The sequence below is a fragment of the Lytechinus variegatus genome, chromosome 4 (genome assembly GCF_018143015.1).
Source record: "Lytechinus variegatus isolate NC3 chromosome 4, Lvar_3.0, whole genome shotgun sequence".
In the NCBI taxonomy this organism is placed as follows: domain Eukaryota; kingdom Metazoa; phylum Echinodermata; class Echinoidea; order Temnopleuroida; family Toxopneustidae; genus Lytechinus; species Lytechinus variegatus.
This window is the reverse complement of record NC_054743.1, coordinates 40,799,537-40,921,432: the sequence shown is the minus strand read 5'-3', so window position 1 is coordinate 40,921,432 and position 121,896 is coordinate 40,799,537. Positions and strand designations below refer to the sequence as shown.

The 121,896-nt window shown below is 36.6% G+C and overlaps 4 protein-coding genes and 1 long non-coding RNA gene across 5 annotated transcripts in view; all 5 read left to right on the top strand.

The window, feature by feature from the left end:
- The first annotated feature begins 4,908 nt into the window (after window positions 1-4,908).
- On the top strand, window positions 4,909-12,202 carry LOC121414053 (23 kDa integral membrane protein-like). The gene is made up of 7 exons (XM_041607098.1): window positions 4,909-5,209; window positions 6,535-6,726; window positions 7,116-7,190; window positions 8,355-8,453; window positions 9,120-9,293; window positions 10,158-10,241; window positions 11,348-12,202. Exons 1-7 carry the CDS (start codon window positions 5,144-5,146, stop codon window positions 11,417-11,419), a joined length of 762 nt encoding a protein of 253 aa, XP_041463032.1. The 5' UTR covers window positions 4,909-5,143; the 3' UTR covers window positions 11,420-12,202.
- Window positions 12,203-17,184: 4,982 nt separating this feature from the next.
- LOC121414052 (CD63 antigen-like) lies at window positions 17,185-26,039 on the top strand. The gene is made up of 7 exons (XM_041607097.1): window positions 17,185-17,406; window positions 18,743-18,934; window positions 19,669-19,743; window positions 21,736-21,834; window positions 23,273-23,428; window positions 23,826-23,909; window positions 24,675-26,039. The coding sequence occupies exons 1-7, from the start codon at window positions 17,341-17,343 to the stop codon at window positions 24,741-24,743; spliced, it is 741 nt and encodes a 246-aa protein (XP_041463031.1). The 5' UTR covers window positions 17,185-17,340; the 3' UTR covers window positions 24,744-26,039.
- Window positions 26,040-31,393: 5,354 nt separating this feature from the next.
- Window positions 31,394-43,267, top strand: LOC121414051 (CD151 antigen-like). The gene is made up of 8 exons (XM_041607096.1): window positions 31,394-31,649; window positions 34,327-34,518; window positions 35,360-35,434; window positions 35,803-35,901; window positions 37,171-37,335; window positions 38,129-38,212; window positions 39,915-39,976; window positions 40,939-43,267. Coding segments are annotated over exons 1-8 (744 nt in total). The 5' UTR covers window positions 31,394-31,583; the 3' UTR covers window positions 40,940-43,267.
- A 2,970-nt stretch (window positions 43,268-46,237) lies between these two features.
- Window positions 46,238-63,454, top strand: LOC121414050 (arginine-binding periplasmic protein-like). Its single transcript, XM_041607095.1, has 8 exons — window positions 46,238-46,552; window positions 47,237-47,318; window positions 47,829-47,881; window positions 58,727-58,855; window positions 59,749-59,948; window positions 60,913-60,996; window positions 61,830-62,043; window positions 62,583-63,454. Exons 1-8 carry the CDS (start codon window positions 46,330-46,332, stop codon window positions 62,621-62,623), a joined length of 1,026 nt encoding a protein of 341 aa, XP_041463029.1. The 5' UTR covers window positions 46,238-46,329; the 3' UTR covers window positions 62,624-63,454.
- A 58,347-nt stretch (window positions 63,455-121,801) lies between these two features.
- The window catches only part of LOC121414049, a 6,261-nt gene continuing 6,166 nt past the window's right edge, over window positions 121,802-121,896 (top strand). The window contains exon 1 of the long non-coding RNA XR_005969797.1: window positions 121,802-121,896. This exon is cut by the window's right edge and continues 174 nt beyond it. This is a non-coding gene — a long non-coding RNA (uncharacterized LOC121414049).

The window sequence follows — 121,896 nt, the reverse complement described above, 5'->3', positions numbered from 1 at the left end:
AACAGGACTGGTAGGCCTACCTTTCCGATCGGTTCAAAACGTGTATCAAAAATTTCTACTAGCGCTTTGCGTTCGCAGTAATTATTGCTTTTTTTCAGAATTTACAAATTTTTAGGAAAAAATACATACAATTTCAAAAAAAAAATTGCTCGCACTTTGCGCAGGCATTATAAAATAAGGATTATGATATTATACATTTATGTTGATTTAAATAATAAAGCTAAGAAATGACTTAGAAGACTACCCCTTCAAATAAACAAACGAAAAAAAAACATCTTCGAGCGGCCGATCGGGGAAATTATGGCTAAACAAAAATTCTGGGCCCTTTATTGGCGAAGGCTGGATCTGCCCCTGATTCATGTGCCTATGAAATAAGATAATTTAACATGCATTTAACGCACTTATGATTGCCTGGGGGAGGGAGGGGCCGCCATTTTTCCGAAAAGTACACAGGGGCGCCAAAATCAGGTCGAATTTGGGCCCCCTCCCTACGAAATCCTGGATCCGCGCCTGGTGTGGGGGGGGGGATGGGTGAATCAAGTGTTATTATTGAGGCTTTAAAATTTGATATATTTCTTTTACGGTTAAGGGCCCTACAGAGTGTGTGGGTGTGTGTCATGTGTGTGAGAGGGTGAGTGAATCAAGCGTTACTGACGTTTTAAAAGCTAGTGTTTATTTCGCTGATCACAATCCGCTAGCACGTTAGTCCATGATCCAACGTGATCCTCTGGCAGACTATAAGTGACACAACCGTCATCTTTAACTGCCGGTCAGTGATGAGTAGATATTATGGTCAGATGGACCATTTTGCCGATAGATCAAAAACAATAAAAGAGCCGACATAGTGGGGTTGCGATAAGATTGTTAAAGAGGAAGAACCGTCATTTTGGGGCCAATATTAAGCCTAACTGACATAACAGTGTCCAAGGGCGCCGGAAGCGGGGGGGGGGGGGGGCAGGGGGGCACTTGCCCCCCCCCCGATAAAAAAAAATTTGGGGGGGGTGGGGGGCAAAACGAGATTTTGCCCCCCCCCCCTCCTCCCCTATAGAAAAAAATGATAAATTATTCAAAGACAAATGTAAACGATGAAGGCACTTTTCTGCCTAAAAATTGTCATTTCCATTGTCAAAAATGAAAAAATTTCATAATCATAGTAAGCCTCGCGTCTTTTGACGTACATGTCCCTCTGTGAAACATACCTTTGATAAGTCCCTTTTCCATCTTACTGCAGTGTGATAACGTTTAACCTTTTAATGAATACATTTCAGACTAAAACCGAATGGCAAATTAAATGTGGTTCACCAATGCAATGCTGGCTGTGTCGGCTAACAAACGCGCACTTGCCCAGAAACGCTCAGATCGGAACCGATATCACTAACGCGCGTGAACGCTAGCTACTGGAGCAACATATGGGATCTGAAAGTGACTGTAAAACAGAAAAGGTTAAAGAGTTAAAGAGGCTTGAGTAGTTGGATTATTGGATAAATGAGAAGATGCTAGCCTGAGTCGGTGAATGTAGTGCAGAGCAGGAGTACTCATCTATCAACTACTCAATCCTCTTCTATACCTTTTCTGGTTTACTGTCTTTTTCAGGACTACGCGCATTTGAACAAAAAAAATATACTCGACTATCAACTGTTCACTTCCTCTCCTATCAATTTCACTTCTTCCTCTATCCACTTTTTCGAAAACTCCACATGGTGTACCGACAACCATATCCGCTATTGGAATGTAATTGTTTTCTTCTAATAATGTTACATAATGTACACTATGAACTGCGGTAGTTTGTTAAAGGGATGGTCCGGGCTGAAAGTATTTATAGTTTAATAAATAGAGTAAAATTCACTGAGCAAAATGTTTAAAATTTCATCAAAGTCGGATAACAAATAGCAAAGTTATTGAATTTAAAAGTTAAGCAATATTTGTGAAAACAGTCGTCATGAATATTCATTAGGTCGGCTGATGATGTCACATCTCCACTTGTTCTTTTGTATTTTATTAGGTTTATTCAATTTTTTCCTTCAAGAACTAGAAAAATTGGATTGACATCCGATTTAGTGCATTAGATATTTATTGCTGCAACTTACGTCATTATAAGGGAGACATATTGTTCACACTAGTATGAGATAATGAAAAAATATGATTTTATGTAATAACATAAGAAAACAGAATGTGGAGATGTGACATCATCAGCCCACCTAATAAATATTCATGACGACTGTTTTCACAAAATATTGCTAAATTTTAAACGTCAATAACTTTATTATTTGTTATCCGATTTTGATAAAATTTTCGGCATTCTGCTCAATGAATTCTACCCTATGTATTAGGATATGAATATTTTCAGCCCGGACAATCCCTTTAATCAGTTCATGATTATTTACAAATGAATATTTCCTGGAATTTGATAATCATCATTTCCTAGTTATGGTCACATTTTCCCGAGAAAATATGGAAAAAAGAAGAAGATTTTGAAGGGGTCATCTAAAAGTGCTTCACAGCCATACAAAACATGCAAAAGGAAACACATAAATCAAGTAATGAATGTTTTAAACTTTAATGATTTTCAGAAAAGTTTTGAATTGTTAGACAATTAAGCTTGATGACATATTTCTTTTTCCTTCAGTTATAAAATATGAAATGTATTGCCCATGCATGGATAATCAGGGACTCTCCAATGCTGATTTCAGAAGTGATTTGCATAGAATGGGTATCTCAATGCTTATCGACGTCTGCCACGTCAGAACAGTATGACATTTTGAACTTGAAAAGACATTCATTAGAATTTATTTTGTTTTTGTTGTTGCGCTTCTTCTGCTTAATACACTCCTTGTTCTGACAGGAATTACTTGAAAATTATGATGATTATGATAATTGTGCTCTCTCGCGTCGTCCGTGTATGTAAATATACATATAATTATTACCTGAATGAGGCATTTTGGAGACATGATATAAACGCGTATTTTGTCTGTCTAACTGATTAACTCAACATAAACTACGTCACAATGGCTCGGTCAGCGATCAGCTGAATGACGAGTGACCATAATATTCGTACACCCCTCCTCCCCGAAAAGAGTAATTTTCCTACTGCACCTACGTACAATAATTAGCGGTCCATAATATCCGTATTCCGAGCTCATCAATCCCCAGCGCATTTGTGGATGCGTATAAAGAGATACGCTTCATAAGGATCCGCGCACCAACAATATAATAAAGACAACACTGGATCCGAGCGATTGTAAGTACGTCATAATGGTAAAGTGCAGAATTGACACTAGAGGCTTGACCAAGGTAAGTCAAACAATTTGGTTATATGATCTATCAATCAGAAAGAGGTAACAGGTAATAATAATAATATTGACTGGCGTTACTTTCGGGAGATACCAAAAATATTTCCCTCACTAGACCCATATTGCCCTCGTCTTCGACTCGGGGCAATATGAGACTAGTTTGGGAAATATATTTGGTATCTCCCTCAAGGCCAGTCAATATTATATAAATATTACTGAAAGGATATTGCATGAAAAATGTAATTTCTGGTATTTTGAGTCAATATAGGAAATTTAATTGATCAGACACAAAAACGCATTCCGAAGCGATCGTTTTGCGCGTAGATTTCATAGGTTCTCATAGATTGTGAGTATAGTCTTTCGTAGTGAATTTTATGTTTGAATTTCAAGAAATTTATTTTTGAATGCTCTTAGAAACGCAACTTTGTAGTCCATTTTTACACAAAGTCCTTACTGTGGGGGGGGGGTCCTACACCCTCTCCCGCTTGATCGCTTCGGTATCTCACGCTGTCAAAAATATTGTGCCCCCTTCGGGATTTCGCCCCCTCCCCCCCAAAAAAAAAAAAAAATTTCGCTCGAGCATGTGTAATTGCCTAATATAATTCATGGAATAAACCATTTGCCCGTGTGTAAATTGATGCTAGTGAGAGCTCGAAACAAAGTGTCTGTTTTAACATCTTTAAGGAAGAAATGAGTGCGACTCCTTCAAACAAAACCGTAACGTTTCCAATTAACTTTGGATAAAGGATTCGAAAGGAAAGATTGTTCGTAGTCGTCATTAGGTCCTACTCTCAGCTGCAGCATACATCATGACAAGTATATTTTCTTCGTGAGGCCTTTCGCAAATCTTAACCCTAATTCCGCCATCTTGCTTTTTAATTCGGAGTTATGAGGTAGGGGTGACATCACCAAATTTTAAATTGATGTCACTTAACAATTCTACCTCGCTCATTACTATATGAATATCGGGGTCAAATAAGGAACAAATTAGAAGGGTAAATTCATGGGACTGAAGAGTCGTTCTTCCAGATTTTCATTAAAATACACATGCACATTATGATTAGTATATAGATGGAAAATCTTATCATAAAGAGGAAAAGAGCACCAAGTATATCACAAGTCACGGCGTCTTAGCGCTATATCTAGGGAGTTTTCGTACTACATGTACCACTTATTTCGCTCTTTAAGAACATAGCAAATGCCTTTCACGACAAAAGCCACTCAAGAAGTCTATGTCGATTGGCGAATCAAAACAGTAGCGATATATTTTGCAATATATTTTCGTCAGCTTAGAGACTACTGTTACGGTTCACCAATCTCCGACAAAGACCTCCCAGTTGTTTGTTGGGATTTGATTTGCCTCTTCAATGCATTTACTGTGTTCTTAAATTCGTTCAGCGTTGTGGTGCGAAACCCCAATTGTCGTGATCATACCGAGACTTATCCATTTAACCACACTTAGACGATGTCTTCACTTTGACATCTACCCTCGCAAACATGGACTTTGAACTCGAGTAATATATATGCTTATTCCTCGCATGCATGTACATGTATGTGTATATTATCGTCAGATCATAGTCACGCTGGTCATTACATCGCTTCCTATATAGGGAAATTACATCAGCTACATATTGTAGTTCAAACTGCTTGATCGCAGGAGCTGTATCGTGATTCTGTGAGGTATTGCTGGTATATAAGGACTTCTGCGCGCCTTTTTAACTCCAGTCACATTCGTTTCCAATCATAGACAAGTTGAATATAGGCCTTCATACACATTACAGAAAAGAGTGAAGGCTCTGCATTGGAATTAACATTTACTTACTTCGGATTAGAAATATCACAATCAAATAAAAATGGTGGCTGGTTGTGGACCAAAGATTGCTAAATGCTTTTTGTTCATCTTGAACTTCTGCCTTTGGGTGAGTATACCTAAATAAAATCATTGATTTTTTTTACAATCATATTTTTATAACTGTGTAGGTCTATACTTTTTTGCTTTATTAGGTTGTATTTTTCACTATTGGCGTTAAGCTCTTTGAATCATTAAGGTGGAATACTAAACCATTTCTTTGATTACATAGATTATGCTAATCAATGATTGTTGGATGTGTTTTGGTGACGTCATAGAATTTATGAACGATCACGAGGTCTGTTCTTTAGTTTCGCTTTCATCGTTTACCGAGTCACGAGAACACTCTTCCATCAGGACGTGCAAAAAAGCGCGTTGGTGTAAGTGCGTTCAGGCTGTGGTGGCGGGGGTGGAACGGTGAATCCACCCCCTTAATGAAGAGTTTTTCTGATGGTCTTTACGTACCATTATACCCCCTCAGACTCCGGTTCGTTTAATTTCCATTTTATTACAAACTAACACTACATCAAACTTCAGCAGCACTATGTAGAACACATAGGTCTCTAAAACACACAGACCTACATGTATAATGGCAGGTTAGTCTTAACACACCTCCTTATCTTGTAGGCAGGAAATGGTACAAACACAGACAAACCTGAAACAATAAATGATTTCTCCTTTTTTAAAAAAATATTTTCGGTATCGGCTTTATAATCCCTACTCCACCCGTCCCACCACTCTGGAAATCCCGTTTATATTCTGTGCGTTTGTGGTTGGGTAACAAATAAAGCCAGCGTGTTTGTTTTTTTATCATGGCTGGGTGGAGTAATAATTGTCATGCTAATTAGATTATACCGCAAAAAGCCTTTAGATGATCTTTTTTATGATCATTTTTTTTCCATTGAATTCCATGACAACAAAATTACCGCATTTGTTACTTTAAAATATCAGACAAGTTCTGCCGACATTTCGCATTACTTGAGTTTTTCCTATCTGCGTAAGGTGTATTCATATCATATGAGTATCATATTGATGTTGTGTTACTGAAATCGAAATATCCTGATGTAAATAAAGCATGAATCTTTAAACTTCATGGTATTAATGAAATGAATATTTATAGGGTTATATCGAAAGTAAAATTCAAAAGACAAATAAAGGAAAATGTTTCTTAAAATCCTAGCTATTTCCGGTGGAAGGTGTAAGACGCGTAATAATGTTCGAAATTCGAAAGCGATAGAATGAAACGACCGAACATATCATGGGGGCAGTTTTGCATATTCTAAAGGGGAATTGAAGGATTTTTAACATTTCTTGGTAGTGCCTTGTACAGGCATGGATAAATTGTTTCCTTGAAAACATATGCCATGAAAATGTTATTCTAATTATCTTCTATAGGTTTGCAGTATTGCCCTGATCGCTGGAGGCGCTTATGTGACAGCTGAGTACAAACGCTATGTGGATCTCTTCTCAGAGGACACCATCCTGACAGTATCATGGACGACGATCGGGATCGGGATCGTCATTTTCATTGTCGGGTTTGCGGGATGCTGCGGGGCCATCGGCGAGAACTCGTGTCTCCTGAAAATGGTAAGGGGCGTAAACAATTCAAATAAAGCAGACGCAAAGTGATGACGCAGGTAATGGTGATGATGATGATGACGATGATGATGATGATGACTATGATGATGATGATGATGACAATAATGATGATGTTGATGAGGGTGATGACTGGGATCAAGATGATGGATGTTGATGATGGTGATGATGGCGATGATGATGGTGTCAATGATGAAGATAATGATAATGATTAAAATGATCATGTTGACATTGTTATTTTGATTTTGTTGTAGGCCTATTTTGTTAACCAGAAAAAATAATTAATCTAGATCTAATACAAATGGACTTGTAAGACGTTAGCAACATTTTGAAAAGTGGAACTACATTTTAAGACATTTATTTTTTTATTCTCTTTACAGTATTTCATGTTTGTTCTCATCATCGTTCTTGCTGAGGCTGCCTTGGGAATTCTAACGTTTGTCTACAGTGATGATGTAAGTCTATTTATTCATTCGTGAAGGAGAATGGTGTGAAGTTTGTTTTAATAAAAGCAAAAAAAAAGAGAGACGTATTGATGAAGAATTTCAAAAAATCCACCAGAGACTAATATCGTTATTCATTTTCATAGTTCTCAGTTTGGTAACGTCACATACGAGAAGCTGCGCCATAGGTAGCGCCATATAAATTCTATAAAGGAAGCAGTTTTCTCAGAGAAATAAGATTTAATGCAATTATGCATGCATTTTTTATCATATGGCTCTTCATTCGATTCCAGAAGAAAAAAGTCATCGCAAACCATTAAAAAATGGGAATTTAAGGAATTTATATTCAATGATTATATCGACCAAGTGGACTAATTAAACTTATGAAAATTTTAATAGTGAATAAGCCAGTTCGTAGTTCCTTTCTGCGCATGATCAAAAGATTCTACGCATGATCAGAGGAAGGTCATTTGTACTAAAGTGACCATGTGGTTTAAAATCTAATGAGATAAGCAGCAACTTTGATATCTTGATTATTCATATATTCTTTTGAATAGTGGTATTCATTTACATCCGCAAAAAACAACAATGCGTCCACTAACGACTGGTATTTCACAGTTTGCCAAGTACATTGTGCAACATACTATGATATGCATTCAAAGTAGGAATGCAACAATTGCCTTTATAAAGTGTTCATTTGTGTGCTATTCTAGTCACCTGGTCTATTCAATTTCTTCATCCTGCTATGTAAGGCAAGCTTACGTAATATCTTGCTTTGAAATCTGTCTATCATAATGAAAAGAAAAAAAAGGTCATTTGACCAAAATTGTCCAGAAGCAACTACGAACTGGTCTATTGTTCGAGACAGGCAAAGAATAAATTGAAAAAGAAACCTGGGGCGAAGAGAAAATTATTATAGACATTATAAATAACCGTATTTTCCGGGGATTTATTACAATTCCTGGCATTTTACTATGTACTGGTGAGTGTAACCATAGACCCACTACTCAGAGTATACGTCCATGGTGTAACCAACGTAGATGAGGCGGAACAACCATGACAACAAGCTTTTGATACCATGTAGTTAATGGGTAATCCTCTCATTGTAATGGATTTCCATGTATTGCAAGTTGTGAAAGGTGTGTAATTAATCAATCTTTCATTGTCATATAACAGATTGAGCAGAGTTTGGAAGATGGTATGCTGCAATCAATTAACGAAACCTATGGTCTAAATAAAGGGGCTACGGAAGCTGTAGATGACATCCAAAAATTGGTAAGACGAACATGTTTTTAAACTTATGTATGGCCCCTTTAAAATATGAAGAATTTAACGTTACAGGACGTGAATCTTCCAAAGAACACCAAACATTAAATAGAATTTTTATATAGAATTTTATGGAGCATATAGACCTAGTTCTTAAGTTATAAGAGGGTTGTGATGTCTTCTTCTCCTCATCGAACCAACACAATTTAGTTGTATTAACGCCATGAAATGCACTTCAGACTATCGTTGCCTCATGCATCGAAGGGGAACGGTTGGTCAATTGTTGAAAAGAAGAATTTGGCTTTATCAGGGAGATTTCCGTCCTGTAATTTATACGATTAACACGATTAAGTCCCCAATAGCTACTTCCATTTGTCACATATTCCAGGATTAATTTCCAAACAATTGTCATGCTTGTGATAAGCCATAATCATTTTGGTGGTGGTGGTGGTGATGATGATGATGATGAAGATGGTGATGAGGCTGATGACTATGATGCTGCTGCTGCTGTTGATGATGCCGATAATGATGACGACGACAATGATGATGACGATGAACAAAATGATAATGATGATAATTATAGATGATAATGACAAGTGCCTGTTCTGGATTGTTTAATATCCTTTCATGACCAATTTGTTTGTTTATTAATGTCTTATCCATTCCTATTCTCAGTTTGAATGTTGCGGTGCCAAAGGATATAGTGACTACATGTACTCGGAACATCTTAAAACGGGACGAGCAGTACCCGAATCATGCTGCGCTAAGAACAGTACCACAGGAATCACTGCCAACTGCACGATCGGAGCCAAAGGTCAGCCGACGGACCCTGATCTTGTTTGGAAAGATGTGAGTTGTATCTTTATTTACTAATTGGTATATTTGCCATTAAGTAGAGCAATAGAACGTCTACTCACAATCTTGAAAGGCCTGCACCAATCGAGATCAACATGACTGACATTGACGGGAAAGTTTCATTTTCCTTGTAGGTGTAGCATGCCAAATTTACCTAGGCCATCGTTACCTCTGTCATTCCTACCTGGCGCTGTTAATTGAATGAATCAATATTTACAACAGTATTCGTTGATTGATTACCATCATGTTGCCAGCAGTGGCGTACCTAGGACTTGCTAAAGGGGAGCAATTCGTCCGCCAAAAAAGTGACAAGCAAAGAAAAAAGGGTCTTCAAGTTCAAAGGAGGGAGCCAGTTGTGGTCCGTCAGGGATCAGTTGTGCCTCGTCAGGGGGGGGCAGGGATACGTCCCTTGCATTAGTTGTGACTCATCAAGGGGGGGCAATCTATCCCCTCTGCCCCCCCCCCCCTTAGATACGCTAGTGGTTGCCAGCATACATCCCAGGTGATGAGACAAAATATTGATGTGCACAACATGGCATGTGGGGCAAAAGCGATATATAAAGCATTCTCTAACAAATTTTATTCGTCAATTTGTTAATTGATTCACCCTTCTTAACTCGCAAATAAGTTTATATTGGTGATGTATGGTTGTGTTGGTATTTGTAATGAATACGACGATTACTATCAATTTGAGTAAGAGTTTACAGTTCATATGTATACATAGGCACTAAATGTATAAGGAGAAAACGCAAATCTTATGAAAGTAACGAGAAAGCTTTTTAAACGTTAAAATCGACAAGATGCACCCCCAACACCATGATCACTATTTTTTAATATTGTTTTCTCTCTCTTTTCAAGGGTTGTGTGGACGCTTCAAAAGATACGATACAGAATCATTACATCATAATTGGAGCTGTGGCGTTCGGATTTCTCATCTTTGAGGTATGTTACTCTGTCTTTCCTCCTTTTCCCTCTTTCCCTTAACACAAACTAGTTATAATGGTTGGATAACCATTTTAGAACTATTACAGTCATGTTTGACTAGAACTTTAATTCGTGACTGGAAAATAGAAAGAAAGTGAACAGACATATCGATTGCACTAAATAGCTTTCAGAGTTTATCTTTCTACTTAGAATGATAACCAATGAGCGGATGTCATTGCAGTAGCCAATACTACAATGGTAAAAATCGGGAAATACATACGTGTCATTGAGAGAGTAATTCAATCTTATATAGATGAATTCCTTTGAATACAAGAAAAATGAAAATGGAAGAAAAAAGAATGTTTTCAAAACAATCACTCATGATTTTGAAGCAAAATTCAAAGTTGATGTTTTGAAAAATTAAATGAAAATCAATACAATTCATTATGCCCTTGTAATTGAAATTTGTTTGGCTTTTTAAAAAATTATTTTGTTCATTTTTTACGCACATCCGGAATAGAAAGGCATTTTAGTAATCATGGTCAAGTCGCATATACATGTACGACCATATATTTTTTGTACATGTCTATGGTATTTTATCAATTTCATTATGATTTTGTTATGCATATATCGGATAACTGGACTCTTTTGGCTGGAAGAAATTGGGGTTACTATGCGGAACATATAACCTGTAAATATATTCGACATTATGGTCCCGATATTTGGAACAATTTTCCAGACAATATCAAATCATGCTCAACAATATACTCCTTGATCTTATCTTTATATAATCTTTAAAAAAATACATGATCCCATCTTGTGCACCACACTCTTCAAATTAAAACATCAACTGCTCCCTACAACACCTGCACCTGCATTGCACCTACTTGACCAATTTAGAAACTCATGTACCTTTCATGAGGCCGCCATCAATATCAAGCCTAAACGCTCACGATAGCGGTCGCCTGCATGTATTCCTTTAAATACTGCTTATTATATGACCAAAGTATTGTAATATATGTTATGTATTTGTTACCTCTGTGAATTAAAATCAAATAAAAAAATTATCGTACTCTAAATGAAACTGAAATAATCTTATTTCTTTCTAACTGTTCTTTCTACAGATCCTAACTATGGTGTTTGCTTGCTGTGTCATTAGTGGCATCAACAAGGATGGATATGATAAATATGCATAGAAAAATATTTTCATTTCTTTGAAGCCGAAGATGTGGAGGAGGATATCAAGGAGATCGACTGTCGGCAAAGACGTTCACATCGAGTCAATAAAGAATCCTACGGATTTCCACTATCTGTGTTGCTCTCGAAAACTTTTGAATTCTGTTTTTTTTACGGGTCCCGAACATTTTTCTCTAAATATAAATCTACAGCTGGAAGAAAACGCTTTCTAAAAGTATGAAATAAACTAGTCACCAAACAATAAGTATTCCCTAATGGGCATTTCACTAAGGGAAAATAATTGACGCTTGAAACGGCGAGGGTAAACTCCAGAGAATACATTTATGACAATTCAAATCAAACAAGCTAAATTTACATTCCTTTTAAAGAAGAAACACGGCTTTGCGAAAAGCCGTATATATTTGTATGTTATAATAATTAATAAAAGTTGAATTTCATTTTAAAAAAATCAGGAGAGGGTGTTCTTTCATGGTGAGGCTATCTTGTCAACACAAAAAAAGTTTGATAAGAGTAAGTCAAACACGACAATAGTTTTATTGATATGGATAGTTTTGGTGGAGATTTATAATTGGTTCTGTAAATAGAATTACTGTAAAGTCTTTGTGAATATGTCTGTACATAGGTCTGTAGATGTATGTCGCGTTTGAGCCCTTATATCTGTCTCTTGCTTCATCTACATCATTGTATAAATACAACCAGATAAGAATTAAGTCAAAGTGATTAACAAAAAGGATTCATTGTTTTATATGCTTCATATTCAGTTGTAATCATTTACAGTCTTTCTATACTTGCCAAAAATGTTCGACCGACGTCAAGACTGTATATAAATCAAACCACGATATCAAATGATAACATACAAAATATATACTTCCAGCATTACATATTAATATCGAACTGTTTAAAAAGTCTCAGTGGCAAGGAACAGTGATCATTCAGATTTAAAATTATCTTGCATTTTATCAGATTAGTTACCTTTGAAATGAAGTCTCTGAGTCTCTCTAAACAAAACTATGTATAAATGACATAGTGATCGGTGTGCAATTGTTATATCAGTCACCTATATCTACCTTATAGTTGCTTTGATTAGGACCCAGTAGTTTCTGACTTCATGCAACATATTTTAAAATAATTTAGACCCATTTTTTTTCTCCATGTTGGGTAGACATAATACGGATCCCAAACTTCAGATTACCAAATGTATCTATACATCAGAAATAACATGAAAATTTGTACATTTGATGTTTTTTTTTTTCATTTGTATAGCACAATCTAAAAAAAGATGTATGTGAAGATGAAATTCATTTTACTTCCCATGGAGGAATAAATGATGTTCTCTTTCTATTACCAGCAGATCTAAACGAGGATGGATAAATTTATTAAAGTCACATCTATTGATTTTGTAATTAACCATGTACGGTATAAAGGATTTATTTTATCCTAATGATAATGTTTTTATTGTACTTTCGATGAATGTCTTTGATAAGAAAAATCAATATTATACAATTAATGCACATTTATAAGTGTGTTATGACGATGCAGCACACTCGAGGGTATTTACAATTATGCGAAAGCAAGAGGCGCTTGCGCCGAGTGCTTTTGCATAATATTGTGAATGCCCGAGAGTTGCTCGCATCGTCACTAACATCACGAATCTTAAAATGTGCATTAATTGTTTTATAAAACGGGTCGGCAAAAAGAATTTTTCATGGAAATCTTGTTCAAATCCCTCCAACTTGTGTACGATCGCACAGACGAAGAGATCACAAGACTATCAATTATGACATCACAGGCGTATCTACTATGCGCGCCTAAGTAAGCGCATCAAAATCCTAGCCAGCCTCTTTTACTGAACGCGTATCAGTTTTTACGTGCTATTGGAACTAATGCTGCACAAAAATTGCATAGTGCTGCACAAAAAATGCACAGTGCTGCACGAAAAATGCACGACTGGAAGGTTGCGCATAATTAAAGCATGAACACGTGACTTGAATACGCACTCACCATTGGCTACATCCTTGAACCCGTTTTATAAAAAATCTTAATAACAATTATCCAAGAGGTGTGGAAAAAAAAGAGATTGACAATAAATTATTTTTTATTCAAAAGATGCAAGAATAGTGGTTGTTATGTATTTTACATTTAATTAACATGGTAATGCATTGTTGGTTCATGAAAATGTTTTTAAATTAAGAGAAAGATGAAAAATAATGCATCAGAATTCACGAATGGAATAAAAATCGGAGAAGGAAAAGAAAGGATCTAGTAAGAAAGAGAGAAGGGAACGAGAAATGTGCTCGAGAGGGGGAAGGGAAGAAATGAAAGAGTGTATGTGCGTGGCCCTAGAACTCTGCTAGGTGTGCAAAATTTAGAAATGTAAGTAAAAAGACAAACATTTGTGTTGAAACCTTTATTTATTTTTTTGGGGGGGGGAGGGGTTGTCAATTTTTTTTTTGGGAAACGACTCGGCCTTCATTTTGTAGTGAAAATTTTTTTTTGGCTTGTCAAATTAATTTCAGCACCCCCACCAAAAAAAGTTTCCATGACCCTGTGTGTGTTGTGCGTGTATATATTTGGATTTTAGGGTGTGTGTGAGAGACATATAAGGGGATGGGATTTGCAGTTTGAGTGAGTGGATGTGGGTGAGAAAGAAAGAGGCAGCTTGATCGAGGTCAAATTTGATTAAGTACTTACAGATAACAGAGATAAAATGTTAGGTTTATCATATTCACTAATGATTTAATTCTTTATTTATTATGTACATTAGTATTTTATAATATGAAAACGAAATAGAAATTGTAATCTAGGTTTAGTAATAAATTCATTTGCTCTTTTTATCATTAACCCTAAAGGAAATCACAAATAAATGGCATTGAGAGAATCAATATATGGTGTTAATTTTGGTATATGCTGTGCTTTACATGCCTCCACATTTGGGAATCTCGTTTTTGACCGGTGAGGTAATTTTTGATAAAACACAAGAACAATCACTAAAAAAGGAAATATCAGTATGGGCAAAATGGATATCTCCAGTTATATTTTTCCATACATAAGAGTAAGTGAACTTATTTTAGGCCATTGCGGGGTGCAATCATAATAAATCATTAAAAAATATCTCACTATGGTGTGCGAGGGAAGGCCTTGGACTGGTTCAGGAGCTACTTCTTCAACGGACAACAATACGTGTTTGTTAAAGATCACAACTCAAATTTGAAATATGTTAAATGTGAAGTCCCCCAGGGTAGCTTATTGGGCCCACTTCTTTTCACAATTTATTGAAATGATTTCTGTAGATCATCCAAAATATTGTCCCTTATCTTGTTTGCAGATGATTCGACCTTATTTTTTTTTCTCATCAAAATCCACAAACTTTAGTTGATATTATCAATTCTGAACATATTAATGTTACTGAATGGATAAGAGCCAATCGATTATCCTTGAACCTTAACAAAACAAAATACATGTTATTTATTAATTCCATAGACAAGTTACCGGTGAATATTATGTTTGATAACACCCCATTACAAATGGTACCTTACACCAAATTTCTTGGAATAACAGTTGACAGTAAACTTTCTTGGAAAAATCATGTTGAAAATATATCCAAAATAATTTCACGAAATATAGGTATTATTAATAGGCTAAAATTTTGCATTCCCTCCACATCAATGATCATGCTGTACTCATCCTTAATCTTGCCTTATTTAGATTACGGGATTCTTATTTGGGATACCCATCAATATTTATTAGATAAATTGTTGCTTTTACAAAACAAAGCACTTCGTATTATTTTTAGTACATGTTTCCGTTCTCATACGGACCCACTTTTTATAGAAAGTAAACTGCTGAAAGTCAAAGACCTGTATTTACTACAGTTAGGGAACTTCATGTATAGTTATAATAATAATGCACTTACACATATTTTTGATGCCATGTTCCCTAAAAATCAATTTTATCATAATTACCCCACGAGACACTCTAACGAACTTCACATTCCACTTTACAGAACTTTACAGGCCAAAAATACATTCCTATTCAACGGTCCTAAATTCTGGAACTCACTTGCTAATTATATTAAAGACAGTGTCTCCTTAAATTTATTCAAACGTAAACTCAAACTTATTCTGCTTAATTCCTATAATTCTTCGCAACGGAATTAACACTTCATTATCATGATTATAATCCTTACATTTTTAACTTTTTTTTCATCTGATATTATCTTTTTTCATCTGATATTGTCCAGTTACATCATCTTTTGTTATTTCACCAGATCGAGCTTGTTCATGGTCAGCCCTTTCCCATTCTTAGTTTTCCTCCTTTTTAAAAAACTAGTTATCTTGTCTTGTACTGTCCTGTCTCTTGTTTTGTCTTGTCTTCTATGTCTTGTCATCCCCTCTTTCTGTTTTTTCTTCTGTCTTGCGCAACATATCCTTTACAACGAAGACATCTTTGTGTGAAAAGCTCTGTTCAGTAATTATGTTTGCATCAATATGATTTCTTTTGTTCTCTTTTTCTTTCCTACATGCATGTACGCATATAACAATAAGTCAACGATAATCTCTTCATTTCCAAGGGGGATCCACACTTTACAAGCTTTGCTTTTTAGTGGATCCCCTCATTTCCATTTATGCTCTATATTATACTGTTTTTTCTGTTTTACGAAGTAAGAATGCCCTATAAAATTGTACTTGATTTGTGCTTCTTTATATTACATTTTATTATGTTTTGAATGGAAATGAAATAAAGAATTGAATTGAAGTGAATTGAAATTTGAAATCATTCATTTCTTTAATCGTATAACCCCAAATACATTATTTAAAAGAAATCACTTGTAGATAATTTATCAACGACATTCAAACTCTCCCAATACACAAAACCCCGATTCAAACAGAAGAAAATCATTAAATTCCTGATCCACACACACCCTATTCGACGCACACATCCCCATTCAATTTTATCAAAATGGCCCATGAGAATTGTATAACAAACAAGTGTGCGTGTGGGCAGGGGGGGGGGGCAAATCCATGATGTCAATTTTTATTTCTCTACATTATTATCCCTATCACAGCCTTACATGTAAACAGTCCCATCATTTATTCAGAGCACAAAGATATCCATAAATGATGATCTTTGTACTTTGCATTTTTAATGTACAAAAGTCTGCGACAATATAAGTCAAATATTAACATAGTGGCTCGTGCAAAATTATGTTTATTGTAATTACACAGTGTTCCATATGCGGCATATGATGACAGCTTTTTGTGCCTCGTGACTGATATAGCCCCAGTCACACGCACTTTGATGTTACCCTTGAACAATACGATAGTAAATATACCGAGTTGAAAAGAAAAGAAATCAGGCGGAAGTAGGAAAATAGCAGGAGTAGGAGCAGCAGCAACAGCAACAACAACCGAAAATTGTTGTCTTCAAATAATCAAATGTAAATTTATATTTAAATTGATTAATTACATACATGTATACAAGAAGGGTAATCAGAGGGGAATAAAAATAATATTAATAAAAAAAAATAATGTCATTAATGTGACACGTTTAGGCTGAGATTATCTAATCCTTTTGGATTCCCCCTGTTTTTTTATTAAGATAAATTTTTGCAGAGCTCACGAGCTGCCCTTTAGCATTTCAAACAGTGGAAAAACACCAGTCCAACATCGAATTACCTAATCCTCGCCATTACATGCCGATATCATCGCTCTGCTAGACCGATAGTGCATTGGAACTGAATGTAGCAAGGTGTTCATAACCAGCAGGTCACACTGACTATGTGAATCGTTTGTTTGAAGCTCCTCGGCACAACTGTCACAGAGGCACTTGATCTTGCTTTCTTTGAGACAATTTAGAAGGTCATTGTGATGCTCACTCTTTTCTGATCGTTCCAGTCGCTACTCTAGATTTGAAAATCAAAATGGTTGCGGGCTGTGGGCCAAAGATTGCTAAGCTTTTCCTGTTCATCTTTAACTTCTGTCTTTGGGTGAGTAGGGCCTATACTTTATCCATTATCATGTAGGTTCAGTTATATCAACATTGTAGTTATAATACTCTTATGGATACGTACAGCATTTACTTGAGGTGGTTTACATGTATGTCATGTACTGACATGTATGGCGCCGTCGTATTTCCTCAATGGCGGTCATACAGCGAGTCAAAAAGCCGTTAAAAAATTACAAATGAATAAAACCGCCGTTCGCGACAATGTTCGACTCGCAATACGGGCGCCGTGGAGGAAATATGACAGCAGAAACAGTTCCTATTGCATGTTAGGTGTTAGCATTTGTTAAACATTGTTTATAAGCCTTGAGTTTCCAACCCAACAATATGATAAAAACACTGAGATTACTCACAAGCTAACCTTAACAATTAATTTCTTTAAAAAAATTAGACGATCAAACTGTTCAGAATTCTTCTCTTGCATTGAATTGAAGATTTCCCAAATGCCTGTTTCGTCACCTGTGTTGTGAGGTGATTTAGCCTTCATTGTGTTTCAGTTTCAAACTCTTGAATTACGTTAATTTGTCACGGATGAATGGTTGTAGAAGTCTTTAAAGGGGTATATCAGCCTGAAAATATTACGATTTGAACAGTTAAAAAAAAAAGACAACCAAAACACTGAAACTTTGATCAAAATCGGACAAGAAGCAACAAAGTTATGGCATTTCTGGTGAAACAGTTCAGGCACGTCGTCATGAATATTCAATAAGCAAACTGATGATGTCATATAATCACTTGTTCTTTGCATTTATTCTTTGAAATTTTATTCATTTTTCCCCCTTCAAGAACGAGAAATATGGGGATAACAACCGGTTAAAAGTGCATTAGATATTCATTGCTGCAACTTATTTCATTACAAGGGAGACATATCATTCACACATGTATGAAAAAAATAAAAAATCTGATTTCATGTAATAACACAAGAAAATGGAAAGTGGGGATCTGACGTAATCAGTCCATCTAATGAATATTCATGATTATGTGCATATAACTGATTTCACAATATATTGCTTAATCTTAAAATTCAATAAATTCGCTATTTGTTATCACATTTGGATGAAATTTGCAGCACTTTACTCTGTGAATTTTACTTTGTTTATTTAGATATAAATATTTCCATCCCGGATCGTCCCTTAAGATTGTTGTTTTCCTTTTTTGAAGTCTTGATATGTTTTGTCAGGTAAAACACACCTTAATCCATTCAGACACGATTATGGATTCTGTCACACAGAAGTCAGAGGTAAAATCGATTTGCAGAAAGTTTTGGGAAAATCCAAAGGACATATAATAAATCTATCATTTTTTCTTCCACTTAACAGCTATGCGGTGTCGTCTTGATTGGTGGGGGAAGTTATGTTGCTGCTAAGCACAATGACTACGAAGATCTCTTTGCAGACAACGCCATTCTGACAGTATCGTGGATCGCTATCGGTATCGGTTTGTTCATTTTTGTGGTCGGATTCTCAGGATGTTGTGGCGCCATGAAAGAGAGCTCTTGCCTTCTTAAACTGGTAAGAATGATAATTGGCAAGTTTACACCAAACGAAAGCCTTCTTGAACATCTAACGTCATTGGCATGATGGGGGGGGGGAGGAGGCTGGACGCTGCATTGAGGGAAGGGGGCAAGTCCCCCTCCCCGAAATTTTGAAACTTTTTTTTACTATAACATTTTCAATAAATTCACCAAAGTTGTAAACAAATACGTTCAGTTTTCAATGAAGAAAATGCTTAAGTCGACAAACTCGATCTCTTCGCCCCCTCCCTTTTGATTTTCTGAATTGTTTATGCTGATGATGACGGTAGTGATGGAAAGGTTGATGGTCATGATGATAAAGATGATGGGGATAATGATGATCAAGTGCATGGCAAAGATGATGATGAGGAGGAGTAGGAGGATAAGACGACGATCCTGATGATGACCATGAACATAATAAAGAAGACTACCATATATTGGGACAATTTTAGTGGTCATGTGATAATGTTGGTATAGTGATGCTGGTGGGTAAGCTTTGGTGAAGCTGATGATATCAATCACAATAATGATAACGATTATTTGCATGGTGGAGCTGCTCTGTGACTTTATCCATCCGATATGTACCCAATATTTGTATAAGGATGTTTGGTTAATATTATTTTGTCAATTTTCAAGTAAGTAATGTACATTTCTTTGAATATTGGCAAAACAAATCTCTCATTTCATCTTTTAACCAAAGATGCCTTATCTTATTGCATTATCTTTCTGCAGTACTTTTTCTTTGTTCTGCTGATAGTATTGGCTGAAGGTTCTTTGGGGATCGTTACATTTGTGTTTAGCGGTGATGTAAGTATTTGTTTTTCGTTGTAATCATTAACACTATCCCAGAATTATACATTCTCTAAAAACCAGCCCATTATACAGTGCGTATAAAAAGACGGGACAGATTTGAAAATTCTATGAAATTTTTGTTTCAAATTATGATCTCTATATTTTGGTGTCAATAGGTGCTCTGAAGTCTTATCCTTCAAATGCCATAACAAATAATTTAGTTTCGTTCATGCTTGAGCGAACGCGGAATGTTTTTGTCTGGGGTTAAAAAGGAGGCCTGCGACAAATTGGCATAAAATGATAAATATGATGGTTGGACTTCTTGCTAATCAGCAGACTTCCTCTTAACCTTTTCATTATTTTTGTCATAATTTTCGAATTATCCGGTCAAAGTTTATTTCCGAATCTACTTATTTGCTTGAATATTTCTTTTTAATACTTTAATACTTTCTATTTAAGCTTTGAATATTCCTTCTTGAGGCAAGAACACTAAAAAAACGAAGTATTGGAGAGCGTTTTTTTTTCAAATCTTTTCATTGCGTGCTACAAAGGTTATGGTGCCTTTGAACAGTGGCATACTGGTGGGTGGGGCCTCGGGGTGCCCCCCCACCAATTAACAAAATCATGACCAAGAAAAAAAGTGGAAAGAAAAGAAACAGAAAACATAGAAAACGAAATGTGTTATCATTTTATGAGTATTATGTCAAAATCACAAAATTAGATATTTTAATAAAAAAGTGGAAATTATTGCTTGCTCGCTTCAGAACTTTATCATTAATTTTACCCGATCTGCCATATCTTGCACATTCACAATTGACTCAATACACCATTGACATTGAAAGACATGAGTTCTTTCCTGTTTGTCCTGCCAAGAACCTAATAAAACTTGGTGAAGGACCCAATAACCCCTTGAAAGATACCATAACATAATTTGTTTCACATAATAAAAGGATTTGAATAATTACAAATTCTCCCAATTAATAATTTAAATCTTCTTACTTGGGTTGACAAAAAAGTCTTCTTATCTTATTCATGAAAGAAAATTCAAAGCTAAAAGAAGTTCAAATTAAAAAAATGATAATTCAGGTAAATGAATAAATTTGTAAAGAAAATTTGACAGCATAATTAAAAAATTATGGCAAGATAATGGAAAGATTGAGAGAAAGTCTAATCAAAGTTCTCATTTCTGCCATTTTGGCGCAAGCCTCTTTTTGAACCCCCGACAAAACGTCCCGTGTTTTCTTAAGTATGAACAAAATTTACTTTTTGAAATGGCATTTGAAAGATAAGATCTAAGAGCATTTATTAACATTAAATATAGATATAATATTTTGAAACAAATTTTATAGAATTCTAAAGCAATCGCGCAAACTGTCCCGTTTCTTACGTGCACTGTATAAGCATGTTAAGCAGTCGTCTACAAAATGAATGTTGTTTCTGATTTCCTATTATTTTGAATTGAATTAAATGTATTCTTTTCATTGAATAGATAAGATCTAAAGTCCACTTTTATTATTATTATTCATTGTTGTTTATCATTATTGTTAATCATGATTAATATGGATACTATCAACTTTATTATTATCATCACTTCTATCGTTATAAGCATTTTTATTATTATTATTATGATCATGTTATTATTGTCATTATTATAATTAGTATTATTGTCATCATTGTTATTATTCATTTTTCATTTATTTATCTATCTATTTATTTATTTGTCTATTTCTTTTTTATTATCATTTATATATCCGTATTATCATCATCATCATTATTATCATCATTGTCATCATCATGATCATGATTACAATCATCCAAATATCCAATTTTATCCTCGTTTTCACTTGTTTTTTTATCTTTCTTTTTTAACATTTCCCTCTTTCTCATCCTCCCCATCTTCAACTTTGTATGTTATTCCCTTTCTCCATTTTGACTCCCTCGTACACTTCTCTCCTCTTTCCTTCTGTCTCATTCTCCCACCCCCTCTCTCCCTCTGCCTCTCTATAGATCGAGGATAGTATGACGAAGGGCATGCAGGAGTCTATCAATGAGAATTATGGTTTGAAAGAAGGCACAACCGAAGTGATCGATGATGTTCAGAAAACGGTAATATAACTTAACATTTATTTCGTAACTTAAAATTATGATAAAATAATTTGTAATTTTGAGAAATGTTTCATTGCTGGGCCATTTTGCTGAAAGCAGTGTTGAATACTAACACAGTAATTAAAGATCTTCATTCCAGTTGGTAAAATAGCTTAACCAAACATTTTTTTTTTCAATTTAACTACATCTATCTGATTCGAATTCCATAATTTTTTGAGGAAATCAAACATGTGCTTTTCAAAATTATAATTTTTCTTTAACTTTCCATTAATATTTACGACTTTCATTCATGCCACATCGCCTTTGGGGAGTTTTAGGGCTCCAAATTGAAAAGTAGAAGATTCTTCAATTCTAATGCCAAGTTTTGCTTCAATTATTGCTTTAATATTGAACGTCATATGCTAAAATATGCAATCTAATATTTCTAATTTTGATTTGTTGACCTTTACTTTTTTCAGGCGAGGTGTATGCTGCACTGGCGATATACGTTCGATGTATATATATTGCAAACTACTACATTTATTCAAAAAATATCAACTTGATTTTTGTCTCACCTGCATAGCAGAGTGAGACTATAGGCGCCGCTTTTCCGACGGCGACGGCGGCGGCGGCGGCGGCGTCAACATCAAATCTTAACCTGAGGTTAAGTTTTTGGAATGACATCATAACTTAGAAAGTATATGGACCTAGTTCATGAAACTTGGCCATAAGGTTAATCAAGTATTACTGAACATCCTGCATGAGTTTTATGTCACATGACCAAGGTCAAAGGTCATTTAGGGTCAATGAACTTTGGCCGAATTGGGGGTATCTGTTGAATTCCCATCATAACTTTGAAAGTTTATGGATCTGATTCATGAAACTTGGACATAATAGTAATCAAGCATCACTGAACATTTTGTGCAAGTTTCAGGTCTCATGATTAAGGTCAAAGGTCATTTAGGGTCAATGAACTTTGGCCGAATTGGGGGTATCTGTTGAATTACCATCATAACTTTGAAAGTTTATGGATCTGATTCATGAAACTTGGACATTAGAGTAATCAAGTATCACTGAACATCCTGTGCGAGTTTCAGGTCACATGATCAAGGTCAAAGGTCATGTAAGGTCAATGAACTTTGGCCATGTTGGGTTTTTTTGTTGAATAACCATCATATCTCTGTAAGTTTATTGGTCTAGTTCATAAAAAGTGGACATGAGAGTAACCATGTATCACTGAACATCTTGTGCGAGTTAGAGTAGTTTTCAAAGTCAGCACTGCTGCTATATTGAACTGCGTGATGCAGGTGAGATGGCCAGAGGCATTCCACTTGTTTATATTAATCATCCTTTAAAATATCTATAGCTATGACAATTGTCGGTCAGAAAAAGTAAGTAACAGTTGTAATATGGAAAAAAAGGTTAACGTACTTTGTCATTTCTTACCATTTTTTTTTAGTTTGATTGTTGCGGTGCTGCTGGATACGGGGATTATAAGACTTCTAAGCACCTGCAAGAAGGGTTGGCTGTACCGGGATCGTGCTGTAAAGAGCCAGGGTGCGATACCAGTGGACCTAAAGGAAACCCTTATAATCAACGTGCTATCTGGACAGAAGTGAGTAATACCATGGAGCTATTACAAGCTTCATGGTAATACAGTCGAGGTTTTGCTACATGAGGCATGGTTTTTAAGTTTTATAAGAACATATTAAAAAATGATAGTGTCAAAAAAGAAGGAAAAATGAAAGGATTTAAGGGGCAAATGGAATAAGTAGGATAGCCGAGTATTGAAAAGAGGAACCCGGTACGTTTAAATTTGGTTTGATTATATACCATCCAATCAAAAATATTGTTTCAACATCAGTGTCTAAAACCATTAGGAGATCATTTTATTACGCGACTTGTCATTATTTTTTAGCTAAAACCTTTATTTCCACCTTTGTGATATACTATTTCTAGTCTCTTGATTTTAGTTGTAAACATACATATATATATATTTCTCTTTCTGAAAGGGTTGTGTGCATGCCACGAAAGACACCATCAAGAATCATTACCTTGCTATAGGAGGAGCAGCGTTCGGTCTTCTTATTTTTGAGGTATAGTATCATTCACAGTTTTTCTTACATTTAAAAACTTGAGAAAACAGAAGAATGAAAGAAGCAATTCGGTGACAATTTTGCGAAATACAGTATGGTATAATTGTAAAGCTTTGCAAACCAACCTACAATTAGTAACGCATAATGTGATGCTACTATCGTCTATATGGGGGTGTATTTTGTATACAAAAATTTAGTTAAATATTATTGTTGAAATATGTTTACCATGACTCTGTATGATATTCATAGCAAGGAATGGATTTTGGACCATCAACGTGATCAATTAAGACAGAGATAAAGATATTGTTTGACAAATCATTGTGAATGATCTAAATATCTGAATGTTGGGTATTTGGTATTATACATCAAAAGACGATCATATTAATAATGTGAAAATTTTTAGGCTGGACAAGCAATTCATTAACACAATGAAAATCCTGTCATTTAAGATATTCTTACCTTTTTTCCATTTGATTTATTGCAATTTAGCTAATTTTTTAGCTCTGTAAAATAAATACATCACAAGAAAAATATCAATAAAACTGTATGAATAAGGCCTATAATTATTATTTATACAACGTTGATATCCAACAAAGGTATTAAGCATACATAACAATATAAAAGATATACGACGCGTCAATCTTGTCATTTTTTCTTAATGATTCGAGTCCGATTATGATAAAAGGCTCTTCAAGATCATTTTTACCCAACTTAAATCTCGCTAAAACTAAATTTTTCTTTTTTTTTCTCCCTATCATTTTACAGATTATAACGATGGTATTTGCTTGCTGTGTCATAAAAGGAATCGACAACGGTTATGAAAAATACGCATAAAAGATTTTTTTTTCATTTTGGAAGTTGGTGATACAGTCCCACTCATTCATCTTGGTCAACAAAACCGACGCCTCAAAATAGAACTGTACAAATATGAATATAAACGGAACTCCAACCAAGCTTGGATGGGACATGTCAGACAAAGTTTATGTTAAACCCATCTCCTTACATATTTCATACAAGTATTACTGGACCATTTCAATAATACGTTCCCCTTCGTATGTTGTTCAAGCGGGCCCTGCGTTTTACTTTTTCATTGCCCCTCGTAGTAATATATTTCTAATATACACCCCATTTTTTCGATTGAAGCTGGTCATGACCGGTCAATATTGTGCTACTTGATATTATAAATATGACATCATTTTGAAGAAAAAAAATTCTTTGGTTCACAAGCAGTGTCGGAATTTATACAATATCGTTAATCTTTCAAACAACCCGAATGTGTACCAAATATACGATATATCTATTATAATAATCACACAACCAAGGAGAAATGTTAGACAAAATATAAAAAAAATAATAATAAACCAGCATGGAAAACAAGATAATCATCTTATAGTCTTGGAGAAATTGCCGATGTACATCATTTATTGCTTTTGCAAATGTCTCATAAAAATTATGACCACTCATCCAAATATCTTAATGTTATAAACTATACATTGCGGATTTTATACGAATGGATAAATTAATGTTTTCACTAGTGTTGATCTAATGATTGCTGTTGCATTGTATAGAATTCGGGAATTAAAATCAACTTTGAAATGAAGTTTAAAAGGTTAAAAGTTGACAGATAATAGAGACACTCGTCATTTCTTATAAGGAACTTTATTTTCATACCTATACTTGTTTTGTATTTTGTTTTATATTACTTTATTTGAAGAACAAGAGAAAATCAGGAATGGCTTTGAAATAATTATAACCTGCTCCACTATTTTACCTTTATGTAAGTTTAACCTTTCCTCTGTAATTCTACATCGTGAATATGTTGATTTTGAGATCAACAGTAAAACTTCAGCGCTAATATTTAAATCGATCAGAATCTTAGAAAACATGTTACATGTAAGTGAACATGAATTATCCTTGACCTAAACCAGCTTCGAAGTAAATATTTTTTGTTCTTTCACTTCTTCTATTTGATTGGCTCTCTTATGGATTTAAAATGTTCAACGTATTAAAATAATTCAATTGTCTTGAAAAGGAAACAATATTATTTTTTTATTTTTTTAATTCCTTGTTTCTAATTTAGAGATAGTGAAACTTGAGTTTGTTCACAAATATACGAGTTAACACATTGCAGTTGAGGCATTTATATTATTTCCTTTACTTTTTTTATCATTCTTGAGCGTTAATATAAGATCGATAGATATTGTCGAGTGAGGAATATCATACACACACGGGAGGGCAGCGTGAAAGGAGGAAAAGTTGGAAAGGGATAGAAGAGAGTGGGCAGTTTTAGAGTGCCAGAGTTGCGAGGAGAATACATAAGAATGAGACAAAAAAGGGGGGCGAGGGAAGAGAACTTGGGTGATGCAAGATGCATTTTATGTCCGAGAAAAAGAGAGAGCGATGGAGGGAGGAAGAAGGAAAGAGAGAGAGAGAGATGAATGGAGGAGGGTGAGAGAGAGGAGGGAGAGGGAGAGAAACGGGTGAAAATGGAAGAGAGAATGATGGGAATGTATATACTGATGTATAATGCAGAAAAGTGAAGTAGATAAACTTTCCGACTTACACTCGCCCCAAAGGAGGAAAAGAACTATCGATACATGGGCGTAGGGGCACAGGATTATCCTTTGTTCGGGGGGGGGGGTGACATCTAGTGTTGCGTGCCCCAAATAGATTTGTAAATGACTGAGGAAAAATGATATTGGCTAAATCATATTTTAATCTATATTACGTAATTATTAGGTTAAACTTTGCACTACAAAACATCGAAAACGAGACATATCTGAAACACCACGTTGGAATCGAGGACACCTTTTAACCTTGAACTGTCCACGGTTAGATAAACAGTGCAAACGAATGCAAATAGGCTGCACGTGCATATGGCTGAAGCCCCCCCCCCAAAAAAAAAAAAAAGAATGAAATAATGATAAAAATAATAATAATAATGATAATAATAACGATAATGATAACGTTGCAGTGGTAAGTCCACTGTTGGCGAGTGACATTACACCCTTTGGAGGTATCGACATTACGCCAGTGAAATTTTACTTAGACGGGTCCTCGCTTGGCGTTAGAATTTCAGATGAATTTTTAAGTCAACGGTAGACGGCATTTAAAGGTATATGTGTGTTTATGTGTGAGTTTATGTGGGTGTGTTCCAGGCTATTAAATGGATATGTGTGCGTGTTTTATATATATAAATGGAAGCTTAATATAAAATGGATTAGGGAACAATGATTATATATTTTTTTCCTGCAAATCATTCAATATTAATTTTATGACTTATTAGGTTACATAGAGGGTCGGAGCTAGGCCAATCTTTTATGTACAATTTTTTTAAAGGTATTTCCTTCCATCCTTATTTGCTTTAGTTTTTTGGTAAATATTTCCGCATTGTCTTGTTGATGTAAAATTAAGATTTGTTAATTTGGTTGTACTTATCTTGAATTTAATTGAAAGAAATCCTTGATTAAAAAAAAACATATTGAAAAAAAGGTGCGTGTTTGTGAGGGGTCAGAATGTGAGAGCGGGGATTAAATTTAATGCTCACTATTTAGTGTGAATAGTGATAATGAAAATGATGATGATTATGATAATAATGGTGATGGCGATATTACTACTAATACTAAAAGAATAACCTAAGGAAGCTCATGATGATTTTGAGCTTTATGTACGTAGCATATCATAGCCTACGCTTTAAAAGTGTACCTCCTCGCAATTAAAGGACAAGTCCACCCCAACAAAACCCTGATTTGAATAAAAAGAGAAAACTTCAACAAGCATAACACCGAAAATTTCATCAAAATCTGATGTCAAATGAGAAGGTTATGACATTTTAAAGTTTCGCTTCATTTAACAAAACAGTTCTAATGCACATCTCGGTCGGTATGCAAATGAGGGAACTGAGGACATCACTCACTATTTCTTTTGTATTGTATTATATGGAATATGAAATATTTTGATTTTCTCGTCATTGTCATGTGAAATGAAGTTTCATTCCTCCCTGAACACGTGGAATTCCATTATTTTAAAATTTTGTGCTACAGGCATGGAGGTCCTAGTCATCAAATTCGTAAAAATTGAAATATTGTATAATTCAAACAATAAAAAACAAAAGAAATAGTGAGTGAGTGACATCATCAACTCTCTCATATGGATGTAACTGACTCGTTCATATAACTATTTTGTTAAAAATAAACGAAAATTTGAAATGTCATAACTTTCTTATTTTACATCCGATTTTGATGAAATGTTCAGCATTGTGCTTGTCTGATTTTCCTCTATTGATTCGAATCAACATTTTTCTGAGGTGGACTTGACCTGTAAGAGAGTAAGTCCATTTACGCTCTATCAACCATTAATGTATCTTTAGGGCAGTGAACTTTCCCGATGTCCCTTAATTGCCTGTTGGTAGCTAGCACGGATGACCCAAGATACTATTTAGGTATAATGAGACACGCTGCATTCTCGATTGTTACCTTGGTGCATGCTAATTTCATATGAAAAACATCTCTCAAAATCTGATAAAATCTTATCTCTAACAATATATTTGCATTATATTGATCATTATTGCGTGATATCAGAGCGAATCTTGAGGTTATGCATGTCGGGATGGAGGGAACATTTCGGTAACACCAGTGGCGTAACTACGGGGGGGCATGGGGGGCACGTGCCCCCCAATCGGCTGGCCAAAAAAAAAAAAAAAAAACGGGGAAAAGGAGAAAAAGAGGGGGAAAAGAAGAGAAACGTAGTGGGAATGAATAAATTATGTTCATTATATATGTTATATCATATTAGAGATGATTGTCAATTGTAATTTTAGAATGTTATTTATTTTTTATGTACTTCAAATGTAATTATAATATGTTACTCTGTCAATTGTATCATGATTGTGAATATGAAATTGAAAGTGGAAAATAAAATAATTGAATTGAATAATTATGTTATATTACATAAGAAGCATTTTTCATAACTTTATGAAACATTATTTGCTCAGGGCCTATGTCTTTATTGTTTCTGGTGCTCGCATAGACTGTTTAACGAGATATATAATCCCGTTGTACTAAAACCTCCCGTTTTCAAATCAATATACTGTACACCAAAAATATTTCCTCGCTATTCGAGTTATTATTATTTCATGTAGTAACATTTTCTTCTTTTTCATGACTACTTAAAGTGATTGCCCTATTTAAGGTCTTAATATAAAACATTTCCTGTCCGTGCTAACGTTCGCATTAGTTGCTGGCGAGATGTCTGCTCGTCATGAATTCTAAAATCAGTCCTTTCAATGTCCATTTTTCTGATCTCAATATCAAAAATTTTCAGCTCACGCTTCGCGCTCGCATCATTTGGTTAGTGAAATACGTACGGTCTTAGTGAATTCCTGCAAACAAGCCATATAATGCCACTCTTCAGGACTGAATTTCCTAAATTTTCAGCTAGCGCTTCGCGCTCACAGTATTGTATTAGAGATGGGTATGATAATCATGATAACCATGTCTACAAAAAGTGCTAAATGTGTTTGGATGTAATTCTAACAAAATCAGCAAAGGATGGTACTAGCATTAGATGACTATGCTGAGATATGTATACTCTTAATGGATTCCTAAAATATATTCCCCGTTTGGGGTCAGTATATACAAAAATTTCAGCTCGCGCTTCGCGCTCGCATCGTCTGTTTAGCGAGGCAGGTACGTATCATTACAAAAAAATCTTATAGTGCCCCTTTTTAGGTCTGAATATAAAAAAATTTCAGCTCGCGCTTCGCGCTCACATCATTTAATCAGTGAGATAATATCCATTTTATGGCACTGCATATCTAAAAAATGTCTATATTAGGTCAGTAGTATACCTGGCAAATGAGCGCGCTCCCTAAGTGACTCTAAATTTTTGCGGGTGCCCCCCAATGCCGCGACCCACGGTACGCCACTGGGTAACACCCATGTAAATGGCATACCAATAACTGTTTCAATATTTGGTTTGATAAATTTCCTATTAGCATGATATATGGGTAGGTCTAGCGATGGAGAACTTCTTTACGTGTGAAAATGGAGGCGGCCATTCATAAAAACAAATTAACTTATTTAACAACCTAACCAATCCAACCTCTGTCTTTCATTTGTCAGTTTTCTTCTTAAAATAAGGAGTCATTGAACCCCTTTTGTACAACAAGAACCTCGATAGAATAATACACACACTTGAAGTGGAGAAAAACAGTCACCTCTAAAACACAGTAAAATTTTACCCAACAGCGGGTAAAAAGGAGACATGCATGTTTGCTGGTTATTTTTTTTTTTACCCCATATTGGGCAAAATGCATGTTTTAAGGGTAAATTTCAACGCAACATTGCGTAAAATTTGCAAAATATTTAGTATCTTTTTAACCAACCAACATGCACATTCCCATTTTACCCGCTATGGGGTAAACCGTTTTTAGAGTGCAGGATTAAGAAGGGGAAAGGAAAAATAAAGTGAAAGTTGGACTTTGATATGATTTCGTTTAAATAAGGGGGTAGGGTGAAAGTGTTCTATCGCGTTCCACTTGCAGAACATGCTGGACAAGATTCCCCTCCCCCGGGATATGTGCCACATTATTCCTCTGTTCATAATTGTTTACCACACTGCAAAAACTCCGGTGTTGATATAACACCAGCCCGGAATCTCTATCTGTCCACACCAGAGAAGTGTTAAACAACACCAGTTTGGTTTTGGTCTAACACCCAGATATATATACAGCACCAATTAGTATTAAAATAGCATCGGTTTGATTCCAAACTGCTGTTATTTCAATACTTCTCTGGTGTGGACAGATATAGATTCCGGGCTGGTGTTAAATCAACGCCGGAGTTTTTACAGTGCACAATCATCGAAAGTAAATGTAATTTGAAGCCATTTTCACAAGGGTTGACAAGTTTTTCCAATAATATTGCAAGGTTTTCAACATTATTTTGATCTCAGAGTGTAGGCTAAAACAATATGATAATCAACTTCAGCACATCAAATTGATAACTTAATTCTAATCGTCACCCCACCTTTCTCCTTCGCATAATCTGCATGTTTTATATCGGGCTTATATGGGCAAATATGCCCTTTCTTTATTGCATCTATCAAATATTAATTTTGCATGGATCTGCAAACACTTGACCTAGATGAATCATTAACCAAAAATGGAAAGATAAGGAAAACCCCGAACTATCTAATTGGCAAAGGTAAAAGTTCGTTAATAACGAGTAAAATTATAGGCAATTACATCCATTGTGAGTATGGATCAATTTATTCCGACACTCAATTTGCTCATTGTTTTTTGAAAGAAATCATAAAATTTGAAGTCGATGATTTGTTTTCGGGTGTCCATTGAAAATTGAAATTTCTCGTATGAAACTAGGGAATAAAGAAGAAAATAGTTGCGATAATTCACACTAAAAATTAATGATTAAAAAAAAATAGAGGAGAAACGCCCATTTTGTTTGCGTTATATTTACGTGACCTTCTTGAGTCATATCTCCACATACCGTATCCCTAACAACGTCCATAAGAAAGCAAAAACCCGAACAACAATCTGTGATAATTACTTCATTCAGAATTGGGAGTGCTATTCACTAAGCTATATAATTTGTGTGTGCGTATTTGACTATTCCTTATATTTTTTGGCAAAGTAAGTAGAGAAATAAATTCAAAATGGTTGCCGGCTGTGGACCCAAAATCGCCAAGCTTTTCTTATTCATCTTCAACTTTAGCATATGGGTAAGTTTGAGCTGATTATATTTTTTGTCAATGAAGTAGTCTTAACGACATTCATAGAATTGTTTGTATTCATATCCAGTTGTTATGTTTGAATATAATGTTGATATGGTTGCGTGTTTTTATGATTCAATATTTGAAAGAAAGTGGATGTTGAGTTAGTGAGGTTTACAACATTTGCGTTTATTATATTTCTTAGGCACATTGATATTGTCACATAGCATTAGCTTATAACATAATTTTGTAAAACAACAACAACACCAAAACACACACTGTATTCCCGAAAATACTCTATAGTCCGGGATAGGCCCCATACAAATTTACTAAACATTGTTTTTTCTAAATACTGTTTGGGCCAGTGGCGGCTATTTTAGATATCAAACTACAACAATGTTCCCATACATGACCAAATGAATTATATATCTCGTTAGTAATGATGATTTGCATACATTACTTCGTTCATATATCGCAATTTCTTGCAATTGAGTGCCCATTTTTGTGAAAATTAGTTTTTCCCATTTATGTTGTACATAATAAAGTATACAGGGGCCTATTGCGGCCATTTTGAATATCCAGAAAATGAAAAAAAATTGTCACAAATATAATTTTTCAGAGAGTATTTCACTCCAGTCACAAAATTTCATGTATTTTATAGTAAATGTGCGGAAAGGTTTTATTGTTAATTCGCATATTTTGGCGGCCATATTGGATTTTGCCAATTTGCGGAAAATGCTCAACGTTACACAAGTGGCATCATTCAGATTCGTAATCAGCACCCTCGAATTGACAAGAAACCATAAAAAATATTGTATATATAAAAAACAAAGTTATACTTCTCTATCCTGGACTACAAGTATAACCAGAGCCTTAATGATGGGACTGTGAAAATCTGGAATTATTTTAGAGTGCATATGCATCATCCATTTTGCTTCCAGAATACACTATTTCATCGTTCCATTACCATAAATGCATGAAAAAATAACAATTGTCGTTATCATTATTTGATCTACTGCCATCATCGTAATCATAAAGGAAAAAATCCCTTTAATCAACGAGCCCATTGAGGGTACCGTAACACAAACTTTAGCAAATGACCGTGCACTTAGTTTTTACCATTGATTACTCAATGTAGTCAATGAAATCGTAAATATATTCTTTTATGATGATTGCTATAAAACTCTGCACTCTTAAATTGTTGGGCAACATACTGTCCAACCAACAATTGGTTAAAGAATTTATCCAACTTCGGGTAGTTTTCTACAAATCCTGTGTAGTTTTCACCCAAATCACACATTATTGGTTTAAAACTAACCAGAAATTTTTAACCAATTATTAGGTGGACAGTATGTTGCCCAACATTTTTAAGTGTGTGTTACTGGCCCCAGGCTTACTCGAGATGCTGGTTCACTTTGACAAAAATACGAACGGTCATGTTAAATTGGACATCGCCATGAACTATGTTAACAGTATACATGTGAAGAGCTCACGTGCAAAAGGGGTTAGGTCCATTTTTCATCTAATTTGATTTTTATGTCTTAATGTATAGATTTTTAGTAGCTCTATAAGATGATACGAAAGAAAATTTGAAATTCCTATTAAAAAAATTAACTAAAATGGCAAAGAAATTTTTTTTTTTTCAAAAGGGGTTAGGTCCACACAATTTTATTTGAAAAGGATATCATAAAAAAATATGAAGACAGGTAGATTTCTTTTATACTTAATTTTATGTTCAGTTTCGCATAAGAATATTGCAATATGGGAGAAAAAAATATTTTCTTGGAGTGAACCTAACCCCCTTTGCAACAAAACTCTTCTCAGGAACTCATTTGTCAAAAGGGGCTAAGTCCATTTTTAATATTTTTTTGTGTTTTCTATCTCAAAACCTCGACTTTTTAGCCACTCTGTTTGATACCAAAGAAATTTTGCAATTTAAATGAAAACGTGAATGAAAGTGGCAAGGAAAAATCACCTTTTTAATCAAAAGAGATTGGGATATTTTCAGTTTAGTTGGAAAAGGGGTTAGGTCCACAATTTTATTTTTCTAAAAGATATATAGAACAAATTGAAGACAGGTAGATTTCTTTTATACCCAATTTTATGTTCACATGATAGGGTAGGACATCATGACAATTTAGTTTCTCATAAGAATATTGCAATAAGTGAGAATAAAAAAACATTGTTTTTCTCGGAATGGTCCAAAGTGGACCTAACCGCTTTTGCAACTAAACTCATATAATGCACGAAAGCGCGTGCTTGCAGGGCCAAATAATGAACGATATGCGAGATGAGCCAATGGAAATACCGCACCGAGGTCCGCAGAATCGAGTGCGGTATATCCATTTGGGGAGTCGAGCACAGAGTTCATTATTTAGGTCCTCTATGCACAAGAATGCGTGAATTGTTTGTTTTATACAACCATCATGTTACTGAGTTGACCCAAGTGCTATATTTTATATGAATTCTAGAATATTCAGATAATTCCAGACCTCGCACTATCCCGCACTCTGACGTCAGAGTGCAGGATAGTATTTTTTGGTATGACGTCAGAGTGCAGGAAAGTACGTTTTGGATGCAATAATGCAATTCGCTGAATATCATGTGATCAGATTCGGACCAATCAGAACATTCTTGGCCTTCTTGGGAGTTTTATAATATCATCTTTGCATCATCGTTTCCTCAGGCAACCGGTATCGCCCTTATAACCGTCGGGTCCTACGTGACTGCCAAACAGGCCGACTACCAGGAGCTATTTGCGGAGGACACCTTGGTGATTGTTTGTGCTTTGACAATAGCCATAGGATGTTTCACTTTCATTGTGGGATTCTGCGGGTGCTGTGGTGCAATGAAAGAAGGCGTTTGCCTCTTGAAAACGGTGAGTTGGGGAAAATGGAATATATTATTTATATATGTATATATTATATTTAAAAATAAGAATATTGAAAAAAAAATGTGTCGGATAAGGGACCAAGAGATACCAAGATTTGACTGCAGTTTTCCCTGTGGGAAAACTGCAGGGCGCCATAACTCTCCTAAAAACGATTGTTATATATATATTTATATATATTCATATATAAATGTAATTTTTTTCTCCAATTCTTCTTAACCTTTTATGTAAATTCCTTGTAAATTCTTACTAATTTCCCGTTCAGATTTAACCCGAAAATCAGTCGGCTGGGACAACACTCCTTTCTGTGTAAAAAAAAAATATACTGAATATGGATAGATATACTGAATATGGATAGATGTCTCCCCGTTAACTCCTTTTCTTTTCCAAGTTCTTCTCCTACCTCCACCTCCGTCCCCTATCTCACTTTTTCGTCAACGTTAAACAATCTCTTCTGAGTAGAGTAAAACAATATTTTGTGACGTCATGTAGCTTCCTTTTATATCTGATTCATGTGTCATTTTTTCATCTAATCCTAAAAAATGATGCCTGTCTGATAGAAGATTTTAAACCTTCGCTAAGATAGGGAGTTTTTGTGTGTGTGCATCATGTGGGTAAAGTGTAAAGATATTTGTATGAACACTCTGGGTACATCGTTGGACATAAATTGTTATGGGTATGGGCGATGTGATTTTGTTTTCGAGTTTGTGATGTGTGTTGGTTCTTAAGGTGAGGGGCATTTTTTTCACCCCACAAAGCCAATCAAGTTATAGTTTTCTAATTAAAAAAATACCTCTCATTGCCTCAATCCAATCTTCTTATTTGGCAGTACTGGTTCTTGATGCTGCTAATTATTTGCGGTGAGATTACTGCAGGTGTATTGGCATTCGTTTACAATGAACAGGTAAGATCACAGGAATATGAATTGCCCCCGGTAACTGCCATATGGGTTCATCAAGTTCTGCCAAATCTAAGCATTCGTATTCGAATTTTCAATTATTTGTCAGATGAAATAGCAGAAGATGGCATAAAACGCATGCCATGCATATTCATGGGCACAATTACAATGAAAGAATCAAAGTAAGAAAAAATGTTCTTCGGCTTAAAAACAATCATTTTCTTTGCAAAGCCCAGTCTCCAATTTTATCTAGGACTAATATATCAGAATATAATTTTGGAATATAGCTTTAAAAAACTGTATCAACGTGTTTTATTTTCAAGGTATTAATCAATTTACCTGAAAATGTATTATCCATTTTTTTTGGTTTGCAGATTGAAGAAAGCATGTTGAAAGGAATGACCACAACGATTAATGAAACTTATCCAATTACAGATGCCTCTAGGGAAGCAGTAGACGGTATCCAAGAAGCGGTAAGATGATTAATGCAAAATTCGAAACCGATATATCGATATTTGCATTAATCATACTAAAAAGTAAAATAAAGTAGTTGCAGCAAACAATTATTAAATGAGAAAGTCTTTTAAAGCAAGCGAAACAGTCAAAATATTATCATACATCTGCTTCTGGTACATTGATGTAAACTTATCTTTGTAAATTCATGAAATCTTAGCTCAAAATTGATTATTCTGATGATCACTTGCACAGAAGAACATAATATGCGGAAAGTGTAGTAATATTGCTTCTAAAAATACCCATTTATTGGAATTCCGGTCTTACTTTGCTCATTTTTCAGCAATTACGAATTTTTCTACAGAGATATATTTGGCGCATATTCTTTTATTCATATATACAAACACTTTGGTGGTAATTTTGTTGGATTCTGTTCAAACCCATTTTGAGATTTTTACAAATTCCTCTAAAAATAATGGCAACTGCCAAAGAACGGTTTAATCAGACATTCACGTCGGGAACTGCATCCTCTCTCGGAAAATAAGTCTCGCTTCCTGAATAAATTTTGATATTTTTGTCTCAAAAATAAAGAAGCGAAATGTCTCCATTTTAAAAGAATATGTAATTTAGAACATGGAATTATAGCCAAGGTCACAACCTAGCCTGAGCTTACAATTCGTAATTCCGCAATGTTGCTCGATCCAATTAAGCTTTCCGAAATTTTTCGATGTCGCTTTAATTAGGGGGAATAAGGAATTGCCGCCACGTGTAATTTGACCTGATAAGTTGTCCTGGAAAGAACGTGAAGCATCACATTGAACAAGTTAGTGGAAATGCCAACTGAAAAATTGTTACACATTCATGCATTTCATGATTTGTCAATAGGGACCATCTATTACATAAATTAGCCTAAATCATTTTACTCTGCCAGACAAATAACTGAAAATCTTGGTTTCTCTTTTCTGTTCGCTCTGTCCATTAGAAATATATATATAGAGAGAAAGTAATGGTAGGTGTATCTCAAATAAAATTTCCCCAGACCTATCCTTCCTTTTGAAAACTTTGGTGCAGACAAAAGTCCCTGCCAAGAATAACCACTAGCCCACGGAGGCGGGTAAGTGGCTAGGGCGAACCCGATCCGATTGACCGTCAGATGAACAGATGTCCAACCTCACCTGTTGCATTCCTTTTGTCGGGTGTAGATGAGTTTTTTTACGGTAGAAGGTGCTTTCTTCGTTTGGATTGCATTCTATATCTCTCTCTCTCTCTTCTCTTTGTTTTTATTTCAGTCCGAGTGTTGTGGTGCGAGTGGATACAAAGACTACGCAGGCTGCAAGAACTGTGATCAGAACGAAGCGGTACCCGAGTCGTGCTGCGTAACAGACGCAGACATAACGCAATGTCAGTTGGGTACAAAAGGTTTTCCCCTTAATCCAGATCTTGTGTATGGCGTGGTGAGTGTTTTTCTTTTGGAATACCTAGAATGGTTTAATATGCAGGGTTTAGTCATCATCAAATAGGTAAAGGTAATTTTCTACTTGGGAAGTCAGTTCTTCAATATACAATAATAAACGAAGGGAAGAATTCTGGCTCGACTCGAGTACACTTCTTTGTGGCACACCGGTAGATAGGATCTTGAATATTGAAATGCAGCTATCTACTACAGCATATTAGCTGAGAAAGTGGAAATTCATCCTGTATGTCTCCATGCATATCAAATGAGGAAAAGCTGGTTAGAAGGCCACGATACATAATCATGAACATGGTCCAAGAAAAATTTAAGGATGGATGTTTTTTGTTCCATACACATAAATGTGTTATTGTTCAATGTTTGGAAGAGGTTTGTAAGTTGTAAGAGCGTCAAGGTCTAGTAGTTTTGACTCTCGCTTCTTAATGAGACTGTGGTCGTGGTGGTGGGTTCGAATCCCAGCATTATTAGCCTTAATTCCTTCACCAAGAAATTTGTCCACATTGTGCTTCACTAGACCCAGAGGAGGTGAATGGAACCTGACAGAAGTTTCAAATTCTTTGAAATGCCTGTGCGCAATCATAATGGCTTGTCAGACTAAAGCCAAAGTAATGAAATCCAAAACCCTTCGTAAGCACGTAAAGATAACGCGATCATGATGATAATGTGCTGTACAAGTGCGGACTATCCTCGTCATTATTTGTAAAAGGTAACTTGTCTATGATCATTTTATTGATATCATATCATCGTTATTCATTATCGCTATAAATTTCTGTTAGGGTTGCGTTGAAGCATCAATTGATATAGTCCAGGACAACTTTATTCTCATTGGCGCAGTTTGTATCGCTCTTTTGGTCTTCGAGGTAAGTCTCAACCCCGGGTCTCAACATTACTCAAACTCTGGTGTATGTTTTCGCCTAATCCAGGGTCCCGTCTTACAAAGAGTTACGATTGATGTGATCAATCACAAGTATGGACGGCCAGCAATGTCAACAATGTTAAATGCATGTTTGTTCTAAAATATTTTCTATGACATGTAATCAGGAATTCGATGTTATCTTGAAAATTCACTGTGCTTTTCTCTGTTTACTATTAAAGGACATTGTGTAAATTATTTGTAGACAAAAATATGACACTGATGGATTTCCATAGAGTTACGATTTATCCAATCAATCAGAAGTATGGACGGCCAGCAATGTCAATATATGTTAAATGCATGTTTGTTCTAAAATATTTTTTAACTATGACATGTAATCAGGAATTCGATGTTGTCTTGAAAATTCACTGTGCTTTTCTCTGTTTACTATTAAAGGACATTGTGTAAATTATTTGTAGACAAAAATATGACATTGATGGATTTCCATAGAGTTACGATTTATCCAATCAATCACAAGTATGGACGGCCAGCAATGTCAACATATGTTAAATGCATGTTTGTTCTAAAATATTTTCTAACTATGACATATAATCAGAAATTCGATGTTATCTTGAAAATTCACTGTACTTTCTTTGTTTACGAAGGACATTGTGTAAATTATTTGTAGACAAAAATATGACACTGATGGATTTCCATAGAGTTACGACTGATTGGATAAATCGTAACTCTTTGTAAGATGGGGCCCTAATTGGACGTTGATAACTTTGGGAAGTTATGTTTTCCCAAAACCTAACGCAGAGGGCTCAACTCCCAAAGGAGATGAGTCGATTGGCTCTGGATGAGGGAATTTAGGAGTCAGGCCCTCTTTGAGTAGGTTAACTGCCCTACAATCTGGACTACTGTTGGCTCCACTATCTTGATTTACTGAGATGGTTTGGTTCAAGTTTTTCAAGTTTCTTGTATCTATCCTCAAGAGAAAAAGAGATCAAAATATACAATCTATCACAATTCTCATCTGTAATAATTTACATAAAATGAACCAAAGAAAGTGGGAAGAAACATTGCAGGAGGCCAACCCATTTCTAGAAAAATAACTTGTGTATAAATTATACCATAAAATCACAATTACCTTCAGGGTTTTCCCCTCTTTTGTTCCGGTTTTGTAAATGACCTTTTTACCCAATCAATTATTTATTAGTGAGGTCCTATGGAATTTGTTGAAATAGATTGTGTGTATATAATGAGCGACGTGGAACGATAGTTAGTATCATGTAAAGGTAATGAATTGTGTATAGAACGCCGAAGCGGAAATCCCTCGCTATATTTCTCACGTAATGAATTGAATTGATATGGTTTTTGCTTTTGTTTGCACCAGAAACATACATTTCTATACATATACACTGTAAAAAATGTAGTGTTAAAACTGACACCAGTTGGTGTTAATAGAGGACCACACCCCGAGGTGTTAAAAATTACACCCTACAGATTGAACATAACACCAAAGAATGTAAATGTAACAACCAAAGGTGTTGTAATAAGACCTATAGGTGTAAAAACCAACACCACCAATTTAACACCAGTGTAAAACAACTGGTGTGGTTCTCTATGTACACCGGTTAACACCACAGTTTTTGTTGTGTACCATTTTGATAATAGTATCTATTACTCCCCTCTCTTGACTTCTTCAGATTTTGACAATGGTCTTCACCTGTTGCGTAATCGATGGCATACAGAAGGGGGAATTTAAATGGTAAGCAACATCTCATTCAGAAATAAAATTCCTTCCTTATATCATAAAAAAATGGTGAATTTATTTCCTGTAATCACTTGGGTTGTAGACTGTTGCCGCTGCAAGGGTTGCATTTGTCGTTGACGAGTGCAGTCTGATCCTTTTAATTCCCCAATCTGGATAGCCCATAGTTCAGCTGCCCGGTGGGGCCCCTGCTGAAAAAGATAACCAATTTCCATGTTTCATGGATATGGAACACAGACCAGTCTGATATAGGAATGACCTGCCTATCATTTTCTATTAGGTGGGTTGAGACGAGGAGGGGGGGGGGGGTGAGAGATTAAATAAATACATGTTTGTAGATATTCAACGTGCATGTTTACCTGTGCGTGTCACGTTGAACACCGCATTCCACCGAACATATTCATTCCACCCTCTAAATCCATCATAAATAAATAGATAAATAAAATAATGCATACATGTATGAATTATTAATAATAAATAATAAATCATCTCTGAATGTAGCCGAAAAAAAACTATATCATATTTAGATCCAGGAACAAGAGAGTCCCACATATGACTTATCACATATCATAATTGATAAATCTTGTAATTTCTAAATTGAAGAATATAAAATTATCGGGGTTACTTTTAATGACACCATAGATTCGACCATACACGTATCACAAATTTGTAAATCTCTATCCCAGTATATTGGTATCTTATAAACTGAAATTCATATTACCTTCATTTTTTTAAACATATCCGTTATAATAGCCTTATCTGAATTACTGTAATTTTGTTATTTTTCTCTTTTGGGGCATTCTCTAAAGCAATTTGGTTTTTCAATGGTCCTCGCCATATTTTGTATCATCTATTACTTATGTAGAGCGTATGATTTGTGATATTTCTATGGTTGTAGAAATTGAAAATTTATTAAATGTTCTTTTCTTACTCATTCCCTTTATTTTTTTTTCTTTCAGAGTCGATAATCTGGAGCAAGCAAATTCGGATTTCCATGAAAATTTAAATGATTGATTAATCATTAATGTAAACTTACTAATTGAAGTCATTCGTGCCTGTTAATTTATTCGTTTTAAGTGCGTAAATCACGATTATACTAAGTATGTACGTCGTATGACGTCTTTGCATAATAATGTTAAACACAAACAAAGAGGGGGGCGGGTTAAGGATGTACAATAAGTGAGCATGTGGACATAATGCTTATATGTTTTTGGAAGATGTTCTTTTCTTTTAATAAACGCAAGCCGCTTCAACGTTATCGTGGAAACCTATGCAATATATTAATGATATCCGTTATTGACACACAAGAATGGAAATTAATTACGATAAGAAATACAGCAATAAATGAATGAAACCATACATAACTTCATGCGTAGACAGTATGTCTAGGATAGATTTATAACTGAAATCTAGAGGGTGTGATTTCCTGATACGAACTTATACTCAGATAGTTATTGCCGACGACAGTTGAATTGCGTTGTGACGTTGAAAAATGCAAACCTATTCGGCAAATCGTAAACGTTTTCGTTTTCCTCCATGCATAATTATGCTGTGGATCCAAGCCAATTAATTCTCTCCTTCCGTCTACATTATGTCCGTCGATCTGAGAGTGATCAGTCTTGTCGTCAACTTTTTATTCTTTGTTTATATCACCTGTACTATTTTCGAATAATTGTAAATATGAAGTGAGTTTAATGTATTTTTAGAAAAGAAGGTAATGGCTATAAGACGGATATCTTAACCGGAACTAAGATTAATGTTGCATGCTTTGAACAATACATGTTTTGCTTCACATTGAATAAGAAGGGAAAACGCATTGTGAGGCCATTAACGCTTTTTGTTGCTTTTTGTTGTAATTTTGTACTACCGCCCCATTCCACAGAGGGTAGACCTTTTAATAATAATTATACTTGCTTATATAGCGCCTAACACTTACTTTGTCAGAAGTCTCTAAGCGCTCTACAATATATGCAGCATAATTACCCTGGCTTTAGCAGTGCAGCTGTTACGCGCGCTGCGTTTCAAGGAATAAATTCCTGCCAGGTACCCATTTACCTCACCTGGGTTGAGTGACCTTCGAAAGACAAAAAAAATTGGCAAGGTCTTAAAGCAGTCTTCAAGATTACTGAAATTTGTCATCTCTATTGAATAGCTCAGAAAGACCCCTTAAAGAACTCTGAAGAAGAGATTGGTATACTTCTTGTTTTACTGGGCTTAGACTAGTCTGCTAGTCATATTTGGAGATCTTTTAATGGTCTATCAGAGATCTTTTATGCCACAAGTGATCTTTCAGAATTCTTTCGATGGACTTTTCCTGGTCTTTCAATGATCCCTCATGCGCTTTACAGTGATGTCCACCAAAGTCCTAAGAGACTGTCGAAAGATCATGGAAAGACTAATAAGAACTTTGAAAATTCATCGAAAGGCCACTGAAAGACTGCTGAAGGACCACCAAAAGACCAATTTTCTGTAAGACCGCTGAAAAATTGTTTTGAACCGTTTCAAAAGGTTTTGGTGCTCATGGAAACCATGAAGACCACTGAAAGATCCACCAGGACTCCTAAAAGACCTCGGAGATCTTTGAAAGTTCGTTGAAAGACTTTTGAAAGATCAAGCAATTTTCATGGTCTTACAGCAGTTTTCAGAGGCCTTGCTCTCTGTGTAATAGGGGTTGTAGGTTTATTATACATGTAGATGTAAACCATAGTGATTGTAATCATATTTTTTTATGCTACTTGCTCGAGATTATGTAAGCATCAAAATCTTCATGACTTTCCACTTAATGAAGAAAATGCAATTGGCTATCATTTCAAAAGAAATTGAGGTCGTTCAGCTAATATTAATAACGAATTCTCTGAATTTTCTGAGTTTTATTTGGGAGCTTGGATGTCATGCACTGTTGCATGTGTAACTAATTTGAGTGAGATTTACGTATACTTTTACTTGTAGATATATTACTTAATCATCATTCTATTGATATAATGTCTGTAACGGGAGTCAAATTAGATGGGAAGTCAAAATATGAGAAAACTTGACAGTTTGAAAATCCATTCTGGATGATATCTGATATGTTGCCATCACATGCCAGTAGAATATAGGGGTATTTTTTTTTCTCTGCCCAAGCTGTACCTAAACATTGAGATGAAGGTTTTTGTGCCGATATGTATATTGTATATCGTGATATCAATTTTTAGCTGATTTTGATAAAACCTTTGTACATATACCAAATACTAATGTAGGCAGTTACGTCATGAAGGGAGCAAATAAAAAAGAAGGGGTGGAATTTTATGAAATATATTGCTGTTATTTTTCTACCGCTGTACCGATGTTGGTTCAATAGTCAAATATACAAAACGAGAGAAGAAGAGAGAGAGGAGGAAGGGGGAGCTGGAGAGGAAGAGAGAGAAAGAAAAGTGGAGATATCATGACGGGGATGAATCGTATAACGATGGAGCGGAATAAAGCGATAAAAGATGAGTATGATAATTCAAATACCATAAATTAGATTGTTATTTCAGGGTGAAACTATTTTTGACAGAAAGGAAAAAGGTAAACCCGATATTGATTATACTGAGGGCTTAGCGGTTCCGCCACCTCCACCCCCCCCCCCTCAATTAATCTTTCATCATCATGATCATGTTGAATACTCTATAACGCAAACAATGACGTCAGTGAACATACAAATTTACTTCTTTGAGGAAAATAATTTTTCTGTTGATATACTGAAGATACAATAAAATCCTTTTTCATTTTACACTTACAGATCGGCACCCCCACTCAAAATCGTTCCCAGGGCCCTGAAGCTGCTCGCATATGACGTCACAAAAAACGATTAAAGTCTATGATGGATTTTTCTCAAACCATTACCAAATGTTAACTATTTTTGTTGTTGCTAATTTTACAATACCTTTTATTCCCTTTAAAACGAAATAACAGTCATTTTTAACTGCCTTTTATTATCAGGTCATGCTTACACCTTGACCGAGTTGGGTAAATGCAGGATATCAGTATTTATTTGTTTTTCTCCTCGGTTGCAACCCAGCTTTGTAGAGGTACACGATCTTCCGTCTTCCATCTTCATTTTGTGAACAACCATCAAAGGATTTTTTTTTGTTCTGCTTCGATCATAACCACCAGCATCCCTGCTTCCAGGGCCATGAACATCCACATTCATAAAACAATGTTATTTTATTTTACTTAAATTCTAGAGTTTTCCGTTATTAAAACAGAACAACCAGGCAGTTCATTCCCCCCCCCCCTTTATAGAAATTCGTCGCATACACATTGACTGATAAGTAGCAGAATAACTTTGCAAAAACGTAATGGATTTTCAGCAGTTATCGACACTCCGCTGCATGCACTTATTGGTATTTCAAGGATAATCTTGTTAAAACTGAGTCGTTTTATACTTGTACATAATAGAGGTGGTAAATTTTTCACTCCTCAAAAAAGTGAAAGCTCATTAGATATCGTTGTTTACAGAATTGATTAAAAAATATGCATTTGTGGTGGATGTGGTTCTATCAGGATTCTGACTTCTCAGTAGAGGGTAAACATTGAACAAATTTGAAGTTAGAATTCATTCATAACCAAATATCGCTGTCAAGGACATCTACATGAAACAATCACAAGAACATTTGAAAATTGGAACTATATGATAGCAATCTGCTTATCGAGGTAAGCCTCGTTTAATATAGCCTCCTTATAAACTGTCTTCCGTCTCTTCTAATTTATACTATAGTTTTGTAATAACGTATTGAAACTAAGTTACAGGGGCTTGCCTCCCGTACAAGCTTTTCTTTTCTTGGCAAGCCCATCCGTTCTGTTTATATAGCTATTATAGTCAAAGTTACTTTAGTTCGCATTAATTACCATTGTCTATACCTTCTAATTCTTATGCATTATTCCGATTGCTGTTGTACTTTAAATTTAACTATGTATTGTTTGATTTTGTTGTGCTTTGTGAATGGAAAATGAATAAATCTAAATCTAAAGTTAATACCATTTACAGTTTATAAAATAATCAAACTTAATCAAAATATTTTTACATCAGATCATGAGCAATTGTACTTACAACTGAATCAGATAATTGCAGTTATCGTTAACAAACGTGATGTTAACACTATATACAGAGAAAAGATCTTAATTGTTATTAAAATCTTTATAAAGAAATTATTTTTAGGCAGTATAACAAATTATCTTATTTCTCATATTCTTTCAAACGATTTGCTGACTATTTTTTCAACTGTGGATGTTTCTCAAATCACCTTTGCAAATTATTCTATACAGTAGGGTCAGAAAATGAAATTGACTGAAGATGTATAATCCACACATCAACACAAAGTAGGGAGCGTTTTGGTGTATTGCTTTTAAAGCAGAACGAGTTACATTAAAAATAGCCTTGTCATGTCCATTGCCAAAGTATAAAATACGTGTTGTTTGTTCGAGAACACATTCATTATAGGGCTATATTACTCTTATGATCGAGTTTGAATACATTCAGCAAGTTCAGTAATAATCCTACATCCTTTTGCTCGTAAAAGTGTATCGATACATTTATTTGTTTATTTATTTAGTTTTATTTCAGCATGGTAGCTTCATCACTGCTCGAAATACCGTTTTAGACGGGGACCCTTCATAACAGAAAACACATAATTACAAACATTTATATACATAATGAAGAGAAGAAAGTAAGAGTAAAACAAACAAGGTCAATTGCAATCACTATAGTCAGACTAAAAGGAGAACTCTGAACCGTCTTTGGTTTCGAATTCCTAATTGTGTTCAAGATTTACAAGATGAGAACAAAGTCCACATGACATTAAAACAAAACAAGACAAAAATCAGATAGCGCTCAGATTTCACGGAAACCAAGAACACGGGGGCTGCTGGAGAAAAAGAATGTTAAAGGGGGGGGGGGCAATTTCAAGTTGGGTAACATGTTTTAAGGGGAGGAGTGGTTGATGTCTATACTTATCTCGAAACCTAACACGAATTATCAGTTTTAATATAAAGAGTTCCATACAAATAATTAAGTTTAAGATGAATAACCGGATGGGGGAAAAAAAGAAGTGAAAAAACGCTAGCTACTTAAACCAAAACATAAAAAGAAAGAAAACAACGTCTAGCAATCGAAACAAATTGAACAATAAAATGGACGAAAAGAAAGTTGTACAAAGGTCGGGTTAAACATCCTCTGTAATTAAAAGCACTCCCTGGCACCATCCATATCCAGGTCGGAAGGGCATCCTAGGGTAAAATATAGTTTCCATTGTTAAGTTCATCTTCATGGTTATGTGTCGATCGTCACATCACTCTGCACGTTGAAGTCAGTCCGTTGATATCAAAAGATGTCTACCACAGCTCTCTCGGATCTACCCCGTCACCGGCTTGAAAGCGACGATGACTTCAATAGGAGGAGGTCGTATCCCGATCAGGGTTGCCAGCGGGCAAAGGATATCGTCGTCGTTGTGGTGGTGGTGGTCGCCGTCGGGGCGTTGGTTTTAGCCCTGGTAAGCCTCGCCAAACCAGGACATCTGGAGGTGGAATATGAACAGGAGTTCAACGGACAGAGTACGTCATGAACTTTCTAATATTTGTTTCTCAATTTTTTCATCATTGTTTGTACCAAAGATGATTATCATTTAAAAAATGTGTTTCAAACCAAACATGTGTGTGTGTATGTGTGGGTGTGCGTGAATGTGTGCACGCGCGTGTGCTTGAGAGGATGGGCTGGCAGGGTGGATGTATAGGTGTGTGTGTGTGTAATAGATATAACATTGGAGGGATAATTGTCGGTAAAGATTCATTCTTATTAGCACTTAAAAAAAATCAGTCAAATTGACTAAATCAATAGTCAGTTGGGTGCAACTGATATGTCTAGTCACATTTCTAGCGTATGTTCTAGTCAGGAATAGCTCTTTTATAGTGTAATGCGACAAGAAAATAGTGAAATATGACTAGAATAACAGTTTCACCCAGCTGACCCGAATAACTAGTCATTTTGACCGATTTTTATTCCAGCGATGAACCGTCGAGTCAAATTGCTAAGCCCTAATCACTATTATCACTGATGTTCGCATCCAAAGTAGGATCTCCATTAATCACTAGAGTAGAAAATCCCGGGTAGAAAATGTCAACGTAAATTATATTTTTTACATGTAGGCCAATTGTAGGATATCCTTATAAAACTCTTTGAAATTGTTCGATAATAAGCTCAATTCTTAGCTTTCTTGTTTTTTTTTATATTCCTTGAAGGTTTCCCGGGTGGTTTTCCTTGGTCCAACGATAGAGTATGGACATTTGCCATCGGTCATTATGGTATCAATCGAGAATATTTGTAAGTTTTTCTTTCATTTTGGTTGCATGTAATATAAATAGCACAGATGACTTTGCATATAATTAAGATATGTATATAAGTATGTATAAAATATGGCAAAGAATGTTGTATGATCATCTGCACAAAATGAATGAAAAATGAGAAGCAGTCCGATGAAAAGAAACATAACACTTAGTTAAGTAAGATTTTACCTACTGAAACATATAGCCCTTTCGAATATTATAGTAATAATAATAAGAATAAGCATTAATTTATATAGCGCAGCTTTTATATGGATATATTCAGCTGTGCTTGTTCAGAGCTCTTTTTACTTATGTCTACACAGCATATTTTCTTAACTAAAGAGATATGTTTTTAATTTTGATTTGAAGAGAGCCAAGGATGGAGAGCTTCTTATATCAATTGGCAGGCTATTCCATAGTTTGGGGGCAGCAAGTGCAAATGCACGATCACCCACTGATCAATAACTGATTTGTATTTTATTCCACAAAAATTTGTATCCATTTACAGGGACGAATCATCAGGCACTATAAAGGGCTACAATGTCGACATCATCAATGCTGGTAATTATTACTGCAAAAATATTTTCTTTCATTTCAGTAGCGTAGGCCTATTTCATAACTCAAGCGATATTGTTTTGAAATTATTAAAGGGGAAGTTCACCCTGAAGAAAAAATTGTTGTAAAAATGGCAGAAAATAATTTAAAAAATGTAAGTGAAGGTTTGAGGAAAATCCATTAAAGATTAAAAAAAATAGAATTTCAAGTTGTAGACTTTTGATGTCATAAACGAGCAGCTGTCCCATATGTTATACAAATAATTAATGTTTCTTAGTACAGTGGGCAGAATACCTCATGAGGTGAAATATAGAATTATCCATTCAACGAGGCATAGCCGAAATGAATGGGTCATTCATTTCATCTTTCACCGAATGAAGTATTCTGTCACTTGCACGAATGAAAATAAAATCTTTATTTGGTTTATGACACCTAAAAATGGGCTGAATGGTCAACATCAAACAACCAATCAAATGACAAGGATGATGCATGATTTTTTTTCAACTGGTTCGGGATGACTTATTTTGCTTTCGTTTTAGGAACGGGTGTAAAATAATGTGTCTATTGATATCCTGAAGATACAGTAAAATTCATTTTAAATTTTCTGAGAAAATGACATTTCATTTTTTTTAACCATAAGATATGTAGGAAAGCTGCTCGCATATGACGTCACAAATCGAAATTTAATTAAAATCCTAATAACATATTATTTTTTGACGGACTTTTGTCAAACCTTCGGCAATATTTTGTATTATTTTTTTTGCTGTTCTAACAACAGATTTTTTTGTCAGGATGAACTTTCCCTTTAATATTTAACTTCATGGAATATGATTAACACAGAATAAGAATACAAAATCACATGCCATTATAAAAGGGTATAACCTGGATTGTGTGGAGTATTTTACCAGTATTTTCTTTCCCTCGGAACTGATTAAAACAGGATGAGACCCTCAACTGATAATAAGGATGTTCAGTTTAGAATTTCAAACCAGGGAAGAAAAAAGGAAAAGGAAACTAACCCTAAAAAATTTGAAATAAAAGCGAGTGTGTCACCTCAATTGTCCTTTGGAAGCTTTCCAACATTTTATTTGATTATAAAACACCATTTTCCTTGATTACCCCCCCCCCCCTTATGATAATGGTGAGTTACTTGCGTATATGACAGTGGAGTAGGTCCACGAAATAACATTTTGAAAATTATTGCAGGGCACATGGGATAAATAAAATTCAAACAGACACAAGTATGTTATTGTGACCATGCTCATTGTCATACTGTTCAAGTCGAATCTACGTTGTCTCCTGCGTTCATTAATTTCTCTGCCGGGAATCGAACCCGGGCCCCCAGCTTTGAACGCCGCTGGGGGCCCGGGTTCGATTCCCGACGCGCCGGTACCATAACCACTAGACCACAGAAACGGGTTAGTGGCTAGGGCGACCCCGATCTGATTGAGAGTCAGATAGACATATTTTTGACATTATACCAATTATAATTTTCTTTGTCGGATGAAGGTTGGTTTTGAACAATGATAAGCCGCCATGCCTCAGCTGGATCAAAGGTATTGCTTTGATATAGCACACTTATGGGAGAAAGTATACAAAATGTATGAAGTTATACGTGTACAATAGCTTTTGAAACACTTTTATATAAATATTGTGTGAAAAAAATGGATGAAGAGAAGAGAACAATGGTAGGCGTAGCTTAAATATATATATATATATGCATATGTGTGTGTGTGAGAGAGTTTGTTTGTTTTTGTGTCATCGAGCGCCTTTGGAAAGTTGATTCATGATTTTGCCCCCCCCCCCATCCAAGTTTTTCAATCCCTCTCTATATATGGTTTAGAAAGATTATATGTTAAAATTGATGTATATTTTCTGTTACAATGAGATAGGTTTAAGTGGACTTCAGGGAATGGTCGTTCGCAGCAAGGGGGAGGGGGTCATATTCCCGATCAGCTGTTGTGAAAACACATTTTTTCCCCTTGACATTTCATGAAAACTATGAAAAATTTGCAAATGTGAGATGTGCACCAAATACTTTTATTACACTTATAAAAAAAAAGTAATCGCCCCATTGAGCAGTTCGGTCCGTTTACTCTATCTTTTTTATTACTTTTTTTCAAAAATAAGTTCGAGTCTTGCCCCCCCCCCCCGGATATATTATCTGCGTGTGGTAATGCAAAATGGCATGTCTGGAAATCCTACATTTTGAAAAGAGCATTTGACAGGGTCAGACTTTACCCCCTTTTCAACATTTTCTTTTATGGCGCCGGTGAAGTGCACAAATATGTGAGCCGCTCGGCAGTACGCCCCCCCCCCCTTTCGCCAAAAGCTGGATCCGCCTATGTGAAATGGTATGTTCTCCCAAATTATTTGATACCGCGTGGTATGTGTTAACTCTTGGATGACCAGGGGGTATTCTTTGCAGTGACGTAAATTTTGACTATCGCCAGAGTCAGGCATGACTGCAAAGAATATATCCAGATGCCAATGATAATTATCCTACATGCGTTAGTAAACAGATTTGCTAATCCCTTTTCAATGAAATTGACTTGAGAATTGATATTAATATGTGTTATTTAACATTTATAATGCAAATTACTGAAAAGATGTTTTGAAATGGATTTAAAGCAACTCTTTGGGATTATGACATCAAAGACAACTGGATTCATTCATTGCAGTTGTGCCTTAATTTGGCGCAAATCAAAATTTGAATCACTGCAAAGAATACCTCCTGTTCAAGCGTTAACACATACCACGTGGATGTGGTATAAAATTATTTGAGATAGTATCCTCTTTCCAGTCATGTTTACTCATCCTGACATGGTTTTTTTTCCTGAAAGTTGGGGATTTGTGAGGTGTCATTTTTTTTTACTCGAACTGTATGCATATACCATGCGTGTGAAGCAAACCCTATGTGCTATTGCAATTTATACAGACTTGATCTGTAAATCTAGGCAGATATTGCTCGTCGTACAATCGGCATTGTATGCCGGTCTACTGTATTTGATGAAGCAAATTTCGTTTTAATCAGTGTCGATCAAGCAGAATGGCATTGTCTTCCTTATACCCCATGCAGGGGAGAATTTGTACCACTTTGGTCAGAGAAAAGGAGTATTATCCTGTTATCTGGGCAGTACTCCCTGTACGCAGGCCTCACACTGTTCCGAAAACATAGTAATTGTTTGTTTGTTTGCATTTATTTCTGCGTTCAAAAACACAATACAAAATTATTTATAATTACAAAATACAAAATAATTCACACTATGAACAATGTGGTCATATTACATAATAAATACAAATAAGGATGTGAGTATAAATTAATCTTTTATACATGTAAACATATATATATAATGTAATAAATGAACGCAGGAGACCGCCATCGTGAGCGGTTAGGCTTGAATTGATGGCGGCCTCATAAAAGATAATAATAATAATCTATCATATTGCTGTAAATGGTAGCATGGATCCTTGTCAAATGATTGGCTGAAATATATTATTACCAGTAATTTATTTCACCTCAGAGGACAATTTAATAATGACTGGTAGTAATAGATAGTTCTATTTATCATATATGTATATATATATATATATATATATATATATATATATAGTATAGCAATAGGGTGGAGCGAGTTGCTTAGATTTTAGTTGTACAGACTGTTTCCCCCTGAGGGTTCATCAGCAACTAAATAAAATTTAATGTTGAACGAAATACGACGTGAAGCTCCTATATGTACATGTAGTTGAGCACTTTTCAGTGACTGCAGTTTTGTATAGTCATTATATATATATGTGTGTGTGTGTGTGTATAGTGTGTGTGTGTATGTGTGTGTGTGTAAAGTTATAAATAATATAGTCACAATACAAAATAAATCAAAAATACAGATGTATTTTTTATTTATTTTGTATTGTGACTATATTATTTATATCATGGATTATTTTGTATATTCTGTATGTAAACATATTTGAATTTTCCTTGCCTCGCCTACTAAAACCAGGCTCATACTCAAAATAAATAACATATTAGGATTACTGACATTATGAACCAACCAACAGTGAAATCGCACTATATACAATTTGTTTAAAACGTTGGAAAGCTGGAATGATCATATCTTTAAAACAACTTATTTTCAAAATGTGCATGACAAATGTGCCATACCAACAGCTTAGGTTTAATTATACCATTGTTTACAGAATGTACCACATACACCAAGATCAATCCCGATTTATAAAGTATTTATTCTAATCATCATACATTCATATTGCAATTTCCATCGCGCGCAGAGAAAAAAATATTGAATTATCCCAAATTATATTTAGATGAACATCAAACAACCTACTGCAAAATGCATTCCATTTACAGAATCAAACAGACAAAAACATATAAAAGAGAAGTGTGACATACCGGGAGCTGTAGGTAACGTTTGCGGTTATTTCCCAAATACATACCTTATTTTTCTTTTATGTCAGTTGTATGGATGGATGGTTGAATCATTCATAATATTTTTATCCCGTACTTCCTCCTTTATAAAGCAATCATTCATCCAAATGAAAACTAATCATGCTAATACAGATCAAGGACCTGCTAGATTCTTGCACAGATACATTAATGAAGGCTGTGAATGAGGAAACATAAACATATAGTAACTTGATTTATTTATTTATTTATTTATTTATTTATTCCATTCTCGTTAAAATATTTCCACAAGTATTACAAAAATGAATATTTATGTAAAAATCTTGAAATGTATACAATTAAACATAAAGAATGTTAATTTTACAGTAGATTACCAATTGAAAAGGATAACCTTTGGAAAAACTTACATGGCTTTGCAAAATAAAAGTTCTCAGAAATAAATCTACTTCGTGTAGCAATATTTTACATCAGAAAGTTACAGGGGTAAAAATAAAGAAGCAACGAGCAAAGATGCAAAGAAAAAATGTAAAATTTAAAAAGAAGAAAACAGTTGGGTTAATTACCATTGATACTTTGAAAATAAATTAAGTGTAGGCCATTTTTAAAACCTGAATAGAACTATAATACAGGGGCCGCGGAACGCGTTTTAAAGTGGGGGGAGGCTTAACCAAAAGTGGGGGGCTGACCATGCAAAAATCACAATAATATGGTTATTTTTACCTTATTGTACATGGTTTTGGGAAAAAAATTATTACTCACGGGCCGTGCAAACGGGGGGGGGGCTGGGTGGGTTTCAGTCCCCCCCCTCTCCTTTTTTTCTCCAATATCGTGTACAAAACGTAAAAATGACCATCTGAATTTTTCTTTCATTGCCAGCCCTCCCCCCCCCCCCACTTTTGGCTTAGCCTCCCACTTTCAAACCCGTTCTGTGGCACCATAGGAATATGTGAATTAAAAAAATGCCCTATAGGCCTCCCCTTTTGAATATATATAATCAGTATATTTCAGAAATTGTATTAACATTGATTAATAATGAATTTAATCGCCTGTGATATTATACCAAATATTCCCATATAATCTTTGAATGAAGAAAAATAGGGGTAAATGTACTACATGTCAAATATGTTGGAATTTACAATAACTCTAGTGCCATTACACTAAAGGAATATTTGAACTATTTATACACAGTTAATTAGAAGATAAAGGTAAACGGATTAAGAATTATACATGTAGTTTATATAGACTATTATACTAACATTATGTCTGTAGAAATTACAATACACTACAAGCATCTGGATTGCTAGCTATTTTTGTAATTTCCAAAGGTAATCTATAGCATAAATATAGGTTATATTGAATGTAAATTTTGAATTACTGAATCCTGCAATACTCAAGAGAAGTTTAAGGACATCCCTTCTGCAAATCAATGAGGTTACAAAGCGATATCAATCTAACCATAATCAAGTAGGAATTCTATGGTAATCTACACTGTTCTTAATGATTTAAAGAAAAATGAAGGACGACATCAAAACCTGGTGACAGAAACTGTCATGCGATAGTGAACAAGCATGGTTATTACCAAAGTAATGTATCCAATGGGACAATATTTCCATAGACATGATGTAGTTTTTTCATTTTTTGAGATCCAAAGCCGGCTTTGGATCAGGAAAACACTTGAAAGATTATCTACTGAGTCAAAAAGCCAGCAAGCTGGTTTGTTTTCCCCAAGAGACTGAGATACAATGTCTTTGTACCCAACAATATCCTGGTCACCATTTCATCAAGCTTGTCAGAACTGTCAATTTGTCATTCCCTGACATTTACCAGACTAACCAAAGTCAAGGATATCACGGAAATTGTCAGAGCTGACAACTTTCATGAAACATACCTCTCGATTTCAAGAATATGGACGAGTTTGGTGTTAAAGTAAAGAAACCAAAATGGGTTTAGAGTTTAAAAAATCCGTATAAATATGCAGCAAATATGTCGCCTCTGTATCTTAAGGTTATGTCAGGATTAGAATGAGAGATCTGGACCAAGATCGGGCATGTCCGGTATGTCCCTTATTTCTGATCTTTCAAGATGAGGAAGATGCCCAAATGGAGCAACTGCACCAGAATATAATAGTTGCTGTTCGTTAAGAGATGATTGGGATGCACCATTTACAGTAGGTGATCCCTGAGCATTAGGAGCAGGAGAACAAATGGGAAAAGAGACAGGTTCGAGAGAAATCTGAAAAGGAGCAGTTGAATGTTCAACAGGGGCTGTTGATTGTCGATGATGCAAGTCATCTGCAATGGTTTGTGGAGAGGTGAAGCTAGATGCATTAAACCGTCTGGTAGTTTCGGGGGTTGGGCTATCAACTGATTGTGATCTTGCTTCAGATCCGCTCAAAGTCGTTGAAATTGAGCGAGCCCTTCGCACCTGTAATGGCTGCCCCATCGGTCTTGTGCCAATACCCACTGGTCCTTGGTAGATGGTGGATACCTCAGGCTCGCTTTGCAGTTCTTGAGCAGGACGTGAAACACCAAATTGATGCTGGATGTTCAAACTCTGCGTATTCCCAACAGAGTAAGGTTGTAGGGAAAATCCTCGCGCTGCTTCCTCGCGAGCTTGGTGGCCCTGATCATTAGCTGATCTAGTTAATGGCGCTGGCGTCTGTCTCCCTGGAGCAGATTGTTCCATGTTTTCTACAGCGCCTCGTGTAGGCGCGCGCAAAGCCATATGCGGTGGATGCATCTGTCGCACATCATCTTCAACTTTGGATAAGTCTCGATTCATTGCATTAATCTGTTCTGATGTGATAATCTGCAAGGCCCCTTGAAGACATCCCAAAACCGTGACTAGGTCAGTTCCATGGGCATTCGGTTCCCTTCCGATTTTATCAACAAGATGCAGCGCATCATCTGACTTTTTGTTCATCTTCTGTATCTCTTCACCTATGCCTCGGACTTTACTAATTTTGCCATTAAAAAGCCTATCCCTGTGGTTCACTTCTTTCTGCATTTTCTGCTTTATTTGACTAATAATTGCTTGATGTTTCACAATCATTTGTTGAATGAATGCCTTCTTTCTGTTCTCTGTGGTCATGATAACTGCATTTGTTTTAGTAAGCATTTCTTTGATCAATCGCTGCCTGTGCTTTAGCTGATCAGTAAGTATCTCAACAATACCTGACATCTCCGTGACCGCTTCGCCTAACGGACTAACCCTGTTCTTGTGGGATACACAATTCCCAAATGTAGAACAGAGCAAACAAACGGGGATCTTACAAACTCGGCAGAAATACTTCAGCAGCTCTCCCGCGTGTTGACGGCACATCTTGAAAGTCGCATTTTCGTGCTCAGTTTTCCGAAGTTTCTCCTTCCCCACCATGAGATCGTCGACTTTCACCACGAAATGATCTCTCGTATCTGTTAGCCTTCTGTGTACTCTACTGCACTGCTCACAGAATAACTGACCACAGTTTTGGCAGTAGTCCGACGCTGGAACACGGGCCGATTCCTCGCTTGCCGAGCATATCTCACAGCAATACTCGCTCTCCGCAAATTTTCTTTTTCGTTTCTCAAAAGTGTCTAGTATTTCCTTAATCCGATTTGCACGAAAGTCTGCTTTTAAACCCGAAACTCCACTCTCTGGCAACTCAGTTACTACACGACAGTATGAGCACTTAATGACTGGGTAATCAATTTCATCGGATTCAGAATCCGAGTCCATTAATTCGCGAGTTGACAATCTATGACTGCGTTTCAGGCAATCCTCACAAAAACTGTGCAAGCAATCAAGGACCCGAGGGTTATTCAGTCGTTCCTGGCATATAGCACACTGGATTTGATCCTCGAGCTCACTAACCATTTGGTTATTTTCCACAAAATATGATTTTTGGCCAACAGACGTTGACGCCATGATTGCAATTGAATACACTTCTGGTATGCAAGGAAATTAAAGCATTGATCAGGAACTTGTCATGCATGTCATAACGTAGACGAACTTTGATACAGCTCTAGCCTCGAACTAGACGCTAGTAGTGATTTATTATTACAAGGGGTATGGTATATCCCCTTTAATGTATAGAGTCGATACAGACCAGAAATTTAATTTTTCAAAGTCGATTCTCACACTGGCCTTATTATATAGATGCTAACTGTCTTTATGAGACTAGTAATTGTTTGTTCACAATGATAAGAATATAACATGAATGAGACAATTTGCACCTGGGGAGATAATGGGGAAATGTGAAAATTTGTGTGTAACAGAGTAGTCACATTTTACTTTGTAGCAACGACTTACGTTGCCAATTTAGGATCGCCATAGAAAGTAAATGTTGACTTTTCATAACTTCCTCATTTCGAAACCGACTTTGATGTTTTTTTTTAATTGTTGCACTGTATATCCTTCATTCTCAATCAATTCATTTCCTAAGCGTTTTCTTTTCCTTTGACCAAATGGGTAAGGATGTCCCGAATGAATGTATGAGACCTCAAAATCCCATTATTTACTGGCATAATATTCTCTGCTTGATCATACACACCATGATATCATACTGTTCATTCTAATAGTCATCCGCCTTTGAATTTTGAATCGGAAGGTATTTGAAGTGGTTTGTCTGTTTTGAATAACGTTTATCATATCCATGTTAACAGTGTGTTCAAAGTACAATGGAAATGGGATTTGACACACATAGAGAATATGAAATATGTACATATACACAGCGTGTATAAAATGAGAAAGAGAGTGGGGGTGAAGGAGGGCAAAGGGGTTGTAGGGACAGGAGTGCATGGGGGGTGAGGGGGGCACAGACTTGCAGATAGGGAGTATCATGGTGGAGGGAAAATTCTGGCAGAGGACTATGACAAATTAAAACCGATGATGTAAAATATATTAGGATAAAAAATAAAGTACATCACTATCTGTGTTTACAAAGCATTGGGGAGTTTGATGATTTGCAGATATGGAGAACACTCGCAAAAAAAGAATAATGAGTAAAAATGCTCCATGGGGGTAATTATGTGTAGGACCAACATTGGGCATTTCTTTTGGGCATTTGTATTTATCCAATGTTATGAGAATTGTAATTGCTGCGTATTTTGTAACCTTACTGGACAATATGCTTCCCGCATTGGGTAACATACAGCCCCGAAGTGGTTGGACACATAATTACCCTCGTGCTGATTTGGTTACAATTTTACCCAATATTTTTACAGTGAAGTGACAAAAAAGCCCGCAATAAAGTAAGGGTGGGTTAAGATCAAATTTCCTTCATGTTTGTTGGTATATAAACGTAAAAATCTTTAATGGGTGGTGGCATTTTTACCGTAAACCCTAATATCGGGTCTTAGAAAGAATTATTTTACTTTTAAACGATATCAAGACCCATTGTAAAACCATTTTGAACTAAGTTTTAAATTGTCATGTGCTTCATGAATCTATTTCGAAAATATGACCAATTACGATATTACAAATTTGAAAGAAAAACACATAAAAGTATATTTCATTATGATGAAAACATGGTCTACAAGTGCTTTTGGTCATGATCATGAAATAAATGATTTTGTTTAGGTTTGTTGATGTACAGCTGTATACTATTCGGTCAAAGTAATCATGGTAACCAATCTCTTAGTGAATACGTGTATATACGTGTCATACCGATAAAAATAATATCAACCCGAATTCTGCTAAATTTAAAAAAATGAGTTGGTCGATTGTGACATTTTTTTTTTTGGGGGGGGGGCGTTTGAACACATAGTCACCATTATTTTGCCCAATCCTTCAATCCTATTGAAGAGTGTAGCGTGAGCGAGTGGGGTAATGGCGGCTTAACGGGCTGCTGCCCTCTGACTTTTCTAGGGGCTACTCTCTAACTTGATACAATTTGCATGATCGAATGCTTGAGGATGACGATAATAATAATGATAATACACTGCATGCAAAGACGAAGTTTAATAACAGCCCGGTATCTATATAATACTTCTCTGGTGTAGACATATTATGTCCACACCAGAGAAGTTTTGAAACAACACCGGTTTGGCATCATACCGATGTTGTTTCAATACTAATTGGGGTTGTATATTAACCTATCTGGTATTAGACCAAAACCAAACTGGTGTTGCTTAACACTTCTCCTGTGTGGACATATATAGGTTCCGGTGTTAGTGCTAAATCAACATTTTATTTCTTGCAGTGTAATAGGCATTATGATAATAATAATAATAATAAAAATAACAATAATAATAACAACAATAATAATAATAATGACAATTATAATAGTGATAATAATGATGATAATAATGATAATAACAACAGCAACAATGATCATAATAACTCTTATTTACCCAGGGTAGCCACACTCAGCTGTAAGCTGTTTTCCCAGCGGACTATGCGTAGCGTAATATTTGTTGTTGACGTTCGATTTCCCTTTTCTTTCATAACAGTTTGTAATATTGCCAACAAGAATTGCCAGTTGATATACGATGACTATGAACGATGTTGGTCTTCTACTGCTGGCAACAGACCACGGGGTGGCGAGGGACTTCTAGGTCGTTGGTACGATGCATGTACAGGTAAATAATAATATATTTTTAAAGCAAATATACTTCATTTGTTAAATGCCAGCATATTTACAAAACATAACCTAGGATACATTTTATATAAACAAACAGAAACAGCGTGTGCATATAAGAAATGAGCAATTTGGAAATGCAAGGATCATACACGATTCAGCAATGGAAGTTAAAAAAAAGGCCAAATTGGTAAAGATGATAAACACAAAATATGAAAAAAAATCCAGTAAATCTCAGATGATTATTATTTATTTTTTTTTCCTGCACACAAAGAATTGGTTTATAACTCTTAACTTGGTATCAAACGCAGATATGCACCTCCAATTGGTTAAATATCGAGTTGCAAATTGCTAGAAACGGTCTGGAAAAGCAAATTTCGAATTGCAACCATAATCAGCTGACTTTGCCATTGGGATATTAGGTCCTGAATTAGGGATTCACCTTGTGAAAAGGGGGTATTACTTCTCGTAATTGGAATCGATGTTTATGTCTTACTTGGATAATTCATTAACTTGGCTGATTCTGTTGAGGGGGAAATTTATACAGAAATGACCATAGATGAAATAACCATTTGGTCAGCATGTGATGACTTCTTATTTTGCAATACCATCTGTGAAACAAGTAAAAAAAGTATTCATCTCAATATTTCTATAGATGTATTGCATTTTTGACATTTTCTATTTTTATGTTTGTTTGCTTGTGTTATCTTTTTCAACGTCTTCTGAGACTGTAATTCAACTCAACAAGACTGATATTCTATCCGGTGGACATTGTCTTTTGGGGGTTATACAGACCTATGATGTTTAGATTGAAAGAATATCCTTATACAGTTTTCACATCATACTTGTATAGCTAATTATAAGGGTGTTTTACACTTTGTCGTCTCTAAATAGGTTGGGGAATCAACTACGACCGATCTAGGACTTTCGCATTCACCAAATCGTACAGTAAAACGCCAGGAGTGGGGATATATGTAGCGAATGCAACAACAAACTTTGATTGGACGAACCTGAGCGGGCGCACTATCGGTTTCATGAACGGATTTTCGAGCGATGAGCACTGCTTGGCACGTTACGCTGATGATCTCATACAGGTAGGCTAATCTGAAGGTTTGAATTGTTAGGTCAGAGGATCGACTCCACTGGAGCTTCCCAATAAAAACGAGAACAGACAGCGCATCGAGGCCTGCTTCGGTTCATATATCATTTAAATCGTTTCCAACTTATATTCATTAACATAATAACTCTGGAGTTCTGTAATAGTTTCCTGAATTCACTATATGTCCGGTGCTTATATAAGAAAATTTCTTGGTTAACCATTTAATTAGGTTTCTTCTTCTCACAGAAATGTCCTCGGTTGTGGACAGAAAAATACTAACGATATTCAAGGAGCTTGCGATATTAAAAAAAGTCCTTCACTTCCATCATCAAATTTTGTATGTGGGTGTGTGTATATAATTGGTTCAATAGGACGGTGTGTGTATTGGTTGGAGGTGGGGTGGATCCATAAGGGTAAGATAAATACGAGTGTGGGATGGGGGTTATCGGTAAGAGTATGTGCGTGAGTGTGTGAGAGTGTGTTTTTATGTGTGAGGGTGTGCTGAGGGAATGCAGTGTATGAGTGCTTTACAGATACCATTGCCATGATCTAGTAGTCGAAACTTTCTCGAAAGCGGCCTATAAAGGTCCTGATCTAATTGTTTACCGATAAAGAACTTGAGTCTTTGGGGAAGGCATTTTCTCTAAACATGAACATGTGATGCATTATTGGAATCAATGTGTGCGCGTGAATTATTTTCAAATCAATGAATGCGTTTGTTTTCGTGTAAAAGAATGCCACCAATTTACTAAGACGAGACTCGGGGCTCGAAAATCTAACATGTCTAACTCACTGATCAGCCTGTAAATCTATCGTGTTGTGGAATTACAGATATACAACGCCGTCCATTGATATTATAGTCATTTTTCTTTTCTTATTATCCAAATGATAACCCATACTATGACAGGCATCGCATAACCTACAAAGCTGCACATCCTTTTTGCTTCCTTCATCCATAGGGTTCCAAGCTGTCTGCATCAGCCAATCAGATAATCTACTATCAGACGCTTGAAGAGCTGGTAGCAGCCGTCATCAATAGAGATGTTAGTATGCCAAAATGTCATAATCGTATCTACGCTGTATCAGTCTTTGGATTTGAAAATAAGAATATCATAATGAAATGAATTTCGTTGAATTGTATAGAGACTTGTACAGTATGAAAACAAATATCGGAGCATATTTAGTTGTTAGTGAAGATGGACTCATCCCATCACATTTTCAATACCGAAAATCAGTTTACCTATAAACAATCCGAATCGCTCATTCGAGAACTTCATTTGATTCTTCTATCTATTTTTGTTGCGTCTAAATACAATTCATTATCCTACTTATCAGTTTTACCTAACTTAATACTTCTAAAGTGATCACAATGCACAAACCTTCAAATTTTTAAAGCTGATTGATTTTATCTATTTATTTTTATTCATTTTAATTATTGATTTACGTATATTCATTAATTAATTTATTTATTTATCTAAAAAAAATCATAAAAAATCTAGGACATAATGTTACTTAGATGGCTTGTGTCTGGCAGTGTGCTCACGATCGACCAAAAAAGCGCATTGCAGCTATTTTCAAGAGCATTTTACATCTACCGTTGCATTAAGACATAATCAGCATATAGGTCTTCTGTGGACAGTGTTTTATATAAATTATGATGTTTATCATTTGTTTATTTATATATTTATTTATTGTTTTCAACAATTTTTCATTTAAAATTATGTATTGATTCGATTATTTTGTTAATCTATTCATTCCAAGGCCGATTTTTTTTGGGGGGGTATGGTAATAGTCTCATACTCTCATACACATTTAAGTCACACTGAAAGCAGGAGAAACCATTATTCATAATATCGATCCCTTGTTTCATCCCTAGGTAGACGCTGCATTCTGCTATGGTGAACCGTTATTGAGCCAGCTGAAGCTTGTAACCCCGTCAAGCTTCCCGAACCGATGTGCCCTTGGAGGGTTTGGCATGATGACCCGGAAGGACAACACCGCTTTCGTGACATGGTGGAACGATGCCTTCGACAAACTTGTCAACACCCATCAGTACAGGATGATATGTCAGGATCTGAAGGAAGCACATGGTATTTATATCAACAAATTTGTTTTAACAAGTGCACGCATTGTTACAAAGAATGCGTATAGCATTTCTATTAATGACTGTTAATGACTGTTAATTTTAGAGAAGGATAAATGAGAACAATTCGTTAAGTGTCTTAGCCGTGGCTGTAGGTGCCGTGGCTGAGGAATGAACCATAGACCTGCCGAATTTATATTTCCGCTTGAACACCTAAAAATCACTCCTAAAGACAACGCAGAATGATTGCCTTTTGTCCAACTACTATTTTGACAAGTTTGTGAACTTTAGTGTTTAGAAACAAGATATATACTTTACAACAAATCGATCTCTACTTCTCCAGCCACACACAATTGCAAAATTTTGGGACAAGTTATACCCTAAACTAAGCAACACAACCTTTCCTACCTTGGTCTATTTCCTCTAGACACATCTTTACATGACAAAAAATAAAAGAAGAAAATCGTTGTAATTTTGTTTATGAATAAAATACTTTACTGAAGTATATTTGCTGAAACATACTTCTTCTTTCTCTTCTCTCTATAGGCCACATCCCCGGTCAAAATCCAGATGAAATATGTCTGTAATCGAGGAAGAAATGGCGCGAAGATCCAGGCCACTATACAGACTGCAGACCGAGTTCACCCCAAACATAGCAACATTATTTGGACCGTTTGAAACAAAAATCAACAATAAGCATAAGATTTAATGTGGAACTTCTTTAACTCAAATTTGTGAGAAAGATCTATTTTTAGAATCAGGAAGTTTTCAACCCATTTTATACTTATCACTTTTATTGGTTGATATACTTCTCAAAATAAAATACCTTCATCATTCAAAAGACCTAATCACCATTAGAGAACAAGGTAGTAGCAATTATTGAGGATTTCCTTTCTAAATTAGAAAAGTTCTACCCCCCCCCATCTTTTCCCTCTCCATAAAAAAGGTTTGGTCGGATGTGCACTCATGTTAGTAATAATAAATAATAACTTCCCTGGCGTTCATCAGGGATCCGTTCTACTCCCACTTTTATTATGAACAATTTGAATAGCTCATCCTCCATTTCCATCTTTATCAGACTCGTTATTATACCGTATATTGGAGTAGGGGTGTCTAACCTTAAAAAAATAAAAAGTATATTTCTAACTGTTTTTCTAAATATTTATGGTGTTTTTACAATATCTAAAATGCATTTGCAGCGTTTACTAAATCTAGTTTATTTTAACATTCGTAAAAAACAATGGGCATATACGCGGGCTGTGTGTGCGGAAGTACACATAAATTAAAATGTTCGAGATGTTTAACGTGTCGTTTGTTGAGCACATTTGTTAAGATATTATTCAATACTCAAGTTTCTTCACCTTCAATGTGGCAAATAAGCGATCCTTGAAAATCAAATTAAAATATTTTTAAAAACATGTTCTCGTACGGCTTCTTTGTGTTTGAGTTGAGTTGGAATGCATTTTTGATGCCGTTAATCTTCATTCCCCTTTGCACACATTTTATATATCATAATTATGTCTTATTCAGACAAAAAAAAAATCATTTCATTTTGCATAGAAAAACTAGTTGAACACATTTCTATTGGGTACCAATTTATCGCACCTGTGTAGAGAGTGGCAAATGTGAATAGACGTGTTGTCAAAGGAGGACGCTGTGTTGGGATTCCAAACTGGGTATACTCTTGGTTTATAGTCCGGATACTTATTCAGACGTCTGCATCGCATCTCTGAATTATTTTTCCCTAGACGTTTCAATTAAGTGGTTTTCATGAAATGAAAATGACAGTGGAAAATTTGATTGCACACCGAAAATTATGCGTGATCTTAGATAGACCATTATGATAATGCGCGCTGACACCTCACTACGCCAAAGTAAATAAAAATAAAAAGAACCACAAATTCTTCCCGTTAGGAATATGAATTTTAATACAGCATCCACCATACAGCCTTACTTTGTTATAATACATCAGTTCTTCATGTTATTTTACTAAAAGGTTCGCTATGAGCATTATGAGTGTAAGTAAAACAATAACAATAAATTTCAGACCTTTATTCAACATTCACATTACTTTCCTCATAACAAAATACCTTATTTTGTATTTCATTGATCGATTGTATTTATGTCATATCCAAAGCGGGTGTTGAATGACTAGTCATCAGAATGATATGAGTGTGGGAGCCATTAAAGTCGGAAAAGGGATTTGTGTAAGTTTGCCATTGATCATGTTGATGGAAAAGGTTCCATTAACGCGAAATATTACGAAACTGGAGCCCACCTCACCTGGACATGTAACGTGTCATTCCTCTCTACATTGTCTCACACTTGTTATATTAATAATAATTATAATATATTGTACTTATATGGTGCAATTCACTCTACAGAGTGCTCAATGCTTCTTATTATTCTATTGTGTCATCCTTCTTTGGTTTAACTCAACACCGTATTCCCCTGAATAAATTGGAAACAATACGCATGGCTTCTCTTGTGCTAAGGAGATATGCAGTGGGCTGAATCCAATTGCTTGAGGCACTGATAGCATCAAAGAGATCCCTGAGGAAAAGACTGTTGAAGCCGAAGTACACAACCCCCGGGATCCAACAGACGTAGAAGGCAGCTTGGAGAAGCAATACTGTCACAACCCCTTTGAAGTGTCTTGCGGATCTACGTAGATTGGAAGGTGGAATTCGGCAGACCGTGTCACATTCGAGTCTCTCAGCCAGGTTGGTTTCTTGGCTATTTCTTCTGATGGAGTGGTTCATATCAGCTTCCAAGAAGTGGCTAGGGGCTGCGGACATCACAGACATCACTGCAATGGACCTCGATTGCTTCATTACAATCCTTATCAGGCATATGTTTGTCCATGTTGTAATTATGAACGCGACACCAATCGGGATGCTGATGAAGCAGGCGTTGAAGGTATCTAACCAATGGGTTGTCAAGAATCTCTTGTCACCGATGCATTCCGCAATGTATTTCTCGGCGAAGGGGAGGCCCGGAAACGGAAGGTATATCGTACAAATCAAGGAGATCGTTAGAGCTCCTATAAAGAGCAATTTCTTGGTCTTGTCCAGCGAAACCATCGTGGCATACCGTAAAGGATAACTGATGAATAGATACTTGTTTATACACAACCAAGATATGGATGCCATGTTGCTGAAAAGCAAGATGTAGTAGAAAAAGGGAAGGATTGAAGTTGTGACGGTACAGATGGTAATGTCTCCTTTTGCAGTCTTCCATAACAGAGACCAAGCGCCCCCGACGACAGATTGTATCGTATCCAGAACAGAGTGTACTCGGTAAAGCAATACCGTATCATCGGTGATTGAAACTTGCTTTGATATCACCACAATCATGAGGAAATTCAAAGATACAGAGAGTACCATATTTATGGAGAAGAAGATGATAGTAAACGGGCTTCCATCATATTGTTCAGTCAAGTAGGGATCACTGGTCGTGTTGTTCATGGCGCCAAAATCCTGTTCCATTTTTTCGTCACTAAAGATAATGGAGAGTACAATTCGGGTACATGACAGCTCACCTCTCGGGAAAAAAATGACTTACACTAGGCATGCATTTACAGCTTAACAATAATATGAAAGCTTTGCATTCCTTGGCGGAAGGCTCTTGAAAACAGTGCAATAGGGGTCTTGAGATGGCATATGGAATATTGATGTGTTTGAACAATGCACTTAAGAATGGCATTGGCAATATTTGCTATCCTGACCATCAGCAGTCAGTCAATTGTCAGTCGATTATCAATACCTCTATATTTTATGGTCTTTTTGGCCATTCTTTTCTTTTCTGGTTGAGAGGGGGAAAGTGAGGAGGGAAGAATAAAAGAACTGTAAATTTCGAACAATTATTTGGACAATTACAGATTGTCCTTACACGTTTACTGAACATGTACTTTGCTACCTGTTCCGCTCTACGGAATATAAATTGATTTATCCAGCAAACAGAATCTCATAAACGGAGGGAACACAGAGCAGACCTAAAATTGACACTTACACTTTGTTGATTCAGAAATACAAGAGGATGGTGAGCGGATACAATGTAGTGAAATTGAACACTTTCCATGGAAGTGCAGCACCGTTTTTGTCACGTTAAAGGCTTTCCTGTGCGTGTAACACTAAATTGTTCGTATGCAAAGCACACCTACTGGGTACTGAAAGTGTTTACATATCAAACAATAACCAAGTAATGGAGCTTGTGTTTTTTCTACTTTTCCTCTTATTTCGCAAAGAGAATTTTTTTTTACTTGGAGCGGCTTCTCTTTTTCTAGTGCATGTGTGCGTGTGTGGGCGATTTTTTGGGGAATTATAATTGTTCGGCGTTGTAATTGAATTTGATTTAATCGAATAACTTGATTTTCCATAAAGGAAATTCTTTTTATCACTGGTTTGCACACATGTAGATGCAATGTACAATATATATACAGAACAAAGCAAAAATGGTGATAACATGTCAACATAAGGAAGATATATTAACCCAGGTATACATGATTCCATGATTCACGCAAATATTTCAATACACATGTATTTGAGTTACGAGTCAAAGTTAAAGTCTGGTTTTATTTTTATTATAAAATAATTTTATTTGGTTATTGTTATTGGCAAAAATGGAATGGATCGAAAGCTGGCATGCATGTGCAATGTAATTGAAGTTAAGAGTAATGGATGTGCATAGTGTGTATTATCAAAATTTATGTATTGTGATTATTAAACAATCGATTAAAAAGAGAGTAGGATACAATAACAGGCGAGGCACAGACCTTCGGACTTGAATAGCGCTGGGGACAAAAATTTGGTCAGATGCATTTAAAAAAGTAGCAATAGCTGGAAAGCAATTGCTTCAAGCACAAGCAATTGCTAGTCAAGCAAAATGTCACGCCTGAGAAATTGCTTTAAACCTTAATCTTGACTCCAGAAAGCAATTGCTAGTGTCACAACTTCCGGTGAACTAGGACTACGTTGCGGTCGCAGACAGTCGAAAGCGATTGTCTGCGACTACAACGTATTCCTAGTTCACCGGAAGTTGTGACACCGCTCGTTCAGTATCACGTTTGTACATTGATAACAACAGTTTCGAGTTAAGTCGCCGTGCCCGTACCAGGAAACAGCATATACCAGCGTTATACCGAGCTGGCCATGGGCCGCTGCTCGGCCGGAGAATCACGCTACGAACCAGTGGGCGACTGTGGGTGCAACATTTGCACTCTTGCGCAAAAAGCCGAAAAACACACAGTTGTCTGGAAATAGAACATTAATTACCTATCGGATATGTAGTGTCTGAAAACAGGACACACTAAATGTAATGGAAAACTGGTAACAAGCAGTAATTTGCAGTTTACCAGCCCTGCGGCAGCCCTGCTGCGTCAACGAAACACGAATGTTGATGCGGCTTCATTCATTTTTTGCTAAGCTTGGATGACGTCATTATGAACGAACTATCGCTCGTTCGAGCACTATGACACCGAATGTCAAAACCCTCAAATACGAGTCATAGATTTGGGCAGTGAACGAGAAGGCTCGTCACAGATTACTTCGCGCATGCGCAGCGCTCTCAACATTTCTTAATCTCGTACGTCCACATGGCTCGTCACAGAAAACGAAAGGTCTCAAATGGCGACGTCACGCTGGTACGAACACGACTTGCAGAACAAAGTCTGGACTCGAATGCAGAGGTGTGGCAGTGCAAAATAGTGCTTCTATCATGCAACACATTTGGTATCAAACTATTCTTTTAACTAGCTTGTTTCTAATTGATAAATTCATATAGTATGTATTCAGTTTGCACTTACTGTGAACAGAGTCCTGTAGGCTACTGTACACTTTGGGGTTCTCTATCAGGGACATAAATATGACTTTAAAAACGCAAACGCCCGGATCAAGCAAACGCTCAAGCTGCTTTAACGGAGCTTGAAAACCCAAAGAAAATTGCTTTACCGCACTTGAAAGCATTTGGGTCAGATGCATAAAAAGTAGCGATTGCATTTGCTAGGTTTTCGTTTGACTTTTGATCGTTTCTGTATGCATAAAATTGAGCAAGCAAAATGTTTTTGCTAGTAAGTTCAAGCAATCGCTAACTGATTGCTAGCATATCCTTGACAATTAACCTATTGCTAAAAAGCGTATGAATAAAGCGAACATTTCGCTTCTGCGCTTAAGCACTCTTTGGATTTTTATCAAGCTCCTTCAGAACAGCCTGAGCGTTTGCTTGATTCAGAGCGTTCGCCTTTTTTATATATTATATTTATATATATATGCATCTGAGAGAGAATCACAAGGTGTACCGTAGCCAATATATTTTCTTCTTAATAAGTGCAAGCCGAATGCCAAAAATATGGATTTTTATTTTTAAAAAAAGTTAGTTTGACATCACGTGTGAGGAAAGATGGTAAAGAAAGAAGCAGTAATTTGCATTGCCACACCTTTGCGCTCGAGTCCTACCCTTTCTGTAATTTTTGTTTGCACCAGCGTGACGCTGCTATTGTTCAAACCGCTAGCAATTGCTTTCTGAAGGCAAGAAAAGGGTTCAAGCACTAGCAAAGGTTTATGCATGTGAAATAAAGCAATTGCTGAAGCATGATCTTTTGCTTGGTAATTGCTTGCCAGCAATTGTCACTTTTTATGTTCGCTTTATGCATAAGCTTTTAAACAATAGCTTAATCGTCAAAGCAAATGATACTAGGCAGGTAGCAATTGCTTGAGCTAACTAGCAGAAGCATATGCTTGCTCAGTTTTATGCATACGGAATCAAGCAAAAGCCTAGCAAAAGCAATCGCTACTTTTGGGGCATCTGGCCCATTGTCTCAATCGAGTTTTCAGTGTGCATGGTGTACATAGACGAAAGTCTGAACAGCTAAAAGTAAAAAAAAAGAAAGAAAGAAAGAAAGAAAGTGGGTGTTGGGTCTTGCATAATCTGTTTTAGTTTAGAACCAACTCTGTCTGGGTAAAGACCATAAAGGGATGGTAAGTCTAACCCTAATAAACGTTGTTTTATTTTTCTCGGTTGATTTAGCTTATTCTGGTCACTATTTGCTGCACACAATATTTTCCATCAGAACACTCTGGATGATGGACCTGTAGAAAAGAACAATGATTCTGTCTGTCTTCCACGTTAAGCTTTTTTAAGGTCTTACAAAATAAAGCCTTCGATATGCCTTTTTCTGCAGTGTTACAATATCATTTTACCAGTTTAGTGACTTACATAATTATGGTTGTACCCAAATACTTGTATTCTTTGTCATGTTTTACTTCTTCACCATTAACTGTAACTGCTATATGGACAGTAGACTTTCGTCTGAAATCTACAATCAACTCTTTAGTTTTCGATGCATTTATTATAAGGAGATTATCATCGCATCATTGAACGAGATTTATTGTTCTAGTATAAACTTCAATATCATCGTCTGTAATGTAACCTGTGATTACGGTATCATCGGCATATTTGATGATGCTAAACTGGTTTAAGAGGGATCGGCAGTCACTTGTGTATAAAGAGAAGAGTACTGGGGACAGCACACACTCCTGTGGTGCTCCTGTATTCATGATTTTCACGCTAGATTGCACATTGCCCATTATCACTTTCTGAGGTCGGTTACTGAGGAAGTTCTGGATCCACAGAGTGATCTGAGGCGGCGCATTGAGAGAAATTAGTTGAGTTAAGAGGCGAGTTACTAAATTGTGTTCAATGCACTAGAGAAATCAGCGAAGCTGGATCTTACATACGTCTTAACTTTGTTCAGATGGGAGTAGATCTTAGATCTGTATGCAAACTGCATGGGGTCAATATGAGAAGATGTGCATTTAAGAAGGTGCTTAAGCATCACCTTTTCGAATTCATCACGCTACAGGTAAGTTATAGATGGGTTTAAAATCATTTATTTCCTGGGCCTCCTTTTTCTTTGGGATGATTTTGATTTTAAAAAAATCTTCCATATCTGGGGAATAGGTCCTGGTCCAAAGAACACTGAAATATCTTGGTTAAGATACGTGATAGTTGACTCTGAACACCGTCAGCCTTAATCGCACGTGCTGAGTCAAGTACTACCCTAAAGTGTTACATTGTTGTTACAACCATTTGAAGGTAATGAATCTCTCAAATTACTGGCAATGGCATCATTCTTAATCAAATCCTTATCAAACCTACAGTAAAAGTCATTAAGATTATCTAGAAAAGTTTGAGCGACCTCAATGTCCACGGTTGTCAACTTTTGTTTATATACCTGTACCATGTCCCTTGTTCGCCATGCAGAAGCAAGATAATATTACGTTCCTTTTTAGCTTTTCCTTGTATGACTATTTTCACCTATAATTTTGTTTGTTTTTGCTCAATTGAATATATGCAGATAAGTAAGGACGCTAGAGTATTAGTTAATGACTGCAATACCCCCCCCCCCTTATCCACCAACCAAAAATAAAACATAGTCTGATAGTTGTCTAATGAATTATCACCTAAAGATTATATGGGTCATCGTAGTTATATACTGTACAAGAAATGGCTGGATAATGCATACAAAATTGATGCAAAATTATCATTTTATCATGATTCTTTTTAGAGGCCTATATAGTATAGCCACACACTTTACCATATTCCCCCTCTCTCTCTCTTTAACACCGAAATCGAAATATTTTTATGTTCATAAAGCACACAGGCTAGTTGGTGAAACATGAATTCGCGGAGACAGATTTTAATAATACAGGTCATAAAACAAACCGATAAGATGTTTCTTTATTTTTTTCATAAGTCAGAGAACATAATCATGAATATCATGGTTTTGTTTTCTGAGTTGTTTGTTTTTCATTGTGAATAAATGATAGCTTTTTCATTAGCCAGATTGAACAAATCCTGGTTCTTTGGAGATTCATTGAAGACATCAGTTCAAATTTTACAAGTTTAAGAGCTAAGCTATACTTTTAAATATTCAATTCAATTCAATTCAAAAATGGTCTTTATTGATAATCAAACATGTTAACAATCATACATGAAAAAACAGCAAAAGCTGGAAAGATCATGCTTACAAGTTGGTTTTGGCACATTATTAAATACATAGTAAAATGCATTAAAAACGGTTATACATTTAAAAGTAAATACATTTTAAATAAGGCATAAAAGACAATGAACATGATGAACGAGTGAATGTAATATGATAATGGCAGACTTGAAGGAGAGGAGACTGACACTTATTTAAATGACAAAAATAATTTTATAATGGGGTGAGGATGACCATTTGCATTGCCTTTCTTAGTCTACACACTCATCTTTTGTTGAGTATGTCTACCAAAAAAGGCAATGGACTGTTTTTAAATCTTGTTGTTCTTATTGGAAACTGTTGATAGTTGTTTGTACGACGAAGAGATATGTTTGTATGTTTTTTCGAGGTAGCCATGTCTTACACAATGGATGAGTTGAAAGAGATTTTGCAAATTTTTTACTTAGTGTCAGTCTTCTCTCCTCAAGTGTTGGTAAATTACATACCTGACATGCATTTGAGTATGTAATGTAATTATGTCCTAAGATAATTTTACATACTCTCCGTTGTATTCTTTCAATAGTATTATTTTGTTTTGCTGTAAGACTGCTGTGGAAAACTGGAGCACAATATTCAAAAATTGGTCGTATATAACCCATATATATTGTCACTAAATCCTTCAAAGGTAAATTGAACTTTTTCAGTTTCCTTAACATATATAATTTTCTATTGCACCTCTTAACCAAGTCATTGACATGTAAATTCCATTTCAAATCAGATTGTATAATAACTCCAAGAATTTTGATACTTTCTACATTACATAAGGCAGAGTTATTAATGGCAAGAACCTCAGGAGTGATGGGATTTTTCATAAAAGTAATATGTAAAGTAAAACACTTTGAGGGATTGAGTGACATATTATTTGATTGTGACCAGGATTGCACTGAATTGAGTACTGACTGTAATTGCGAATTGTCGGTTGATTTACGACATTGTACTAAAGACAAATCATCAACATATTTAAAATAATGTATAGGAATATTTTCACATAAATCATTTACCATAATTAAAAAAAGGATCGGGCCAAGTCGTGTCCCTTGGGGCACACCGGCATGATTAACTTTGATATCAGAAAAGATTCCATGATATAACGTACATTGCTTACGATGTTCCAAAAAACTTACAATCCAATTTATGATCCATGGTTTTATGTGCATATTAATCATTTTTTTAATTAGAATATTGTGATCCAGGCGATCAAACGCCTTTTTAAAATCTGTACATACAACAGTGGACACAGATTTTTTTGTTTTCTGCATTGTCATAGAGATGATGTAATAGACCAACAAGATAATGTGATGTATAGACAATCCTGGTCTGTTACCGAACTGATGCATATCAATTTGTTTCTCAATGTCTTTCAATAACCATTGAGCCATAAAAGATTCGGCGAGCTTAGCAAAATGTGAAGTTAAAGATATAGGACGTAAATTATTGATGCACGGTGGATGAGATTTTGGAATGGGAGTTACTTGACCGAATTTCCACTGTGAAGGTACTATTCCTTGTCTAAAAGATATATTGAGTATCCTAGTAACCGGTACACTTAATTCACATGCAAATTCTCTAATAACACGAATGGGGAGATCATCTCTGATTGATGATTTATGTAATTGCAATTTACGCAGTTTGCAATAGACTTGCCAACAACTGATCTCAGGACTTTCAAACTGAGAAGAAAAAAGCTGGTAGTGATCCTCTATTTAGAGGAGAAAGATCAGAAGCGATTGACACAAAAAAAATTGTTGATTGCGTTAGCTGCTTGTTTACAATATAGATCATCTTCAATGTCAACATTAGGAATCGTGATTGGAATATTGTCTTGATTACCATTCGTAAGTATTTTAATATGTCTATACCAGGCTGAAGGATTATTTAATTTTTCTTTTTTTATACGAGTATTGTAATAATTAGTTTTTGCAACGGAGATAGCTTGAGCAATTTTATTTCTTAAATGTCTCCAAAGAGTGTCATTTTGTTTTTTGAAAGCCTTTTGTCGGTCACGTATAAGTGATTTGATAAAAGGTGTTATCCAAGGTTTATCAGTCTGACTAATTTTTACTTCTTGCGAAGGTAAGTATAAATCAAGTTTATTTTTTATGCTATCGATCAACCTGGTATACATTATTGATAAATCAGACGTATTTAAAAAGACTTCTTCCCATGTTTGTGATGTCAACCATTGACCAAACAACCTCAAACCACTGTCCGTTAAAGGACGTACAATTCTAATTTTCTTATCAATAATTCTTTTAGAAATATTAGAAGGAAACCAAATAACACAGTTATGGTCGCTTCTGCTGACTGGCGGGAGAATAAAAACATTATCATAAAATTCAGAAAAGTTTGTAAAAATCTTATCAAGTATATTGTGCCCTCTTGTTGGTTTATTTACAACTTGTTTAAACATGTCATCATTTAGTATTTCTTGTAAATTCAAATCATTAAAATCACCAAGTACAGTTATCCCTGCATCAGGGTATTTCACAAGTAAAGAGTCAATTGTCGAGATAACATGATCTGCATAATCAGCTTCATTAGTGCTTCTTGGAGGAAAATAGAGTACACATAAAATGATACTTGAAATTTTCCTGGGTAAATGAGAGGGTCTTAACATAACCCATATTGCTTCAATATTCTCTGGTACTTTAATGTCAGTTAAAAGACGAGGATGAAATTCATGCTTGGCAAGCAGAGCTACCCCACCTCCTTGTCGATTTTTACGTGGTCTAGAAAAAGTTGCGAAACCATCTAAATGTAACAACTCAAGAGGTGAAACTTCATTTTCCCAAGTTTCTGTCAATGCTACTATATCAACACAATTTTCTTTTACGATGATTTCAAGCTCATCCAATTTGTTGTTGATCGATCTTGGATTTGTCAATAAAAATTTAGGTAAAAAATATCTACTGGTTTCACTTCTATGCAATTCAATTTGACGAAGATTAGGTGAATTAATATGAACTCCTTTTTTTCGCCGATATTTAATTCTCGAACGGATAATAACTGGTATTGTGCATTGATCATCATTACAAGCAATTTCAGGTGTTATTGAAAGATGAACTGGTTGCCGCCCTATTGCGATCAGGTTTTTTCTCTTTCCTGCTCGTTTTCCACGATGGTGAAGAGGTTCCCGTTGAATACCAAGATCTTTGATGATTTTCCATGTTGTATGTGGTAGATGTAGTGATTGTTTATTTGTGTTCACTTTTCTTTAATTCTAGTTAACAATTTTCCTTAAACAACTTATTCAACCAATAAACAGGAAAATACTTTTTTAATTTAACATATTCTAAATCAAATAAAAGCTGAGAGCTGAGAAGAATAGACAGATTTATCCACAATATTCTGTGCTTACCACTGACGATTTCTAATAACATCTTTTACCCTAATTATACCTGCAATACCATTTAGTGCTAAACCTTGACCATTAACGACCAACCCCCAGTGACGTCAGCTTACTTCAAGGAAGAAGTAGGACTCACACTTCCAGCCCGAGTCACTTGCACAGAGCAGCACCACACCCCTTATACCTATAGACCAATCAGAACAAGTTTACATCCCCCACCTTAAATTGTTACACCCCAATACGTCTTTCAAATCACAAACATGAAACACGGAAAAAGGGACGTTTTGAAAGACGTTTCTGTAGAATCACGAACGAAAAAGGTCGTATGAACGATATCGTGATTTGAATCATGATTCTATGACGTCAGTGTGTCGTGCTTCTTCCGGGTTCGACTCAAAGGCTCGCGCTGTGTTTCGTGCAGGTTAATTTCATGGAGCAGTATTGCCAGTGTAGTACCGATATATGGCAATTGTCACGTGCATTTAGGAATTATCATTCTGTGTATTGTACCCCCGGGGTTGTACTGTAGCATCATTTGTATATTTCATTGTTTTCATCAATCTTGTCTTCAAGTTCCAAAGGCAACTATACTTCCTGTGTCAAACTGCGCACTGTGATGCGCACTGGATCGGCCCGAATTCAGGGAGAAACAGCGTTAGAAAGATGGTCGTATAAACGCTGATTCAAAACAGCAACATGAATCACGATCCGACAGAATCAGCGTTTATACGACCATCTTTCTAACGCTGTTTCTCCCTGAATTCGGGCCGATCCAGTGCGCATCACAGTGCGCAGTTTGACCCAAAAAGTATAGGTCAACATTTTCGCGCGTGTTTCTAGCTTCACGTCGGCTGCTAGATTTTTGCTGCCGCCGGAGCTAACGCGCGATCGTTTGTGCAAGTGCAACGTTTACTCGGCTTCCGAAAAATAAATCTTTTACTTCCAGAATTCCGTGTATTGTACCTCGTATTGTTTTTGTTTACTTGTATTAAATCTTGTCGGTTCATCGAAAATGGTGTTCGGTACGTAGCCGTAGTACTGGGCACGAATTCTTTTAATTTTGTCTCGACAGACGGTGCCACATCTCCGTTGAAATCCCTCCCTCGCAAGCGCCGCTGAAAGGGACTCGTAGATCGTCTTATTTCTGTGAATCCCGGGGTGCGTTTATTCGACACTTTTTTACCCTAGAATCATGATTAGAATCATGATTCAAATCACGATTCTGCAGAATCACGATTGCGTTTAGTCGAAATTGAATATAATCATGATTAGAATCACAAACATGAAACACGAAAAAAAAGGGCGTTTGGAAAGACGTTTCTGTAGAATCACGAACGAAATAGGTTGTATAAACGATATCGTGATTTGAATCATGATTCTATGACGTCATTGTGTCGTGCTTCTTCCGGGTTCGACTCAAAGGCGCGCGCTGTGTTTCGTGCAGGTTAATTTTCGTGTAGCAGTATTGCCAGCATTTAGGAATTATCATTCTGTGTATTGTACCCCCGGGGTTGTACTGTAGCGTCATTTGTATATTTCATTGTTTTCATCAATCATTTCTTCAAGTTCCAAAGGCACAAATTGGACCGATCGACGATGAATTAACTCAGGGCTCTGCTTGTGCTTTGGGCTCAGCCTGAAGCACAAGCATCCCTTACCGGGATTCACAGAAATAAGATCGACGATCCCTTTCAGCGGCGCTTGCGAGGGAGGGATTTCAACGGAGATGTGGCACCGCCTGTCGAGACAAAATTAACAGAATTCGTGCTCAGTACAGGACCATCATAGACAAGAAAAATCGATCGGGAGGTGGGAGGGAGGATAATGACCCCTTCTGGTTCCCGATCAAAAACAATATGAGGTACAATACACGGAATTCTGGAAGTAAAAGATTTATTTTTCGGAAGCCGAGTAAGCGATGCACTTGCACAAACGTTTGCTCGTTAGCTCCGGCGGCAGCAAAAATCTAGCAGCCGACGTGAAGTTAGAAACACGTGCGAAAATGTTGACCTATACTTCCTGGGTCAAACTGCGCACTGTGATGCGCACTGGATCGGCCCGAATTCAGGGAGAAACAGCGTTAGAAAGATGGTCGTATAAACGCTGATTCTGTCGGATCGTGATTCATGCTGCTGTTTTGAATCATGATTCAAATTGTGATTCAAATCATGATTCTGGGTCGAGGTCGCATAAACGCAGCCCCGGTAAGGGATGCTTGTGATTCAAATCATGATTCTGGGTCGAGGTCGCATAAACGCAGCCTAAACGCAATCGTGATTCTGCAGAATCGTGATTTGAATCATGATTCTAATCATGATTCTACGGTAAAAAAGTGTCGAATAAACGCACCCGCAGACTGCTTGATTTTATGCGACCTCAACCCAGAATCATGATTTGAATCACCATTTGAATCATGATTCAAAACAGCAGCATGAATCACGATCCGACAGAATCAGCGTTTATACGACCATCTTTCTAACGCTGTTTCTCCCTGAATTCGGGCCGATCCACTGGTGCGCATCACAGTGCGCAATTTGACCCAGGAAATGTAGGTCAACATTTTCGCGCGTGTTTCTATTACTTCACGTCGGCTGCTAGATTTTTGCTGCCGCCGGAGCTAACGCGCGATCGTTTGTGCAAGTGCAACTCGGCTTCCGAAAAATAAATCTTTTACTTCCAGAATTCCGTGTATTGTACCTCGCATAGGCGGCGGAAGCGGGGGGGGGGGGACAGGGGGGACGTGTCCCCCCTAAATTTGAGGAGGGGGGACGGCCCCCCCCCTAAATTTGTTGTTGATGACCTTTTTTTTTTTTTTTTTTTTGCTTGTCAATTTAATTTCCTACGTCCCCCCTCAAAATTTTGGGTCAAAATTTTTGGGTTGTCCCCTCCTAAAATTTGTGGCTTCCGCCGCCAATTAATTGTTTTGTTTACTTGTATTTAATCTTGTCGGTTCATCAAAAATGGTGTTCGGTAGCCGTAGTACTGGGCATGAATTCTGTTAATTTTGTCTCGACAGGCGGTGCCACATCTCCGTTGAAATCCCTCCCTCGCAAGCGCCGCTGAAAGGGACTCGTAGATCGTCTTATATTTCTGTGAATCCCAGTAAGGGATGCTTGTGCTTCAGGCTGAGCCCGAAGCACAGAGCCCTGAGTTTGTCGTCAGTCCAATTTGTGCCTTTGGAACTTTAAGACATGATGGATGAAAACAGTGAAATCTACAAATGACGCTACAGTACAACCCCGGGGTACAATACACAGAATGATAATTCCTAAATGCACATGACAATTGGCATATACCGGTACTAGTACACTGGCAATCTGCTACACGAAAATTAATCTGCACGAACACAGCGCGCGCCTTTGAGTCGAACCCGGAAGAAGCACGACACAATGACGTCATAGAATCATGATTCAAATCACGATATCGTTCGTGATTCTACAGAAACGTCTTTCCAAACGCCCCTTTTTCCGTGTTTCATGTTTGTGATTTGAAAGACGTTTATTTCCACTTTCGACTAAACGCAATCGTGATTCTGCAGAATCGTGATTTGAATCATGAAATGGCCTGTACAAACATTCCCCCACTTTTTACGAAAGAAATGAAAAAAAAGAATGACAAGAGATAATTCTTCTATTGGTGAAAATTCTTCCTAAAATACCGCTAAACAAATAAAACAATATTATTGAATCATGAAATGCAAAAAAGAGCCAGTTCACCATTTCCAAACGAAATACTTATGTCCTTACTATAACATTGAAGAGAAACCCCCGTTTTTTTTTTTCAAATAATCAATGTTGGGAACCTGGGGTCTTTGGGAAGGGATAAAATGCCAAAAAAGTTTGAATGTAATCTCTAATAAATCTATTAAACCATCATGGGGTAAAAAAATAATAATATTGGAGGGGGTTGCCGTATGGACACACAGTGGCGTAACTAAGGGGGGGGGGGGTATGTGGGGCACGTCCCCCAAAACGGGGGAAAGGAAAAAAAGAGGGAGTAAGGAAGAGAATCCTAGCGGGGAAGAAGAAAATATAATTTATTATAATGTCATATTATATCATTATTATGTTATGATACATTACATAAGAAACATTTTAATCATACATTTATGAAACATAATTTGCCCAGGGCCTACGTCTTCATTGTTCCTGGTGCTCGCATTGTCTGTTTCACGAGATATATAATCATGTTGTACTAAAACATCCCGTTTTCAAGTCAATATAAACCAAATATCGTCGTACGCACCACGAACCGTCCTCTCTGCGCACTTCGATGCGAAAGTTAAGAGCACTGTATCTATTCCACGAACCGTCCTCTCTGTTACGTTGCCCACTGTGGCGTAAATACTTAACTTCAAGAAAATATAAAGATACGGGATGAAACTTTGGAACCTGAACTTTTTAACGAAGACACTGGTAAAAAATGTGCTCTTCTTGTAGGTGCACTTATTGTTGATTAATAAAAACCTTTTATAAATGCGTTTTCTGCAAAAGTAACTTTCGCATCGAAGTGCGCCGAAAGGACGGTATGTGGTGCGTGCGACGATATGTTTCCTAGCACTTGAGTTATCACTGTTTTATTTAGTGGCATATTCTTTTTTTTCATGACTTAGAAAGTGATTGCCCCATGTTAAGGTCTTCGTATATATGAAACATTTCCTTTAGTGTTTACGTTCACTTAAAACGATGTCAGCTCTTCATGAATTTCTCAAATCTGTCCTTAAAATATGTCCCTTCTTCTGATCTGAATATCAAAAATTTTCAGCTCTCGCTCGCATGATTTGGTTAATGAAATACGTATACACTGTTAGAAAAAATAAAAGAAGTTCCTGCAGCAGAGTCTCGAGAACACCTGTAATCTTACCGAATTGAGTAATAATCATTCTGTAAATTCATAAAACAAGAATTTTTCTGCAATTTAACAGAACAGGTCTGTTTAAAAAGGGGAAAAGGGTGTTTTATTCAAGGAAATTTGTAAGATTCCATACATCAAATACCAATTTCCTGTAAGATTACGCAATTCGGTAAGATTACAGGTGTTCTCGAGACTCTGCTGCAGGAACTTCTTTTATTTTTTTCTAACAGTGTATGGTTCTAGTTAATTCCTACAAAGAAACCTTAGAATGCCCCACTTCAGGTCTATATTATCTAAATTTTCAGCTCGCCCTTCGCGCTTGCAATATTTGTCAGATGCTTATGAAAATCATGATTGCAATGACTACAAAAAGTTTTTCATGTGTTCAGATGCAATTCTAATAAAATTAGCAAGCGCTTAACACTTGCATTAGATGACTCTGGTGAGATATGCATACTCTTCATGGATTCCTAAAATATATTTCTTTAAATCTCGCTGTTTGTGGTCTAAATATACGAAACTTTCAGCTCGCGCTTCGCGCTTGCATTATTTAGCGAGACAAGTACCTATCATGATTATAATGTCCCCTTTTAGGTGTGAATATAAAAAAAATTCAGTTCGCGCTTCGCGCTCGCATTATTTGATCAGCGAGATACATATCCGTTTAATGACATTGACCTTGAAATGCCTCCCATGTTAAGACCTTCGTATATATGAAACATTTCCTGTCCGTGATAAGGTCAGTATAACCATGATATTGATAACTGACAATAACTCAGTGATTCAGATATTTTGCTGGTCCCCCCCCCATGCCATGACCAACGATACGCCACTGTGGAAATATCAGTGACAATTCCTCCCATATCTGAAAACATGATTGAAAAAAAAATGCCAAAATATTTCAGTCACTCCCCCACCCATCAACACGGATTTACGCCAGTGTGCAGCTGCTGCAGCCGAAATGCATTGTACAATATCCTTTATAAATATTAAAAATAAATCCGGGCCCAATACTCCCCCTTTGGAATTCCAACTGTTAAATCAATTGAGATTTGACTGTGTACCATCACATCTGACTGACTGCTTGCGGTTTGTAACTTTTGTTCCACAAAAGTTCTGTACCAGGTCCTCCATACTTTTTTAATTTCAATAACATTTCATAATTAATTGTATGAAGATATATCTAAAAAACAAAAAAAAAACAGCGCCTACCATTTCGTGATTACTAAGTGCTTCATACTAGTCATTGGAGACAAGTTACTGTAGAGTGATGTTTTAAAAAAACAGACTGATCAGAAGTTATCAAATCATTGTCAATTAAATAAGAATGAAGATATTTCTGAACTAATTTCTCCATAATTTTGGCAAGATGGCATACAACTGAAATCGGTCTATAATTTGAACATGAAACCTTTGACCCCTTTCCATTATAAATAGGTGTTAGTCTTGAATACTTTTAGTCATCAAATACGATCCATTTTTAAAAAGAAATTAAAAAAATACAAGTCCACGACGAAAGTATGAGAGATGATGATAATATTAGTTTACTATCAAAATCTAAAATGTCGAAGTTGCTATTCTATTGCAACTAAGATTAGATAAAAGCTTGAAACCCTCACTCTCGGATATAATTTTCATAGCAAAAGTATAATTACATATTTGGTTCTTCCAATTCGGTAGTTTGCAATGATTAAAAGAATTAGTGATGTTTCGTCCAATATTAGCAAAGTGTTCGCTTATGTTTTGAGGTCATTATGAACAGAGTTTGAATATTTCAAATTACCAGTAGCCGTATTAAGTTCTTTCCAAACCTTTTAGAGTCATTTTTTAACTAAGGTGAAATTTCAATACGGTATTATGACTGGCGAACGTACCCATCTACTCTTATGACTACCGACCCTCATCTACCATTATGACTGGCGAACCCCTTCTACTATTATGACTGGCGACCCTCATCCATTATAATGACTGGCGAACCCTTTCTCCTATTATGACTAGCGACCCTCATCTACCATTATGACTGGCGAACCCCTTCTACTATTATGACTGGCGACCCTCATCCATTATTATGATTGGCGAACCCCTTCTACTATTATGACTGGCGACCCTCATCCATTATTATGACTGGCGAACCCTTTCTACTATTATGAATAGCGACCCTCATCCATTATTATGACTGGCGACCCTCATCCATTATTATGACTGGCGAACCCTTTCTCCTATTATGACTAGCGACCCTCATCTACCATTATGACTGGCGAACCCTTTCTACTATTAGGACTAGCGACCCTCATCTACCATTATGACTGGCGAACCCCTGCTACTATTATGACTGGCGACCCTCATCTATTATTATGACTGGCGAACCCTTTCTCCTATTATGACTGGCGACCCTCATCCATTATTATGACTGACGAACCCTTTCTCCTATTATGACTGGCGACCCTCATCCATTATTATGACTGGCGACCCTTTTCTTCCTTATGATTGGCGACCCTCTTCCTTTATTATAGCGACCCTCTTGTTTGATTACGAATGGCGACCCCCATCGTTGATTATGACTAGCGACCTCAATGAACAAAGCCCCTTATGAATAGCGACCCTTATGACTATTATGACTAGCGGTCCTTTTAACTGGCGGGTGGACCCCGTAAAAACTACTGCTACAATCAGCACTATAATCACCAGTAAAATACTGGTAACCCTATTCCACCTATATTGTACATTGGTTTTGCTTGATGGTTAGGGGGCGAGGGGTTATCAGTACTCTATTCTAAATACCTGAATGATAAAGTCATACCGCTTGATATGATGGTTATTGGTAATTTATTTTATACCCTATTTGAATGAGGGTCCAGCAGCTTACATTGTAGTAGTAATTTGGTCTTGTAATTCTTAAGTCTCTATAACAGACGACATGAAGCTGAATCGTGTTCCATGTCTGTTTAAAATACACATAGAAAGACAGGAATATTAAGCAATTGTAAATAATAAAGCAAAATCAGCTTAGACTGCGAATAACTATAATGAGAGCACAAGCTGAATGAGTCGCCTTTACAAAATCTGGGATGGATAGTAGAATTTATGAATAGGTAGTGAACAAATTACTTGATATCAAAAAATGTTCCACTTGATTAGTATAGTCTGATTTTTATATTTTTTTCTTACAAGCTTGATCTACGGTATTAAACAAAATCCTAAATGATGCTATTAATCGTTCACTGATATTACCCGTGAAAATGAAAACGGAGATTGGAGCTTGTCAATACTATCATGGCTATTCTAGTTTATGAGCTGAATTTTCTTTAATTCAGTCACTACACTGAATTCTAAACCTAATTTAGAGTTTGGTCTAGAAAACAAATAATTTTCGAAATTAAGTGATAGAGGTTTAGACCCTAGTCTATATATTCTAAAATAGATTTAGAATCCTTTATCTATTTTAAAATTTAATGATAGACCGTAACATTAAACAATTAAAGAAAACGGCGTAAGTGTATTATTGAAAAGTGTGACTGTGAGTGCCGTTTCTTGTAAAACAATTAAATTTCCCATGTTTTAAATTGTAAGTTTCCACCAAGCAATATCACGAATTACACGTGCATTCATCACGAAAAAAAACCCGTTGATAAAGTGACAGATTGAAAATTCTGACAAAAAGGGGAGTGTCATCTTAAACTGAGTCTGGGCCCTGACTCACTGAAAACACTAATAGACAAGACTAGGAGATCTACAGGAGGTCGTTTTGTTGAAGCCTAAAAAATGTAATCCTAGCTTAATTAACATAGGATTGGTCTAGACTCGAAATTTGAACCAAAAAATGTAGATTTTATTAGCCAAGACCTGTAATCGAGTCTACCAATGAATTAGGCATAACCGTTAGGCCTAATCTATGTGATCTAGATCGATTTGCGTTTATTGAGGCAGTCCGAAGTGGCGACGTCCCCGACCCTAACCCCCGAGATATGTAACGTTACCGCCCGTACGTCTACTTTAAGGTAGATATTAACTTCCAAGTTAAATTATGGGTCTAAAAGTAAAACATGATAAGATTTAGAAAATAAGTTTTGAGAATGGGAATCAAGCATTAAAATAACAAAATTAGGACTACTGTCCTACAATGTGAATTCAAAGAAGGAAACTGGTTCTCATTCATGGAGATGTGGAATGGCTTTTCTAGATGGGTGCGCGATAGATCACAGACTCGAGCCTAGTTTTTCTTGAAACCGTAATCAACGCATCGAAATTTCAGAGAAACTTTCTCCCGAAAGTCTAGCTTGAGAACTCAAAAGGTAGCAGACATGGCAGATGTAGATCTGGGGACATCCCGATAGTCCGCGGGTCCGATAGTACACTGTGTGTGTAAAATTAGGATCAGGATATATCAAATGTCATCGAGAGGTCCAAAGTTCAAATGATACGAGACCATGGTGTTCTATCAGGCGCGGATCCATGGGGGGCCGAGGGGGCCTTGCCCCTCCACCCTCCCCCCCCCGCTAAAAAAAGAGGTGGTAAGAGGGGGGGACAGAAGAAAATAAAGAGGAAAAGGGGGAAAAGAGAAGAAAAGAAGAGAGAGGAAAAGGGGGGAAAGGGAGGGGAAAAAAGAGAGTGGAAGAGGGGGGAAAGGAAGACGAGAAATATATAGAGAGAGAGAAAAAAGGGGAAAGGAAAGAAGACGAAAAAACGTACATAAAAAGGGGAAAGAAAAGAAAAAAAAAATGAGGAAGAGGGGAACGGAAGAGAAGAAAAACGAGAAAGAAAAATGGGAAAAAGAATATAAGAAAAAAGATTGGAAGGAAAAAAAGAAAAAGGAGAGAGGAAGAGGGGAAGAAAAAATAGAGAGAGAGAAAGAGAAGGAAAACAAGAGAGGAAGGGGAAAAAGGAAGAGAATGAAATCGAGAAAAGAGAGAGGAAAAGGGGGAAACAAAACATTTTAAAAAGAGAGAAGAAAAGGGGAAAGGAAGAGAAGAAGAAAAAGAGGGAGAAAAGAAGGAAGAGAAGAGAGGGGGGGGGGGGGGAGAAGAGAAAAAAGAGAGAGTAGAAGTTTGGGGAAAAGAGAAAGTAAGGAAAAAGAAGGGGAATGAGGAAAAGAGAAAAAAGAAAGAAAAGGAAATGGGAAGAGTACGAGGGAGATGTTGACCAGGACGCCGAATTGATGTTCGAACAATGGGGGGGGGGATTGTTGTTGTTGTTGAATATGATGGCGCTATTCAACCGCTCCAGATTATACGCGCCAGTCGCTTTCGTAAGTAGGACGTCGTCGGCAAAGGCGATCCATACGACGTCAATTGGTGACGATTATATGAAGTATTAATATAGATTAATCACCCATCCACCTATTATATTAGTACGACCTACTTAATTAAAAATATTCGAGGAATAAACATTTTTATAAAAATAGAGAAATTAAATATTACATCGCGCGTGCTAAATGATTGTTCGTGAAAAAGGGCACAACAGCTAACCAATCGGCTACTAGCATGACTAGTTATTTAGATAATTTCTTAAAATCTTCGTTAAATAACAATTCAATTGTAACATCACATACAATTTCAAGTCCTTATTCTTTTGTTTTGTCTTTTCTAATTCATAAGAAATATCAATCCTTCTTTCATGTATAGTGTTTGAAGAAAATGACACACACCTAACTGTCAAAACGCTTAGTAGCTAGCATATATAAAACATAGTAGTTCCCGCGTATAATCGGGATTAATTAACAATTGTTTTAGATTCGGTCATTCATCTTCAGTTTACTAAGCATGATGCGTCTATCTTTTACATATTTTGAACAAAATAAAATATAATGTTCAATAGTCTCAAATACATTGCACACCTCACAGAGGCTTGAAGAGTGCTGTTTAATTTGAAACATAATATAGTTTAATTTGCACTTACCTATTGTGATTTGATGAAGGAGGCATACCTCTTTCCGAGAAAAACCGTTTCTATAAGCCTGCTTAAAGACATTATCATGAATAGCATATAAAAATCTACCATTTCTCTGCTTGCCAGACACCCTTATAAAATGTTATACGTGAGCATGTAAGCTCATTTATAGTGTTTGGTAAAACGATGTCTATAAAATGTTTCGCGGCTCCTTTCTTGGCAGCTTTATCTACGATCTCATTGCCGTTAATCCATTCAAAATTTATACAGATATCTTTTAATAGGCCCTATCAGCATTCCTACATCAAACAATGCGTCTACTAATCAGCATGGTAAATGTCTGATATGTGATCTAAAGTGTAATGTGAAAGAGCGAGTTTGTATGAAATGCAGATGCATTAACCAACGTTTTTTTTATTGTTTATTGTTTATTCAACAAGGGGTAGCCCATTCAACATCAGTTGATCTCCCATGAGGAGCCTATACACAAGAATGTAAAAACAGAAAATATTTACAGATAAAGACATTCAAAATGACATAACATTAAAAAAAATAATGCAATACAAGCAGAATTGCGAATACATCAATAATGAACATTGTAAAATTAGAGAGATCATTTCAAACATTCAAATACATAGATTTTACAAAGTAGCGGGTGCCATCGAAAACCTTAATTATCAATCGACCTGAGATGCTTTTTAAGATTGTATTTAAATGAATGTAAAGATGACGATTCACGTATGATGACCGGCAGGCTATACCACAGTTTTGGCTAGGCGTTAAATAAGGAATGTTTGCAATAACCAGAACGACACCTTGGAATAACAAGATCGTGTCTGACGGACTGCCTCGTATTTTTCGAATGGGTTTTGTTAAGATCCTTAAAATAATTTGAGTAGTGTTCAGGTGCGAGTCCATGAACACCTTTATAAACATATTAATAGCCTATCTAAAATACATGATTCTGCACTTGAAGGCCGTCCAATCAAGATTTGAAAACATTTCTTTAGATGGGTATATATGTGACATCTAAGGATCAAACGGGCTGCTCTTTTTTGGAGCTTGGTAATCCGATCTACATGAAATCGAAAACGATTTTCCCATATCTCACAACAATAATTCATTTGTGATTCAATAAGGCACGTATAATAATGATTTCAGGGTATCATTTTCTACAAAGGGACGAATTATTTTTAACATGGCAAGTCCAGGAAATATTTTTTTTACAAACAGAATCTACTTGATCATGCCACAAGACATGTCTATCAATTATAACTCCTAGACATTTGATGCTAAAGCATTGACTTATCTCGTCATCATTATGGTTTATGTGAGTACAATAATTTCTATATATATATATATATATATATATATATATGAAGTTTTTGTTTACTCCCTAAGACCATGACTTTTGTTTTCTCTGTATTCAGATATAGTCTATTATCTGAAATCCATTTGCATATAGAATCAAATTCAAGTTGTAATTTATATTCTACTTCTTGAACAGAACTACCGGTGACATACAGAGTGGTATCATCAGCGTGCATAATTACATTGCCATCTTTTAGGACACGGAATACAGTGTCAATGAATATTAAAAAAGAAGGGGTCCTAGGATCGAGTCTTGGGAACTCCAATAGAAAGGAAACGTTCATTTAATATAGATTGTCTAATTGAAAATTGTTGTTTTCTATTCGTAAGATAGGATTTAAACCAAGACAATGAGCCATCAGACAAACCTATTTTCTTCAGCTTTGCTAACATAATTGATGAGTCAACTGTATCAAATGCTCGTTTTAGATCAATAAAAATGGCACCAATGATTTTACCATCGTCAATAGCATGTATCCAGGTATCGGTCAAAGCAGCAAGTGCTGTGGAAGTACTGTGACCCGGTCTAGATCCAAATTGAGATTTCGATATCACATCATTAGAAACGAGATAACCATAAAGCTGCCGATGTACAGTTTTCTCTAAACCTTTACTAAGAATTGGGAGTATGGAAATAGGGCGATAATTGGGTATTGCACTGATGTTGCCTTTTTTATACAAAGGAAGAACTTTGGCATGTTTCCAATCATCCGGGTAAGTGCCAGACGATAAAGACAAGTTCATTAAGTGAGTGATGCTGGGGACTATGACATCACCAGCAGATTTTATAAGTTTAACACTTATTTCATCAATACCAGTTGACTTGGCTAAATCCAAATCCTTACTATAATTTGGCTAATCTTGTGTGTCCTTCCGTTTGTTTGAAGCAGCTTTTCTCCGTGGTTTTCCACTCAATCGAGCTGGAATTTTTTCTAAACATGGTTAAATTGTTCACAGATTGTCACGAGGGGGTTGTTTGTGGTATTTTGGTCGCATTATTTAAAGTTTTTTTACAATTCGTAACTTTGCACTCTCGGTCTTGCCCCCCCCCCCTTTATCTCTCTCTCTTTTCTGACCCTCTCTCTCCACATAATCTGTGTCTGTCTGTCTCTGTGTGTGTGTGTGTGCATCCATCTCTCTCCCTCCCCCTCCCTACTTATCTTTGCCCTCTCTCTCTCCCTCTCGCTCCCCTTTCAGTACTTTATTCCTTCTCTCTTCCCTCTATTCTTTATCATGTCTTTGTTTTCTTTTTAGTTTTTAGTATCGTCCCGTATCTCTGTCATCTTTTTATCATTTCTCGCTATCACTCACCATCTTGTTATTATTTCCAATATTCTATTTTAACTTATTGTATTTACACCTGCGAATGAGTCCCATTTCTCAAATGTTTGATATACTTTCTTAGGGGATCCACGCTCTACAAGCAATGCTTTTTAGTGGATCCCCTCATTTCCATATCAGATTCTGTTAAAACTATTTTACAAATATTTTGTAACTTGTAATTGATTTGTAATCATTGTTATCACATTTCATTTGTTTTTGTCTATATTTATAACGTATGTTTGATTTGTATTTGCTTGTAATCTTGATAATGGAAATGGAAAATAAACTTGAACTTTTTGGCATTCCTTTTCGCAGCCCTGAGTATAGCTTCGAAGTATTCCCAGTCCCTTTTACCTCTCTCGGTCAGCGAAATACAAAGCATGGTATACGGTACTCATGCGCTGGCTGCATGCATGTGTGCGCGCTGCTGAAACGTAAACAACATACCGTAATCGGCCGATGTCCTCAGTGGTTACCGTACAAAATGTGGGCAGTTGTCACAAAGAGGTTAACCCTATTCTGACTTGGCTTTTTGAAAACAAGTGTTGACTGGGGTTTGCTGGGGGTTGAGGGTCTACATCTAATGTTTCTGCCCAGTTTCATTAACACATCCTTTGTATTTAATCCTATATTTTAACAGATTGGGCTACCTGCTACTCAACGCTCCAAAATCAAACTGTGCCAGTGCTCTGTTGTACACAGTTCAGTGCATGGTTAGTATTTTGACGTAAAATGTAATATTTATATTGAATGATTGATGCCGCAGTAAATCTAAATTCCAACATACATGACATATGATGAAGTTGTTTGGTTGAGTCAGATAATCAACTCAGTGCTAAGTTCCAAAACCCAAAATTAAAATTGTCTTAAATAGATTTGCTATTAAACCTTTTATTTAAAGGTAAATTTGATCAGATTTTCTTCTGCAAATTGGCAACACTGGGAATTATTTTTTTTGCTACACATATTTTGTTTGACATGTAATTACAAAACTCTGTTGTACATACATGTATGTAGATGTTTATAAAAAAAATGTAGATATGAATATAACAGTGTAAAAATGGTTCATCGCTTCAACAGCCAATACCGTGTATCTATAACAGACATACGGGACCTTTTTTATGCATTATAACATGCCATCTCAAATATTATGATCTTTTCATCTGTATACTGTTGTAGCATATCTTGCCTTTAATTAACATGATTATATTTTATACATTGTGTGTTATATTTTTATGAAAAAAGACATAATCTAACATACACGTATCAATATTGTTATTTATTTGAATGAAATTAAATATTGTATTATAATCAGGGAAGATGCCCATATAACTTTTAAAAGACACAATAATTCCATAAGATATACATTTACAGTGTACTTTCTAAGATTTTTATCAATTATTTCAATGCATAACTATTTGATCCACCAGTAAAAAAAAGATATCTAAAACCTCAAAAAAAAAACATTTAAAGAGCCCATGTAAACCATACAAATATTATCTTTTTATCACAATTAACATCTAAAACCTTTTCTTCCTCTCTCTCTATCTCGCTCTTGTGTATTCTTTAATTTCTCTATCTCTCTCTTCATCTCTCTCTTTGATTTTCCCACCGTCTCTCACATTCATTTTCCCAACTGTCTCTCTCATTTTCCCCACTCTCTGTCTCTCTCATTCATTTTTACCCCTGTCTGTCTATCTCTCTCTCTCATTCATTTTCCCCTTGTGGGTCTCTTTCATTTTCCCCTCTGTCTCTCTGTCATTCATTTTCCCCTCTGTCTCTCATTTTCCTCACTGTCTGTCTGACTCATTTTTCCCACCACTGTTTCTGTCTCACTCATTTTATCACCCCCTCCCCTTTCTCTCACTCTCACTTCTTTTCGACATCCTGCAATACTTATATATGATTGAGCAACCTTTAATTTAAAAAGTACAAACAATCGCAGTCTAATGTACATTGTAAGGTACATGTGCAATTATTTCTGACCCAATACATGTAATCATAACATTTCTGTATCACAATAATTGCCTCTTGACTGCTTACTGAATACACCGTGTTCTAATACATTTTTCAATTTTATAGTTAGATTTGGATTTCACTCTGTAATGATTATTGAAGTTCTTCCTCCAGTTCAACCCAAGATGCTTAACTTAATTGAACCTCCTATCTATATTGAAAGAGAAGTCTGCTATGAATCAGTTGTCTAAATATATTTCATCAATAAACTGCTCGGCTTTCAGTGTGAATAGGCAGTCTAGCTGTACATACAAGAATGTCACCCCTCCCCCCACACTTTGATAAAGAAAAATGACTCCTACCCCCTGTGCTGCCACGGGTAATTGCTGCTAGTTGGTTATAATTTTCTTAACGGAATCAGATTCAACAACATCAAATTCAACAGTATTGTCAGAGGTAGAATTATTTTTGTCAAAATGAATGTTTTATGGATTAAACTACCGTTTGAGTCGTCGCAGTATACTAGGTCTTTATAGTTTATTTCAATTAAATATATATTAATTGCATCAGCAATAGTAGTATCACAATCGTACGTTTTATCATTCAAATGAAAAGTTTGTGGTAATTCTTTTTTTGTCTTGGGTATAAAATGAGCGCAGACATTTCCACATACGTTTTGGATCGCCTTTGCATTTGCTTATTTCAGATTTTAAGTACTCACTTTTACTTTGATTGAGAGCACTGGTTACTTCATTCCTGAAAGTTTTGAATTCGGACGACAATTTGTTGCATTCACTATCTGATTCTATATTATCCTGAACTACATTCTTTTTGGCATACAAAAATCTTTTATGAATTTTGTCTCGCCTTGACATTAATACACGGATGTCAGCATTTATCCAAGGATTAGATTCTTTACGAACTCTCAGTTGTTTTTTAGGTGCAATAACATCAACAACTTTCATAAAGAGTGATTTCCACTCATGCAAATAATAATTAACATCAGTATAAAGATTTTCTGCAATATTTGATAATTTCTTGATTGCACTAGATAATAAAGATTTTAATTTCGCAAGATCAAAGTTTTTAAAAGATCTATATTGGATTATTTTATGAACTGGGCTTGGTTTATACTTTGTATGTTGTTTACGGATAGCATAAACCAGGAAATGGTCACTGAGAGATATATATACACATCCATGCTCACAAATATTTTCAATTCTTGATGTAAATACAACGTCAATCAGAGATTCAGATTTATCTGCTACGCGAGTAGGGGAAGTGATAATTTGATTTAAATTGAAGGAATTCATGATAAAGTCAAGTTTGCCAGTGTTATTCAAATTACGGGCGTTAAGGTAGTCGCAATTTATATCACCTAAAATAAGTACTTCATTAGTTGATGTATGGGAGCAATGAATTCTCTCTAAAATCTAAAAAAATGAGATGTTGCTAGATGGTGGTCAATAAATACAAAGAAGGATACAACTTTTTTTGGAAAGGAAGGCAAATCTGTAAACAAATACTTTCCATCAGGGGATCTTCGAATTCATTTCTTCTAAAATAAGTTATTTTATCGGAAACATATATTACGACGCCACCACCGTTCCGTGTTCTATCTTTCCTCTCAATACGCAATCCGTCAATGACTAATTCGTCATCAGTTATTGTGTTATCACAAAAGGTTTCATTCAAGCACAGTAGATCAATTGAGTTATTTGATAATAAGTATCGCAATGAGTCCATCTTATTAACTAATCCGCGAATATTCAAAAAGAGGAAATTAGTTCCTTTGGTAAAAGTTGGAATCTTTCCTTCTTCAAGGGAAATAATTTTGCTGCCTTGATTAGGATTCGCTGCACAAACATTTGAGTTCATTTTTGGATCGTCTTCATGTATCACTGCTGATTGTTCAGTAGTCTGCGTGCAGTCTCGAGGCTGTCCATCCAATCTCGAGGAAACTGTCGACCTCTTGGTTTTCGACGAAATTTCTGATTGCGAGAAGGCCGAAAAGATTCAAAATTACCAGACTGCCGGGAGTAGATTCCTCTTTCCGTCGGATTACGATGAAATGACCGAAGGTATTGATGATGTTTGACGCTAACAATTTCGTTCCGTATGAATTTAGATGCACGCCATCACCGGTGAGGTGGTATCGGAACGATGGTGTCATTGGCTAGCTGTATCCAACCACAATGATTGGTCACAAGTTCCAACGCACGATTTACCTCGTCGACACGAGCGGAGATTTCTGAACTCTCACCTTGCCGGTGGATAATTGAAGAGAAGGCAAGTGTTTTGACAGATGTAGTGCTCATGATATAATCACCGACAGAAATTAGCTTAGGGACGAGAGCAAAAATATCACAGCATTCCCCCTGCAGGCTTCCCTAAAGCACGCTCCAATTAAGAAGCCCATGCCCCCTGCAGGCGGTCATCACTTGCTCTTAAAAATAATCCGCCATGCCCCCTGCGTGCTGCCCACTGATCTCTCCCTCTACTGGATATGCTGGGAGGGTCCTTTGTTCGAAGCCCGCGAGTTCTATTGTCCGCCATACCAGTTCCCCCCAAAAGGAACGCGATCGCTCATTAGCATGTGCATTGTGAGCGATACGCTAGCTGTCTGCACACAGAAGCACTCATTGCTTTTTATACAAAACTTCATATATTTAAGGTGCCAGAATTTGCAATTTTCTTGAAACCATGTACTTTCCCAGTATACAATTCGGAAACATAATTTTGAAGGGTTGGTGTTTTCTCACCTACGGAAGAATGGATGAAATCCTTGACTTAATTGTATAGGGGTATTTTGGAGGTTTTCCAAATAACCATCTTAGGATCGATATGGCGAGGACTTTCTAGGTTATGAAGGCTTATAACACTGGGCTTGAACCCCCCCCCTTTTATTTAAGTCTACCCCACCCCCCCAAAAAAAAATCAAACAAGTGTAACACCGAAATATTCATCTTTTTCAATCGTTGAAAATGTGACTTTCATATTTTATTTCTGATTTTGATTAAATTTTGAGCATTTTTGTGTGTTTTTCTCTCTATTCAAATAATCATTTTCATGAGGTGGACTCGCCCTTTAAAGAACAAGTCCACACCCAACAAAAACTTGATTTGAATAAAAAGAAAAAACTCAACAAGCATAACCCTGAAAATTTCATCAAAATCGGATGTAATGAAAGTTATGGCAGTTTAAAGTTTCGCTTCATTTCACAAAACAGTTATATGCACATCTCGGTTGGTATTCCATTATTTTAACATTTTGTGCTTCCGGCAAGGAGGTCCTAAACGTCAAATTCGTAAAAATTGAAATATTGTATAATTCAAACTATAAAACACAAAAGAAATAGTGAGTAAAATCATTGACTCTCTCATTTGGATGTAACTGGCTCGTTCATAACACTATTTTTTTAATAAGCGAAACTTTGAAATGTCATAACTTTTTATTTTACATCAGATTTTAATGAAATTTTCAGCATTGTGCTTGTCTGATTTTTCTCTTTTGATTCAAATCAACATTTTTCTGAGGTGGACTTGACCTTCTCTCTCTCTCTCTTTCCTTCTGTCACATCGATCGACCCTCTTCAATTATCCTCTACCCAGTTTGTTCATATACACTGTAGGCAGCGGAAGCGGGGGGGGGGGGGGGGGGTCCTGTACCCCTAAAAGTTTAGGTGGGGGACAGACCCCCCAAAAAATTTATGTTGACAACTTTTTTTTTGTTCATTTTGCTTGTCAATTTTTTTCCTGCATCCCCTTTAAATTCAGGTGAACCCCCTAAAATCGTTGTGGTCCGCCCTGAAATTCTGGTTGATAACCCTTTTTTGATGCTTGTCAGATTATTTCTTTTGTTTTGCATCCCTTCCTAAATTTTGGGTCGATAACCTTTTTTGCTTGTCAGATTATTTTTATTGCGTCACCCCCTAAATTTCTGGTTGATAACCCCCCTTTTTTTGCTCCACCGAGACATTTTTTCTTTGAAGACATTCGGCATCTCAAAATAAGTTCTGTGAAATTTCTGAAGTCTGTTAATCCGTCTCTGTAGCTTAATGTCTTTTTTACGTACTTAAAAAAAAGAGTTCTTGGAAAAAATAATTCGATCTATTGTTGACAGAGAAATATCACAAATTCACATGCCACAAGTTACGTAAGCCCCCTAAAGTCCTAGTCCTATACCGTACATGTACCTATAGCTTGTAAATTTTATTGTCCTTTCACAAATAAAAGATAAATAATTTTCAGAATACCTTGTAGATCCAGTCCTTGTCCCAAAAATCAGTCTATTTCGGTCAGGATCTATGCTTGCAAAAAATTTTTTTTAACTCCTCCGAAACGGCAGATTTTCAGTCTTAACTTAAGTTTCACAATACATGCTATACACGGTCAGTATTTTCGTGTCTCAGTCGTGATATTCTTCTGTCCAAACAGATTTATAAACTCATAAAACTTGGTGACATTTGTGAATATTAATAAACTGAATATTCATTTGAATCATGGTTTGAATTCATCACGCTTCCAGAGAAATCACAACAATCGATAACACCCCCCCCCCCGAGTTTTAAAGTTTTGGAAACTTGCTCTGGTAATTTAGAATTACCACACATGTATTTGAGCACATGGGACTACATAAAGTCTACAAATATGCAGTTCACCAGCTTGTCTTATCTGTGAAAAGTAATCCCATTTTCTCTGTTTCCACGGTCGTCACAATAAGTGCAATTATACGTGGCACAGGACGACATCTTAAACTTTGTATCAGGTATAAATTCACATTGAAAAGTGCTGTTATAAGAGTTGATTTGGTAAGTATAATTAAGAATTGACACTGTTGCCGTGTACCAGACTCTACTCCGATTTTGGCTTTTTGGGGGAACTCGGCGTGCGGAGGTACCAACTTCCGGTGCTTCAACACGGAATAGGCCAATCAGCGTTATTGTTCCCATCCAGGTAGGGGAGAGATCAGTGGTTCTGCCGCGTCTAATCTCTATAAATTAATCCGCCATTCCCCCTGCAACCTAACAGGTTTCACAGGCTTAATTCATTCCCCATAGACTCATGTGTTAAATTGGCACTTTAAAAAATTCATAAAAAATAAGGATGAAATTCGGGGGTTGAATGTAATACTACCAGTGGATAGGATTTATATCTGGCAATCCATATCTGACCAGAAAAGGGTCCCTCGACCGGCTCATTTTAAAAATAAATTGGCGTGTTTGAAGACACCTTCGGGGAGCAGATTCATCACCTCAAACAGCAAAATAGCCCTAATCCTTCCGCCAGTGAAAATATAGTCCAAAATTGGTGATATTTCTTCCCAATTTGGGAAAAGGAAGTTCAGTAATTACCAAAAATAGAATCAGTGTTAGATGGACAATCATATGCATACACTTTGTCTATCAGCCATATCAAAATAAAAAAAATAGCAATGGGTTGGCTCGAATGAATATTTATGGCCTGCCACTAGTGATTAGGCCCGTGAAACCTGTATTGTATGGCACATGAAGGTTTCTTTTTAATTTACCTTCCTGGCTTTTCTTTAACATCTGTACACTCACTTTATCACAAAGAAATGCATGAAATATACAGATGTGTTATGTAATGACCATTTCTAATGTTACTCCTAATGTCCAGTGCCCTATGGATTTACACACATCCTACATGCCTATATGTAGCTCAACACTGGATGCAATGTAGGGCCCAAATCCTATAATACAAATTATAGATATGAATAGTGTGCATATCTGGATTCAAGATCTGCCCACAATATCAATACCAGATTCACATGAGTTAAATTAGATAACAATAAAAAGAAATGAGAATCAACATACAAGCATACTATACATTCACATCTTCCTATGACAAGGGCCCAAGCCAGGGTGTAAGAGAGAGAGAGACAGGGAGAGAGGGGTAAGATGGCTTTTATTCTAAATGGATGGGGGCTAGTCTGGCTAGAAGTCAGTAAAAGTTGAACAAGATAGCAGTATAGAACTCATTCTCAGCCCCCCCCCCCAGCTAACTATATGCTTTTCTCTACCCCCCCCCTCCCTCTTGAATCCACCACTCTTCAGTCAAATTCTAAAGTTTTCTCTTCTCATTCCCTTCCCCATGAACCAATTTCACAAGTGCAATTGATGCAAGGCCTATCTAATGTGTACTATATCTTGTGATGGGTGCTATACACGATTTACAGCAGCGCTCGTCGGTATACGAAAACACACGACAACATGCAAGCAACCCAGTGTCAGTGACAAACACACGCACAGCCTAGCTAGCCTAGGTACACAAACACAGAGTTACTAATAACAACTTGTTACCTGTTATACCCCCTATGTAGCCTTGTATATAGCCATGAAGTTCAGTTTTTGGACCTCTTGATGATTGGAACATGTATACTAGTGAAATGCAATCTGCTACTGAAGAGTTGGGCAGGTATTTCATCCACTAGGGAATCCCCCATGTAATAGGCTATGGTCAGGGTTGTATTGTATGGCACATGAAGGTTTCTTTTTAATTTACCTTCCTGGCTTTTCTTTAACATCTGTACACTCACTTTATCACAAAGAAATGCATGAAATATACAGATGTGTTATGTAATGACCATTTCTAATGTTACTCCTAATGTCCAGTGCCCTATGGATTTACACACATCCTACATGCCTATATGTAGCTCAACAATGGATGCAATGTAGGGCCCAAATCCTATAATACAAATTATAGATATGAATAGTGTGCATATCTGGATTCAAGATCTGCCCACAATATCAATACCAGATTCACATGAGTTAAATTAGATAACAATAAAAAGAAATGAGAATCAACATACAAGCATACTATACATTCACATCTTCCTATGACAAGGGCCCAAGCCAGGGTGTAAGAGAGAGACAGGGAGAGAGGGGGTAAGATGGCTTGTATTCTAAATGGATGGGGGCTAGTCTGGCTAGAAGTCAGTAAAAGTTGAACAAGATAGCAGTATAGAACTCATTCTCAGCCCCCCCCCCCCCAGCTAACTATATGCTTTTCTCTACCCCCCCCTCCCCCCCCCTCCCTCTTGAATCCACCACTCTTCAGTCAAATTCTAAAGTTTTCTCTTCTCATTCCCTTCCCCATGAACCAATTTCACAAGTGCAATTGATGCAAGGCATATCTAATGTGTACTATATCTTGTGATGGGTGCTATACACGATTTACAGCAGCGCTCATCGGTATACGAAAACACACGACAACATGCAAGCAACCCAGTGTCAGTGACAAACACACGCACAGCCTAGCTAGCCTAGGTACACAAACACAGAGTTACTAATAACAACTTGTTACCTGTTATACCCCCTATGTAGCCTTGTATATAGCCATGAAGTTCAGTTTTTGGACCTCTTGATGATTGGAACATGTATACTAGTGAAATGCAATCTGCTACTGAAGAGTTGGGCAGGTATTTCATCCACTAGGGAATCCCCATGTAATAGGCTATGGTCAGGGTTATAGGTTTCACAGGCTTAATTCATTCCCCATAGACTCATGTGTTAAATTGGCACTTTAAAAAATTCATAAAAAATAAGGATGAAATTCGGGGGTTGAATGTTTACTACCAGTGGATAGGATTTATATCTGGCAATCCATATCTGACCAGAAAAGGGTCCCTCGACCGGCTCATTTTAAAATAAATTGGCGTGTTTGAAGACACCTTCGGGGGGAGCAGATTCATCACCTCAAACAGCAAAATAGCCCTAATCCTTCCGCCAGTGAAAATATAGTCCAAAATTGGTGATATTTCTTCCCAATTTGGGAAAAGGAAGTTCAGTAATTACCAAAAATAGAATCAGTGTTAGATGGACAATCATATGCATACACTTTGTCTATCAGCCATATCAAAATAAAAAAAATAGCAATGGGTTGGCTCGAATGAATATTTATGGCCTGCCACTAGTGATTAGGCCCGTGAAACCTGTATTGTATGGCACATGAAGGTTTCTTTTTAATTTACCTTCCTGGCTTTTCTTTAACATCTGTACACTCACTTTATCACAAAGAAATGCATGAAATATACAGATGTGTTATGTAATGACCATTTCTAATGTTACTCCTAATGTCCAGTGCCCTATGGATTTACACACATCCTACATGCCTATATGTAGCTCAACACTGGATGCAATGTAGGGCCCAAATCCTATAATACAAATTATAGATATGAATAGTGTGCATATCTGGATTCAAGATCTGCCAACAATATCAATACCAGATTCACATGAGTTAAATTAGATAACAATAAAAAGAAATGAGAATCAACATACAAGCATACTATACATTCACATCTTCCTATGACAAGGGCCCAAGCCAGGGTGTAAGAGAGAGACAGGGAGAGAGGGGGTAAGATGGCTTGTATTCTAAATGGATGGGGGCTAGTCTGGCTAGAAGTCAGTAAAAGTTGAACAAGATAGCAGTATAGAACTCATTCTCAGCCCCCCCCCCCCCAGCTAACTATATGCTTTTCTCTACCCCCCCCCCTCCCTCTTGAATCCACCACTCTTCAGTCAAATTCTAAAGTTTTCTCTTCTCATTCCCTTCCCCATGAACCAATTTCACAAGTGCAATTGATGCAAGGCATATCTAATGTGTACTATATCTTGTGATGGGTGCTATACACGATTTACAGCAGCGCTCATCGGTATACGAAAACACACGACAACATGCAAGCAACCCAGTGTCAGTGACAAACACACGCACAGCCTAGCTAGCCTAGGTACACAAACACAGAGTTACTAATAACAACTTGTTACCTGTTATACCCCTATGTAGCCTTGTATATAGCCATGAAGTTCAGTTTTTGGACCTCTTGATGATTGGAACATGTATACTAGTGAAATGCAATCTGCTACTGAAGAGTTGGGCAGGTATTTCATCCACTAGGGAATCCCCATGTAATAGGCTATGGTCAGGGTTATAGGTTTCACAGGCTTAATTCATTCCCCATAGACTCATGTGTTAAATTGGCACTTTAAAAAATTCATAAAAAATAAGGATGAAATTCGGGGGTTGAATGTTTACTACCAGTGGATAGGATTTATATCTGGCAATCCATATCTGACCAGAAAAGGGTCCCTCGACCGGCTCATTTTAAAAATAAATTGGCGTGTTTGAAGACACCTTCGGGGGAGCAGATTCATCACCTCAAACAGCAAAATAGCCCTAATCCTTCCGCCAGTGAAAATATAGTCCAAAATTGGTGATATTTCTTCCCAATTTGGGAAAAGGAAGTTCAGTAATTACCAAAAATAGAATCAGTGTTAGATGGACAATCATATGCATACACTTTGTCTATCAGCCATATCAAAATAAAAAAAATAGCAATGGGTTGGCTCGAATGAATATTTATGGCCTGCCACTAGTGATTAGGCCCGTGAAACCAACACCGGATATTCTAAATAATAATCCGCCATGCCCCCTGCGTGCTGCCGTGCAAAATCTTTCCAATTTAATCCACCATTCCACCTGCAGCCTACCACCAGTTGCTCTTGAAAATAATCCACCATGCCCCCTGTGTGCTGCCGTGATAAATTTTAATCATTTGGGTGCGACGGGCTTCTACAGAAGCCGAGATTTGTTTGGTTTGATTCGGTGGAGTTTTTCAACTTTTTTGAAATCTTTATGTACTAAAACCTGTGCCACGTACTATTTCCTTTATAAACTGATTTCAATAACAAAAATCCCGAAAATAGGAAATCATTTCGACATTACCCGATTTTTTCATTGGAGTCAGACGGCGGGAAAATAAGTTTTATGACGAGCACGTACGCGCGCGCACTAGGCCAGGGGCCCGTTGCAGAAAGAGTTACGTTTAAACGCAAGCCAAAAAATCAATCACAAGTCCCAAATGCGTGCTGTTGATTGGTTGAAAATCGAGTTTCGCATGCTTTTTACAGTTGCAATGGATTGCAACTCTTTCTGCAATAGGCACCTGATCACGTAATTTGATCCATATCGTTGTTCTGAGAGTATACGCTAACATCTTTTCTGCAAGATCGTCACGTAATAAGCTATGCGTTTATTCACCACTTTCTTATTATTTGTTTCATTAAGGAAATATATCTCTAGAATGATACTATTTGTAATTATATTTTCAGAAAAACAAAAATCTTGTAGTGACGAGAGTAATGTCTTAGTACTTTGAGCTGATCTCGGTGCACTTTTGACCCCATCATCCCCTTCTCATTATTTTGAAGAAAAAAAAAGAGAGAAAAGAAAGCAGTTTAGCACACCTTTCATATGCTCTTTTCAAAAGGGAAACGTAGTGCATGATATATCGGCATTACCCGAACAAAAGAATGTCTGGGCGGCCACTCAAACAAATTCCTTCCGAAAAGAGCAGGATACAGATGGTCAACGCCCCGAACAAAAGGAAGATTAGTGTTTCTCGGCAGGACGACCTGTTGAATGCTTTTCGAACTTAGCAATACAAAAAGCTTTTATGAATACGCTTTTTTATTTCGACCAACAACCAGTATCTCAAAAAAAAACCTTGTTTCATTTACCGACAACACAGGTGCTTATGACAGTGAGTCATATTGCGTAAAAGCGCTTCCCCTGGGTGATAACACGTATAACGATGAAAGAAGAATCATTTAGGGCAATTCTAGAATAAAAAAATGCTCAGATGTCACGGAGAACGAGAGAGAATGAGAGACAGAGATAAAAAGGGGGAATAGAAGGTGCCAGGTAAAAATGGCAGAGGTAAAAAAGGCAGAGGTAAAAATGGCAGAGGTGAAAATGGCAGAGGTAATAATGGCAGAGGTAATAATGGCAGAGGTAAAAATGGCAGAGGTAAAAATGGCAGAGGTAATAATGGCAGAGGTAATAATGGCAGAGGTAAAAACGGCAGAGGTAAAAATGGCAGAGGTAAAAAAGGCTGAGGTAAAAATGGCAGAGGTAAAAATGGCAGAGGTAAAAATGGCAGAGGTAAAAATGGCAGAGGTAAAAATGGCAGAGGTAATAATGGCAGAGGTAAAAATGGCAGAGGTAAAAATGGCAGAGGTAAAAATGGCAGAGGTTAAAATGGCAGAGGTAAGAACAGCAGAGATAAAAATAGCAGAGACATAAATGACAAGAGTAAAAAAAATGGAAGATGTGATAATAGCAGAGGTAAAAGTGGCCGAGGTACACTATTGGAAAAAACAGTAGATTCTACAGAAGAAAAATAAAAAAAACAGGTTTTACAGAAAAAAAAATAATTTTGAAGATTATAATAACAGGAGGATTTTCCATAATTTTGCTACAATTTTACAGAACAGGTATGTTTTTTAAAAAAGGGGAAAACAGTTTTATTACAATAAATTTGTAAGGGTACATGCACAGAATACCAATTTTCTGTAAGTTTATACAAATGCATGCATGTAGGATTACACAGTGCAGTAAGATTACAGGTGTTCTCCAGACTCTGTTGCAGCAATTTTTTTTTTAAGTATAAATTTTCTAACAGTGTAAAAAATGGCGGAGTTGAAAATGGCAAAGATAAAGATGGCATAAGCAAAAATGAAAGAGATATGGGGTGCTGGTTTGTTAAAAAGCCGAGAAGAAAAAAGTTTTCACTCTAAAATCAAAGGGGATTTGGTTAGGGGGAAAAATGACTCAAAAAATTATTTTGGGTCAGAAAAAAGAATTACAACAAAATAATAACAATCAGATAATAAACAATGTTTTTTAGCATACCAAGCTAATTACCAAGAGGGTGCTGCTTATGGTGTACAAAATACCCAACAGCACTTCCGCTTCCAAGGGTAATAACCATCAAGCCGTCTATATCATATTGGATGCAGTGGTAAAGAAGGTTCAGGGTCTTCTTTTATGCAACGAATCTGAACCAGACGGTCCCCCTCGATCGACCCCAAATTGGTTTACCAGTCAAAGCAAGATTATTAATTTCCATAATCAGTTACATATTCAGTGCCAAGTCTGGGAACGCATGCTTATTGTCATTCAAATATCTAAAAAGAATAGTACAGACGACAATACAAATAAGGACATAATATTTAACCACAATCATTCGTGACAATTTCAACGTCTAAGCTTTCCCCGCTATGTTCTCTATGTTTTTTCCCACCCCTAACCCTCTCCGTCTCTCCACCTCTCTTATGTTTACTCTTCCTCCTCTTTGGATCGGTAAACCTGGCAAAACTTTATAAAAAAAAAAGCCAGACAAAAAGAAATGTCATAAAATGATGAAAGAGAATAGTGCAGTTTCATTTTGCTCCTGATGAATTGAATGAAAAAATATTTCTCGTTCGATTTCTTTTTAAAAGGCCTTCACGCTACACCTCCAACGAATTCGTAGCATTGTTAGGCCAATAAAGACATAATGATATGATGAAATGCCTAACCATTACATGCACTTCTAATTTAATCTATGTACATGCGGGGGCTTTTTGAGTCATTGCATGGGGGTTTACGGCTGGCCATATTTTACCTAGAGCTGTCATTTTTACCTCTCCCATTATGACCTCTGCCATTTTACCTCTGCCATTTTACCTCTGCCATTATTACCTCTGCCATTTTTACCTCTGACATTATTACCTCTGCCAATTTTACCTCTGTCATTATTACCTCTGACATTTTTACCTCTGCCATTATGACCTCTGCCATTATTACCTCTGCCATTTTACCTCTGCCATTATTACCTCTGCCAATTTTACCTCTGCCATTTTTACCTCTGCCATTATTACCTCTGCCATTTTTACCTCTGCCATTATTACCTCTGCCATTTTTACACCGAGCCGAATAGACAAGTGCGCTTTTGCTAAAGTTCCATGAATATCTATTTAAACGAATAACAACATGACTTCATTTGTTTGGTTATATCACTTTAAAAAAACAAACACGTTTTGTTTGCCACAACTCTGTCCTCAGACCCTTGTCGGACTGATGATGACTTTTTATTATTACTCTTGTTTAACTTAGCCCCCCCCCCCCCGATGGAAATGTTCTGACCTACACTCTAATGTTGCTTGTTTGTCTCCTCTCTCCGATGTTCTATTTGTAAAGCGGTAGAAAGAATAACAATCATCCTGGCCAGTTTTTTCCCCGTTACGACCCCCCAAAAAAAATCGCATTTGGGCGCTTACCATGGTGAGTGTCCAAACAAAAATATTTTGGAAAAGAATTGTGTTATACAGGGACAGCCATGTTTTTTTTTTGGTGCAGGGGTTGAACTGTGGGACGGGGGTGAATCGGTTAAAAAAATCACAGTATTTTTAATTCATGTCATTTTACAGAATAAATTCAAAACATGTTAGGTTTTAGAAGCTTGTCATCTCATTCTCCTTTTCTTTCCCAGATGAAAACTTGTGCATTGAAAAGTTGACAAAAACATAATCACTTCAAATAAAACCAATAATGAACTAAACGTTCCCTCTCCCGAAATGGAGAAAAAAAAATAATATAGGAGAAATTACGTTAAGGCATCCCAGAAGAAAACATGTTTGTCTGGCGTGTCCCGACAGAACCCTCTCAATCCTACAATCTTTTACTCATTTGTGACCTACCACCCCCCCCCCAAAAAAAAAAAATATGTTGATACCGATCTAAATTTTATTGATGTTCCTACCTTTTCGCCAATTTCTTTCTTTTTTTAACCGACGAATAGCGTGGTAGAAAAGAATCATATGAAGAGCTCACTCGCAAAAGGGGTTAGGTCCATTTTCATCAAATTTGAATTTTGGGCCTCAATGTATAGATTTTTAGTAGTTCCATATTAAGAAAAGTTGAAATTCCTATTTAAAAGTGATCCAAAATGGCAAAGAAAAATCACTTTTTTTCAAAAGGAGCTAGGTCCATTGTTCATAAATTTTATTGTTCTCTGTCTCAAAACCTCTAAATTTTTAGTCGCTCTGATGAAAACAAAGAAAATTTGAAACTGACATGCAAACATGAATAAAAGTGGCAAGGAAAAATCACTTTTTTAATCAAAATCGATTGGATTCATTTCAGTTTAGTTGCAAATGGGGTTAGGTCCACGATAATGATTTTTAAAAGAATATATAGAAAAAGTGAAGACTGGTAGATTTCTTTTATACCAAATTTTATGTTCACATGATAGGGTTGTACATCATGACAATTTAGTTTCTTATAAGAATATTGCAGTAAGTGAGAATAAAAACATGTTTTTCTCGGAATGGTCAAACGTGGACCCAACCCCTTTTGCAACTAAACTCGTTATATAGAAAAAAAAACACCCACGGATTTTTTTTCCCATTACTGCAAACAAATATTTGGGGCGCTTACCCTGGTTAGCATCAAAACCAAAATATCTGATTTTTTAAATAAACAAAAAAAAAACAGGGACCGCTGAGCCCTTTTTTTTATAATAGAGGGGTTGAGTTGAATGTGAGATCGAGGGAGTAGACCGGCCTACAAAAATCACAAATTTATACAGACTTCGGCTTTTACTTGTACGTGTTTGCTGAATGGGGTGAGGACTGAAACTTCCTACCAACTCCGCCGTCTCTGTACTTTTAGATTGAACGATAAAAACGATAGCGACAAATATGCATTCTAACTATTTTGACTGTTGTTTTAATGATTTATTTATTATTTTAATTTGTCGAATGAAGATGCCGCTCACAAGAGTTCATATGGTGCAAAGCATACGGGAATGGTATAGCCTAGTGGTAATTTATTCCACAACCAATTAGAGCTTGGAGTGGACGAGAATATTATTACGTGTCTGTAGTATGTTCATGATATTATTTATTTGATTATTATACAGTGTAGAAATAGAGAAATATACACTCTTTTCATTAATTCAGTGTTTTCTGACACTCTCGATCTCGAAAAAGACATCCCTTTTGCGCATGGTATCCAGTCGTCAATTAAAGTCCCCCATCCCCCCCCCCCCCCGAACAATGAGCTGACTTGTACACAACATTAACATATAACAAAACGAAATAAAGCGAAAATACCTTTGCACTTATGAGCAATTATATACAACATCACATGATTGCCAGATGCGAGAATGTAATGGGGGAAAAATTGGGTCACTTCATCCCCCCCCCCCTCTCTCTCTCTTTTAAGGAGGCCCGAAATACCATGGGTCTTTTTGTGGAAGAAATGCGTCCGGGATTGGGGATTATATCTTTGAATGCATTTTACTTTGACACCATGCAGACCGCGCGCTGAACGGGGTAATTACCTATTAGTGGGCGTCCAAGCTGGCTGCGTCCGGCATATGGGATTATCTTGAAAATGCGCCATGATCTGACCCCATGCCGCCTGCGTGCTGAATGGGGTTGTAGAGAGGCCCATGCTGGCTGCATCTGGCATGGGGGATTAAATTGAATTTCGCCTTGCTTTGACCCCATGCTGCCTGCGTGCTGAACGGGGCAATTACTTAGTAACAACCATAGAGCTATTAACAGCTCTAATAGCTCTATGGTAACAACCGTTCATGCTGGCTGCATCCGGCATGGGGGATTAATTCTGATTACCCCATGCCGCTAGCGTTCACCCCATGCCCCCTGCAGGCTTCACGCTATAATATTTTTGCTCTGTTCCCTTAGTAATTATTTCATCTGCTGTATCACAATCGACATTGTTAGATCCAAAATGAATGATTAGGGTCATTCTCAAAAAAATAATACAATTCACAAAAAAACGTGTCTCAACTATCTTATGGCCGCTAGCTTCACAACCATGAACATTTTCTACAATTTTTTATCAAGAAAATGACAATAATAGACTAGCTTCACAAGCATATCCGACCAGTGATTTATAAAGCTCTCGTTTTATTACAAAGGCCTTTTATTTTTGCTTTTACTTTTAGATTTCATTATCATTCTCTTTTATAATTACCGTATTGCTCACCTACATTAAAGTCTGGTGAGGACAGCATGGTGTAAACGTCTGACGTACTGCGCTTATTCTAGTATTTGATAATCACTTCGTGATTAATTTCACTTTTAACTTTGTCCCAAATTTATTTTAACCCCCGTAACGAATACTACCACAAGTTTTTTCTCCCTTTCAAACTGAATTAGTTATGATAATGTGTCTGCAAGTAGAGTGATAATCAATAATAAATAATTGATAGGGAATTATCATATGTGTTTCCTGTTTTACACGAAAATAAAGGACTGTTCTTAATAAAAGAAATGTATGACTAAACAACTTTAACATCCGTAACGCACCTTCAGAAAATATGCACTTTGGCAGTTCTGTTGAGAATTCAGTGTTATATGGAATAAGAGACACCTTTCATAATAAATACAGTTTTCAAAGGTAGGGCTGCTAAATAAGGACCACGTTGGACCTTAAAGCATAAAGACGTTAACTTCCGTAACGCATTAACTTCCATAACATTTTTCTTGAATATGCTACAAATTTGTGTTATATTGAATCACTCCGGATCATACAGATGTAAATCATATAAGGTACCCTCCACCTACTTACCCATAAAAATGATAGCTCTTCATCCTTGTAAAATTATTATTACACACCTTATTTTCAACATCACTTTGTAAAGAGGGAAAATTGCCAGCGAAAACAATTTCCCGAGAATTATATACGATATTTAATGCTTTTGGAATTTTAAATAATTCATACTACAAATGTGGAATATTGGCATCTTCTTTAGAACTTAACATTTCTAACTTCCTTTGCTATATAAAGTGCATTAACTTCCGTAACAATTACTGTTACGGAAGTTAATACACTTCTTTGCTGTACGCTGATTTTTTTTTAGTATTCTGACTGAAAACTTGACATTCTAAACAGTATTTGTACCAATTACAATTGATGCGACTGTAATTTTTTTATGTTTTGATCTGAAAACAATCACTTTTAGACGTTTTAATTTGAGAACAAGATATATATCCAATAAACAATTATTGGAAAGGTAAAACGCGTGTTTTTTTAGGTTTAGAAGCCAAAACGGAACATTCTATTAACTTTTTGTAATCATAAAAAGGATGGGTGTCTTGCTATATAAGAAACTGATGCGCAGCGAGTGCAAAGCGCGAGCTGAAAGTATGTGTCATTCCAATATAAAAACCAGACATTTAAGCACGCTTTCAAATAAAGAGGATATAAATTGAATAAAAAATAATTTCATGCAATAAAAGAACAAGTGGGGGTTACATGAATGTACACCATCAATCAACTTTTTTAATATTCATGAAGATATGCATAGACAAAACCGTTTCACTAAAATAATGGAAATCTTTAAAATGGCATAACTTCGTTATTCCTTTCTCGATTTTGATCATATAATTATGCAGTATTTTGTTTGTCACATTATTATCTGTTCATATATTTTTTTCAGCCTGAATGACCCCTTTAATGCGCATGAAAAGCGCTGAAATATTTGATATAGGTCTGATATGAAAACTTAGAAAGGGGTACTCAAACACTAAAGGTTTGTGGACTTTCTTACTGAAATAAGTATTTCGATAATCAAACATTTTGGCTATTCATCATTTTTGTAAATCACGAACAGGATGCGTAATTGCGTATCTCCATGAAAAAGAATAATGAAACAAAAATCGCGATTAGATCATATAGATTCCATTGATAATTTATGTATTTGTGATTTTTTGGCCTCTTGTTTCTTTCACTCCACTTTGTTATTATTCGTTTCCCCATGTACTTTTTAGATGTCTTTTTTTTCTCTATCTTTTTGGCTATTGGCAAGCGGCGGGATTCCTCGCAACCCAGAGAACTCATCCTGGTTACGGAACTACGATTGTTATATTTTGTTTAAGATGAACTGCAATTATGTGGCCCTGTTATTCGGTTTTCTCATTCCAAGTTTGAACAAGAACGAAAATAAAATTACAGCTTCCGTTTCCTGTTATGTTTTCACATTTGTAGGGGGTGGCAAATTAAGCTATAAGCTCCACATTTATCTTTATTTATTAAAAAAGGTAATACGAATACCTAAATATGAATTTTCCTTAGCTAACAAATAAATATTGCAATTTGTAACTTGATTTAACTTCCGTAACGAAGATTGACAAGGGTAAATGCCACTCGAGTATTTGATGGTAAAGTATCTTGGGATTCCCAGAATTGGTCATGCATTGTTTAGGATCTTGAGTGGGATTACTTGAGGCCAGAAACTTCTCAGATGAACTACCATTCTGTGGCCCGTTTATTCGGTTTTCTCATTCCAACTGTGAACAAGAACGGCAACAAAAACAACAGTTGTCCGTTTCGTGTTCTGTTTTTAACATTTTTATTTTTTTTTTGGAGGGGGGTGGGGAAATTAAGAAATGCATTCCACATTGATCTTAAAAAATATTATACGAATACCTTGAAATGGATGTTCCTAAGTTAACAAAATAAGAATTGCAACTTGTAATTTAATTTTAACTTCCGTAACGAAGATTGACAAAGTTTTGCCATCGAAAGGATTTAATGGTAGACTATCTTTGGATTCCCAACATTGGTCATGCATTGCTAAGGATATCAGGTTATGGATGAAACTTATTTTAAAGCCTGTGTATAGCTTTGGTAAAGGGTCAATAATGTGATTGATAATCGAATATCATCTAATATGACAGTCTTACTGAAGCGTAGAGACCGTTAGATATTTTTCCAACTGCACTTCTCTGAGAAAATTTCAAATATTCAAATCTTGGATATATAGCGCCCTCTCTCAGCGATGCTTGTTTTAAATAAAAAATGGGCATTCAAGCACTTATCTTATAAATTTAGTGATTAGATATCCAAAAGTTACAGACAAAGTACATATCTTGAAAGTTTTAGCCCATCCCATGATTTGGAATAGGATTTAATTGAAAGACAAAAACACACAGATATTTCAATTTGATCGGGTGACCCGATCAAGTTAAATTTCCATGTAAAATCGCAAAATTTATCCTGTAAAACACATTTTCATTTCATATCCTCCACATCATAACTGTTATAGGGCATATCCATTCATATTAGCTAGCAATGAATTGGAATAGTGATAGGTGCATTTTGGTGGATTTACCAAAACTATACACAAGCTTTAAGGTTGCCTCATTCAAATTATGGACATTATACTGAACGAAAGATGTGCAATGATTTTTTATGGTACTTTCTGTTATATGTTATTTGGTAAAATTCTGCTTCTGAAAAACAATATTGAATATTTTTCCATCTTGCAAACATTTTGGCTTCAGAAATTAAATTGTTGATACCACACTTAAACTAAATTGTGTGCATTTTAAATCCAATCATTTCAAAAGTGATTTAATTGAGTAACATAAGTGGGCAATGCTAACGATTAACCTCCGTAACATTGATATACAGTGCTTGAGTCAATCCGGTCAGTACTTCAAATTGACGCAACAGCGACTTGCCCCCTTTCTGTATGGAAGCAGGACTAGACCGTCAAAAACACGGATATACGTCGTGTCATAATTCAATTTACTACACGACGTAAATAATTACGTAGTGTAGCAATTCGAATTACTACACGACGTAAATAATTACGTAGTGTAGTAATTCGAATTACTACACGACGTAATTCCGAATTACTGCCCAACGATTTAATGTCATGACGTTAAATGAATTAGTGTCGCTACATCAAATAATTAAGGTCGTGTAGTAATTCGAATTACTACACTACGTAAATAATTACGTAGTGTAGTAATTCCAATTACTACACTACCTAAAGAATTACGTCGTGTAGTAAATAATTACGTAGTGTAGTAATTCCGAATTACTGCTGAACGATTTAACGTCATGACATTAAACGAATTAGTGTAGTGACGTTAAATCAACCAATGAGACCGTTCGTTATATGAGCGCAATGCGAAGAGCTGAGACTACAGAGTATTGTACAGGAACGTACCGGCAGGAAGTTAGTTGGGTGTTCGATATTCAAACTGAAGTTGGTTTGATATTCAGGTTCGATATTCAAACGCTTGTGAAGCTGGACCAATATTCGATATTCAAATATTCAGGGGTTTAGGAAGCTAAGGGGTTTTACAGGTGCAGCACGTCTCGGGCAACCATAACAACACTGGCTTGCCCAAGTACGGGGACAAACGTCAGTGAATAAAAGGGCAAGAATTTTTTTTTCATTTTTTTTTCGAGGGGCCGCCAGGGATATCCCGACGGGGTAACACGTATCCTAACTTGTAGAACTCGGGCAACCATATAAACACTAGTTTGACCCGGTGTATGCACATTTAGAGGGCTCAAATTAACAAAATTAAAGGAATAAAGGGCTATTTATCGCATTTTGTATATTTTTTTTCCAAGGGGCTCCAGGAATATCCCGACGGTCTATCCGGGGTAACCACCTACCCTAACTTGTAGAACTTGACTCGGTTACCGGCGCATGCACATTAACGGGGGGCTAAAATTAACAAAATGGAATATTTCAAGCATGGGGAACCACGTTCCTGACTAATCTCTTGGTGCCGCCAGTGGATAGAGTAAAAAAAAAACAAGGAAAGAGAGAATACATATTAATAGGAGAGAGAGAAGCGAAAGGGGGAGATTGGAAAGAAAAGGAGGGGGAACGGGAGAGAAAGAGAAGGGAGAACGGAGGGGTCATATCATTGTATGAACAGGATGTTTTATGATTGTGCCCCGAGCATTAGGGCGAAGCTCAATGCGTGATAAGAACAAAAAGAGGGGGCACACAATGGCGCATGCAGCAAAAATTTGCTTCGTAATAAGTCTCGAGCCAGCGAGAAAAAAAACACCTTTAACTTTGAGATTGATTTTGACATGGTATGCATAAAATAACGTATCTTTCATCTTTCTTTCCTTTTATCATTTCCTATTGTTCTCGGTTGTAGAACATTTTTTTGTTGGGGGGGGGGGGGTGTTACACCCACAAATGTAATAATCGCCCACAAATGTAATAACGCCCACAAATGTAATAACACTTTACCCACAAATGTAATAACGCCCACAAATGTAATAACACTTTACCCACAAATGTAATAATTTTTGATCGCCCACAAATGTAATAACACTTTACCCACAAATGTAATAACGCCCACAAATGTAATAACACTTTACCCACAAATGTAATAATGCACTTTACCCACAAATGTAATAATGACTTTACCCACAAATGTAATAAATTTGAAGTGATTTTTGGCGAATTCGTTCTAAACTAATATCCTATAGTAATGCGTTCATATAGCACAAAAGTTCAGTCTTTTTTCCAGACCCGGTTAATGAAATATTACAGTACAAGTCCAAGTCTTTTTCCAGACCCGGTTTTTCAAAATTATAATATACGTCCAAAGTCTTTTTACCAGACCTGGTTGTTTCAAAATTATAATATATGTCCAAAGTCTTTTTTCCAGACCTGGTTAATTAAAAAATTATAATGCAAGTCCAAAGTCTTTTTTTCAGACCCGGTCGTTTAAAAAGTTATAATATTCGTCGGTGAGGGGTAAAGACAACACTCTAAGCCCAAGCATTTTAAGTGGGTTTAATTTTGAAGATTGGTCTCAGCTGTCATTTTTTTCAATATTTCTTTATCTTTTGAATAACCGGGTCCAGACGAAAGCAGTGTTGTAGTCAAGGCTCAAACCTCCAAGGCCAAGGCCAAGGCCAAGGCTTTAATACCCAAGGCCAAGGCTTCAATAACCAAGGCTGATGCCAAGGCATGGAAACCCAAGGCCAAGGCCAAGGCCTGAAAACCTCAAGGCCAAGGCCAAGGCCAAGGCATTTCAATTGTACAATATATGGAAAAAAAAATTAGAAAACAATGCTTAGGCGGCATACATGACACACAGGACCAAATGTATAAAAGGTGTGATCGAGCAAAATTTTTGACCCTTGTACATTTAAAACGAAAATAATTTCATGATAGATCCTGTAGATTTAGACATAAAACATTTAATCATTGTTCTAGGCGATTCACATTGCAATAATTATTATTACCAAGGTGATCTGATCCTGGCATGCCCATTCTCAACATATGTCTTTCTCCTCTACCTGGTACAGGGGAGGCAGAATGTATTTTTTTTTTTGGGGGGGGAGGTCAAAGCCAAAAATGCACTTACAATATAAGTCAAAATGAGAATTTTGGTGCAGTTCAGCAAAGCTTTTTTAAGGGATTTATAATTGATAAGACAGGTATTTTGATTTAGGCTTTAATTTCCCGCTATACATGTAGAAAGCATAGCGAGCAAGTGGTTTTGAAAAAAAATCAACTTTGAAGTTGTAAAACTCGATTTTGGGTCAATTATGGTGCTAATCACTGTTAAAAGGGCATCCTTGCGAGATGCTGTAATAAGATGTAATAAGAAATGAAATTTAAATATTTCGAGCTGTTTTCGTAATCATGAAATAGGTGTGCAACTTACTCAACAAATTAATGCGAGCACAAAACACAAGCTGAAATTTTTACTGACCAGAAAAGGAAGCTGTTCTGGACTGCATTTAGTGACTCATAAATAGGATACATAACTCACCAATCAAACAATGCGAGCGCAAAGCGCGAGCTCAAAAATTTGTAATATTCCGACCTAAAAACTAAACATTCTAAGCATTTTTTTTGGGTGTAAATTGAATGCGAACCTTACTTAACAATAATTTATGCAAGCACAATCCAAAATTTGTTGATTTTGAAACCTAAAATTTTGCTCTGTATGCCATGCTTGGCCCCTCAAAATTTTTGGCTCATCATGCCATTGATGCCATAGCCCATTTGGAAATGACGAAATTGAAGTTTGTGTTCAAGTTTACCGAATCTTTTCAGAATATCATTAAGACTTAAAACATTCTTGTTGGTCAAAGAAAATAATACAAGGAAAACCTAATGGAATAGAAATCAACCTTGTTATCATTCTTTAGTAAGTAAGCTATTTTTAAAGTATGAAAATTGTTGTCAAAATTGCAGTCAGATCTGTCAGAATTATTCCTGTCATAAAATCACTATAATCAGTGGCGTACCGTGGGTCACGGCATTGGGGGCACCAGCAAAAACCTGGAACTGCCTAGTGAGCTCGCGAAGCACGCCCAGATGCCAGGTATACTGACCTAATAGATATATTTTTATAAGGACAGTGCCAATGTACGGACATGTATCTCACTAGTCAAATAATGCGAGCGCAAAGCGCGAGCTTAAAATTTTTGATATTCAAACATAAAAAGGGACATTACAATCAATCTTTTGTAATCATGATACGTACCTGTCTCGCTAAATAATGCGGGCGCGAAGCGCGAACTGAATTTTTTGTAAATATTGACCCCAAACAGGAAGATTTTAAGGACTATATTTTAGGAATCTTTTATCTATTAAGATTATACACATCTCACCATAGTCATTTAATGGGAGTGCCAATAAGCACTTGCTGATTTTGTTAGAATTACATCTAAACATGCACATAAAGCACTTGTAATCATGATTAACATACCCATCTCACTAATCAAATCTTGCGAGCGCGAAGCGCGAGCTGAAAATTTAGGAAATTCAGACCTGAAGAGGGGCATTTTGAGGCTTGTTTGTAGGAATTCAAGAAGACCTTACGTAGTTCACTAACCAAATGATGCGAGCGCAAAGCGCGAGCTGGAAATTTTTGATATTCAGATCAGAAAAGGGACATTTTAAGGACTCATTCTAGGAATTGATGGAGAGCAGACATCTTTCAACAATCCACTACTGCGAACGTAAGCACAGACAGGAAATGTTTTATATTAAGACCTTAAAATGGGACAATCACTTAAAGTATTCATGAAAAAAAAGCATACTATTGTACATGTAAAAGAATAACTCGAAGTGCGAGGAAATATATTTGGTAGTTTGGTGTATATTGACTTGAAAACGGGAGGTTTTAGTATAGCAGGATTATATATCTCGGTAAACAGACAATGGGAGCACCAGGAACAATGAAGACATATATGCCCTGACCCAATTATGTTTCATTTATATGAAAAAAAATGTTTCTTATGTAATGTAACATAACATAATTATAACATTATAATGAACATTAATGTTTTCTTTCCCACTACGTTTCTCTTCCTTTCTCCCTCTTTTCCTCCTTTTTTTTAGTCAGCCGATTGGGGGGGGGGGGCACGTGCCCCCATGCCCCCCCCTGTAGTTACGCCACTGACTATAATCCTACATTTAATCATAATTATTATCATTATTATTGATATTGTCATTATCCTTATTAGTCATGATTACATCATATTACCAATAAACAATATTAATTTTCATCACTTCTCTTTGTTACATAATTATGTGATGATAATTGCAACTGATGGCACTGCTAAGTACACTTACTGCTTCTGCTGCTGCTGACTGGTAGTATTTAGTGTCATTAGATGTACAGAACAATTGAAACATTTGTAATTACTTTTATAAAACAAATGAAAGTACAAAATACAAAATGCCTTGAAAAAGCCTTGAAAATGCCTTGAAAATGCCTTGAAATTTCAAGGCTCAAAATCCTCAAGGCCAAGGCCAAGGCCCTCTCAAGGCCAAGGCTTGAATGTTCAAGGCCAAGGCTTTGAAAAAATAGGCCTTAAGGCGCCTTAAGGCCAAGGCCGAGCATCAAGGCACTACAACACTGGACGAAAGACTAAGCATAATACTCGTGTTATTCCACAAGAATAAGAATATGAGTCTTTTGTTTTTAGGATTGTTTAAATCATTTTTAAATCACCGGGTCTGGAATAAAGACAACGCTCTAAACATGTGCTTTTCTACATGCATGGTCTTAATTTGGAGGATTGTTGGTTCTTAGATTCGTTGTTGGGGGTTGAGTTTTATTGATTTTTTTTATTCCTGAAATAATTGTGTCTGGAGGAAAGTCGATCTTCGACAATCGGTCTTCATGTTGTTCCACAGCAGTTAGATTATTGGGTATTCGTTTTAGAATATTTGTAAAAACTATTTTATTTTTCAAATAGTAACCAAGTCTGGAGAAAGGATGTCTGCTTTACCCACGCGTTATTACAATGTTTTGTAGGGGTAGTAGTATTATTTGAAAAAAGACATATTTTTACTGGGTGAAACTTTGGAAATTTGGTCTTAGATTTGAAGTTTTTCAGTTACTTTTTTAATAGCCGGGTCTGGAGGAAAGAGTACGTTTTAAAACTCGTGTTATTCCACGAGAATAAGAATATAAGGTCTTATGTTAGAATATATTTTTCGTAACTGTTTTAGGTCTGGAATAAAGACAACACTCTAAACCTCTTTTAAAACAGGTTCTTAGGTTGAAGGTTTGTTTGGTCTTAGACTTTGATTTTTTTTAATTCTTACTATTAGCGGTTTTTTTTAAAAGAAAAAAATGGTCGGGCTGAAAGACTACGCTATATCCAGCATTAATAAGATTATGGGGTCGTTATACTGTTTTTAAACTGTTATTCATGATGTTTAAATAACAGGTAACCGGGTCTAGAGAAAAGACTACGCTTGATTCTCAATTTACTCTTAGTGCATAATTATATTCACAATATACACCGTATAAGTTGAAACAACAACAAAGACATTAATTCCACCAGTTTTAATTAACTGGGTCTGGAGAAAAGACTAAGCTCGATTCCCTTTTTTTCCACAGGAATATCATTATCGTATCTTAGTTTGGACTTATATTATAAATTTTGGAATAACTGGGTCTGGAAAAAGACTTTGGACTTATTAAAATTCTTGAAACAACCGGGTCTGGAAAAAAGACTTTGGATTTATATTATATTTTTTGAAACAACCGGGTCTGGAAAAAAAACTTTGGACTTATATCACAATTTTTTAAACAACCGGGTCTGGAAAAAAAAGACTGGACTTTTATTATATTTTTTTAAACAACCGGGTCTGGAAAAAGACTTTGGATTTATATTATAAGTTTTGAAACAACCGGGTCTGGATAAAAGACTTTGGACTTGTACTTTGATGTTTTATTAACCCTGTCTGAAAAAAATGACTGCACTTTTGTGCTATATGAACGCATTACTATAGGATTTTAGTTTAGAACGGATTCGCCAAAAATCCCTTCAAATTTATTACATTTGTGGGCGATCGAAAATTATTACATTTGTGGGTAAAGTGTTATTACATTTGTGGGCGTTATTACATTTGTGGGTAAAGTGTTATTACATTTGTGGGCGTTATTACATTTGTGGGCGTTATTACATTTGTGGGTGCAACAGGGGGCAGTACTATGCGGATCGGGTCCGTGGCAATATTGGTCCAGCTTCACAGGCGTTTGAATATCGAACCTGAATATCAAACCAACTTCACAGTTTGAATATCAAATGTCGAACATCCAACTAACTTCCTGCCGGTACGTTCCTGTACAATACTCTGTGGTCTCCGCTCTTCGCATTGCGCTCATATAACGAACGGTCTCATTGGTTGATTTAACGTCACTACACTAATTCATTTAACGTCATGACGTTAAATCGTTGAGCAGTAATTCGGAATTACGTCGTGTAGTAATTATTTACTACACGACGTAATTCTTTAGGTAGTGTAGTAATTGGAATTACTACACTACGTAATTATTTACGTAGTGTAGTAATTCGAATTACTACACGACCTTAATTATTTGATGTAGCGACACTAATTCATTTAACGTCATGACATTAAATCGTTGGGCAGTAATTCGGAATTACGTCGTGTAGTAATTCGAATTACTACACTACGTAATTATTTACGTCGTGTAGTAATTCGAATTGCTACACTACGTAATTATTTACGTCGTGTGGTAAATTGAATTACGACACGACGTATATCCGTGTTTTTGACGGTCTCCTGCTTCCATATTCTGTTGCCACTTTCTCATACATGGTACTTTCACAGTATGCATCTTTCAACCCATTCTGTAGACTACACTTTTACGATTTTTCCCCCATCAATTGGTGCATTTTTCTGAGAATGACCCATTACATTTTTGGCCTCAGACATTTCGGCTTGAGACTGGATCATTTCACAGGAATCTTCGATCTTCATGCATGGGAGCGATATGCATCTTATTTTAAGACGCCGAGATAATTTAGATGGATTAATTGATCTGGTCATCAGGCGCGTAGCCAGGGGGGGGGGGCGGTGGGGGCAGTCGCCCCCCCCAAAAAAAAAACGTCCCCAAAAAGAAAAAAAAGAAGGGAAAAAAGAGAGGAGAAAAGGAAAAGGGAAGGGAGGAAAGGGAAGAAAGGTAGCTTTGTGTTTTTTTCTTTTTATTCTTTATTTTTTTTCTCAAAAGAGAAACTCCTTCACTCTTCTTGCTCTAAATTCATATATGAATTTTGCTTCCGCGCTGCGCGCGGTTAAATGACAATATTGAAGTTCTCCATTGTTCCCCCACCTTTTCTCTAACCCTGTTTTTCCACCTCAGCTATGTGCTTCTTGCCAGTTAAAGTTAAAATTGTATACATTAGGGCATGAATTTGAGTAAGGTTAGGCCGAAGTAAATGATATGAAGTTTTCTTTTTTTTTCAATTGATCACGCAACTTCTGGTCTGGTCGGCTCCGAGCGGGTAAAATCTTTACATCAGTTTCTGCCGTCACCTCCATAAAGTCAGCTTCTCCCGCTTTTCAGCTCATTACTATAAACAACCATAATTTGGGGGCAAACAGGTTCCTAATTTAAAAAGAGGAAGGTATGGAATTCGTGTCGTATTAAATAAAAAAAAGTACAATATTTTTTTATCAAATTGTATTAAACTTCATGTAATTTCCCTGTATACATTCATCTCCTGTCCTGTTTTGCGCCCTCAGTTTGAAATTTTGAATGACACTTAAGTTTCTTTATATTAAAAATGAAGCGCTTCAGGATAAGTCAAAAAAATTAATCATCCTTTATTATATAGATAGATAATTTCAATAAATCACAGAATTTTCAACTTTATGCGCACTATTTTCCTTGTAATGAATCGGCGTAGAAAATCAATTGAATTAGAGACGATTGGGTATTAGAGATATCTACATTTGATGAAACGTCCGCCCTTTGAAATTTCAGAGTTTCATTGCTCTGCGCGGGGAGGAATATCTTCCTCTACCAATCTTCTCCTCTGTTTTGCGAGTTAAAAATTTGCACTGATGCTAAATTGTAATCAAATCTGATCTTTCCAAAGAAAGTTTCAATATATCTTTGAGAATACCCTTTTCTCGGGACCCTTTTTATGGCAAGAAAAATTGAGAAAACACTTTAGCTTCCGCGCTTCGCGCGGAGTTATTATCATTTTAATTTCCTCCATTGTATATCGCTTTTGTGCGTTCACAATAACTTTTGAAAACAAGGTTCAAAATCGCAATATAGTCAGCCGAATTGGAGGTACTAGAGACAAGAGAAACGGCTCCTTTTCATTTTAATTTATGGAACACTAAAAGCTGAAACTCCCCTCCCTGCACCCACCCCCAAAGACCTTATAATATATTACTAGACCGAAAGCTGCGCGCGCGTTCAACACAAAACAAATCAGATTAGGCTCCGCCTACCGAGATCATTTGAAGACAAAAATAAGCCCCCATTGACATTCATGAGCGTAAATATATTCATAATCCACCCTATTAATTGGCTAAGAGCGTCATTAATATGCAATTTCCCCGATTCTTTGTCATCGATACTAGTGGTATCGTGTTACAGAATTAATTATTAATTAGACCTCATTCCCAGTCAGCAAAGTGTCTGGGCCCATATGGGCCCCATATGGATTTCAAGTGGGCAATATGGGGCCCATATGACCAATATGGGCCCCATATGGGCTGGCCCACTTAGAACCCGCGTGGAAAAAAAACATATGGGCCCCATATGGGATATATATGGGCAATGTGGCATCGTTAATGGTTCTTTTAACCCACTTACATTCCACATGGGGCCCATATGGGCTGACCCACTTAGAACCCGTATGGCAAAAGCCATATGGGCCCCATATGGGATCCATATGGGCAATGTGGCATCGTTAATGGTTCTTTTAACCCACTTACATTCCACATGGGGCCCATATGGGCTGACCCACTTAGAACCCGCGTGGCAAAAGCCATATGGGCCCCATATGGGATCCATATGGGCAATGTGGCATCGTTAATGGTTCTTTTAACCCACTTACATTCCACATGGGCCCCATATGGGCTGACCCACTTCGAACCCGCATGGCAAAAGCTATATGGGCCCCATATGGGATCCATATGGGCAATGTGGCATCGTTAATGGTTCTTTTAACCCACTTACATTTTACATGGGGCCCATATGGGCTGACCCACTTAGAACCCGCATGGCAAAAGCCATATGGGCCCCATATGGGATCCATATGGGCAATGTGGCATCGTTAATGGTTCTTTTAACCCACTTACATTCCACATGGGGCCCATATGGGCTGACCCACTTAGAACCCGCGTGGCAAAAGCCATATGGGCCCCATATGGGATCCATATGGGCAATGTGGCATCGTTAATGGTTCTTTTAACCCACTTACATTCCACATGGGCCCCATATGGGCTGACCCACTTCGAACCCGCATGGCAAAAGCCATATGGGCCCCATATGGGATCCATATGGGCAATGTGGCATCGTTAATGGTTCTTTTAACCCACTTACATTCCACATGGGGCCCATATGGGCTGACCCACTTAGAACCCGCGTGGCAAAAGCCATATGGGCCCCATATGGGATCCATATGGGCAATGTGGCATCGTTAATGGTTCTTTTAACCCACTTACATTCCACATGGGCCCCATATGGGCTGACCCACTTCGAACCCGCATGGCGAAAGCTATATGGGCCCCATATGGGATCCATATGGGCAATGTGGCATCGTTAATGGTTCTTTTAACCCACTTACATTCCACATGGGCCCCATATGGGCTGACCCACTTCGAACCCGCATGGCAAAAGCCATATGGGCCCCATATGGGATCCATATGGGCAATGTGGCATCGTTAATGGTTCTTTTAACCCACTTACATTCCACATGGGGCCCATATGGGCTGACCCACTTAGAACCCGCGTGGCAAAAGCCATATGGGCCCCATATGGGATCCATATGGGCAATGTGGCATCGTTAATGGTTCTTTTAACCCACTTACATTCCACATGGGGCCCATATGGGCTGACCCACTTAGAACCCGCGTGGCAAAAGCCATATGGGCCCCATATGGGATCCATATGGGCAATGTGGCATCGTTAATGGTTCTTTTAACCCACTTACATTTTACATGGGGCCCATATGGGCTGACCCACTTAGAACCCGCATGGCAAAAGCCATATGGGCCCCATATGGGATCCATATGGGCAATGTGGCATCGTTAATGGTTCTTTTAACCCACTTACATTCCACATGGGGCCCATATGGGCTGACCCACTTAGAACCCGCGTGGCAAAAGCCATATGGGCCCCATATGGGATCCATATGGGCAATGTGGCATCGTTAATGGTTCTTTTAACCCACTTACATTCCACATGGGCCCCATATGGGCTGACCCACTTCGAACCCGCATGGCAAAAGCCATATGGGCCCCATATGGGATCCATATGGGCAATGTGGCATTGCTAATAGTTCTTTTAACCCATTCACATTCCACATGGGCCCCATATGGGTTGACCCATTTAGAACCCGCATGGCAAAAACCATATGGGCCCCATGTGGTCTCTATCTGGGTAAATATCAATTTAGGCCCCATCATATTATTGCCGCACCTCCCCCAGTGTCTGATACATTTTCACCCCCTCCCCCAATTTTCAGACCGATATATGCCCCTGTATAAGTTCGTATTTTTTTTTCTCTCTCTCTCTCTCCTTGCTTTATTCTGTTATTTCCTTTTTTTACTCTCCTTTTCTCTCTCCCTCCCTCCCTACCAAGATTATAGGGGTATATAGGCCTATTACCCCCCCCCTCCTGTTTCAGATTCAGATTCATTTTTTATTTATTTACTTATTTATTATAATTATTTTATTTTTTGTTTTTGTTTTTGTTTTTTGGGGTCCTTTCAGGAAAGTCAGATTGTCGGCATGACATAGAATCGACATAATATACAGAAATATACAATTTCCTTTTCCCTCCCTGCATGTCAGGCCCGTAACTATGGGGGGGGTTCGGGGGTTCGAGGGACCCCCGCCCCCCACCGAGCGAGCAGAGGTCCGACCAAAAAAAAAAGATAACATTAAAAATGAAAAAAGGTGACCCCACGCCACTTTTTGGCAGAAATGCAAGAACCAAACTTAGATACATACAGTATAGTTTCAGTCCTATACATTAAACTTCTTCAGCTCGCGCTTTGCTAGCAAATTTTATTTTTAAGAAGGTGATGATATAGAAATAGTATACGGCCTTGTTGCAAAACTTTGACACTTAATTTGCCTGCTTTCAGGTCTTTCCGTCTGAGGGGTAAAGAAGGCCATCACTCATTTACGTTCACGAGCTAGAGTTTGAAAACAAAAACAAAGTAGGTCTATCAGAGGTCCAGCTTTGCTGCGCATTTTAATTTTTAATTTTTTATTTATTATTATTCTTTTTCGCTACGCGCTCTCATTTTTTTTAAGGGAGATGATCATCAGCCTGTGAAAATTAAAACAAAGAAATATGGGGCAAAATGTGGGAAAGCCCTGCTTTCATGTCACTATACGAAAACTTTTTTGCTCGCGCTTCGCGCTCGCAATTTATTTTTGATAAAAGGGAGAGGATCGTCACCGTTTTGTTATAAGCCAAAATTTTCGGCTCGCGCTTCGCACTCGTAAAGTTTTCTTAGAAAAAGCCCATTGACAAAAGTAAAATTTTCGCTCGCCCTCGCAATCCATTTTTGATTAAAGGGAGAGGATAAAGTCACCATTTAGAAGAGAATAATAATAATAATAAAACAACATTCGCGCCTTAAATAGGCCCCTACTGTCTCAAAAGTAAATTATATTCAATGGGCTGCATGGCGCTTCGCGCTCGAAACATCATTTCCTTAAAAAAAGGTCAATTTTGGCAGATTGTAAACCTCCCCCCCCCTCCTGGTAAAATCCTTATTACGGGCCTGCTTATACTTTGATACTCTCCATCCACCTACCGGCCCCCTCATTGTACCCCCCCCCCCCCCCCCCCCCCCCCACCCCCTGTCGCGCGCCCTGCCGTTAAATGCTCGAATATGCCTGCATGCCGTACGTCAGAACGGTCTATCGCTAGCCGCGCGCCGAGGCATGAGCTAGCTAG

Coding starts and splice junctions, on each gene's coding strand:
- LOC121414053 (XM_041607098.1), top strand. CDS start 5,144: ATGGTGGCTGGTTGTGGACCAAAGATTGCTAAATGCTTTTTGTTCATC. Junction 5,210..6,534: donor TCTTGAACTTCTGCCTTTGG/GTGAGTATACCT, acceptor TATCTTCTATAG/GTTTGCAGTATTGCCCTGAT. Junction 8,454..9,119: donor TAGATGACATCCAAAAATTG/GTAAGACGAACA, acceptor TCCTATTCTCAG/TTTGAATGTTGCGGTGCCAA.
- LOC121414052 (XM_041607097.1), top strand. CDS start 17,341: ATGGTTGCGGGCTGTGGGCCAAAGATTGCTAAGCTTTTCCTGTTCATC. Junction 21,835..23,272: donor TCGATGATGTTCAGAAAACG/GTAATATAACTT, acceptor ATTTTTTTTTAG/TTTGATTGTTGCGGTGCTGC. Junction 23,910..24,674: donor TCGGTCTTCTTATTTTTGAG/GTATAGTATCAT, acceptor ATCATTTTACAG/ATTATAACGATGGTATTTGC.
- LOC121414051 (XM_041607096.1), top strand. CDS start 31,584: ATGGTTGCCGGCTGTGGACCCAAAATCGCCAAGCTTTTCTTATTCATC. Junction 31,650..34,326: donor TCTTCAACTTTAGCATATGG/GTAAGTTTGAGC, acceptor TCGTTTCCTCAG/GCAACCGGTATCGCCCTTAT. Junction 34,519..35,359: donor GCGTTTGCCTCTTGAAAACG/GTGAGTTGGGGA, acceptor CTTATTTGGCAG/TACTGGTTCTTGATGCTGCT.
- LOC121414050 (XM_041607095.1), top strand. CDS start 46,330: ATGTCTACCACAGCTCTCTCGGATCTACCCCGTCACCGGCTTGAAAGC. Junction 46,553..47,236: donor ACAGGAGTTCAACGGACAGA/GTACGTCATGAA, acceptor TATTCCTTGAAG/GTTTCCCGGGTGGTTTTCCT. Junction 58,856..59,748: donor TTGGTACGATGCATGTACAG/GTAAATAATAAT, acceptor GTCTCTAAATAG/GTTGGGGAATCAACTACGAC.